General features: G+C 42.8%; 2 protein-coding genes, 1 long non-coding RNA gene, 1 other non-coding gene and 1 pseudogene across 5 annotated transcripts; 1 reads left to right on the plus strand and 4 right to left on the minus strand.

The window, feature by feature from the left end:
• Positions 1 to 2,616: 2,616 nt before the first annotated feature.
• EFCAB9 (EF-hand calcium binding domain 9) lies at positions 2,617 to 12,579 on the plus strand. Its single transcript, XM_005558528.5, is given in 5 exon segments — positions 2,617 to 2,888; positions 8,328 to 8,476; positions 9,467 to 9,643; positions 12,429 to 12,527; positions 12,529 to 12,579. Coding segments are annotated over 5 exon segments (612 nt in total). The 5' UTR covers positions 2,617 to 2,752.
• A 6,453-nt stretch (positions 12,580 to 19,032) lies between these two features.
• UBTD2 (ubiquitin domain containing 2) lies at positions 19,033 to 92,429 on the minus strand. Of its 2 annotated transcripts, none has more exons than XM_005558526.5 (3): positions 92,254 to 92,429; positions 43,746 to 43,982; positions 19,033 to 21,737 (listed from the first exon to the last, which is right to left on the minus strand). In XM_005558526.5, exons 1-3 carry the CDS (start codon positions 92,321 to 92,323, stop codon positions 21,340 to 21,342), a joined length of 705 nt encoding a protein of 234 aa, XP_005558583.1. In that variant the 5' UTR covers positions 92,324 to 92,429; the 3' UTR covers positions 19,033 to 21,339. The 2 variants fall into 2 exon arrangements, with proteins under 2 accessions (XP_005558583.1, XP_065403122.1); XM_065547050.2 differs by having other exon boundaries at positions 92,250 to 92,429.
• LOC123574269 (small nucleolar RNA SNORA57) lies at positions 63,183 to 63,327 on the minus strand. The gene has a single exon (XR_006699155.2). It is a non-coding gene; the product is annotated as a small nucleolar RNA SNORA57 (small nucleolar RNA).
• On the minus strand, positions 65,454 to 66,741 carry LOC123574080 (Krueppel-like factor 3; annotated as a pseudogene).
• On the minus strand, positions 84,224 to 87,423 carry LOC135971471 (uncharacterized). Its single transcript, XR_010587715.2, has 2 exons — positions 84,983 to 87,423; positions 84,224 to 84,668 (listed from the first exon to the last, which is right to left on the minus strand). It is a non-coding gene; the product is annotated as an uncharacterized lncRNA (long non-coding RNA).
• Positions 92,430 to 135,795: the final 43,366 nt, after the last annotated feature.

The raw sequence follows: 135,795 nt of genomic DNA on the forward strand, positions 1-135,795 counted from the left end.
CTACAGGTGCCCGCCACCACAGCAAGCTAATTTTTTTGTATTTTTAGTAGAGACGGGGTTTCACTATGTTAGCCAGGATGGTCGCGATCTCCTGACCTGGTGATCCGCCTGCCTCGGCCTCCCAAAGTGCTGGGATTACAGGCGTGAGCCACCGTGTCTGGCCTCCTATTTTATTTTTTGAGACGAGGTCTCGCTCTATCACCCAGGCTGGAGTGCAGTGGTGCAATCTCAGCTAACTGCAACCTCCACCTCCCAGGTTTAAGTGATCCTCCTGCCTAAGCCTCCTGAGTGCCTGGGATTACAGGCATGTGCCACCATGCCCAGCTAATTTTTGTATTTTTAGTAGAGATGGGATTTCACCATGTCGGCCAGGCTGGTCTGGAACTCCTGACCTCAGGTAATCCACCTGCTTCGGCTCCCAAAGTGCTGGGATTACAGGCATGACCCACTGTGCCCAGCCTCATTCTTGGTTTTTAGTTACTCTTATGGTTATTGGTTGATTAAAGTTTTAAGTTCCTTCATAAGTCAGTTTTTCTAGAAAAATATTCTCTATATCTTTTTTTTTTTTTTTTTTTTTTAGACGGAGTCTTGCTCTGTGGCCCAGGCTGGAGTGCAGTGGCAGGATCTTGGCTCACTGCAGCCTCCACCTCCCAGGCTCAAGCAATTCTCCCACCTCAACCCCCGAAGCAGCTGGAACCACAGACACGTGCCACCGTGCACGGCTAACTTTTGTCTTTTTAGTAGAGATAGGTTTTCACCATGTTGGTCAGGCAGGTCTCAAACTCCTGAGCTCATGATCCGCCCACTTCGGCCTCCCAAAGTGCTGGGATTAGAGGCGTGAGCCACCATGTCCGGCCTCTATTTTTTTTTTAGATGGAGTTTCGCTCTGTCACCCAGGCTGGAGTGTAGTGTCACAATCTCACCTCACTGCAACCTCTGCCTCCCAGGTTCAAGCAATTCTCCTGCCTCAGTCTCCCGAGTAGCTGGAATTACAGGTGCCCACCACATTTTTGTATTTTTAGTAGAGATGAGGGTTTCACCATATTGGCCAGGCTGGTCTTGAACTCCTTACCTCAAGTGATCCACCCGTGTCGGCCTCCCAAAGTGCTGAGATTACAGGTGTGAGCCACCGCACCCGGCCCTATTCTATGTATCTGTAGCTGTGCTGTCCAGTGTGATAGCCACTAACCATATGAGACTATTAACCACTTCAAATGTAACTAGTCCAAATTGCGATGTGACATATGTAAAATACACACTGGATTTTAATTTTTAAAAAAATGTTGATTACAAATTGAAATAATATTTTGGATATATTGGGTTAGATAAAATGTTATTAAAATCAATTTTACTTGATCATTTTTGCTTTTTAAAAATGTGATGACTGGGCACAGTGGCTCATGCCTGTAAATCCAGCACTCTGGGATGCCAAAGAGGGTGGATTGCTTGAGCCCAGAAGTTTGAGACCAGCCTGTGCAATATGGCAAAACCCCACATCTAAAAAGAGTGCAAAAATTAGCTGGGTGTGGTGGCATGTGTCTGTGGTTCCAGCTACTTCGGGGGCTGAGGTGGGAAGATTGCTTGAGCCTGGGCGGTGGAGGCTGCAGTGAGCAGTGATCGCCCCAATGCACTCCAGCCTGGGTGACAGGGTGAGACCCTGTCTCAAAAAGAAAAAGGCTGGGCACAGGGCTCACACCTGTAATTCCAGCACTTCAGGAGGCTGAGGCAGGCGGGTAACCTGAGGTTGGGAGCTTGAGACCAGCCTGACCAACATGGAGAAATCCCATCTCTACTAAAAACACAAATTTAGCTGGGCGTGGTGGCACATGCCTGTAATCCCAGCTACTCGGGAGGCTGAGGCAGGAGAATCGTTTGAACCTGGAAGGCAGAGGTTGCAGTGACTTGAGATTGTGCCATTGCACTCCAGCCTGGGTGATAAGAGTGAAACCCTGTCTCAAAAAAAAGAAAAAAAAAAAAAAAAAAAAGGAGGCAGGGTGCAGTGGCTCACACCTGTAATCCCAGCACTTTGGAAGGCCAAGACACGGGGATCACAAGGTCAGGAGATCGAGACCATCCTGGTCAACATGACGAAACCCTGTCTCTACTAAAAATACACAAAATTAGCCAGGCGTGTTGGCGGGCGCCTGTCACCTGTAGTCCCACATACTCGGGAGGCTGAGGCAGGAGAATGGTGTGAACCCGGGAGGCGGAGCTTGCAGCGAGCTGAGATTGGGCCACTGCACTCCAGCCTGGGTGACAGAGTGAGACTCTGTCTCAAAAACAAAAAAAAAAAAAGAAAGAAAGAAAGAAAACTTCCTCTGTTTGGCATTATTATACTGTAGTTATTCTAGGCTCTTTTAGTACTTTTCCATGTGTTTTTCAATTTTTCTTGTTTCTAATAAATGATTTAGGCTATAAATGCTCTGAAAACCACTTGGGCTGTGTAGCAGTTTTCCTGTGTAGCACATTCTCTCATTCGTTTCTCAACAGCCTGTGGATCTCTTTCAGAACTGATTGTATTTTAGTGACACAAGGATAATCACATTACCAAGAGGTTTCGGACAACAGATATCTATCTATAGCATAGCTGGAAAAATTAAGAAGCAGCAATTTTAATTTTTGACTGTTTCCTCTGACGTGTTTACCTTTACTGCTGCCAGATCTCAGACACCCTATCCAACATTCTACTTCTGAGGCAGGATTCTGTATTCTATTTCTGGTTGCCAGAGCCTTCAGTTTACAGAGTCCTAAGATGAGACTGAAGAAAGGATCGTTTCTGTGGTACCTCTATCTGGACAAAATATACTGTTTATTATCCGTGAGAAACGTGAAGGCTTTGGCGGAATATTTTCATATTCTGGATGTGCACGGCAAGAACACCTTGAATGGTCAGTACTTTCAGACATGTCTCCTCTGGGTCCTTACCTGGCTTTAGGTAATGTGCAGGAAAACTTGCAGAGCCAGAAACTATTTTGTTAGTACCTTTTTTTTTTTTTTTTTGAGATGGAGTCTTGCTCTGTTACCCAGGCTGGAGTGCAGTGGCACGATCTCGGCTCACTGCAATCTCCGATTCCAGGGTTCAAGCGATTCTCCTGCCTCAGCCTCCTGAGTAGCTGGGATTACAGGTGTCTGCCACCACGCCCGGCTAATTTTTTGTATTTTTAGTAGAGATGGAGTTTCACCATGTTGGCCAGGCTGGTCTCGAACTCCTGACATCAGGTGATCCTCCCGCCTCGGCCTCCCTAAGTGCTGGGATTACAGGTGTGAGCTACTGCACCTGGCCTGTTAGTAAATATTTTATCTTCTAGTTGAAGCACAGAGAGAAGTTGCCAACTCAGAATTGACATTGAGGACAGGTCAGCTGGGAGGAGAAAATTGCAGACTCTGGTGGAATCCTGGCTCCACACCCATTATTCCTTGGTGATGTGGATAATACAACATCACCCTCTCTAAGTCTCATTTTCCTCATCTAGAGGTGAGGCTTCTCATAATGGAGTCCATCTCATAGTTGGAAAAAAAAGAAGATAATGAGATAATGTATGGCAAATGCTTAGCACAGTGTCTGATGCATCGTAAGGACTTAATAAGTGTTTGTTATTATTCTAATTATTATTCTTGGGAGCTGAGCCCCGCTCAGGCACTAACTCTGGAGACCCCTCAGCAAGACTCTTCTTATCTGTCATAGGGGACGTTTGAATCTGATGAGCTGCAGGGTCCCTTCTACTCACTGCTACTTGTGAATGACCAAAAAAAAAAAAAAAAAAAAAAAAAAAAAAAAAAAAAAAAAAACTGCGGATCTCAGCCATGCTTGTTGAGTTCACAAAATAATAGACATCCAATTAAAACACTTTAGGTTATTTTTAGGACTGAGTAGAAATAAGGTATCCTATCCATTCACTCGTTCTGACCTCAGAGAGAGAAATGTCATTTGTGAGTAAGGGGCTCCTCAGTCATGATTTTAAGGAGCTCATTCAATTTTTAAAAACAATAAAAAGAGGACACCTTCTTTTTCTCTTTACATAGAGATTTACATACAGTGTGTTGCCAAATCTTCGCAATAACCCTGCCCTAGATAAGACAGCTGCAGGGGACCTAGCGGTAAATAAAAGGCTGAGATGGAAATGCTGGGCTCTCTGCCTGCAAAGCCCACGCTGAGTCTTGCTGGGATGCTTGAGGAGTCTAAGCTCCCTGGCAACCAGATCACTCCCTGCTGATGCAACACCCAGGAGGTAACGCCATGCTCATGTCTTCTGGTCACAGAGGGACTGGAGAGTGACCTGGAAGGGTGAAGGCACAGCCTTAATGTTTGCCTTCCTGTGGGAGAATGACTTAAGGCCTTGGAGACTTGGGTAAGCCAGAGTCCGCCAGTTTCAAAACAGTCTCTATTTATTTATTTATTTTTATTTATTTATTTACTTAATTTATTTATTTGGGACGGAGTCTCGCTCTGTCGCCCAGGCTGGAGTGCACTGGCCCAATCTTGGCTCATTGCAGCCTCCACCTCCCGGGTTCAAGCGATTCTCCTGCCTCAGCTTCCTGAGTAGCTGGGACTACAGCTGTGCAACACCACACCAGCTAATTTCTGTATTTTTAGTAAAGACGGGCGGGGTTTCACTATGTTGGCCAGCTAGTCTTGAACTCTTGCCCTCAAGTGATCCGCCCACCGCAGCCACCCAAAGTGCTGGGATTACAGGCGTGAGCCATCACACCTGGTCTCAAAACACTCTTTGTTAAGTAGCCACTAAGTTGCACCTGGAAACATTTCTCAAGGAGCAACTACACAAACATCACTGTGTATACATGTGGTGTGTTGTTTCCAGGCGCTCACATCCAGGGAGGTGTGGAGAAGGAACATCAAGAGGCGGCCAGAAGCCCCCAAATTATGACATTGTATTGTGACTACTGATTCACTGTGCCTTTAGCTGGCTGCAGTTGGGACTCCACATTACACAGATATGTTTTATGTATTCAGTGGAGACATTTTTTTTTTTTTTTTTTGAGACCCAGTCTCGCTCTGTCGCCTAGGCGTGATCTTGCCTTACTGCAAGCTCCATCCCCTGGGTTCACGCCATTCTCCTGCCTCAGCCTCTGAGTAGCTGGGACTACAGGCGACTGCCACCATGCCAGGCTAATTTTTTGCATTTTTAGTAGAGACGGGGTTTCACCATGTTAGCCAGGATGGTCTCGATCTTCTGACCTCGTGATCCACCCGCCTTGGCCTCCCAAAGTGCTGGGATTACAGGCGTGAGCCACCACGCCCGGCCTTTTTTTTTTTGAGATGGAGTTTCACTCTTGTTGCTCAGGTTGGGGTGCGATGGCGCGATCTTGGCTCACTGCAACCTCCGCCTCCTGGGTTCCAGCGATTCTCCTGCCTCAGCCTCCCGAGTAGCTGGGATTACAGGCATGTGGCACCACATCTGGCTAATTTTGTATTTTTAGTAGAGATGGGGTTTCTCCATGTTGGTCAGGCTGGTCTCAAACTGCTGACCTCAGGTGATCCTCCTACCTCGGCCTCCCAAAGTGTTGGGATTACAGGTGTGAGCCACCGCACCCGGCCAGTGGAGCCATTTCTTATGCAGGAGATAGTTTCTGTAATCAGTGAGTAAGGGGAAACACATGTAGGTAAATGTAAAAATCCCTCATTACTGTGATTTGTACATACAACTGTAGACAGCCACACACCACTGTGTAAGTGTATTGCCATGTTTGTTTTTTTCATCTTTTATTCATGATTAATGAGTAGAATGGCAGGCAAAAACTTCTATGTACTCGGTATGCAACAAGATCTTGTAAATGAAAACAACAAAAAAGAAAACAAAAAACTTTCCAGTTTTTAAAGAGTTTTTCAGTATTTTTTCTTCTGAACGTATATGATTAAATATGCATTAACTAATGCACGGAAGAGCTTCACTGTGGAAAAAACACCACGGTCAGGCAAATCCACCCTCGAATCCCAGCTCTGCCACTCACTATGTGAGGCACAACCTTTTTTTTTTTTTTGGAAACAAAGTTTCACTTTTGTCACCTAGGCTGGAGTGCAATGGCACAACCTTGGCTCACCACAACTTCTGCCTCCCGGGTTCAAACAATTCTCCTGCCTCAGCCTCCCGAGTAGCTGGGATTACAGGCATGTGCCACCATACCTGGCTAATTTTGTATTTTTAGTAGAGACGGGTTTTCTCCATGAGGTCAGGCTGATCTCCTCCCGACCTCAGGTAATCCGCCTGCCTCAGCCTTCCAAAGTGCTAGGATTGCAGGCATGAGCCACTGCGCCCAGCGTGAGGCACACCTTTGCTGTTCAATGTGTGGTCCTCAGATTAGCCGCAGCCACATCACCTAGGAGCTTGGAGAAATGGGCAGTCTCAAGTTCCATGCCAGATTTATTCAATCAGAATCTGTAGTTTTACAATATCCCCCAAGTGATTGGTATCCCCATTACAGTATGAGAAATGCTAATACACACTAATTGATATTTGAGACTTACTATAAAGGGTATTGTGTCTGGAGTTGGTTCCTTCTGGTGGGTTCAAGTGGTCTCCCTGACTTCAAGAATGAAGCTGCAGATGCTCACAGTGAGTGTTACAGCTCTTAAAGGTGGCACAGACCCAAAGAGTAAGCAGCAGCAAGATTTATTGTGAAGAGCAAAAGAACAAAGCTCCCATAGCGTGGAAGGGGACCCAAGTGGGTTGCCGCTGCTGGCTGGGGTGGCCAGTTTTTATTGTTATTTGTCCCTGCCCACATCCTGCTGATTGGTCCATTTTACAGTTCTAATTGGTCCATTTTACGGAGTGATTTGTCCATTTTACAGAGTGTTGATTGCTGCATTTACAATCCTTTAGCTAGACACAGAGTGCTAATTGGTGCATTTTTACAGAGTGCTGATTGGTGTATTTACAATCCTTTAGCTAGACATAGAGCGCTCATTGGTGTTTTTTAACACAATGTTGAGTGGTGCATTTACAATCCTTTAGCTAGACACAGAGTGCTGATTGGTGTGTTTTTACAATCCTCTTGTAAGACAGAAAAGTTCTCCAAGTCCCCCACTCGACTCAGGAAGTCCAGTTGGCTTCACCTCTCAGTATGATGCCACTTTCTCTGTAGGGTTATCAGGATTTAGTGAAATGTGGCATTTAAAGTGCCTAACATGGCTGGGTGCACTGGCTTACACACACACATACATATTATTTTATATAAATATAATCTCAGCAGTTTGGGAGGCAGCGGCAGGTGGATTGCTTGAGCCCAGGAGTTCGAGACCAGTCTGGGCAACATAAGGAGACCCCATGTCTACAAAAAATTAAAAAATTACCTGGACATGGTGGCATGCACCTGTGGTCCCAGCTACTTGGGAGGCTGGGGTGGGAGGATCATTTGAGCCTGGGAGGTTGAGGCTGCAGTGAGCTATGAATGTGCCATTGCACTCCAGCCAAAAAATAAATAAAAAATAAAGTGCCTAACACATAAGGTGGTAAATAAGTTTGTTCCCTTCCCCCTACAGCCAAATGCATTTGCTTTATACAAGCATGAGGCATATCAAGGCGTTTATAGATGGGGAATGACTTTTGTTGTTGTTTTTGAGACAGAGTCTTGCTCTGTTGCCCAGACTGGAGTGCGGTAGCACAATCTCGGCTCACTGCAACCTCTCCCTCCTGGGTTCAAGCAATTCTTCTGCCTCAGCCTTCTGAGTAGCTGGTACTACAGGTGTGTGCCACCACGCCTGGCTAATTTTTGTATTTTTAATGGAGACAGGGTTTCCCCATGTTGGCTAGGCTGGTCTCGAACTCCTGACCTTGTGATTCACCTGCCTTGGCCTCCCAAAGTGCTGGGATTACAGGCATGAGCCACCGCGGCTGGCCGAGGGGGAATGATTTTTTTATTCCTCATTTTAATTATCTCAAGGGAAAGGCTCAGGAAAAACATCAGCATCTCCAAGAAAGTGTTCTCAGTCCCCAGTGAGAATTAAGCTCTCCCTTTCATACATGAGGAGCACTTTGTGCCCGTTTTATATGTTAGCACTTTGCCTTTTATCAGTGCTGTGTGCACATCTGTCTGCTCCATGCAGTGTGTGAGCTGCGGGCAGGAGCCAAGCCCTGTCCACGATCTCATTCTCCACAACTCCAGGTCCAGTGCTTTTCCACAAGCTCAAGGGCGATGAAGGTTTGAGGAATTGTAGAAAGTACAGTGGCAAAGCCAGAAACAAAATGTTATCATCATTCTTCCTAGATCAACAAGCTTCCAACATCACTACCGTTTACGTGGCTTCTAGCTGTTTAGCATTTTGGAGCTATATTCAAATAACACATCTCCTCACCTGTCCACCTTAACAGATGTGCTGTTCTATCACTTCCTTCATCATGTGACTGACTTGAAAAAGGCACAGATCAACATTGTGTTTGACATGCTGGACTGGAACGCTGTGGGCGAGATCGGCTTTGAGCAGTTCTACATGCTGGTGTGTATGCTGCTGGCCCACGAGGCAAGTAACCGCACAGCTGCTACCATCCTCTTGCTAATGGGAGCACTGAATTAGGAATACATCAGTTTTCTTCCTTTCACTAAAAAGAGGAAGAAAAGATGGGTGGTGGGGAAAATGAGTTTTTGTTCCCGAATGATTCAGGTTTTTCAACAGCCTCTCCCTGCTGCAGCCCCAGCCTCTTGGCCGCCCTCCTACTCTGCCCTTCCTCATAGAGGACAGATGTGGCCCATCGCATCCCTTCTTGGCATTCCTTTCCTCACTCGCTCTAGCTGGTGATTTTCAGAGAATCACCAGCTAGCTCAAGCGCCTCACTCCTTCGGAGGTCTTTTCTTACCATATATACACTTCCAGTATGTACTTACCCAGTGCCTTTTTTTTTTTTTTTGAGACTGAGTCTCGATCTAGCCCAGGCTGGAGTGCAGTGGCGCGATCTCGGCTCACTGCAACCTCCACCATCTGGGTTCAATAGATCAAGTAGCTGGGACTACAGGTGCACACCCCCGGACTCCTGGCTAATTTTTTGTATTTTTAGTAGAGATGGGGTTTCACCATATTGGCCAGGCTGGTCTCAAAGTCCTGACCTCAAGTGATCTGCCCGCCTCGAGCCTCCTGAAGTGCTGGGATTATAGGTGTGAGCCACCGCACCCGGCCTCAGTTCCCGTTTTTTTGAGGGAAGGAGGTCATCATTTTATCACCCATGCCATGATGTTCCACAAGACTTTCACTGAAGGAAATGCATTATAGTAACCAGAGTTCTGTCTAGCAGAATGGATCATTACAGGTGGCAGAATTCAAGTTCCTTTTGAATGCAGACGCTGAAGTAAGACTTCCTGCATCCATGATAGAACCCTTTCAGCCCTGAGCTTCTGATTTTCTCTTTTGCTTTTAGCTCTCTAGGGAAGGGGCTGGTGAAGATACGTCTTGAGGAAACAAGTTAGAAAGCAGCGTTGACAACACTGTTGCTCATCTCACCTATTTCTCTTGCACTAGAACCATTTGGAAGGACAGTTTATGTACCGTCATTCCCGGCCTGTCTTTGACTTGCTTGACCTGAAAGGGGATCTGAGAATTGGTGCAAAAAACTTTGGAATGTACAGATTTCTCTTCAATATTCACAAACAGGAACTCAAAGATCTCTTCCATGACTTTGACGTTACAGGTGACAATGTAAGTACAGACCAAAATGTGGCATCTGTGTGGCAGTCCCTTTCCTTCCATAAGCAGAGAAAAATGTCTTACTACATATAGGAGAGATGGGAGAGGAGGAGGGCGGGAAAAACCTACTCAAATAAGCATATTGCATGGCACTAGGATCAGAAAAAAACTTAAGACTTATGGGCCCTTGAAGAGAAAGGGTGGACTAACTGCTATATCATGGCCAGGCTCAGGGGCTCATGCCTATAATCCCAGGACTTTGGGAGGCCGAAGCGGGAAGATCACCTGAGGACAGGAGTTTGAGACTATTTACTAGCCTGGCCAACATTGTGAAACCCTGTCTCTACTAAAAATACAAAAATACAAAAATTGGCTGGGTGTGGTGGCTTACGCCTATAATCCCAGAATTGGGAGGCTGAGGTGGGCGGATCACCTGAGGCCAGGAGTTTGAGACCAGCCTGACAAATACGGAGAAACCCCATCCCTACTAAAGATACAAAATTAGCTGGGCGTGGTGGCACATGCCTGTAATCCAAGATACTTAGAAGGCTGAGGCAGGAGAATCGCTTGAACCCAGGAGGCGGAGGTTGCGGTGAGCCAAGATCATGCCATTGCATTGTACTCCAGCCTGGGCAACAAGAGGGAAACTCCGACTTAAAAACAACAACAACATGGCCGGGCGCGGTGGCTCAAGCCTGTAATCTCAGCACTTTGGGAGGCCGAGGCGGGTGGATCACGAGGTCAGGAGATCGAGACCATCCTGGCTAACACGGTGAAACCCCGTCTCTACTAAAAATACAAAAAACTAGCCGGGCGTGGTGGCGGGCACCTGTGGTCCCAGCTACTGGGAGGCTGAGGCAGGAGAATGGCGTAAACCCGGGAGGCGGAGCTTGCAGTGAGCCGAGATCGCGCCACTGCACTCCAGCCTGGGCGACAGAGCGAGACTCCGTCTCAAAAAACAACAACAACAACAAAAATTAGCCGGGCGTGGTGGCAGGCGCCTGCAATCCCAGCTACTCGGGAGGCTGAGGCAGAAGAATCGCTTGAATCCAGGAGGTGGAGGTTGCAGTGAGTTGTGATCACACCGCTGCATTCTAGCCTGGGGGACACAAGGAGACTCCGTCTCAACAAACAAACAAACAAAAAATGCTACATCATATAATATGGATACAAAATTATACTTTAGAGGCAATTTAATCATATGGTAGTAGTTTGGTGTTGGGGGAAGAGTTTGTAGATTTGAATTAAACAGGAAGAGATTATATGATGAATGAGAGCATGTGAGCATAATCCTAAGGGTTGGGCACTGTGGTGCACACCTGTAGTCACAGCTCCTTGGGAGGCTGAGAAGGGAGGATCGCTTGAGCCCAGGAGTTCCAGGCCAGCCTGGGCAGCATAGTGAGATGTCTCAAAAAAAAAATTCCTAAGAGAGAGCTATGGTGAAGAGAGTTAATTCTGCCTATTTAAAGAGGAAATCCACATTGGGGAAACAAGTGGCAGCTAAGGTTGAAAACAATGATCACACTGTGAACAACCTTAGGTGCCAGCCTGAAACCTCTGGACTTGACATGGCAAAGGTCGGTGAAAAAAGTAATCGCGGTTTTTGCCATTGAAAGCTGGCAGGCTGGGGCCGGGCACGGTGGCTCACGCCTGTAATCCCAGCACTTTGGGAGGCCGAGGCCAGTGGATTATGAGGTCAGGAGATTGAGACCACCCTGGCTAACACAGTGAAACCCCGTCTCTACTAAAAATACAAAAAAATTAGCTGGGCGTGGTGGCGGGCGCCTGCAGTCCCAGCTTCTCAGGAGGCTGAGTCAGGAGAATGGTGTGAACCTGGGAGGCGGAGCTTGCGGTGAGCCGAGATGGTGCCACTGCACTCCAGCCTGGGCGTCAGAGCAAGACTCCGTGTCAAAAAAAAAAAAAAAAAAGAAAAGTAATGGCAAAAGCCACAATTACTTTTGCCTTTTGTACCAACCTAATAGAAGAAAGTGACCTTTGTGCTGGGCACCATGGCTCATGACTGTAATCCCAACACTTTGGGAGGCTGGGGTGGGCGGATCACTTGAGGCCAGGAGTTCGAGATCAGCCTGGCCAACATGGTGAAACCCTGTCTCTACTAAAAATGTAAGAATTAGCCAGGTGTGGTGGCACATGCTTGTAAGCCCAGTTACTCAGGAGGCTGAGATGGGAGAATTGCTTGAACCAGGGAGGCGGAGGTTGCAGTGACCTAAGATCACACCACTGCACTCCAGCTTGGGTGACCAAGTGAGACACCGTCTCAAAAAAAAAAAAAAGAGGCCGGGTGCAGTGGTTTACGCCTGTAATCCGAGCACTTTGGGAGGCTGAGGCGGGCGGGTCATGAGGTCAGGAGTTTGAGACCAGCCTGACCAACATGGTGAAACCCCGTCTCTACTAAAAATACAAAAATTAGCCAGGTGTGGTGGTGTGCATCTGTAATCCCAGCTACTCAGGAGGCTGAGGCAGGGGAATCACTTGAACCTGGGAGGCGGAGGTTGCAGTGAGCCGAGATAGCACCATTGCACTCCAACCTGGGTGACAGAGAGGGATTCCGTCTCAAAAAAAAAAGTGACCCTTGTTCCTTTAGCATCTACAATAGACTATTCCTGGGTACTCGACTACAATCAGACTATAATTATATCCCAATTACCAAGTGTCTTTAATTTTCCAAGTTAAAACAAAATTGAAAAACAAAAATGAATACAATCCTGCTATCATCTGAAACAAAGTATCAAGTTTTTCCTGAAATAATTTTTCTTTTTTCCCCCCCAACCCAAAGCTTCTTAATTATCAGGAATTTAAGCTGTATACAATCATCTACATTGACAAATTACAGAGGAGGCAGAAAACAGAGGAGAAAGAAAAAGAAGACAGAAAAAGTAGAGAGAACGAGAAGTCTCTACTCGAAAAGAAAATGTCACATGAAGTAGATGTAAGCCGAAAGAGTATCTTGGAAAAAAATGAGACCTGAAAGTACAGAACATGAACATTGATGAAGACTGTTAACATGTCTAAAAATAAATTCAGAGCATCAAAGTGGATATCTTTATAATTATTATTATTATATATTTTTTTGAGACACAGTCTTGCTGTATCGCCCAGGTTATAGTGCAGTGGCATGATCTGGGCTCACTGCAACCTCTGCCTCCTGGGTTCAAGTGATTCTCATGTCTCAGTCTCCCGAGTAGCTGGGATTACCACCATACCCAGCTAATTTTTTGTATTTTTAGTAGAGATGGGGTTTCACCATGTTGCCCAGGCTGGTCTCAAATTCCTGACCTCAAGTTATCCACCCACCTTAGCCTCCCAAAGTGCTGGGATTACAGGTGTGAGCACTGTGCCCAGCCAAGTTCTGAATTTTAATAACCTCGTGACCTCACACAGAACTCACAATAATGTAATGTGGAATAACCACTTTCATATTGTTGACATGTCTCAATTCTGCTGCTGCTTTTCAGATCAACCCTGATCAATAGCTTCCTCTGTATTCAACTAATTGCTAACACAACATACTGGAGCCAGGTAGGTGAAAGAAGGTGCAGCTTTCCTGATACTGGTCATTAGTGGTCCAACAGCCTCCTACTTCTTAGGCTAAGGCCACTTAGGTGCCTGAGATTTCACATTAGCCAATGGTGAAGTGCTCCAACCACACAGTAGTTGACATTTAAGGATATGGAGGCTATGTTCTTCTTAGAATCCTAATTATTCTGAGTTAAGTACTTAAACAAGTGTACCAAATTTACTAGGGTAAAATAATAATTATTATTTTTTGAGACCAAGTCTCGCTCTGTCACCCAGGCTGGAGTGCAGTAGCGCAATCTTGGCTCACTGCAACCTCTGCCTCCCGGGTTCAAGCGATTCTCCCTGCCTCAGCCTCCTGAGTAGCTGGGACTACAGGCGCACGCCACCATGCTCCGCTAATTTTCGTATTTTTAGTAGAGACGGGGTTTTACCGCATTAGCCAGGTTGGTCTCAAACTCCTGACCTCGTGACTCGCCTGCCTCGGCCTTCCAAAGTGCTGGGATTACAGGCGTGAGCCATCGTGCCTGGCCCGGTAAAATAATTATTACATGCCCTTGCATAATTTTAATTTTTTGATGCCTTGAATAATTTAAAAATATTTTTTGGGATGGGACTTATGACTCCTCTCTACCCAACTGTACTGTAATGTTATTGATGACAGCTACCATATAATCATGTGCTTGCTATGGGTTAGGTAGTTCTTTAAATGAATGATTTATTCTTATGGCCCTACGAATTAGGTATTATTATCCTCAATGTGCAGATGAGAAAATTAAGGCCTAGAAAGATTAAGGACCTTACATAGCTCGCAAGAGGGAGGACCAGGATTCAAATTCAAGGTCAATTAGATGCCTGTGCTTAGAGTCAGTATCTGAGTAGCTCATTTTAGTTTCAGCAGATTCAAGTTTTAAGCTGGGATTTCATTGGCTTGGAAATCTATTTTGCATAATGTTTAATTAATCACCACATCTCCTGCTACCATAAATTTCTCAGGAAAGAAGTTAAATACAGCTCAAAAAATAAATACAGCTCATTTACTATAAACCAAGAATTTCTTAAGGATACATTAAATAATATAACTGGCCTTAAGGAATTCCATGAGTTCCAAAGTACTTAACATCAAAAATAGAATTTAATTACGCTTTGTCAATGTGCAACAGACAAGAATACTGCTTATCTAAGATTGTCATTCATAAGTTAAACTTGTAAATAACAGCAAATAATTACTATCTCTATATTTAATAGACATGGGATTTTGATTTCATGCTTTCAAGTGTGACAAATGTACTTAGCAGCCAAAACTTCTCTTCCCCACAATGGTACCAGAAAAACAAACACAACTCAAGACACTTGACCTCTGATATAGGGATAATGGTATGTATCTCATGAAATTGTGAAACACAAAAAGATGCAAGGCATCTCACTACAGTGCTCTTCCCTTCCTTTGATTTGGTGAAGAGTTTGCAATTATTCTCCAAGGAGAAACTCTCTGGCAAGCAAGTATGGACACTACGACACCTACCCACTGTACTGAAAGATGAGCACTATCTGTTCAGAAAATGGCAGCTAGAGATTAGCCATAGTTCCAAAGTGCCCCTCTAAGCTCATCTTGGTATAAACCGTTTCTGCTTCTTGTGGCAGCCTCAATGGCTTTTGCCACCAGATAGCCTTGGGATCTAGGCATGGTTTTGGGAGAAGAAATTTCAGTGAGGTTTCAGGAAGGCTTCTCTCTCCTATCTTCCAGAGGGGTCCTGAGATATATAAAGGGTAACCATGGCCGGGTGTAGTGGCTCAAGCCTGTAACCCCACCACTTTGGGAGGCCGAGGTAGGTGGATCACTTGAGCTCAGGAGTTCGAGACTAGCCTGGGCAACATGGTGAGGCCCTGTCTCTATTAAAAACAAAACAAAAGGGTAACCATGGATATGTATTTTTTCAGATATGGTCTCTCAAGCAATGAAAATACTATACTCTTTATTGTTTCAGGATGGGGGCAGGGAGAAAAGATGGCCAAAGATAATAGGTACATACAGGTACTGATTTAGGATAATTTAAAACCACATCAAATGACTGAAGTTTCAGGAATGAGCAGTTTTATAAGTTTTCCCCTCCACTCTGGAAACCATTAGGGTGGCTATAAAAGGTATAATTAATCAACTATCATTTTTTTTTTTTTTTTTTGAGATGGAGTTTCGCTCTTGCTGGAGTGCAATGACGCAATCTCAGCTCACTGCAACCTTCACCTCCTAGTTCAAGCGATTCTCCTACTTCAGCCTCCTAAGCAGCTGGGATTACATGTGCCCGCCACCACGCCCAGCTAATGTTTGTATTTTTAGTAGAGATGGGGTTTCACCATGTTGGTCAGGCTAGTCTTGAACTCCTGACCTCAGGTGATCTGCCGGCCTCAGCCTCCCAAAGTGCTGGGATTACAGGTGAGTCACCGTGCCCAGCCCAACTATCATTTTAAAAATGTTCTTCCTTTTAAGAGCATCTTCCTAAACTGGATGCTTCTAGAATGGTATCAGTAAACTGAGCATCTCTCTGAATTGCTCACACTGAAACTTAGTGTCAAAACGAAAATTCAAATGCACAATTTCAGTGATATTCTTTTGGGACTTAGTAGTACGATTTATAAAACAATCTACTAATGTACACTTTAGGACTTTTTTTTTTTTTTTTTTTTTTTTTGAGAGAGTCTCGCTCTGTCGCCCAGGCTGGAGTGCAGTGGTGCCATCTTGGCTCACTGCAAGCTCCACCTCCCAGGTTCAGGCCATTCTCCTGACTCAGCCTCCTGAGTAGCTGGGACTACAGGCGCCTGCAACCACGCTCAGCCAATTTTTTTGTATTTTTAGTAGAGACGGGGTTTCACTGTGTTAGCCAGGATGGTCTCGATCTCCTGACCTCGTGATTCGCCTGCCTCGGCCTCCCAAAGTGCTGGAATTACAGGCATGAGCCACCGCGGCCGGCCACTTTAGGACTTTTTTTTTTTTTTTTTTTTTTGAGACGGAGTCTTGCTCTGTCACCCAGGCTGGAGTGCAGTGGCCAGATCTCAGCTCACTGCAAGCTCCGCCTCCCAGGTTCCCGCCATTCTCCTGCCTCAGCCTCCCGAGTAGCTGGGACCACAGGCGCCGCCACCTCGCCCAGCTAATTTTTTGTGTTTTTAGTAGAGACGGGGTTTCGCCGTGTTAGCCAGGATGGTCTCGATCTCCTGACCTAGTGATCCGCCTGTCTCGGCCTCCCAAAGTGCTGGGATTACAGGCTTGAGCCACCGCGCCCGGCCCTAGGACTTTTTCATAATTACATTTTATGATAAAAAATTTTAAATGTGTTTGTAGGTATGTGTTAGATGCTTCAATGTAAGTTTCACTATTTCCACAGTGAAATAGCCCATCAGATTATGCTTTTAAGGGTAGAGTTTACTAGACAATGTACATTTAGGTATGTTTTTGGATGGTACCAACACTCTGTATCATTACTATGTCACAGTTGCACTGAAATGTTTTGGTCAACCAAGTGTGTTCAGGTGGCCTCAGCCTTGGGGAGAGAGCAGCACCTGCAGAGGTAGAGGAATGCAGGCCTAATGGGAGGGAGGGCTTACCCAGCTACAGTTTCAGCCCAGGCCAACAGACTGGTTCCTCCACAATCTACGTCCACTACAAAGAGGGAAGACATTTGGAGGAAGCTAACCATAAATAAAGTGAGATCATTTATTAGGTTGGTGCAAAGGGAACTGCAGTTTTTGCCACTGGCATTAAAAGCATTAAACGCAATGGCAAAACTGCAATCCCCTTTGCATCAACACAACATCTTCCACCAGTCCTTAGAGTTCACGTCTTATCATCTTAAGCCTCATACTAAAGACAATGATTAGAAAGAGACAAATGCACTGTGCTGACATCTGCTGAGTGGGACAGTTACCCACCTTCACAGCCTACAGAACCAGGAGGATCAGAGGAGCCACAAGAGGCCCAAACAGACATCACAGAAGATTGGCTATAGCAAGGGAAGTTATCAGCTTCGTTCTTTCCTCTCCATAAGTAAAAACACTAAATTACAGTATTTGAGAGTTGGAGGTGGACATAATGTATATCTGCTAATTTGTTCAATTAATAAGACCATTAAAACACTATAGTGTCTTAAAAACTTGTCATAAAATAAGGATTTTTTTCACATTAATGGGGAAAAGATAGATAAAAGTTATTCAGTAAGTATTATCCAGAAAAGTGACATAGCTATTTGAAAAAATACACGTGGATTGCTACCCTACTTCTTTCACCAAAATAAATTTCACATAACAATGAAACCAAAAAGGAAACACACGAGAAATATTTTTTAACCTTGGATTGGGGAAACATTTTTATAACCCCAGATTGGGGAAGATCTTTTGAGGTTAAGAAAACCCAGAAGCTGTAAAATAAGAGACTGACAGATCTGACCATGAAAAACTTAAAATCTGCACACGGTAAATTCCACACAAACAAAAGACATGGCAACACATGATAGAAAAGAACTAATTTCCTGAATATAGAATGGGTACTCATAAGTCTTGAGAGTCAAGACCAAAATGCAATAGGAGTATGGGCAAACAGAACATTCACAGAAAAAAAAAAGAAAAAGAAAAAGAAAAAAAAAGTGGCCTTAAAATATAGTAAAATGTGAAACTTCACTCGTAAGGAAAATACAAAGCAAAACCACAGGACAAAGTTCTTATCCAATTGTCAAAGATCAGAAAGGTGGTCAGGGTGCAGAAAAATTAGAGCAGTCATCCTGCTGTAGTATAAGGATTAACTGGTAAAATCGCTTTGGAGGACAAGTCACATAAATCTATAGAATGCAATTCCTACACCTATGTATACAGAGACAAAGATCTTACCTATGACAAAGGAAACTCACTGCAGCACGGTTCGTAGTAGCAAAAAAATTGGAACAGCAAAGCCTACCAGAATAGACACTGATGTAACTATGGTATGCCCAGACCATGGAGTACCACTGCACCTATTCAGAGGAATTATGCAGCTCTAGATCTGTGTATGCTGAATGATCTCTGAGGTTTACCATTTTAGAAAAAAAACAGAGTGCAGAATAGTATATGTATTTATGGGAAAAAACGAGGTGGAGTGAATATACACTAGAAGAGTGGTTCTCAAGTGCGCCTCCCAGATCAGCAGCAGCAGCAGCACAACCCGGGAACTTTTAAGCATGCAAGTTATAGGACAACACCCAGATCTACTGACTCAGAACGTCTGAGGGAAGTGTCAAGCAACCTGTTTTAATAAGCTTCCATGTGATTCTGATGCATGCTCAAGTTTAAAGATACCAGAAAATGGTCAAAGTTGTTACCTCTGGGGAGGAGAAACAAGAGCGACAGGAGTGAAAGACTCTTTTCACCTTGATATATCTGGACTCTTTTTCCATGGGTGTGTATTGCCTACTTCATAAAACTATGAAGTATCACCTACTTTCCATGAAATGTACCCGGGCTGGAGTAAAATGGCATGATCATGGGTCACTGCAGCCTTGACATCCCAGCTCAAGCAATCCTCCCAACTCCATCTTCAAAATAGCTGGGACTACAGGCGTGCTCTGTCACGCCTGGCCAATTTTTTAATTTTTAGTAGAGATGGGGTCTCCTCTACGTTGCCCAGGCTGGGTCTTGAACTCCTGAGCCCAAGCAGTCCTCGTGTCTTAGCCTCCCAAAGTGCTGGGATTACAGGCATTAGCCACGGCACCCGGCCAGCATGATTCTTAAAAAACAAAAAGAAAAAGAAAAACACAACAACCTATTTTAGACCAAGATTTCAATGTAGAAGATGAAGCACATTTATAAATGACCATGTATGACTTGGCATAGCAGAGCCTAAGTTTGGTGATAATGAACCTGTTATTTATTGAGCAAAGGTTTTAAAAAGGAGGAAAACCTTCACAATTCTCACTTAGAATGAGGCAATTACCCTTATATAGAGAGTAAAAACAATTAGAAACCAATTATAAAGGCAAAGACAAAGAGAAAAATTGAACCTTTTTTTCTTTCTTTTAAAAAAAAGCACATAAACCCTACGTACTAAAATTATACACATCAAGTACTGGTCCAATCTTATAGCAATCTATTTACAATTAAACAGCACCATGGTTTTCCCATCTAGGTTAGTTAAACATGCCCAGAGAATTGTTATTCAAAGTATATGTTCCTTTAAAATAAAATAAACTCTTAAAAAAGAGAGCTCAAATCCTCAACAAAGACCTTTTACCAATCGATATCATAAATATTGATGACATCACCAAATTTGCTTAAGAAAAAATAGTTTTAAACACTTTTTCTTTTCCAGCTGACAAACTTGGAGAAGTGCTGCTATTCGATGTGGCACACAAATGAACAAAAACTTTGATGACAGGAGCAATACACTGAATTACCCTAATATCTCCACTTCTAAACACAAAAAAAATTCTCCTTTGGGATTAATGCTGTGGTCTTTGCTTGAATTTAGATTCAATCATCAGCAAATTTAAATTAGATATAGCCACAATCTTTAAAATGATTACATAAAAATAAGGAAGTAGTTAAAGCTCTCAGAAACATGATGTTACAATTACAGATTTAATCAGGCTATAGGAAATTCAATACCATTTAAACATTACATTTAAACTAATTAGCAGTTTCATTTTGTCATTAAAATTAATAATGCACTTCACATCCAAGTAGGTGTGGAGGGCTGACATTTTCCGACTGAGAACAGCGTTAAGTGCCTTCTTGCCTGTACTGTTCCATCTCATGGATTCTCAGGGGCACAGTGGTCACATGTTAGCCCCCCTTCTCACTTATGGAACCAACTTTTAAAAGGCTCCAAATTAAACCTAACTCTTGGCAGCTTTACTCCAGTCATAGTAGAGAAGATCAGGTTATCTCCCTGGATTTTTCAGTCCCCTAATCTATTGCAAAAGACTCTTAATTTGCTTCTTTGCTACAAAAGATGAGGGAGGAAAATTGTCATCTACCATGACTAGAGGTAACAGTGAACTGGAAAGCACTAAGGTATAAAGCAATGTTTCATTATTTGGTCTCACTGCTAATGTTTATGTGACACCAGTAAACTTTTCACACTTAGAAATTTTGAGTTGAAATTTCCCCTAAAAGATTGAAAATAGGCACAGTTCTCCCAGGCACAGATAGAATAGGCTTTCCTTACACCCCTCCATGCAAAGCGGAGGAGATCATTTACTTTATTGACTTGTAGTGGGAACAGCTATACTTGATTCTGGTGTTTCCTGGCCCAGGAACCATGCATTTGGGGGTTATACTTAGCTATGAAAAGTTCCAAGCAGAATAGATAGATCAATGAAGGTACTATATAGTAGTGAACTTCTAAGCCTGGATATAAAAACGGCTTCATCATATAGACCTTTCAAAATACTTATGCAGCAAGATGACAGCGACCTTTCAACTGAGTATCCGTTGAAAATCAGAGACCTGACTGTATTGACGAAATTATTGCCTAGTGTTCCAGAAAGGTACCTGCCACTAATGTGCTGAAAGGCACCAAACTTTAGTGTGAATGTAAATAAGGAGCTCAACATGTGGGATGAGGAAGCAACACTAAAGCACAATTTGCCAGTCTCTTTTCATTTATGGCTAAATATTAATTGAGCTAAGAATAAAAAACCAGAACAGAAGCAACCTCAAATACTGCTCTTTTCAGTTTCCATTAACAAAAAAAAAAAAAAAAAAAAAAAAGAAAACTTAAGTTTTATATCCATTATTTATGGTTTCTGGAAATTATATAATTTGATATATTTTTCTAAAAAAATTCTGTATTCAAAAAGGTGCTTGGTGCTGTCCTTCATGGATGCAATGTTTCATTTACAGTCCAAGTCACTGAAATACAGCCATTACATAGTTGTTGAGTGTTTTAAAATAAATGGTTATCTATTTCTTAACTGCCTTTCAAATTAGAAATTGTAATTACATGAGTCTCAAAGCCTGGCTCTTTGTGTTTTATTATTTTTGTTGGTCTCCATCACAGATGGAATTTTTCACTGGTAATTCCTCAGAACTAAATCCATTCATAGGGAATTTAGAGCAGTGAAATAAATTTCACGCCGTAGAGTAGGAAATGACAACAATAACAATAAAAAGGAGCAGACGGATGTGGGAGCCAGCCAACAGGGCTCAGTTTAGTTCTCCACTGGTGTTGGGTTCTGCACAGGTTGGCTCACTATAACCTGTACAACATAGTCCTTTGGGATCTTCAGCTCTTCAAACTTCATTTTGTCAGTGAGAGGTCTGCCAGAAAAGAACCACCGCTGACTACCTGGTTCCACTCCCTCTGCTGCATGCAACCGTCTCTTCATGTGGAATACTGTGTCTGTGCTGCGAACCACAAGCTTGAGGTCTTTGCCTGTGGAAAGGCGCAAACGAAGCTGACATTCATATCCAGAATTGGGTGGTGGCTCAGGAATATCCAGAGTCTCTATGTCGCTCTTTTCCTCTATCATGTTGATTGGTGGTGCCAAGCAATACACTGGAAGCTGATATCTGTTCCCCAGTTCATCATAGCACTCTGTAAGTGCACCTTCAGAAAGAGAAGATATGAATAAGAACTTAAAACTTAATGAATACATTTTTGTTTATACCTCACAAAATGCTTAAGCTTCTCTTGCTAGCATGGCACTGTAGAGAAAAAAACATAAAACAATGCCAATCACTGTCAGCTGATCATCAATGATGATTATCAAATCCTATGCCCAATTATTTGAGTGTTTAATTTTATATTAACCAGAATGCTGATCCTTACCCCACACTCTTCTAAGTCATTTCATATCCATTTCACAATTTCATTAAAACAGAAGTGAAAGCACATACAACTCGAACGTACTACTAATATTATTAATGCTTACACAAGACTTAGATAACATTTAAATTACATTAGGATATCTTTTACAGAAATGAATCCGCTACCTTAAACAAGCAAGCAAATAAAAAAAAAAAATGGATTTCTAAGCTTAACTCACCACAAGTGTTCTACAGCAGTTTTCTTTTATTTTTTCTTTTTATTTAGACGGAGTCTCGCTCTGTTGCCCAGACTGGAGTGCAGTGGCGCTATCTTGGCTCACTGCAACCTCTGCCTCCTGGGTTCCAGTGATTCTCCTGCCTCAGCCTTCCAAGTAGCTGGGATTACAGGTGCCCGCTACCACACCCGGCTAATTTTTTGTATTTTCAGTATAGATGGAGTTTCACCATGTTGGCCAGGCTGGTCTCGAACTCCTGACCTCAGGTGATCCACCCACCTCAGCCTCCCCAAGTGCTAGGATTATAGGAGTGAGCCACCATTCCCGGCCCTAGAGCAGTTTTCTTAGCGCCTGGACTTCTTTTTTTCTTTTTGAGACAGAGTCTCGCTCTGTTGGCCAGGCTGGTGTGTAGGGATGTGATCTCGGTTCACTGCAACCTCCATTTCCCAGGTTCAAGCAATTCTCCTGCCTTAGATTCCTGAGTAGCTGGGATTACAGGCACACACCACCACGCCTGGGTAATTTTTGTATTTTTGGGAGAGACAGGGTCTCACCATGTTGGCCAGGCAGTCTCAAAACTCCTGACCTCAAATGATCCACCTGTCTCAGCAGCCCAAAGTGTTGAGATTACAGGCGTGAGTCACCATGCCCAGCCCAGTGCCTGGACTTCCTAAATTGAAGCACTTGGCAAGAAGTCCTTAGTCCAGAGAGATCACAAATTAGAGATGATAGCTTTAGCAGCTGCCACAGATTCACTGCTTATCTATGAGTCTCATTAGTAAAATTACCACAGAAATGACTGAGGTGTTTTATTTAATCCCAATTAGTCTATCTAGTACAGAGAAGCTATGGATTAAAAAGGAAAAACAAAAGGGCTATGACATAACGAGCTAGCTCAGGGAAGGGAAAAAGCACTCATGGTTTAAAAAAAATGTATTAATGGTTAATTTCCTTACAAATCATATGTTGCCCAGGCTGGACTCAAAACTCCTGGGCTCAAGCAATCCTCCTGCCTCCACCTCCTGAGTAGCTGAGACTAGGTGTGTAAACTACATTATAGTTACCAGGACTTCCTTGGGGGAACTTGAAAGCATAACTTTTTTTTTTTTGAGATGGAGTTTCGCTCTTGTTGCCCAGGCTGGAGTGCAATGGCGCGATCTCGACTCACCACAACACCTGCCTCCCGGGTTCAAGCGATTCTCCTGCCTCAGCCTCCCGAGTGGCTGGGATTACAGGCATGCACCACCATGCCCGGCTAATTTTGTATTTTTAGTAGAGACGGGTTTTCTCCATGTTGGTAGGCTGGTCTTGAACTCCTGACCTAGGTGATCTGCTCACTTTGACCTCCCAAAGTGCCAGGATTACAGGCGTGAGCCACCGGGCCCGGCCAAAAGCATAACTTAATGAACGTTTTAAGGTTATACATAACATATCCTTTCCTCAAACTAGAATATGATATCAGCTTATTATCAATTTGGATAAAAAAACTGAAATGTCTACCAGATCCAGAACACTGAGAAATGGTTATCAATGAACAAATGAGTTAATGAACTGATATTTGTGTTTAATGTCAATAGGATGAAAATATAAAGAATGAAATGAAATATGTGAAATGAGTCTGGAATGGTCACCAACCCACCACAGTTTCAATCTGGTCTGCCTTCTAAGTGACATAAGATGTGCTGGGGTGATAGCTTAGTTGGAAAGCAGAACACACACGAATCTTCCCTCTTCTGTGTTTAGCCTCTGTGTATTCACTAATACCACTGTAGAAATGGATCTACTTCAAGCACAGTTGTGATCACTAGCAGTCCCTATACCAGTAACTTCACACTGCCCTTTTCCCTTCTGCCCTTCATCCCAGTGAGTCAGGGTTTAGTTTTCAAATCTCTAGAAGGCAAGAGACAAAAACTCCATGAAGAGTTAAAGCTGGCTAGTGTATCTTCTTAAACATGCTCTGCCAGCGCTCAATCCATAATGCTGGAAGTAAGCTATTTAGACAATTACAGAAGCTCCCATATTTCAGTATTTTTAGAAATGGTAATTTGTTTTTTATTTAATATGGAATTTTCTAGTTTATTTATTCTTTCTGGCACTTCTTTCTACAAAATTATAATCTGAGTTGTAAATATGCTCTAGTTTTACATTAAACTAAAAATCACACTTCCTGTGTCTAGTCTGGCATGCAAAAAACGTAGAAGTCACCACTCCATCCTAACAAGTAAAAGGCTGAGCAAACTGAAAAATCAACAGATATTCTTAGATCTGTGGAGAAGTAAGGTCACAGGGCAAACCACTGCCCCCAAAATAGGAGAGACAGGCAGGCTAATACAGAGAATCACCATTTCCCAGAGCAGACGCCCAGGAGCTGAAATCTCTGCGGAGCCAGTGCAGGGTAGGGAAACCTCAAATGTAACTAAGTCAATTGCTAAAGGCTCAGTGTGGGCAAGTCTTAGAGAGAAAACTCCATGGGGACTTGGTGAAGGGTGTCTGGGGAGAGTGATACCTTCCTGAGTTTTACCTTCTGGACCTCTACAACTTCCTCGTAGTGACAGTCAGAATAATTCCCTGGGTTGGAGGAGGGTGCAAAAGGAACCATTTTTAAATATGCCGGAGCATTCTGCCCTCAGAAGAAACTAACTAGAGTCTATCCTGCTGGGGTTTTATCGAGCCTAACTAATTTGGGAGAAGAGAAATACCCAGCTCTAGCCCCTTCTAACCATCTTGTCCCACCTAAGGTAGAGACTATGACTGAACAGCACTGGTCAAGTCATAGTCTTTTTGTGAGGCAGAGGCTCACAAAAAGACTAAAACCTCCACATTACTAAAGGCCCATTTCACACAGCTCCCATATATTATATCCACCTTTCCCAAAAAATTACAAGATGTACCAAAAGGCAAAAAAACAGTTTTTTAGAGCAAGCACAAAACTAGACTCAGATATGGCAGAGGTGTTAGAATGATCAGACTGGGAATTTAAAACATGATTAATATGCTAATGGCTCTAATGGATGAAGCAGACAGCATATAAGAACAAATGGGAATGTAATAAGAGATGGAAATCCTAAAAAAGAACCAAAAGAAATGCTAGAGAATAAAACCACTGTAACAGAAATAAAGAACGCCTTTGATGGGCTTACTGGTAACTGAACATGAATGAGGAAGGAATATCTGAGTTTGACGATATCTCAGTAAAAATCTCCAAAACTGAAAAGCAAAGACAAAAAAGACCAAAAAACCTTGGGAGGTCCAGGTGGGGGTATCACCTCAGGTCAGGAGTTTGAGACCAGCCTGGCCAACATAGCGAAACTACGTCTCTACTAAAAGTACAAAAATTAGCCGAGCGTGGTGGCGGGTGCCTGCTACTCGGGAGGCGGAGGCAAGAGGAACTGCTTGAACCTGGGAGGCAGAGGTTGCAGTGAGCCGAGATTGCGCCACTGCATTCCAGCAATTGGGCGACAAGAGCGAGACTATCTCAAAAACAAAAACAAAACAAAACAAAACAAAAACAAAAACAAACAACAACAAAAAACGCAAAAAACCCCACGAAACCCAAAAACAAAAAACCCCACCACAAAACAGAGTATCCAGAAACTGTGGGAGAAACCAAACTGTAACATACACATAATGGAAATAGCAGAGAAGAACAAGAGAAACAAGAAAAATATCTGAAACAATTATGACTGAGAATTTTCCAGAGTTAATATCAGAAAAACTACACACATCTAGGCATATCATTTTCAAACTTCAGGAAATCAAAGATTAAAAAAAACCAAAACCAAAACCAAAAACAAAAAAACCTCCTGGTCAAACATTGATTCATGCCTGTAACTCCAGCACTTTTGAGAGGCCAAGGCAGGAGGGTAGCCTGAGCCCAGGAGTTTGAGGCCAGCTTGGGCAACATAGGGAAACCCAATCTCTACCAAAAACAAAAAGCCAGAGGGGAAAAAAACAGTTTACCCACAGAGGAGCAAAGAAAATAATTAAATGGCTGGGCGCGGTGGCTCATGCCTGTAATCCAGCACTTTGGGAGGCTTTGATGGGCAGATAGCTTGAGATAGCCTGAGCTCAGGAGTTCAAAATCACCCTGAGCAACATAGTGAAACCCTGTCTCTACAAAAAATACAAAAATTAGTTGGGTGTGGTGGTGTGTCCCTGTAGTTCCAGCTACTCCGGATGCTGTGGTGAGGGGATCGCTTGAGCCTGGGAGGTCTAGGGTGCAGTGACCCGAGATTGTCACTGCACTCCAGCCTTGGCAACAGAAACAGACCTTGCCTTAAAACAAAAACAAAAACAAAAACAAAAACAAAACACACACACACATACACACACAACAAAAACAGAATTACATATCCAACTTCAACTTCTCAGAAACGATGCAAATATACAGTGAAGTGAAATATCTAAAGCATAGAAAAACCCACCAACCTACCATTCTGTATGCTGTGAAATTATCCTTCAAAACCGAAGGAGAGGCTGGGCCTGGTGGCTCATGCCTATAATCCCAGCACTTTGGGAGGCTGAGGCGGGTGGATCACCCAAGGTCAGGAGTTTGAGATCAGCCTGGCCAACATGGTGAAACCCTGTATCTAGTAAAAAATACAAAAAAAATTAGCCGGGCCTGGTGGTGGGTGATTATAATCCCAGCTACTCTGGAGGCTGAGGCAGGAGAATTGCTCAAAGCCGGGAGGCGCAGGTTGTAGTGAGCCGAGATTGCGCCATTGCACGCCAGCCTGGGGGACAAGCGCAAGACTCTGTTTCAAAAACAAAAAAACAAACAAAAAAACCAAAAAAAAAAAAAAAAAAAAAACACTGAAGGAGAAATAATGACTTTCTCAGATAGACAAAAATTGAGTGAATGTGTTGCTCACAGACCTGCCTTGCAAGAAATATTATCAGATCTACAGATAGAAAGGAAAAGCACTGGAGAAGAAATAAGTGAAGGTAAAATAAGAACCTTTAAAAACATTTTTTTTTCTTATTTATTTTTAGAGACAGGGTCTTGCTGTCACCTAGACTATAACACACTGGTGTGATCATAGCTTACTGCAGCCTTGAACTCCTTGGCTCAAGGCTATCCTCCTGCCTTAGTCTCATGTGTAGCTGGAACTACAGGTATACTCCACCAAGCCCAGGTAATTTTTGTATTTTTTTGCAGGGGCAGGGTTTTGCCATGTTCATGTTGTCCAGGCTGGTCTCAAACTCCTGGGTGCAAACAATCCACTTACCTCGCTTGCTGGATTTACAGGCATGAGCCACCATGCCTGGCCCAAGAAGAAATAATAATGTTTAATGTGTATGCACCTAACAGCACAGCATCAAAGTATGTGAGGCAGAAACTGACAGAACTACAAAGAGAAAGAGATGAATCCACTATTATAGTTGAAGCCTTCAACACCCCCCAATCAGAAATGAACAGATCTAACAAGCAGAAAATCAGAAATGACATACTTGAATGCAACAATACCATCAATCAATTTAATGTAATGAATATGTTTAAAGTACTTCATCCAACAACAGCAAAACACACATTTTTCTCTCAAGTTCACATGGAACATTCACCGAGACAGACCACATTCTGAAACATAAAACATACCATAACAAAATGATATCATACAATGTCTGCTTACACCATAATGGAAATAAACTAGAAATCAATACCAGAAAGGTAGTTGAAAATCCATAATACATGGATATTAAACAATACATTTCCAAATAACACATGGTGTCAAAGAAGAAATCAAGATAAATTTAAATATATTTTAATTAAAGGAAAACAACTTATAATTTCAGGATGCAGCAAAAGCAGTGATCGCTGGGAAATTTATAATGCCTGTATTAGAGAAGAAGAAATATCTAAAATCAAACAGTAAGTTTCCACCTTGGGAAACTAAGAGGATTGCCTGCCCCGGGGAGTTTGAGGCTGCAGTGAGCTGTGATCTCACTCCAGCCTGGGCAACAGAGTGAGACCTTGTCACAAAAAGAAAAAAAAAAAAAATCAACAAAACCAAAAGCTGATTAAAAGGTTTTATTGACCAAAAGGTCAATAAAATTGGTAAACCTCTTACCCAGGTTAATCAAGAAAAAAAGACACAAATTACTGAAATGAGAGAGAAGACATCACTACAGATCCCACAATGTTGAAAGGATAATAAAGGAATATTATGAACAACTCTAGGCCTACACATTTGATAACCTACATAAAATGGACCCATTCCTTGAAAGACATGATCTGCCAAAACTCATACAAAACAGACAATCTGAATAGGCCTATATCTATTAAAGAAATTGAATCAATAATTAATAACTTTCCAAAACAGAAAAGCACCAATTCCAGATGGATTCACTGGTAAATTCTATCAAACATTTAAGAAACAAATTATAACAATTCTCTACAATCTTTCTCATCAGACAGAAAAGGGAATACAGCATTCCTCCCTTTACTCACAGTTTGGCTTTCTGCAGTTTCAATTTCTCTTGGTCAACTGTAGTCCAAAAATATTAAATTGAAAAATTCAGAATCACACAATTCGCAAGTTTTAAATCGTTTAACTTTCTGAGTAGCATGATAAAATCTCTTGCCATCCTGCTCCATCTGGCCTGGGACATGAATCAACCTTTTGTCCAGAGTATCCATGCGGTATACACCACCTGCCCATTCATCACTTAGTAGCCATCTTGGTTATCAGATCAACAGTTGCATTATCGCAGTGCTTATGTTAAAATTACTCTTATTTTAGTAATGGCCCTAAAACACAAGAGTAGTGGTGCTGGCAATTTAGATATGCCAAAGAGAAGCCATAAAGTACTTCTTTTTAAATGAAAATGTGGAGGTTCTCAAATAAAGAAAAACATCTGAATGTTGATATTGCTAAGATCTAAGATAAGAACAAATTTATCTGTGAAGTTGTAAATAAAGAAAAAAAATTCATGCTAGTCTTGCTGTGGCACTTCAAACCGCAATAGTTAAAACACAGTGAATGACAAGTAATTAGTTCAGATGAAAAAGGCATTACATTTGTGGGTGGAAGACAAGAAAAGAATTATGTTCCAATTGACAGCATTTAGGTTCAGTACTATCCACAGTTTCAAGCATCCACTGGGGGTTCTTGAACATTCCAAGACCATATCCCCCCATGGATAATGGGGGACCACTGTACTTCCTAACTAATTCTATGAGGCCAACATTACCCTAATACCAAAACCAACATTACAAGCAAAGAAAACTACAGACCAATATCCTTCATGAACATAGACTGAAAAATTCTCAACAAAATATTAACGAATCAAATTCAACACTGTATAAATAATTATACACCATGACCAAGTAGGCTTTAGTCTCAAGTATTCAAGACTGGTTCAACATATGAAAATCAATTAATTAATATAATCCATGATATCAATAGGCTAAAGAAGAAAAATCACATGATCACATCAATAGATGCTGAAAAAGCATATAACAAAACCCAACACTCATTATCAGTACTAGGAATAGAAGGGAACTTCCTCAACTTGATAAAGAATATCTACAAAAACGCTATAGCTGGCCAGGCACGGTGGTTCATGCCTGTAATCCCAGCACTTTGGGTGGCTGAGGTGGGCAGATCACCTAAGGTAGGGAGTTCAAGACCAGACTGGCCAACATGGAGACACCCCATCTCTACTAAAAATACAAAATTAGCTGAGCGTGGTGGCACATGCATGTAATCCCAGCTATTCAGGAGGCCGAGGCAGGAGAATCACTTGAACCTGGGATGTGGAGGCTGTGGTGAGCCAAGATTGTACCACTGCACTCCAGCCTGGGCAAGAAGAGCAAAACTCCATTAAAAAAAAAAAAAAAAAAAAGGCTCACGCCTGTAACCCCAGCACTTTGGGAGGCCGAGGTGGGCGGATCATGAGGTCAGGAGATCGAGACCATCCTGGCTAACACGGTGAAACCCCATCTCTACTAAAAAATACAAAAAAAATTAGCCAGGCATGGTGGTAGGTGCCCGTAGTCCCAACTACTTGGGAGGCTGAGGCAGGAGAATGGCGTGAACCCAGGAGGCGGAGCTTGCAGGGAGCTGAGATAGAGCCACTGCACCTCAGCCTGGGCGACAAAGTGAGACTCCATTTAAAAAACAAAAACAAAAACAACAAAAACCTTATAGCTAAGACATACTTAATGGTGAGAAACTCAAAGCTTTCCTACTAAGACTGGGAAAAAGACAAGGATGTCCCCTCTCATCACCACTTTTTAACACTGTACTGGAAGTCCTAGCTAATGCAATAAAACAAGGCAAGACAAGAAAAGGTATAAAACTGCCTTTGTTTGCAAATGATATACTGTCTAGGTAAAAAATATGAAGAATCAACATAAAAGCTGCTGGACCTAATAAGCAATTATAGCAAGGTTGCAAGATACAAAGTTAATATACAAAAGTCAACTGCTCCCCTATACATCAGCAATGAGCAAGTAGAATCTGAAATTTAAAACACAATTTACATTAGCACCTCAAAAAGAAAATAGGTATAAGTCTAACCAAGTATGTATAAGAAATGAAACAATGACAAAAAAAAAAAACCTTGATAAAATAATTACTAAATAGAGAGAGCGTACATGTTCATAGACAGGAAGACTTAATACTGTCAAGACGTCAGTTCTTCCCAGCTTAGTCTATAGATTTGATGCAAATCCCAATCAAAATCCCAGGAGGTTGGGCACAATGGTTCATGCCTGCAATCCCAGTGCTTAGGGAGGCTATGGTGGTAGGATGGCTTGAGGCTAAGAGTTTAAAACCAGCCTGGGTAACAGAGCAAGGCGCCATCTTTACGAAAGAAATAAAAAATTAGCCAGGCATGGTGGTGTCTGCCCATAGTCCCAGCTACTTGGAAGACTGAGGAAGGATTTGCTTGAGCCCAGAAGTTTGAGGCTGCAGTGAGCTATGTCTGGGCCACCATACTCCAGCCTTGGTGACAGAGTAAGACCCTATCTATAAATAAATAATAAAATAAATAAATAAGTGAGCTAGTGAGTCATGAAAACACATGGCAAAAACTTAAATGCATATTTTAGTTAAGTGAAAGGCAAAACTACGAAGACAATAAAAAAGTTCAATGGTTGCCATGGGGTTCGGAGGGAGAGAGGGATGAATAGGTAGAACACAGAGGATTTTTCAGGACAGTGAAACAATTCTGGATGATACTATTAATGATGGATACATGTCAATATAAAGTTGTCCAAACCCACAGAATGTACAACACCAAGAGTGAACCCTACCAGCACTTTGGGAGGCCGAGACTGGCGGATCACGAGGTCAGGAGATCGACACCATCCTGGCTAACACGGTGAAACCCCATCTCTACTAAAAAAAAAACAAAAAACAAAAAAACAAAAAACTAGCCAGGCGAGGTGGCGGGCACCTGCAGTCCCAGCTACTCGGGAGGCTGAGGCAGAAGAATGGTGTAAACCCGGGAGGCGGAGCTTGCAGTGAGCTGAGATCATGCCACTGCACTCGAGCCTGGGCGACAGAGCGAGACTCCATCTCAAAAAAAAAAAAAAAAAAAAAAGTGAACCCTAAACTATGGACTTCTGAGTGATAATGACGTTTCGGTGTAGGTTCATTTATTTTAACAAATGAACTACTCTAACGGTGAATGTTGATATTGGGGGAGGCTATGCATGTGTGGGAGTAGGGGGTACATGGGAAATCTCTGTTTCTTCCACTTAATTTTAATGTGAACTTAAAACCACTCTAAAATAAATAAGGGAAAAATCCATACCATTTACTCAAATATGATTTGATTTCATTTTAAGTCTATAGGTTTATGGGTTACCCTCTTCCCGAATTAAATATCTGGGATCACAAAATATCAATAAAAGTAATATTTTACATTGTAGTCCATAACTATTACCGCAGAATTACCTATTCAAAGCAGACTGGCTCCTTTGTGGCCTAGACTCTTGAACAACATAATCCTAACCCTCCATTATTTAATGGCCCCAAATCTCTACTAAAGACAAACTGCACTGATAGTAGTGGTTTCTACCACACGACCTCTTTAGGACCTAACAAGGATCAATAGGAAACAATTCTTACATTCTAGAGTCACTGCATAGACATTTACTGATCATCTTGAAGTGTGTAGGGCATGTCACTGACACTGAGAAGGTTGTAAGAGAACCAAGGCTGTCCCTGATCTCCAGGAGCATATACTCATGAGCAGATACAGCATACCCGTCACAGATTTTAGTACAAACAGATACAATGAAAATCAAACACAGGTGCTGAAACATCGCAGAACAGAAAAGTGACTAGAGTTGGTAGAGCCAACATGGAGGAATTCTGTAGAAATGGTGTGTTCTGGGCATGATTTTAAAGACACGGAATAGCAGTGAAGGGCATCCCAAGAAATAGAAATGATATGGAAATAATAATTACAAGGTAAACAGAGAATACCATGGGACCTTTTTGAAGTAGAATACAGAATCGATGATGTAAAAGTACTAAATAGGCAGTAATAGTGAAACCTGATAGTAGGGTTCAGGAGTTTAGGCTTAATACTACAGGAAATTACCAGAGGTGGCTAAAACAGGTAAATTAGATATTCAACATTCACCACCTTTTATATGCTACCAGATATTCTAGGTGCTAAGGTTGTGTTGGTGAACAAGACAAAGCCTGCTGACTGTTTTATCATCTATGTGAAGAGAGAAAGAATGACTGGAATCATGACTGCCTGACTACAGAAATGGAAAAAAAATTAAACTGAGAGATTTGAAGGTAACTGGCAGAACCAAATGATGGGTTAGATTTGATGGAAAACCAAAAGGAAAGAATCATGTAACTGGAAACTAGAATGACATAAAAAAATCATTTAGGGTTACAAGATTCTTTGCTTAGCTTTTAATTGCTCCAGGTTCCATGAGATGCTTCAGTTGAATTAGCTACAAGTAACTAAAGCAGATTGGGAAAAGTCAGGGTAAAAGAAGTTTGGAGAGTAATAATTTCCAACATACAAGATTTAACATAAAAAAGCAAACACTTGGCTGGGCACTGTGGCTCACATGGTCAGGAGTTCGAGACCAGCCTGACTAACATGGTGAAACCCTGTCTCTACTAAAAATACAAACATTAGCCGGTTGCAGTGGTGTGCTCCTGTAATCCCAGCTACTCAGGAGGCTGAGGGAGGAGAATCGCTTGAACCTGGGAGGCAGAGGTTGCAGCGAGCTGAGATCACGCCACTGCACTCCAGCCTGGGCAATGGAGTCAAAAAAAAAAAAGCAAACACTCAGCAGTGTTTACTACTGCTAACCTTGTCTAAGCACTTTACATATATTAACATTTAATCCTCACAAAAGCACTATAAGCTAAGTCTATTCTACCCATTTTACAGATGGAAAAATTGAAGTAGAATCAAGTAACTTGTGTCCAGGGTCACAGAACCAGTAAGTAGCCAAGTGTATAATGTATAAGAGGTACAAGGATTGGTTCTCAGATTAGTTAATGAGAGGGAGAAAATGTACTTAGAACAAAAGGCAGAGGACAAATGCAAGGGATTAAAAAGTCAAGAAATGAATCACAAGGAGCAAGAAACCAACAGTGCCCAGTGGAGCCCAACAACGTATTTGCTAATGATGCCTACGACAGCTAAAAGAAAATGGAAGATGAGCCCAAGTTGGTCCAGAGGAAATGGTGGTGACTGAGAGAAGTTTCAGTGGTATGAGGCTGTCTCATCTACAGTATTTGAGAGGAGCGTGTGAAAAAAATGAGGCAGCAGAAGACAGACAGTGACATGGTTTGGCTGTTCCACCCAAATCTCATCTTGAATTGTAACCCCCATAAACCCCACGTGCTTAGGGAGAGGCCTGGTGGGAGGTGACGATCATGGGGGCGGCTTCCCCCAAGCTGTTCTCATAATAATGAGTTCTCACGAGATCTGATGTTTTTCATTTCTTTTTCTTTTTTTTTTTTTTTTTTGAGACAGAATCTCACGCTGTGGCCCAGGCTGGAGTGAGGGGGCGCAATCTAGGCTCACTGAAACCTCTGCCTCCCAGGTTCAAGCAATTCTCGTGCCTCAGCCTCAGCCTCCTGAGATTACAGGTGTGCACCACCATACCTGGCTAATTTTTGTATTTTTAGTAGAGAGGATTTCACCATGTTGGCCAGGCTAGTCTCAAACTCCTGACTTCAAGTGATCTGCCTTGTCTCTGTCTCTCAAAGGGCTGGGATTACAGATGTGAGCCACTGTGCCGGGCCAAGATCTGATGGTTTTATAAGGGACTCTTCCCCCTTTGCTCCTCACTCTTCTCTCTCCTGCTGCCATGTGAAGGCCCTGCTTCCTCTTTGCCTTCCATCGTGATTGTAAGTTTCCTAAGGCCTCCCCAGCCCTGTGGAACTGAGTCAATTAAACCTCTTTTCTCTGTGAATTGCTTAGTCTCCGGAAGTTCTTTAAAGCACTGTGAAAATGAACTAATACAGAGAGGTTTGCTTAAAGAAACCCAGTATATTTAAACACAAAAGGGAAGGAACACTCTAAAAGTTGACAACATAGGGATTTTTCTATTTTTCCAAAATCACTTTTAGCTACATTTACACGATATTTTACAAAAGGTTTTAATTACCACCCACTGGCCACCAAGGGTGCAGTTCATTTAGCAATCACTAGTTTTAACAAAGTTCTAATTAGGATTGCTCAGATGGCTCACCTAACATCCTCTGTGGAAGGACAGGTTTTTTTTGTTTGTTTTTTGTTTTCTTCTCACAAACCTATTGTAGGCTTCATGTCCTAGCAGAGACAGATGGCCACTAGGCTAAATAAGTGCCAGGGCATCATTTCCCCAGGCCAGGAAGCCCTGAAAGCTCCCCATGGTAGGAAGAAAGCTGCCAAGTCTCCACCTTCTGTTCTGATTTCATACATAATTTTCTTCTATTTGTCTTTTATCTAGATGATTGGCTCAGATGTTTCTATTTTCCTTGGTCAACTGTTTTCTTCCATGATTATTTTAAATTATGCCTCAAAATATTCCACTAGAAAATTAGAAAGATAAAACTAAATTAGATGACAAATAATACCTTTACTAAATGTCATTAGGTCTAATGCTTTATACTCTTTTTCAAGCAATCTTTCAGGTTAGAAAGAAAGATGTATTTTTCAGCATTTAAAGGCCTGTTTATCCCTCTGTGCTCTCACTCCCTTAAGACTGTAGCTCAGTGTGAAAAGTTTTTACCACGTGAGACTTGCATCACTACATGAACAGGTTTGTAAAAGTTAAAAATCAATGTTGGCAAGGGTGCGGAAATGTTTGTTATCTTGATTGTGGGGAGTTTTACAAGTATATACATGTCAAAGCTGATAAGATTGTCCACTTTAAACATGCTGTTTAGTGTACTTCAATATACCTTGATAAAGTTAACAAATTTAATATTTAGATCACATTGGCAATCTGGTATAGAAAACCATCCTCTCAAAATGAAAGAAGGGGGCAATGTTCTAGAACACCAAGGTTTTTGTAGCACTATGGGTCTCTTCCAAAGCCTGTAGGAATAACTGTCTTTGCTCCTGACTTCTCTTTTCTGACTCAGAAGGCTTATTTTTTATTTATTTATTTATTTGAGATGGAATCTTGCTCTGTCGCCCATGCTGGAGGACAGTGGCATGATCTCGTCTCACTGCAACCTCTGCCTCCTGGGCTTAAGCAATTCTCCTGCCTTAGCCTCCCCAAGTAGCTGGGACCCCAGGCACGTGCCACCAACCCTGGCTAATTTTTGTATTATAAACTCTTCTACTTCTTAGCAACCATGCCCTGCTATGGCAAAGGAAAGCCTTAACATTTGAGTTGGAAATTGCTTTAGAAAGAATGAGAACACTTAAATGATAGAATGAATGTAAAGGAATGAAAACAGTGGGGTTCAGGCAGTGCACTCAAGCCTGATAGAGGGACATAAGATTCCAAGAGAAGCACTGAGATGTGACAGGAGCAATGGCTTTGGAGTCAGTCATACAATTTGAATTTAGACCCTGATTTTGGACATGGTGGGTCTATTTCCTCAAGAATTATAGTACCTCCCTGATGAGGTTGTTGTAAAGATTAAATAACATGCACGTGAAAAATTGCCTAGTACATATAACAAATACATAGAAAACACACAATAATGTTGGCTCTCTTCTCACAAGTTTTAAATCTCAGAATCAGACTTACAGGGGAACACTCACCAACAGCAATGTCACAAAGGATCCAGGTTTCATAAAATTTGAGTCTATGGCTTCATGTTTCACGGTGATTTCCACAAACCTGAATCACGCTAATGTCCAAAGGGCCATCAAAATTATCCTCCACCCAGATATTAGGTGCAGTTTTTCAGGATTGTAGGGATGCTAACAAATTACAGGCTCTCTCATGCAAACACTTTGCTAGGAATTACATATATCAAGTTTATATTTGGCAATCAGGCTTTAGAAGCAGGAGGTCTAGCTATCTCAAACTACCAAATCAGCCATCAAGACTGTGGCATTCAGAAAACTAAGTCCATCATCTCTTAGTTGAACATAAGTGAACATAAGTGAAAAGTGGCTTAACCTGTATACGTATTGTTGATGTCATATGACAGTCAAATCATGATTAAGAGCTTGTGTAACACTTCGCCACAGTTTTAAGGGGGACACTGATCTTTAATTTTCAGCGCTCCAAAAGGGGCAATGGAGCAGACTAGAAGCACCTGAACACAGTGTTCTTGTAAAGCTGATCTGGCTTTACAGAAGTAGAAGTCAGTATAACATACTCCCTGGGACCATGTTAGAAATAGAAACCCTGTGTTCCTCTACCTCCACTACCCAGAATGGCATACAAAGGAGGTCTTTTTCATTTCTAAACCCTACAATAGTCCAGCAAAAATTCCATCTCCTGTATATCTTCATGCCTTCATTCCTAAGCTTTATGTTTATGAATTATCAATTAATTTTGTTAAATGACAAATTCCTTTTTTTTTTTTTAGTAGAGATGGGGTTTTACCCTATTAGCCAGGATGGTCTCCATCTCCTGACCTCGTGATCTGCCTGCCTCAGCCTCCCAAAGTGCTGGGATTATAGGCATGAGCGACTGTGCCTGGCCAAATGAAAAATTCTTTTTTTTTGAGACAGTCTGGCTCTTGTTGCCCAGGTTGGAGAGCAATGGCACACTCTTGAGAACCTCTGCCTCCCGGGTTCAAGCAATTCTCCTGCCTCAGCCTCCTGAGTAGCTGGGATTACAAGCATCCGCCACCACATCCAGCTAATTTTTGTATTTTTAGTAGAGACAGGGTTTCACCACGTTGGCCAGGCTGGTCTCGAACTCCTGACCCCATGATCCACCCACCTCGACCTCCCAAAGTGTTGGAATTACAGGCATGAGCCACCGCGCCAGGCCTGAAAAATTATTATATGAACCTTTAAAGTCCACACCAAAATTCATGGCCTGCTTCTTAATGGGCATCTGAAACACCTAAGGAAAATAGAAACAAGACTTACACACATGGATTTCCTGTTTATGTCTTAAGAGAATCTGCTTTTTTCCTTTTAATATTAACAGTTTACCATTTTAAAGTATTCTACATAGTGTGCAAGGGAACTAAAACATTAGACATAGACCAAATGCTGAAGATTACTTGTGCAATCACTTTACAGAACAGGGAGATGAAATGACTTGTCCGGGGCATTGAATTGCGTTAGTTACTGTTAGATCCAAAACTTGAGTTCGAATGCCAATTTCATGACTTATACTTTGGAAGAATGATGCAACCTCTCTGTGCTTCAGTTTTCTGATCTGTGCAAAATGGGGATTGTTGTAGGTGATTATTACAGGCATAAGAATTAAATGTTAATTCAAAACATGAGGCTGGGCACAGTGGCTCATGCTTGTAATCCCAGCACTTGGGGAGGCCAAGTCGGGTGGATCACTTGAGGTCTGGAGATTGAGATCATCCTGGCCAACATGGTGAAACCCGGTCTCAACTAAAAATACAAAAATCAGATGGGCGTGCTGGTGCACACCTGTAATCTCAGCTACTCGGGAGGCTGAAGCATGAGAATTGCTTGAACCCAGGAGGCAGAGGTTGCAGTGAGCTAAGATCGCCTCACTGCACTCCCGCGTGGGTGACAGAGCCAGACTCCATCTCCAAAAAAAGAAAAATAAAATAAATAAATGAATACATACATACATACAACATGAGTTTCGAGTATTTTATTACTGATTCTCAGTCCAGTGTTCTTTTCATACGTTGGTTCCTTACACATAACATGCTCTTTATACTATTTGTAAGTGCCTTTGTTGTTTAAAAAATTAAATTTTATTATACATAACGCACATTTAATATATTTTGAGATAAAGAAGAAAACATTCTGGGGAACTCCTTTCCCACCCATGTAACAAACTCTGTGAAAAGAGAAATAAAAAAAGTTAAGTCTTCTAAGAATTAAGTTTTTCTACCTCCCATACCCCTTAAGGGTTAAGGACAAAAGAAAACAGGTCCTCAAAAGCTGAACTGAAGAACTGGCGACGTTTAGCTATAAGAAGTATGAATAAAATCGGGGTTAAATTTCTGTTTCCCAGTAGAAAAGCATGTTTGAGTAATAGGGAGCAGCTAGCTACTCCATCTATACAAGGAGGGTAAGAGGACAGCTTTTACATTTGAATCGCTGGGATATGGAAAACATGTTAGAAAAAAATACTCTAAGAATTATGAGATAATTGTAGATGCTAAACAAATCAACAACTACCTTTCTAGAAAACCAGGAGGTAGAGGAAGGGAGTAGGCAATTCCTAAAATCTTTTTAAATCTTCTATATCATAATTACAAAAAGCATTAAGTGTTTATCTTTACTAGATACAGTTTCTGAATAAGCTTTCACTGAAAATTACTGAATAGTATACTATTCACTACACAGCAAATGTGTGAGAAGTGTAAACACTACTTGTTTTTTCTTACCCTGTTTATGCTAATTTGGCAAATCACTAACCTATAACCTGGTTTCACTGGTAAACTACTATATTAAGAATGTTTTTAGGATTTCTAGGTAATGGCAAAATAGCAATCAATGAGAAAAAGGAAATAAGCTCTTTAAGAAATGTAAGACAAGGAGTAACAACATGCTGTGCAAATCATGAACAATAAAGCTCATATAGGACAGGAAAACTGTGAAAGGGGTACCAGGTATCAAAATCACATGGGGAGCTTTTTCCACAATATATGTTCATACCATTCTCAATATGAGTCAATTTCCAGAATGAAAATATACCGTATGTGTAAATATAACATTAACAGGTAGTTATGACAAGTTCCCTCTTACTCTCCCCATTGCCACTTGAGAATAAACTGAAGACTTATTGTTATTAACAGAGGAAGATAATTAAAAAGCGTAATGTTATTTTGTTCTCCAGCCTGGGTGACAAAAGTGAAACTCCGTCTCAAAAAACAGATAATTTAGAAAATGATCAAAATCTATAAATTCAGAATTTTGGTGCAGGGAACTGGGAATTTACGTGTTAATTTCAGAGTTCAAGAAATAAGATCATCAGCACTACTATTTATTAAGTGCTTTTTGGATACCCAGCACTCTGATCAGCAACTTACATGTATTACTACTACATTTAATTAACATAACCATCCCAAGAGGTAGACAGTTCTTATCCATATTTTACAGATGAGGGAATTGAAGCTTACAGAAGATGTGATTTGCTCGAAGTCACACAGTTGCAAGTAATACAGTAGGGACAGAAGTAAGACGAGATCTGATATCAAAACCTGAACTAAGTAATAGTCAAGTCTGTGCAATAACTTAAACTTAAAATACAAAGTGCTTTGGGTAGCACAATGCAATGTGCCCAAAGTAAAATTTCTATTTTTTTCTTTTTTTTTGAGACAGAGTCTCGCTCTGTCGCCCAGGCTGGAGGGCAGTGACGTGATCTTGGCTCACTGTAAGCTCCGCCTCCTAGGTTCATGCCACTCTCCTGCCTCAGCCTCCCGAGTAGCTGGGACTATAGGCGCCCGCCACAACACCTGGCTAATTTTTTGTATTTTTAGTAGAGATGGGGTTTCACAGTGTTAGCCAGGATGGTCTCGATCTCCTGACCTCATGATCTGCCCGCCTCGGCCCCCCAAAGTGCTGGGATTACAGGCGTGAGCCACCGCGCCTGGCCCAAAGTAAAATTTCAAACATGTAATTACACAAAAAAGATGGAAAGAATTTCAGCAATACCACTAAGCCAGTCTAGGTAAAAGCATGGAATAGCCTAGTTATAAACTGACGGTGAGCTAGAGTGTATGACAAAACAAAATTATAAGGTCCAAGAAATATTGACAAGATTCAGATATGAACAAAAGAATTCAATCAAGGGTACCAATGACAATATTAATACCCAGAAAGTTATCACAGAGTTCTGAAAGAGAAAAACTCAGACATTGGCTTGATTATTCCACACTTAAGCAGAAAATATTCCTTAAACACAGAAGGGGAATAGAGGGGCATCTAATAATTCTCGAATTTCTGAGAGTAATTCTCCCTGATCTGTTGGTAGGTAGGGCTGCCGGGAACATTTTCTTGGCAGTTTACATGGATAAGCAGAAATGAGGGACTTCGGTCTTCCGTGATCTGAGCCCACATCCGATAGGACATGCATAAGCCCCGGCCTTATGTGCAACAGAGTTATTTTGCCTCCATGAACTTTTAAATGAGGGTACAATATACAGAATGCAACCAGGTATTCCAGCAGGTAATTATAAGTACAAAATAAGAAATTAAAAGTTCCAACATTCTGGATCTCACGCAATCACACATACATGACTCTTCTTCCACCCACGTGTAGGTCTATACAACATATATTCTCCTCAAAAAATAGAAGATATAGACATCAAAAAGAGAAGGATGATAAAACTATTTGTAAAGGAAGACCCCTTCCCTTTATATTATATAAAGGTAGTAGATGAAGACGATAATTACAAAACTGAAAAAGGTAAATGGACTAAGATGATGCCCACCACCTCCCAACTCACAATCACATAAAGGTAAAGAATTTAGAGACTACCCATGAAAACTGGGACTAAAGAGTCATACTGAGGCCAGGTGCAGTGGTTCACGCCTGTAATCCCAGCACTTTGGGAGGCCGAGGCAGGCAGATAGCTTGAGGCCAGGAGTTCGAGACCAGCTTGGCCAACATGGTGAAACCCCGTCTCTACCAAAAAAATACAAAAATTAGCTGGGCATGATGGCGAATGCCTGTAATTCCAGCTACTTGGGAGGCTGAGGCGTGAGAATTGCTTGAACCTGGGAGGTGGAGGTTATAGTGAGCCAAGACCACGCCACTGCACTCCAGCCTGGGCAACAGAGTAAGACTCTGTCTCAAAAAATTAAAATAAGTTCCAAACAAACAAACAAACAAAAAGGACTCACGGTCATAAAAAAAGTCACACTGAAAATGGCATTCTATCATAAATTCTCCAAATGTAGGAGGGATCACTTTTACACATGTATAGAAAAAGTGATCCGTGGGTGCTCAATAACAGTACCACAAGACTATGCTAATAAACTTTCATAATAAAGAACAGGCAGCCATAAAAAAAGGAATGTTTCTTGGAATCACAATTAATCAGAAAATTAATTTGGAATTAATTTTGGTGATTTGGAATCTGGCAAGGATATAGTAAGTTAAGTATCTTTTGGCCAGGCACAGCAGCTTATGCTTATAACCTCAGCACTTTGGAAGGCCAAGGGAAGAGGACTGCTTGAATCCAGGAGTTCGAGACCATCCTGGGCAACACAGTGAGACCATGCCTTTCCAAAAAACAAAACAAAACAAAACACAAAAAGCAAAACGTAGCCAGGCATGGTGATGCACGCCTGCAGTCCCAGGTACTTAGGAGGCTGAGGTGGGAGGATCTCTTGAGCCTGGGAGGTCGAGGCTGCAATGAGCCATGATCATGCCAGTGCACTCCAGCCTGGATGACAGAGTGAGACCTGTCTCTTAAAAAAAGGGACTTTGGGCCGGGCGCGGTGGCTCAAGCCTGTAATCCCAGCACTTTGGGAGGCCGAGACGGGCGGATCACGAGGTCAGGAGATCGAGACCATCCTGGCTAACACGGTGAAACCCCGTCTCTACTAAAAATACAAAAAACTAGCCGGGCGAGGTGGTGGGCGCCTGTAGTCCCAGCTACTTGGGAGGCTGAGGCAGGAGAATGGCATAAACTTGGGAGACGGAGCTTGCAGTGAGCTGAGATCGGGCCACTATACTCCAGCCTGGGTGACAGAGCAAGACTCCATCTCAAAAAAAAAAAAAAAAAAAAGGGACTTTGGGGCCGAGCGCCGTGGCTCACGCCTGTAATCCCAGCACTTTGGGATGCCGAGGCAGGTGGATCACAAGGTCAGGAGATCGAGACCATCCTGGCTAACATGGAGAAACCCCGTCTCTTCTAAAAATACAAAAATTAGCCAGGCATGGTGGGGAAGCTGAGGCATGAGAATCACTTCAACCTGGGAGGCGGAAGCTGCAGTGAGCTGAGTGCACCACTGCACTCCAGCCTGCTGGGCGACAGAGCAAGACTCTTGTCTCGAGAGAGAGAGAGAAAGAACAGAATAAAATAAAATAAAAATCTGTCATTTGACACAGAGTGAAAGGACATAAAGCAGGTGGTTAAACAATGAAAGTCACTGTTCCTCTAAGAATATAGATAAAGGGAGATACTGGGGATTAAAACAATGAAAGTATCATAATGAATAGAAATCAATGCAAGGTGGTTATTACATAGATCTGAAAAGACAACCTTGAAAATATTAACTTGAAAAACTAAAGAGAATACTAAGAATATTAATACAGAAATAAAAAAATGTAAATACAAAATTAACACCTAAATCTCAATGTAGCATGAAAAATTTTCATATGTTTCTCATCAAGGAGAACAAACAAGAGTATGTACAAGGCACCAGCATATGCACATCCCTGGAAACACTCAAAGCTTACGGTTATCCTTAAAAGAGTCACATTCCTACACCAAAGAGAGAAGTTCCGAATAATGCTCAGGGCTACAATCATGGAAAATTGTCCTTAAAAACATGTGGGACTCACTTCTAAGTTTGGGTTTGCTTATTACGCCAAAAATAGGCTTGACAAGGAAGGATAATGACTAAAAGGAGCAACCTCTGAGTCTCTACAGCTCACAAAATCTAAACTGAGACTCTATCTCTAGCGCTGCTAGGAGGAAACCAGTGAAGTGGAAGCTCCAATAGATTGGCAGGGGGATGAGGCTGGTGAGGTGGGGGTGGGAGGGTGGAGAGAAGAGGTCTTCCTCGAGAACTAGGTTACACGGAAACTTTTTAGATGATCAAGAGTTCTTTTCTGAAATTAAGACATATTAAAAAACATATATATATATATATAAACACACAAAGTAAAACCTGTCTCCACCTGAAAGATGTACAAGAAAAAAAGAGGAATGCTATTCCTTGCTACATTAAAAAAAAAGAATAATTCATAGCAAAGGAAAAAAAACTCTCCCATTTGGTTTCTTGCTATCAGAAACAAAGCTGATTATGTTCCTTCTGTCCTTGAGGAACACCAAACCTACCATGTGGTAATGTTATGTTTGCACCATCAATGATTGCTTGTGCGAGTTCATGATCATTGCTCTCAAAAGCATGTGCAGCAGCCTTCAAGGCATCCCATATCTCTTTCCGGCCTTCAAAAGCTGGTGCGGTATCCCAAAATTCATCCCTCTTGCTGCGTAGTTGTCCATCTGTCATAGGGTAATCACTTTTCCATTTTGGTTTCTCTTTTTTCAAAGGCTGGTTACGACCTAGAGCAACTGAGAAGAAAAATAAAAGACTGAGATCAAAACCAAATTTTATAAAATATGTATCAAAAGTTATCTGGTCACTCCTCTTTTGGATTATTTCATCAAAATTGCAGCCAAAAATCTGCCTGCTAATTTGTGCATTCTGAAATTCCTCTAACACATTTTGGAACTACAAAAGTGAATAGAGACATTGGATTGCTCTATGCAAAACAAATTGGTAGCTCTTTTCCACTCAGTACACCCTCTCCACAGGATCACTAAAAGAATTACAGGCTGAGTGCAGTAGATCACACCTGTAATCCCAGCACCTTGGGATGCTGAGGTGGAAGGATTGCTCGAATCCAGCAGTTCGAGACTAGCCTGGGCAACATGGTGAGACCCCATCTCTACAAAATACACAAAAATTAGTCTGGCATGTTGGCATATGCCTGTGGTCCCAGCTACTTGGGAGGCTGAGGTGGGGGGATAACGTGAGCCTGGGAGGTTGTGTTTGCAGTGAGCCATGATCACACCACTGCATTTCAGCCTGGGCGAGAGTGAGACCTCATCTCCAATAAAACAAAACAAAACAAAAAACCACCAGAGAATTATAGTTGTAACGAATGTACCACTCTGGTGGAGGATGTTGATAATCAGGGAAAGGAGGCTATGTATGTGTAGGCACTGGGGGTACATGGGAAATCTTTGTGCCTTCCTCTTAATTCTGTTATGAATCTAAAACTGCTCTAAAAATTTTTTTTTAAATACAATGAAAGTTTTGTTTTGTTCATTTTAAAAGAACTGCCTAGAAGATAAGTGTTTCATCAGACTGTAAGAGCAGGATATGAGTGTCAAGAGATACCATAAGAGAGGCAAGATACACTGGGGAAGCCAAATGACAATAGTAGCTTGGACACATGAAACCAGGAAGTAGGAACTGAGAAAATCCAAAGAAGCAAAAGACTGCTTTTCAGTTTCCAGAGAAAGAAGAGCCAAACCACCAGAATCATGAACAAACTGATTAGAGGAATGCTTCCTCTAGCATTCTACTCTCTGGACTTTAGTCAAGGAACTGTAAGTACCTTTCTCTGGAACTCAAACAGGAACTAATTTATAAAGGGTAGGATCAGTACTTTAGTTTTTTTGAGGAACTGGGAATAAAAGAGATAATCTTTGATGCTAGGCCAAGGGATTAGGTCCGAACCACAAGGAGCAGAAGAACTACAATACCGTACCGTAGTTTCAACCCAAGAGAAGAAGAAAACAGAGGGCAAGTGGCAGCATCTCCCCTTAGAGAATGTTACGTAGTAGTAGCGCTGAAACAAGTCTGACGCAGCATCCTTGCACCCAGACACCTATCTGGTGTATTATCTGTGATCTATTTCCATGGGTCATACTGACCTACAGAGCCATTCTTATTTATGGCTCTGTAAGATTATACAGTGCCATTGGTAGGAAATAGTTTGATAGATGGGATAGAATATAAAAAGAAAATTGAAGCTGGATGAAAAGATAAGAGTGTTGGAAAAGAGTGGGTGGGAAATAAATGACAGAGCGGGTGGGAAGGAGAGAGGGTGTGTGTCAAAATTCAATGTTCTATATTTAATTGCAGAAAGAATACCAATTTTAAAGAAATTACTCTCAAACTGGTTCTAAAGCATCCATGAAATTGACTACTCCCTCATTGGCCCAGGGCCAGATGAAATTTGGGCTACGCAAAACAGAAAATAAAATGACTCCAGACCCTGGGCTATCTCTACTCTCCAGGCTATACTCTCAGATGATAAGATCAATAAAGACTGCCATGTCAGGTCTCCTCTGTCCTCTCCCCTCAGGGTGGCACACCAAAGGACTAGCTGTTTTCCACTTAAAGCACTCAGCATTAACTCAAATACTTTTTGCCCTCTAACTTGTCCTAGTGAAATGCAAAACAGGTGAGTTCTGCAAAGGTGAGGAAGCAGAACAGGAAACCCATCCATTTAGTAGCAGAGCTGCAAACAGAATCCAAGTCTCTTTATTTAATCAACAAATACGTACTGAGTGTCTACTGGGAGTAACACTACAGATGCGCCTATTTAATTCAAATGTGAGAAACACAGTCTACACTAATGATTTTTCCCTACCTCTTCCAAATAATACAGATAATGCAGCTAGAGCATAGTTCTCTAGAAGATGTTCAGAATCTGGTCTGATAACAACCCACTGATTGCACCAACACGATGGAATCCAAGGTAGACTTTATTTTCTGCTACATTATCATTTAGATGAGTTAGAGACAGTTTACGGACAACACTCAGCTTACTGACCAGGAAGTGGAAGATGGCACAGTTAAGTAGGTAGACTCAGTAAGATATTTATCTGAATAAAGTTTTTGTCTTCCTGAGTATTTCTACAGAATTATCTGGCCTAATATGCATTAAATGCACGAGACATAACTCAGTATAATCTTTCCTGTCATTCTGAGAGAATTACAGAGCACGGACAAAAAACAACAAAACCTCTACAGAAGAATCTCAGGACCTAAAACTAAAGTAAATGAAAGGAAGAGGCCTTTGAAAAGAGGAAGCCAACAGAAAAACAATCATAAGGGTTCAAAGTACCTTGGAAAAATTGTAAAACACCTTCCTTACAAATGTGAGGTAGGTTCATTTCACCTCTCTCCATTTGTACTAAGCATAGAAGAACAAAGTCCCACAAAAAGAATAGATGATGCATTTATGTTGCTTAAGGAAAATCATTCCAAATGCATTTTCTTTATCTTTAATTTTAAAATTTTATTTATTTGAGACAGAGTCTTGCTCTGTCACCCAGGCTGGAGTGCACTGGTACGACCCGACTTACTGCAACCTCCGCCTCCTGGGTTCAAGTGATTCTCCTGCCTCAGCCTCCCGAGTAGCTGGGACTACAGACCTATGCCACCATGCCCAGCTAATTTTTGTATTTTTAGTAGAGACGGGGTTTCACCATATTGGCCAGGATGATTTCAATCTCTCGACTTCATGATCTGCCCACCTCAGCCTCCCAAAGTGCTGGAATTACAGGCATGAGCCACCACGACAGGCCCCAAATGCATTTTCAAATCTACATGCTGTCAAAAGTTTCATAGTAATCATCCTGCAAAAGACAAAATAAATGTTTATGACATGAAAGATTACTTTTGTTTGCCTATTTCTGCCTGTATAATAAACATAAGTAATACAGAATATCTATCTATAGACTATCCACTATTAAAATGATTAAATCTTTGTAACATAATTACTTTAGTCAAACCACAGAGCAGTGCAGAATTTTCACTACAAAATCTGAGGTTTCAAGCTTCATGTTAAACTAAATGATTAACCCTTGTTAAATAAGTAACTGGGAAAAAACTTAGCATTTGGCAAAAGCATTTGAACTATCCTCTTGTGAAAACATGAAAATATTAGAGTTGTTAAGAGGACTTAAGTTCATATTCATAAACCACTCATAAAAACTGCAAATAAATGTTTGCTAAATAAGTAAAAATGAACTTGGCGGTACTGTATGAAATAACATCTGTAAGTCCTTTGGCAAAAATATACAGGCTTTCTTTTTAGAATTTCCAAATCCCTTCCTTAAATGTTAAATAAATGTCCTATGATTGACATGCACTTCCTTGTGCCTTATCAGAGTACACTTTATAGGCATTTGTTCACCAAATCTTATCCTCTGAGTTCAGGTGGTGCCACAAACCTGTATTTCTGAAAATGCAGTACTTGGACATAGATTATCAGCCTGGCAGCTAAGTACCTCATATTTGTACCAAGCCAACATTTTTTTTTTTTTTTTTTTTTTTTTTTGAGACGGAGTCTCACTCTGTAGCCCAGGCTGGAGTGCAGTGGCCGGATCTCAGCTCACTGCAAGCTCCGCCTCCCGGGTTCACGCCATTCTCCGGCCTCAGCCTCCCAAGTAGCTGGGACTACAGGCGCCCGCCACCTCGCCCGGCTAGTTTTTTGTATTTCTTAGTAGAGACGGGGTTTCACCGTGTTAGCCAGGATGGTCTCGATCTCCTGACCTCGTGATCCACCCGTCTCGGCCTCCCAAAGTGCTGGGATTACAGGCTTGAGCCACTGTGCCCGGACCAAACCAACATTTTTGTAAGATGTGGAATATATATATACTCAACTGGATTTCATTTTATGCTCTGAAACTTTCCGTTTTATCTGCTTCACACATCTTCTGACTGCTGATACCAAAAGAGAGATGCTTGGTATCATTCATAGCATATAGGACTAGGTACCATGCTCTAACAGTGAAGAATTTAAAGACAGGAAACATCTTTTATTCCCCAAATTTCTGTTTCTCTATCCTTAAATTGCAGGTAACCACCCATCTTTAGTTCTCTATGAATTAACATGTGAGAAATAAAAAATCAATAAAGCAATCTAATGTTAAACTACACAATCTATATTAGAAAATATCCTTTCCCCTTTCAATCCACATTTACCACTTCTTTCAAAACGTGTCCAAAAGTCATCTTTTTCTCAGAAGCCTCTTAATCATATTCACCCACTCTTTATCTTTCCTTGTAATCTTTAAACACTTCTTCCCACTCTGTAACAAATACATAGATCTAACACACAGAAAACCCAAGTAAGGCTTGTTTCTCAGATCTAAATAACACATAATTTTAAATATTTTTACTACATAATTTAAAGCATTCTACCAAAAACTCATTTTAACATTGGTAAAAAACAATCAATTTTGAAGTTAAGTATGATTATAATTGTTTTCCTATTTTGGGTTCCTCTTTGAAAAACCTTGATTTAATGATGGAACTCTTCAAATGAAGAAAGAAGAGGCCATAATGCATGGATAAGGTAAAAATATCAAGATGACTCAAGCAACAGCTTTTAACAGGTTGAAAACTGGAAGCATCAGTTTCCATAAGACAATAGCATGAGGGAAGAAATGGAATATTAGAACTCTTCCGTAATAGACGGTGCTAAACTAAAAGGACACTTGCAAATATTTTCACGTAAATTTAGAATGCACTATATATATATATATACACATACATGCATAATACATATATTCCCTTTATCTAAAGCAACTAACTGCCAAAATAAAAATAGGGATATGGGAATTAAAATGCCAACATCAATATGATATCCAAATCTTCTCTACTGTTTGAGAATTTAAAGGGAGAAGAGACCTTAGATTGTACAATCCAACCTTACTGACAGATAGGAAATTAAGATGCAACAAGGATGGTTTAAAATAATGAGCCCGTACTAGAACGCACATGCCCAAATTCAAAGTCCAGATCTCACTGGGCGTGTTGGCTCACATCCCAGCACTTTGTGGGGCTGAAGCAGGAGGATCACTTGAAGCCAGGAGTTCGAGACCAGCCTGGCTAACACGGTGAAATCCCCCCGCCTTTTTTTTTTTTTTGAGATGGAGTTTCACTCTTGTCGCTGGAGTGCAACAGCATGATCTCGGTTCACTGCAACCTCTGCCTCCCAGGTTCATGTGATTCTCCTGCCTCAGCCTCCCAAGTAGCTGGGATTACAGGCACCTGCCACCACGCCTGGCTGATTTTCATATTTTTAGTAGAGACAAGGTTTCACCATGTTGGTCAGGCTGGTCTCGAACTCCTGACCTCAGGTGATCCACCAGCCTTGGCCTCCCAAAGTGCTGGGATTACAGGTATGAGCCACTGTGCCCGGCCTGGTGAAACCCCATTTCTACCAAAAATACAAAAATTAGCCGGGCGTGTGGTAGGCACCTTGAATCCCAGCTACTCGGCAGGCTGAGGCAAGAGAATCACTTGAACCTGGGAGGCAGAGGTTGCAGTGAGCTGAGATCACACCATTGTACTCCAGCCTTGGCGACAAGAGCAAGACTCCGTCTCAAAACAAAACAAAACACAGTAACAACGAAGTCCAGATCTCTCTTTCCATTACAGCACTCCATGTCTTACTGGGCTGCTTGTTTTTACACAGCAAACCAAGAACAAAGATTCACTCTAAATAAAGCATATGCTGAATTGTTTTTCTACAGAAATGATCCATCCATGGGCTTCACTATGGCCAACGGAATGGTTATCACCGGACAAAGGTACTTAGCATCTATAACAAATTAGAGACTAAGGATCACATGTAGGAATATCTGCCTAGACATGTTAGATACACCATCTTCAGTGCTATAATTGTATTAAAAATGAAATAAAAATGAACTTCTGCCATGCTTATATCCTAAAGCTTACCAATTGAAGCATAATAATTTTAAAGGCATTTATATAATTTCAATGTTTTTGAGGTAGCTTTATTGGGGGGAAAAAAATCAACATAACTTCATAATGACTTCCTGGCCCTGATCCTCAAGAGTGTAAGTCCCCTTACCAATGATCTGAGCATACAAACAGGCAACATTTTGTAAAGCCTACTGCAACATTGTATGTTCTGAGACTTTCCCCCCCAACTTTTTAACTACAGTTCTCAGATTTTACAAGACTTTTTTTTTTTTCTTTTTTCTTTTTTTTGAGACAGAGTCTTGCTCTGTCCCCTAGGCTGGAGTGCAGTGGCGCTATCTCAGCTCACTGCAAGCTCCGCCTCCCAGGTTCACGACATTCTCCTGCTTCAGCCTCCCGAGTAGCTGGGACTACAGGCGCCCGCCACCTCACATGGCTAGTTTTTTGTATTTTTTAGTAGATACAGGGTTTCACGGTGTTAGCCAGGATGGTCTCGATCTCCTGACCTCGTGATCCGCCCATCTCGGCCTCCCAAAGTGCTGGGATTACAGGCGTGAGCCACCGCACCAGGCCAAGACTTTTCTTAATGGGTGAGTCTTACTAAAAGTATTATGAAAGCATACAATTAAGTCTTCCCCACCCCACAAAACAACTTTATTGAGAAAGATAGTATATAAAATTGGGACTAAGAATATGGTCGCCTAGGCAGTTGGGTGTGGTAGCTCACGCTTGTAATCCCAGCACTTTAGAAGGCCAAGGTAGACAGATCACTGGAGACAAGGAGTTCAAGATCAGCCTGGGGAGCATACTGAGACCCTCGCTCTATCATAAATATATATATATATATTTATATATTTAGATTTATATGTATAAATCTATATATCTATAAATATATGTAACTATATAAAAATCTAAATCTTATTTAGATTTATATATATATAAAAGAAAATGATCACCTAACATGAGACCACTGCAACTTTTAAGTAGTATATAAACTCTAAGATGGTTTACTTTACTGGTTGGGGGCAATGGCTTTATCATGAGTTACATTTTTTTTTGGATTGTAGAGAACTTTTTTTTCTTTCAATTCAAGAGAAAGAAGGAACACACATAAATCAAAGATGTTGGCTGGGCACGGTGGCTCACACCTGTAATCTCAGCACTTTGGGAGGCCGAAGTGGGTGGATCACCTGAGGTCAGGAGTTCGAGACAAGCCTGGCCAACATGGCAAAACCCTGTCTCTACTAAAAATACAAAATTAGCCAGGCGTGGTGGTGCGCGTCTGTAATCCCAGCTACTCAGGAGGCTGAGGTAGGAGAATCGCTTGAACCCCAGAGATGGAGGTTGCAGTGAGCTGAGATCACGCCATTGCACTCCAGCTTGGGTGACAAGAACGAAATTCTGCTCAAAAAAAAAAAAAAAAAAAGCCCACTATCTCCACTTTTAACACTATTTGGAAACAGTGTTAGATGCAAAATGAGACAGAATAAAACAACTAGAAGTTTAAGGACCAGAAATAAATAAAACTAGTTCTAGTTGCAGATAATATATTAGTTGCAGATAACACATCACATCTGCAATTAGATATAATTAGATTATATATATAATTGCAGATGGTATAATATAGTTTGATATCTGGTAGGGCCAGGTATTATAAAACCTCTATAATTGAAAGTATAAGGCTTTTCTGACACTTGTTCTCACTATGGTAAATAAAAAAGTCTTTTTGAAAAGAAGTATAAGGCTGGCTGGGTGTGCTGGCTCATACCTCTAATCCCAGCATTTTGGGAGGCCAAGATGCAAAGATCACCTGAGCCCAGGAGTTTGAAACCAGCCAACCTGGCCACCATGGCAAAACCTCGTCTCTACAAAAAATACAAAAATTAGCCAGGTGTAGTTGTGTATACCTGTAGTCCCAGCTACCTGGAGACTGAGGTAGGAGGATCACTTGAGCCTGGGAGGTCAAGGCTGCAGTGAGCTGTGATAGTGCTACTGCACTTTAGCCTGGGCAACAGAGGAAGACCCTCATGAATGGCTTGGTGCCCTTCCCATGAGATCTGGTTGTTTAAAAGAATACAGCACTTCCTCCCCTTTTTTTCTCTTGCTATGTGATACAATGGTTCCCCCTTTGCCTTCCGCCATGATTGTAAGCTCCCTGAGGCCCTCAACAGGAACAGAGGCCAGTGCCATGCTTCCTGTATAGCCTGTAGAACCATGAGCCAAGTAAAACTCTTTTCTTTATAAACTACCCAGTCTCAGGTATTCCTTTATGGCAAGGCAAACAGTCAGATTAATACACTATAATATTGTTGTCATACCTAAGAAAAATTAAAAAAAATTATATCATCTATCACAAAGTCTTATTTAGATTTATCCACTGTCCCAAAATGGTTTTCACACCAAGTTCCAATCAAGGCTTATGTGTCGTCATTTGATGTAGGCCAGTGTTTCTCAGCTGGGGATGGTTTTGCCCTCCAGGGGATATGGCAATGTGTGAAGACATTTTAACTTGTTCCTTTACCCTTTGTATTAATCTACAAATAGAAAGTTAGGTTTAGAAGCTTTATTAGAGTCAAGTAAAACATTTTGAGTAAGAATTCCTCAAATATGTCTCATACTCTTTATGTTGCCACACATGAGAAGGCGAAGTTTGGCTACTTGGTTAAGGCAACTGAATGTCAAGCCTATGGTATAATTTGTCCTTGGCAATTACCAGTACATGAGGTGATCTCTGACATCTTGAATATTCTGTTACCCATGATGCTTTAGTGTATCTACTGATGATCCTTACCTGAAACAGCTATAGGGTTGTAAAAGGGTGATTCTTCTAAGTAGTTTATATAATTGAAGTTCCACAACACGGCTACAGACTGCATGTGTGTCCTCACAAAACTTGTGTGGTAAAGATCTAACACCCAATGTGATAGTATTTGGAGGTGGGGCACTGAATGGGACTAGTGACCTTTTAAGACTAGAGAGGAGACATGGTTTTATCTTGCCACGTGAGGACACAGTAAGAAGATAATTGTATGTAAACCAGGAAGATGGAGGCCCCCACCAGATACCAAATCAGCTGGCACCTTGACTCAAACTTTCCAGCCTCCAGAATTGTTAGAAACAATTTTTTAATTTTTATTTATTTATTTATTTGAGAGGGAGTTTTGCTCTTGTCGCCAAGGCTGGAGTACAATGGTGTGATCTCAGCTCACTGCAACCTCTGCCTCCAGCGTTCAAGTGATCCTCCTGCCTCAGCCTCCTGAGTAGCTGGGATTACAGACGCCCACCAACATGCCTGGCTAATTTTCGTATTTTTAGTAGAGACAGGGTTTCACCATGTTGGCCAGGCTGGTCTGGAACTCCAGACCTCAGGTGATCCACCCACCTTGGCCTCCCAAAGAATTTGCATTGTTTAAGCCACCCAGATAATGGAATTCTGTTAGGCAGCCTAAGCTACAGCAGATATTGGTACCAATAAGTAGGGTGCTGATGTAACAAATACCTAAGAATGTGGAAGTGTCTGCTTAACGGATGGAGACTGGAAGAGTTTTAAGGTACAGGTTAGAAAAAGCCAATAACACCATAAAGGGACTTCTTAAAGGCAATTCTGGTGAGGGCGCTGAAGGCAAGCGTAAGAGCTGGAGAGAAAGCCTCAATCTTCTTAGAGAATATGTGCATAATCATGTGTGTATTCCCTATGAAGAATACACACACAGAATACTGATAAAAATAGGAACGGTAAAGGCCATTCTGATGAGGTCTCAGATGGAAATAAGGAACATGTTATTGGAAACTGGAGGAAAGGTCATCTTTGTTATAAAGTGGCAAAGAACTTGGCTGAACAATTCAGCCAAGTTGTTCATGTTTGTGTCTTTCAATTGTTCATGGCTTAGTGTTTTGTGGAGGGTAAAACAAAACTATTCAGCTGAGTTCATTTCTATGCCAAGTGTTGAAGGAGCAGCTTGGCTCCTCCTGATTGCATATAGTAAAACGCAATAAGAAATAAAGGCAGAAATGTTAAGGAAAAAGGAACCAGAACATAGATTTGGGAAATTCTCAGCCTGTCCATATTATAAAAAAAAAAAAAAAAAAAGAAAGAAAGAAAAGAAAAGAAAAGAGAAAGCATTTGGAAGAGTACACCTAGGGTGTGGCAGACCAACCGTTTGATAAGGTGATTAGTGTGGGTGTGAATCATGGATTTAATGAGCCACCCCAGACGGAACATTGGGAATGTGACGTGAAGCGGATGCAGATGGGTCAAAAAGAAGACAGGTTGACAAACTTCTCTTTTTATAGGATAGGACCACAGAGTTATACAGCTGAAAATGTGCACTATTTTTCAAAACATGGGAAAAATGACTCTGAAGGCAAATCAGAGATCAACAGTGCTGTCTCCTTGGTTTCAAAAAGGGAGACCATCATCTTGGGTTTCAGCATGAAGGAAACATTCATCTAGTTGCAACGTTCTACTTAGGCCCATGCCTAATCTTCCTACATATTCTTGGGCTCCTTGAACATGCATTCTACAGTCAGACTTCAACGACTGAATGGATATATGGAAAAAATATCCTTATCTATGGGGTAGTGCTTATTTGGAACAAAAACCTGTTAAGTCAGCAACAGTTACTTTAAAAGAAAGCTAAATTTTATTTGATAAATCAATTTATAGCAAGACTGTTTCCCCTTTCCTCCCCCCCCCTTTTTTTTTTGAGACAGAGTTTCACTCTTGTTGCCCAGGCTGGAGTGCAGTGGCGTAATCTCTTGTAATCTCGTCTCACTGCAACCTTTGCCTCCCAGGTTCAAGCAATTCTCCTGCCTCAGCCTCTTGAGCAGCTGGGATTACAGGCATGCGCCACCACACCCAGCTAATTTTTTGTATTTTTAGTAGAGACGGGGTTTCTGCATGTTGGTCAGGCTGGTCCTGAACTCCCAACCTCAGGTGATCTGCCCACCTTAGCCTCCCAAAGTACAGGGATTACAGGTGTGAGCCACCGTGCCCGGCCCCTCCCAGTTTTTGGTGTTAAAATGTCCTGGACACTTGGTGCAGGTCAAGATGTTATAAGCCCACTAGAGCCTATCTCCCTCACTGATTAAGCCCAAAAACTTGGGAAGTGAGGGAAGAAAATATTTTTTTTTTTTTTTTGAGACAAAGTCTTGCTCCATTGCCCCAGGATGGAGTGTAATGGCGCAATCTTGGCTCACTGCAACCTCCACCTCCCAGGTTCAAACAATTCTCCTGCCTCAGCCTCCCGAGTAGCTGGGATTACAGGCACCTGCCACCACGCCCAGCTAATTTTTGTATTTTTAGTAGAGATGGGGTTTCACCATGTTGGCCAGGCTGGTCTACGAACTCCTGACCTCCTGATCCGCCTGCCTTGGCCTCCCAAAGTGCTGGGATTACAGGCATGAGCCACCAGGCCCAGCCTGTTTTGTAGTCTTTTAAAAGTTCCTAGCAATACTGGTGGTAGGGTGGACACATAAAACTCAATAAGAAAATCTATTCTAGACAAACCAAGAGAAAGGGTACTGTGGAATATGAGGGAAGAATGTTTTTCTCCCTTTGCATTTTACCACTTTATTACTGACACTTTACCCCAAAGGCAGTTCCGGTTACATGGAACTAACTGGCAGTGCTGGCAGTAACAACTCTTGAGAGAAGCTTGTCTTTCTAGCCATAAGGCAGATAAAAGATCTCCTTGGTAATGGAGATCATGGGGGAAATTGCAGAGCAGACAGCTAAAGAAGAGAATACCCTAAAATTCTGTGTTTGAACTGACCCAAGTTCCACGTTCACCTCTAACCTGTGCATGCATGCAACAGTACCAAAACAATACAGCCATGGCTCTCTGAGAAATAAATTCTGTTTGGGAGGCCAAGATGGGTGGACTGCTTGAGCTCAGGAGTTCGAGACCAGCCTGGGCAACATGGTGAAACCTCGTCTCTACTAAAAATACAAAAATTAGCTGGGCGTGGTGGCGCATGCCTGTAATCCCAGCTACTTGGGTAGCTGAGGCAGGAGAATCGTTTGAACCCTGGAGGCGGAGGCTGCAGTGAGCAGAGATCACACCACTGCACTCTAGCCTGGGTGACACAGTAAGACACTGACTCAAAAAAAAAAAAAAAAAAAAAGAAAAAGAAAAAGAAATGAATCTGATATAAACCACCACTCTAGCCCCACAGTAACCTAAATGGTGCGTGTGCTGTGCACAAAGCAAAGTCTTTGAAAAGTGAACTGACATCAGAACCACTAGCAACAAAAGCAGGGGTAGAACATGCCGGCTGAACCTAGCAGGGCTGATTGCCTGCTAAAACAAAACAAAATCAAAGTTCTCCAGATTTTTATAAGGAAACAGATTCTCACATAATATTCAAAATGTCCAGGATGTAATCCAAAATTACTCAACACACAAAGAGCCAGAAATATGTGACCAATTTTCAAAGGAAAAGACAATCAGCAAATGGAAAATCTGAGATGATCCAGATGTTGAAATTATCAGACAAAGACTTCAAAGCAGTTATTATAACCATGTTCCATGGTGGGGTGGGAGAGGAAAGGGAACTCTCTTGAAACAAATGAACGTTTTTAGCAGAGAAACTGAAACGCTAATCAAGAGCTAAACATAAATTTTATAAATGAAAAATAGAAAATCTATTTTCCATTTCTCAATAAATAAAATAAAAAATAGAAACATTTAAACAATCCAAAATGAAGGCAGAAAACAGAAAGCAAAGGAACAAAAACTGGAGGGAACAAACAGAAAACACATAATACAATGTCAGACCTAAATCCAATCATATCAGTCACTATATGGTCTAAACAAACCAATTTTAAAAAGAAACATATTGTGAGATTCCCTTTTTTTTTTTTTTTTTTGAGATGGAGTTCACTCCGTTGCCCAGGCTGCAATGCAGTGGTGTGATCTTGGCTCACTGCAGCCTCCGCCTCCCAGGTTCAAGCAGTTCTCCTGCCTCAGCCTCCCAAAAGCTGGGACTACAGGCGCACGCTACCATGCCTGGTTAATTTTTGTATTTTTAGTAGAGACAGGATTTCCCCATGTTGGCCAAGCCGGTCTCGAACTCCTGTCCTTAAGTGATCCGCCCTCCTGGGCCTCCTAAAGTGCTGGGATTACAGGTGTGAGCCACCACACCCAGCCGAGATTGCTTTTTTTTTTTTTTTTTTTTTGGAGATAGTCTTGCTCTGTTGCCCAGGCTGGAGTGCAATGGCTCGATCTTGGCTCACTGCAACGTCTGCCTTCCAGGTTCAAGCCATTCTCCTGTCTCAGCCTTCCGAGTAGCTGGGATTGTGCCACCATACCCTACTAATTTTTGTATTTTTAGTAGAGACGGGATTTTACCATGTTGGTCAGGCTGGTCTCAAACTCCTGACCCCATGATCCACTTGCCTTAGCCTCCCAAAGTGCTGGGATTACAGGCATGAGCCACCGCATCTGGCCCGAGATTGTATTTTTAAAGATTCGACTACATGCTATCTACAAGAAATCCCTGTAAGTATATTAACATAGAGAAGGTAGAAGTAAAAGGATGATAACTAGCATTACAGGATGATAAATAGCATCATGCAAATACTAATCAAAAGAAAGTTGAAGTGGCTCTACTAGTACCAGACAAAGTAATCTTCAGAACCTAGGAACAGCTCCAGAAATAAATGATAACAGTAAAAGAAAATTCACTAAGAAGACATGGCAATATTAAGTATGTACCTAATAACAGACATCAAGCAAAAACTGAGAGAATTACAGAAGAAATAGGATGGGTGCACTGGCTCACACCTGTAATCCCAGCACTCTAGGAGGCCGAGGTGGGAGCTCGGGAGGTCAAAGTAAAACTATGATCACACCACTGCACTCCAACCTGAGCAACACTTTCTCAAATAAAAAACAACCACCACCACCAAAAACAAGAGGACTACAGTGGCTATATCTGTAAACAATAAAATAGACTTTAAGACAAACATTTTTACTAAAGATAAAAAGAGATGTTTTATAATTAAAGAGTCAATTCATCAGAAAGACATAACAATTACACACAACAAAACCCCAGAATATTTGAAGCAAGCACAGAATTGAAGGGAGATACAGTTCTACAAACAATACTTGGAAACCTCAATATCCTACTTTCAATAATGTATGAAACATCTAGACAGAATAGCGATAAGGAAACAGGAGATCTGAACACTATAAACCAACTAGACTTAACTGACATAAAGAACATTCTACCCGAAAGGAGCAGAATACACATTCTTCTTTAAAAACACATAGAAATTCTCTAGGATAGACTATATGTTAGACCACAAAACAAGTCTCAATAAACTTTAAAAGACTGAAATCATACAAAGTTATCTTCTATGATTACATGGAATAAAGGTAGAAATCCATAACAGAAGTGCCTGGCCTATAAGCAGTAATTTCATAATTAAAATGTATATTCTTTAGCTGGGATTACAGGCATGTACCACCAAGCCCAGCTAGTTTTTCTGCTTTTTGGAGAGATGGGGTTTTGCCATGTTGCCCAGGCTGGTTTTGACCGCAAGCGATCAGCCCATCTTGGCCTCCCAAAGTGCTGAGATTACAGGTGTTGAGCCACCAACCCGGGCCAAAATGTATGCTTCATTGCACAATCAAGCAAAGAAAAAAAAAAAATGTTGGCTGGGCGCAGTGGCTCATGCCGTAATCCCAGCACTTTGGGAGGCCAAGGTGGGTGGATCACCTGAAGTCAGGAGTTCAAAACCAGCCTGGCCAACATGGTGAAACCCCCGTCTCTACTAAAATATAAAAATTAGCTAGGCGTGGGGGCATGTGCCTGTAATCCCAACTACTCATGAGGCTGAGGCAGGAGAATCACTTGAACCTGGGAGGCAGCCGTTGCAGTGAGCTGAGATCAGGCCACTGCACTCCAGCCTGGGCAACAATAGTGAAACTCCGTCTTAAAAAAGAAACAAAGAAAGAAAGAAAAAGTTACTATTCTTTGAGAACTCAAAACATTTTAGACATGTTAGAACTACATAATATACAAAAACATCAATATATAAAAATATATATATATCAATATAGAAACACACTACCAAGTAACTAGCCTCACCTCAAAGCAGGAGTTCTGAGACATTCAAAATCTTAGAGCATAGTTTGTCATTGTGTATGATAGTATAACTATAAAGTAATGAGATTGTATAACAAATGCTACATCTATAACTAATTATGTATAATCACTATATATTTATACAGATACATCCTGAGTAGGTAAAGGTTGATGAGGCATCCTAAGTCCCAGGAATAAACAGAAGTATATTAACATTTCACACAAATAAAAAACAAATTTACCAAGAGGGAGAAACTAAAATGGAATACAAATAGAAATAAATGAACCTAACTGTATTTCAAGTGAATACTGTAACTACACTGAAAGGGTGTGGACCTAACTCAAATTTTCAAGTTATTTTACTCCCAGTCCAAGGAAAAAAAGAATTATAAACAAGGATTGAACTTTATACAGTTTTGTTTTTCACAATGATACGAATTAGCAGTTCCAAAACTGTGTGTATTCTTGGGTTGAACATCTAAGTAAATACGCTGTGGAAATCAGAAGCCAGGGTTTTACTAGGGAAGAGAGTTATAAAAACGACAAAAGAATATTAGAAAGAAGCGTGTAGTGTTAAGCTGTAATTAGATATATTAGCATGAAATCCACTGTGTTTTCTCTTTTTTTTTTTTTTGAGACAGAGTCTTGCTCTGTTGTCCAAGCTGGAGTACAGTGGCACCATCTTGGCTCACTACAACCTCTACCTCCTGGGTTCAAGTGATTCTCCTGCCTCAGCCTCCCAAGTAGCTGGGATTACAGACATGCACCACCACACCCAGCTAATTTTAATATTTTTAGTAGAGACGGGGTTTCACCATGTTGGCCAGGCTGGTCTTGCACTCTCACCTCAGGTGATCTGCCCACCTCGGCCTCCCAAAGTGCTGGGATTACAGGCGTGAGGCACCATGCCTGGCCATAATTTTTGTATTTTTAGTAGAGACAGGGTTTCACCATGTTGGCCAGGCTGGTCTCAAACTCCAAGAGATTCAACCCCAAGTGATCTCGGCTTCCCAAAGTGCTGGGATTAAAGGCATAAGCCACCACGCCGAAATCCAGTTTTTAATATATAAACACATGTAGATATGTGTTATATATGTGTGTGTGTGCGCATGTCCTAGCTCTTACAACTGAGAGAACCTAGAGGCAATGACACTTCAGTAGTACCGAGCACATCACTTAGAGTCTAGATCATGGATTTAAAATATTGTTCTCCATTAAAAGAAACCAAAGATCCCTGGCTGAGTTCAGGTCATGGACAAGTAAAGTATTAGATGAGTTTGGGACATTTGTTATGGCAAAAAGCAAGTAAGTGCTCAAATAATGAAGGCATGTCAAAATATTACAGGGGTCAGCTTGGAGGGGCTCCCTCTAACTAACACAGCACAATTTGAGCCTCAAAATACATAACAAGGCCAGGCACAGTTGCTCTCACCTGTAGTCCCAGCACTTTAGGAGGCCAAGGTTGGTGGATCTCCTCAGGAGTTCGAGACCAGCCTGGCCAATGTGGTGAAACCTCGTCTCTACCAAAAATACAAACATTAGCTGGGCGTGGTGGTGGGCACCTGTAATGCCAGCTACTTGGGAGGTTGAGGCAGAAGAATCGCTTGAACCTGGTAGGGGGAGGTTGCAGTGAGCTGAGATCGTGCCACTGCACTCCAGCCTGGGCAATAAGAGTGAAACTCTGTCTCAAAAAAAAAAAAAAAAAAAAATTACATAAACTCAAATTTTCCCATAAAATGCTTATCATTTGCATTAGGAAAAACAGTTAACTTTACAGTGAAGAAACTTGGCAGTCACCCTATGTGATTAAAGTTAACATCCCCAACAATGGGAAAACAGACATTTTGTGACTCCTGATATGCTGCACTAAGGACACAATTTACTTCTGTAATATTCCTGTGTAATAATGAGGAATCTAAACATTCAAATTTATAGACGTGTATAAAATAACTGGCCTGTCCTCAAAATGCCAACATCATGAGAAGACAAAAAAGTCTCAGGAACTGTTCCCGAGCAAAGCAAACTAAGGGGACATAAATAAACAATGCATGATCCTGGATAACTCTGACTATTAATGGAGATAACAGTGAATTGTGAATAAGGCCTATACAGTAGATATTAGCATTATGTCAATACCCACCTTCCTGATTTTGATAATTATATTGTGCTTATCAAAGATAACGTCCTTCCAGCCTGGGCAACATGGTAAAACCCTGTCTCTACAAAAAATAAAAAATTAGCCAGGCACGGTGGCATGCACCTGTAGTACCAGCTACTCAGGAGGCTGAGGTGGGAGGATTACCTGAGCTCAGGGAGGTCGAGGCTGCAGTGAGTTGTGATCGTACCACTGCATTCCAGCCTGGACGACAGAGCAAGACTCTGTCTCAAAAAAAAAAAAAAAGAAAGAAAAGAAAGAAAGAAAGAAAGAGAGAGAGAGAAAAGGAAGGAAGGGAGGGAGGGAGGGAGGAAGGAAAGAAGGAAGGAAGGAAGGAAGGAAGGAAGGAAGGAAGGAACGAAGGAAGGAAGGAAAGAAGGAAGGAAGGAAGGAAGGAAGGAAGGAAGGAAGGAAGGGATAAAGTCTTTATTCTTAGAAAATAGCCACTAAAGTATTTAGAGGTAAGAAGGGTTCCTGCCAGAAATATGATCAAACAGTTCCACAGAGAAAAATCTACAGTGTCCAATCATATTCAATCCAAACACTGCCCCAAGACATTATAATAAAACTGTCAAAAAAAAAAAAAAAATCAGAGACAAAGAGAAGATCCTGAAAGCAGCAAAAGAAGCAAACAACATATAAGGGACTTCTAATATGGCTAGCAGCAGATATCTCAGCAGAAACCTTCACGCCCAGAGACAGTGGGATGATATGTTGAAAGTGCCAGATGAAAAAAAAAAATGGCAACCAAGAATACCATATCAAGCAAAGCCGTTCTTCAGAATGAAAGAAAGATAAAAGGGTTTCCCATACAAAAGCTGAGTGAGTTCTTCATTACCAGACCTGTCTTACAAGAAATGCTAAAGGTAATTCTTTAAGCTGAAAGAAAGGATGTTAATGAGAAACACAAAACATCTCAAAGTATAAAACTGACTAGTGAAAGTAAATACAGTAAAATTCAGAATACAGATGGTCCCTAAAGTATAGGGTATATTTGACTTTGGAAATAAAGAGGTCAATTACCTGGGGTAAAGGTGGGATGGAGAGGAAGATGAGGGAGATGACAATAATATGTTTCATAGGACTGTTACAAAGACTTAATGAGGTAATATTTCTCAAACAATTAGAACGGTGCCTGTCACAAAGAAAACAACATACAAATTTACACTGAATTAGAAGAAGTAACTATTTCTCAAAGATCATAGAACTAAATAGTGTAACAGGGATTCAAACCAACACTGACTCCAAAGTTCACGTTCTTAACCAGTAGGACTATTCTGCCTCCTGGCTTTAGGAGTTACTTGAAAAAATGTTTAACATGGATCTGGATTTTCACCTACCCTCCCAGAGTGAAACTGCATTATCAACCCATCTGAGAGGTCTTAAGACTCCATAAGATTTCAAAGATGTGGCCGGGCGCGGTGGCTCAAGCCTGTAATCCCAGCACTTTGGGAGGCCGAGACGGGTGGATCACGAGGTCAGGAGATCGAGACCATCCTGGCTAACACGGTGAAACCCCGTCTCTACTAAGAAATACAAAAAACTAGCCGGGCGAGGTGGCGGGCGCCTGTAGTCCCAGCTACTCGGGAGGCTGAGGCTGGAGAATGGCGTGAACCTGGGAGGCGGAGCTTGCAGTGAGCTGAGATCCGGCCACCGCACTCCAGCCTGGGCGACAGAGCGAGACTCTGTCTCAAAAAAAAAAAAAAAAGATTTCAAAGATGTGAACCCATGCTTAGGATGGCACAGCAAGTTGGTCCTTTTTTTCCCCCCTCTGCGTCCTGGTGCCTGAGGTTAGAAATGGCAGACAGGAAGCCACCAGCACCAAAGACATGATGCCCAGGGCACTGGAGCGCTTTCCCTCTGCCTTCAGACATGATAGAGAACATACATACCTGGTCCCTGCCAAGAAAGGGAGGGTGGCATTGACCTTTAGTTGTTTGTTGACCAAACAACAAAATAATTCCTAGGCAGCATACATCAATTATCAGAAGCATATTGCTGCCCATCCTGAGACCACAGCCAAGGGAAGGGCTAATTGTTTCCTAAGAAATACACTAGGAGTACAAAGGACTCTTTCTTCAAGGTGGTCTCCCTCTTCAACCTGAAGTTTCCTCTGCTTGAAAAATTCTAATGTTAAAAGCCTGGCAAAAATGTGTATAAACATACTTTACTTGAAGTTGCACTCATTTGTCAAGTCCTTCTCCTTCAATGGGTTTTTGCAGTCAAAGCCCTCTTGCTTTAAAGAATGGACAAGAATCAAAAAGTAGGTTCAACAGGACCATAAAACATATTGGTATGTTAGCTTGTGCAAGATTTTGCTATGAAATCAATAAAGCAGAACTGAGACTAAAATGTTAAATTCTATCCAGTTATAAAGAAAAATATTTTGACGTAAACAGAGAAAAACTACTAGAAACTATTCTCTTGGGGTTAGATTCATGGGTAAAGACAGAAATATCTTAGATGTCACTTAATCCTTTTCTGTTGTTTTTCGAGATAAGGTCTCATTCTATCACCCAGGCTGGAGTGCAGTGGCACCACCAGAGCTCAGTGCAGCCTCAAACTCCTGGGCTCCGGTGACCCTCCTACCTCAGGATCCCAAAGTGCTAGGATTACAGGTGTGAGCCACTGTGCCTGGCCATTTACTATTTTTAAATTTTATCTATGACTACCATCACTACAAAATTCTAAGCTTTATTTTTAGCTTACTTAAGTGCAATGTTCAGAAAGAGTAAGAAAGAAATACTATATTCTTGCAAACTATGCTCATAAAAGCTTTGAGAAACTTGCCCATTACTAGCTGGGTATTCCTTTTGCTCTAATACTGTATTTCCTCAAATTAAGTCCTGAGATATAAATCTCTCAAATCAATTGACAAAACTGATATTGTCAATATCAACCCTATGAATTCCTTTTCTTTTTTTTTTTTTTTTTTTGAGACTAGAGTCTCGCTCTGTCACCCAGGCTGGAGTGCAGTGGCGCAATCTCAGCTCACTGGAAGCTCTGCCTCCTGGGTTCACATCATTCTCCTGCCTCAGCCTCCCGAGTAGCTGGGACTACAGATGCCTGCCACCACGCCCAGCTAATTTTTTGTATTTTTAGTAGAGACGGGGTTTCACTGTGTTAGCCAGGATCCTGGTCTCGATCTCCTGACCTCATGATCCGCCCGCCTTGGCCTCCCAGTGTTGGGCTTACAAGCGTGAGTCACCGTGCCCAGCCTTTTTCTTTTTTTTTTTTTTTTTTTGAGATGGAGTCTCATTCTGTTGCCAGGCTAGAGTGCGGTGGTGCTATCTCCGCTCACTGCAACCTCCACCTCCCGAGTTCAAGCAATTATCCTGCCTCAGCCTCCCAAGTAGCTGGGACTACAGGCACGCACCACCACGCCCAGCTCATTTTTGTATTTTTAGTAGAGATGAGGTTTCACCTTTTTGGCCACGATCTCTTGACCTCATGATCCGCCTGTCTCAGCCTCCCAAAGTGCTGGGATTACAGGCATGAGACACTGCACATAGCCCTAACCCTATGAATTCTTAACTTTTTTTATTATTATTTCTAATAAATTTACCCTGACATTCTTTTGAGGAATACATGGAGAACTGACAATTGGTTATGTTAGTTTACATGTTCCCTTGTTCTTATTACATCAGATGTATCTATAAGAAGGGTTTGCTCAGCAGCCCCGCGGGGGGAAAAAGCGTTCACATTCTTTAGGTCTGACCCATGGTAAGGAGAGGGAGGATTAGAGAACATTTACTGACCATATGGAAATTTTGGATGTTATAAATTCAGAGATTCAGACCGACTGAATCAAATTAAAATGTTTTAGATAATGGGAGGCAGGACACAGAGGCATTCAAACTAGCATGTGGCGTTTCCTTTTTTCTTTTACTTTTGAGACGGAGTCTTGCTCTGTCGCCCAGGCTGGAGTGCAGTGGCGCAATCTTGGCTCACTGAAACCTCCGCCTCCCGGGTTCAAGAGATTCTCCTGCCTCAGCCTCCCAAGTAGCTGGGATTACAGGCGAGCACCACCACACCCAGTTAATTTTTGTATTTTTAGTAGAGACAGGGTTTCACCATGTTGGTCAGGCTGGTGTCGAACTCCTGACCTCTGATCTGCCAGCCTCGGCCTCCCAAAGTGTTGGGATTACAGGCGTGAGCCACTGCCTCCAGGTGGCATTTCCTATGGAAGGCAAGATGGTCAGATCAGGAAAAGCTGCGGTTACAGTCTGGACACTGTAAAGGTTTTATTCCAATATGTTTTCCTAAATGTCTTTTTAGTTCATCAGACGGAGCAAATGTCCATGTGCATCCTTCCCATGTACATTTGTAGGGTTTTTCTGTGTGTGGTCTTCTGTGTGCTTTCAAGTGGGAGCTTTCAGTGTACATTTTATTGCATCCACTGTAATCACATCTGCGTATCCTCCACTTCCTTTGCGTATTCGGGAATTCCACAGGTACAGGTCTCTTCCCAGGTTGCACGACGACCAAACGGTGATTTTCTTGCAACAATGCTTGCAGGGGGACACTGAGTTCATTAAGGGGGGGTGACATTTCTTCAGGATAATCTGTTCTCTGTGGTTCGATCCCAGGTTCTATTTTAATTTTTTTCTGTGATACAGGATTTTCTTATGATTCAATTACAGGTAGGCTACCACTAGAATTTTCCGTCTCCTCCATAGAAGACCTCTTCCTACTCCTCCTCAAGGAGACCATGAGGCCACGAAAGGCTGCTGGAGGTGACTCGTGTACATAAAGGGGATGGGCTGCACCACCACGGGCTGGATGACCAGCAGGATCCCGGGCTCCATATTCTGTGCCACGAGAGGGCAGCTGCCATCACCCGCAGCACGGACAGTGGCATGTCGAAGGACTGCCAGTCTGGAGAAGGGGGTGAGTATTTTTTCATCGGTGGGCTGGAAGAAGGCATGCTCAACCTAGGCGATGCTCCCTGGTGTGAGGATGGGAACTTCAGAGAGGAGTGCAAATTCCCAGCCAAAAGAAGTGAACTCCACTTGCTCACAGTGAGGTCCACTGGCTCCATCTGTATTCCGTGCGACAGGCCTTCAAGGGTCTGAAAGAACTTATCAGGCAATTGTGTGGAGTAGATGACCCCATACTTGTTGGGCTTTATGGATTCCATGTAATTAGATGAGTAAGACACTGGACAGGGTCCATGGGCCTCTTAACAGGAACTGGGTCAAACATGAGCATTCTTTTAAACCTTCTAGGGTGCTCTGGTGTTTGGCTTTGAGAGGTGCGGTCAGGGACGCCGCTGATGAGAAATAAAGGCCCAGATCCAGGCTGCCTGGAGCCTCCCAAGCGCAGTAATGTCACGGTTCCAGTCTGGGCGGCTTTGGCGGCAGCGGTAGGGGACAAGGACGGGCAGGTGTGCAGCGGGCGCTCTCCCTGGGCTCCGGCTTGGGCCCGGCTACTCGCGGCTCCCCTCTGGCTCCTGTCCCCAACTCCAGGCAGTCACGTGATGCCAGTGCTGCTCACTCTGCAAGCCTCCCGGGGATGGAGGGGTAAGTAGAGGCTGGGATCCAGGGTGGGAGAGTCAGGGTTGAATTCTTTAGATAGATAGCAAGGAGCTGGGTGCAGTGGTTCATGCCTGCAATCACACCACTTTGGGAGGCCGAGGCGGATGATTACCTGAGGTCAGGAGTTTGAGACCAGCCTGGCCAACATGGTGAACTCCATCTCTACCGAAAATACAAAAATTAGCCAGGCTGGTGGCGGGTGCCTGTAATCCCAGCTACTTGGGAGGCCAAGGCAGGAGAATCGCTTGAACACAGGAGGCGAAGGTTGCAGTGAGCCAAGATCGTACCACTGCACTCCAGCCTGGGCAATAAAAGCGAAACTCTGTCTCAAAAGAGGAAAAAAAAGAAAAGGATAGCAAGGTCAAAAAAATACTGAGAATCCATCCTATAATGAAAAGCTAACAATGACATTCCTGTTACATTCCCAAACCAGAACACTGGTAAAAGCCACTCTAGTCATAGCTGTGATAACCTCAATAAGCACTTTACATTTCTCTGAACATGTACTCCCAACACCCACCCCCAACACACACACACCTTGAGTCTGAAAGGGAATACACAAAAATGTTTACGTTAAGAGGAAGGATAAATGTGGTTTATTTTTTCTTACACTTTTTTTTTTTTTTTTTTTTTTGGAGACAGGGTCTTACTCTGTTGCCTAGGCTGGAATTCAATGGCATCATCAGGGCTCACTGCAGTCTCAAGTGATAGTCCTATCCAAGTAGCTGGGACTACAGGTGCATGCCACCATGCCCAGCAATTTTTTTTTTTTTTTTTTTTTTTTTTTTTTTTTTTTTTAGTAGAGATGTGGTTTTGCTACGTTGTCCAGGCTGGTAAATATACTTTTTGGTATTTTTCTGATTTTTTTCACAAAAAGTTTCTAAAAGTGGCCGTTATGTCACCCAGGCTGAAGTGCAGTGGTGCCATCTCAGCTCACTGCAACCTCCGCCTCCTGGGTTCAAGTGATTCTCCTGCCTCAGCCTCCCCAGTAGCTGGGACTACAGGTGCCCACCACCACGCCTGGTGAATTTTTGTATTTTCAGTAGAGACGGGGTTTCACTATTTTGGCCAGGCTGGTCTTGAACTCCTGATCTCGTGATCTGCCCACCTCAGCCTCCCAAAGTGCTGGGATTACAGGAGTGAGCCATCACGCCCGGCCCTGTTGAGAGCTTTAAAAATGACTATAAGACTCTGTCTGTCCCGCCTCCCGCCCCCATCCCCTCACAAAAAAAAAAAAAAAAAGAGTAAATGCAAAGACAAATAATGATCATTAATCATCATTATTCGTTAAAATTTTATATTTCCCTGAGATTCTGCTGCAACAATAACCTGCCAATGTATTTTATACTTCCTACTTTTTATTAAATCAGAACTATTTCTTGGTGGAAACTGAATTTTATTCTATTAATACATCTTAATTTTCTTTATTCTCTCTTAATGTTTTATCTGAAAACTTCTTTCCTCCCTCTTCGAGCAATTGTGAAACTTCCTACAGATAAGACTTTTAGTATTCATCCTTGTCCCCGCTGAAAAACCTGTCTTTACCACTGAAGCATAAGTTCTGTTCCTACTCATTATTCCCTTCTTAAAATGTTTAAGGATTGCTTGTTACAGAAAAAAGGTTATTTTTTTCACTTACGTGCTTGTCTTATGCAGGGTATATCATAAGTTCTAGTCAGCAAATGTAATATTAAAATACAAAAACACCCACAATAACCTATTCCTACCCTACAACTGATACAAAGCAGAAAGATGGTCTCCTTGCTTCCAAGACTATTACATGTCATTTCATTCAATAACAGATAAGCAATTCTTCCCATTCTCAGAGCTCTTGTTACAGATTAAGTGTCTCACTCGATGTTCGTTCCAGAAGTACTGGGTATCATTTCATTGTTTCCAAAGTTCCTTTTCACTGTGTCCTACTTGTTATATGTTGTGGCACATCTCAACTTTCAACTTCAAAATTACGAGAATTTAAAGAGAATATGAACTAGTCTGATTCATTTAGGAAGATCATCTCTGTGACATGATGCAGCCATCACAAACCCAGAGCAGTGAAAGCCAGGGTCTGTTCAACAGGCCCTATGTGTTAATGTTTAGCAATACAACAATGATCAAAGCCTTAAAAGCTCTTGAATCACCATCAAGTTTAAACGATTATCCAGGTAACTGCCCAATACAAAAATGGGTGACTATCAGAAAAAGCACAAGCTATGATAACGAAACTCTGTATTACAGGACCACTGTAGGTTCCCCCCGCCATCCACTTCTAAGTAAGATACTTTAGGAAGCAAGAATGTCTCTGCTGCCTTTATCAACTATAAAACCAGAAGGTGACCCCAAATGACCATATGCTGATACTCTAAGTGCAGGAGAACACTTTCATGTAATCTCCTTCAACTTACCCCTTGGAACAAGCACCACTTTATAACAGATAGATTTTCCAATACTCCACTAAGTGATTGAAGAGCACAGGCCTAGAAAAATTTTATTAATCTTTCTACAGATTAAACAATGCCTTCCTTGGCCGGGCACGGTGGCTCAAGCCTGTAATCCCAGCACTTTGGGAGGCCGAGACGGGCGGATCACGAGGTCAGGAGATCGAGACCAGCCTGGCTAACACGGTGAAACCCCGTCTCTACTAAAAATACAAAAAACTAGCCGGGCGAGGTGGCGGGCGCCTGTAGTCCCAGCTACTCGGGAGGCTGAGACAGGAGAATGGCGGGAACCCGGGAGGCGGAGCTTGCAGTGAGCTGAGATCCGGCCACTGCACTCCAGCCTGGGTGACAGAGCGAGACTCTGTCTCAAAAAAAAAAAAAAAAACAAAAAAACAAAAAACAATGCCTTCCTTTCTTGTACCTCAAGGAGCTCAAGGAAACTTCTTTCCCCACACAGTTCAACTGCTAAATTCAAGTCAAGTTTGAATGGAGTGTTAAGCTGAAAACATTCAGCCTGGGATAAAAGGCAAAGATAATGAGAAAGAATACAACCAACTAAAGGGGCACAAGGATTATGCCTTTTTCTACTTGATCCAGTTAGATAATAACTGTGTTTACTGTCATGAAGGAAAACAATTACACACACTTTTTTTTTTTTTTTTTTTGAGACAGAGTCTCACTCTGTTGCCCAGGCTGGAGTGCAGTGGCACAATCTCAGCTCACTGCAAGCTCCGCTTTCCAGATTCAAGTGATTCTCATGCCTTAGCCTCCTTAGTAGCTGGGATTACAGGCATGCGCCTCCACATCCAGCTAATTTTTGTATTTTTAACAGAGATGGGTTTCGCCATATTGGCCAGGCTGGTCTCAAACTCCTGGCCTCCAGTGATCCGCCTGCTTCTGCCTCCCAGAGTGCTGGAATTACAAGCATGAACCACCACACCCGGCCTCACTCACATACACTTCTACTGCAAGGAAAGAAAAGCCAACCAAAAACCCCCACCATCTGTAGAGAGAATACTAAACCAGACAACAGAAGACAAAGCTTACAGTTTTGGCTACTCTTTTTCTCTTTCAGATCAAAATCAGAACTGAGGCCCTGTGCCTCAGTTTCCTCCACTATAAGATGTCAATATTAATATCAGTCTTCATCAAAGTCAGTGGATCTTTTTAAGAATCAAGAAAATGTGGCCGGGAGCAGTAGCTCACACCTGTAATCCCAGCACTTTGGGAGGCTGAGGCAGGTGGATCACGTGAGGTGAGGAGTTCGAAACCAGCCTGGCCAACATGGTGAAACCCCATCTCTACTAAAAAGGCAAAAAATTAGCTGGTCATGGTGGCACACGCCTATCCCACCTACTTGGGCAGCTGAGAGAGAAGAATCACTTAAACCCAGGAGGCAGAGGTTGCAGCAAGCCAAGATCGTGCCACTGCATTCCAGCCTGGGTGACAGAGAGAGATCCATCTCAAAAAAGAAAAGAAAAATCAAGAAAATGTATATGAAGATTCTTCAAAAATAAAAATGTACAATAAAATCTATCATTAACAGCCAGGCATGGTGGCTCATGTCTATAATCCCGGCATTTTGGGAGGTTGAGGTGGACGGATCACTTGAGGTCAGGCGTTCTAGACCAACAAGGTGAAACCCCATCTCTACTAAAAATACAAAAAAAATTAGCCGGGCATGGTGGCATGTGCCTGTACTCCCAGCTACTTGGGAAGCTGAGGTAGGAGAATCGCTTGAACCTAGGAGGCGGAGGTTGCAGTAGGCCAAGATCACGCCACTGCACTCCAGCCCACAAGACAGGGCGAGACTCCTCAAAAAAGAGTGTCATTAACAATCACAGTTCCGGCCGGGCGCGGTGGCTCAAGCCTGTAATCCCAGCACTTTGGGAGGCCGAGACGGGCGGATCACGAAGTCAGGAGATCGAGACCATCCTGGCTAACACAGTGAAACCCCGCCTCTACTAAAAAATACAAAAAACTAGCCGGGCGAGGTGACGGGCGCCTGTAGTCCCAGCTACTCGGGAGGCTGAGAAAGGAGAATGGCGTAAACCTGGGAGGCGGAGCTTGCAGTGAGCTGAGATCCGGCCACTGCACTCCAGCCTGGGCGACAGAGCGAGACTCCGTCTCAAAAAAAAACAAAAACAAAAAACAAAAAACAATCACAGTTTTCATGTCTGTTAATTGTACTTGTGAAACTTAAACAACTGAAAAGCTATTAATAACTTCAATAAGATACACTCATATGCATTCAACTAGTTTTTTTTGTTTGTTTTGTTTTTTTTTGAGACAGGGTCTCTGTTGCCTAGGGTGGAGTGCAGTAGTACGATCTTGGTGGCTCACTGCAGCCACCACCTCCAGACTCGAGCGATCCTCCCACCTCAGCCCCCCAAGCAGCTGAGACTACAGGTGCACACCACCACACCCAGTTAATTTTTTTCTACAGGCAGGGTTTTGCCATCTTGCCCAGGCTGGTCTTGAACTCCTGAGCTCAAGCAATCTGCTTACCTTGGCCTCCCAAAGTGCTAAGATTACAGGTGTGAGCCACAGTACCCGGCCTCAACTGGTATTTTATTATGTACCCATTGTTTATTAAATCACTGTTGAGATACTTACATACAAGTTCAAGTATGTCTCTAGGTGTATTCAGGGTACATTTGTTGTGAAAATAACAAGAGTTGGGAAGGGAGACTTTTGTAAGTAAAAATAAGGACGGAAGTTGTGAAATATATCTGTATTACTAAACATCTCATAATACAAGGCATGTATTATAAAGGCATAAACATGTTATAAAGTTTAAATTGTATGTTATATAAAGTTATAAAAACTTGAGTAATAAATTCTCCCCAAGATACAATGCACACACGTGTGTAATTTTTTTGAGATGGAACCTTGCCAGATTGGGCTCAAGCACTCCTCCCGCCTCAGCCTCCAGAGTAGCTGAGACTACAGGTGCGCAACAACACACCTGGGCTCTAATTTTTATATGGTGAAATGTGGTTTCAAATAAAAAGATAAAGGATGAATAATTCTTTTTTTTTTTTGAGACGGAGTCTCACTCTGTCGCCCAGGCTGGAGTGCAGTGGCCGGATCTCAGCTCACTGCAAGCTCCGCCTCCTGGGTTTATCCCATTCTCCTGCCTCAGCCTCCCAGGTAGCTGGGACTACAGGCGCCCGCCACCTCGCCCGGCTAGTTTTTTTGTATTTTTAAGTAGAGACGGGGTTTCACCGTGTTAGCCAGGATGGTCTCAGCCTCCCAAAGTGCTGGGATTACAGGCTTGAGCCACTGCACCCGGCCAAGGATGAATAAGCCTGACCCCTGAAATAAAATTAGTCTTTAGTATTTTATTTACTTTTATTTTTTTTGAAACAGGGTCTTACCATCACCCAGGCTGAAATGCAGTGGCTCAATTACGGCTCACTGCAGCCTCGACAAGTATTCTAAAAATCAGTACCAGCAATAACTTGTCCTCAGATTCTTCTCCTCCTCCTCCTCCAACATCCTCTAAAATGTCTGCTTAAAATAAAGCAACCTGGCCAGGCGCGGTGGCTCACACCTGTAATCCCAGCACTTTGGGAGGCTGAGGCAAGTGGATCACTTGAGGTCAGGAGTTCAAGACCAGCCTGGCTAATGGTGAAACCCCGTCTCTACTAAAAATACAAAAAAATAGCCCGGTGTGGTGGCACACGCCTGTAATCCCAGCTACTTGGGAGGCCGAGGCAGGAGAATCACTTGAACCCAGGAAGCAGAGGTTGCAGTGAGCCAAGATAGCGCCACAGAACTCTAGCCTGGGAGACAGAGCAAGACTGTCTCAAAAAAGAAAAAAATTTAAAAATTAAAAAAAATAACCCAAGGGGCTGGGCACACATGGTGGCTCATGCCTGTAATCCCAGCACTCTGGGAGGCTAAGACAAGAGGATCACCTGAGCCCAGGAGTTTGAAACCAACCTGGGCATGGTGAGACCCCCATTTCTACAAAAAATAAAAAAATTAACCAGGCATAGTGACATGCGCCTATAGTCCCAGCCACTCAGAAAGCTAAGGTGAGAAGATGACTTGAGCCCAGGAGGTCAAGGTTGCAGTCAGTTGTGGTTGCGCCACTGCACTCCAGCCTAGAAGATAGAGGGGGACCCCATCTCAAAAAAAAAAACCAAAAAAAAACAAATAAAAAAAATTCAGAGAATTCTTAAAAGTTGTTGTCATTACTTCCTATTTATACAGTACTCAGTATAGGCTGCACATGAAGCCTGAATTTCTGCTTCATTCAACATAAGTACAGATCAGCCCAAGGGCAACCTAATTCCACTGGGCTGAATAGGCTATACATGCAATTAACCCTCTGTTCACCTCCAAAGCAAGTCAGGTCACCACTAGGTTTGCTAAGGATGACAGAATAAAATACACAAACACAAAATAAGTAGGAAACTCTTAACAAGCAAATTAGATCACTGCCTCCTTTCACCAGGCAAATAAGAATCTATCTGAGTTAATTACTGTAAAGAGTCTCTCTAAAGATAATAGGCTTCTGTACAACTAAGGAACCAGTCAGTAATAAAATAATTTCACCCAAAACCCAAATGAAATAATTAAAGCCAAGTAGCAAACTTTTCATTCTCCAAATGATAAAAGAGCCACAACTGTCTATTCATTATTTCACTTATTTACTCAAGCAACAACTATTTATTGCAGATGTACTAGGCACTATACCAGATACCATGGGTATATTAAAGAACAAATCAGACAAAATCCTTGCCCTCACAGTGCTTACAATATTCTGGGGGAAGACGGGAAGCATATAAGTAAAGAAATAATTTCTAAAAGCAATTTTTTAAAGCAAATGGGAGGGACATGCTAGTTTTAAGAACTATAATAAAAAACACCACTTTTTTTTTTTTTTTTTTTTTTTGAGAGAGTCTTGCTCTGTCACCCAGGCTGGAGTGCAGTGGCAAGATCTCGGCTCCGCAACCTCTGTCTCCCAGGTTCAAGTGATTCTCCTGCCTCAGCCTTCTGAGTAGCTGGGATCACAGGCATGCACCACCATGCCCGGCTAATTTTTCTATTTTTAGTAGAGATGGGGTTTCACCGTGTTAGCCAGGCTGGTCTTGAACTCCTGACCTCAGGTGATCCACCCGCCTCAGCCTCCCAAAGTGCTGGGATTACAGGTGTGAGCTACCGTGCCCAGCACCACACATTGTTTAGATTCCAAGTAAAGGGAACAGCATGAAAGCCCTAAAATGGGAAGAAGCTGTGCGTGAGTCACTAGATGTAAAGACTGTATCAGCATCCCACTTGTTTCATCTGAATCTAATCCATTCTTTATAAGCAACAGTCAGATTTTTAAAACAACAGCAGAGCAGACACCAGACTTTACCTACCAGGTCCTTCTTAGCATGCCATCTATTCTGGTTCCTACTTCACAAGCCACAGCCAAACTGTCAAACACATCTCATCCACTGGCCCCTTTTCCATGCAGTACTTCCCGTCTGAATTTCCTATGGCTAAACATAATATAAGTCTGCTCCAACTGGAGGCAAAGAGATGCAATATTTTATGCCCAAGAGAGAAAGGAGAAAAGTAATGTCAGGTGAGAGATAGGGAGAGTAGGCCTAATACTGCTAAGTCGCATTTCTAGCTTCAAATGGGCTAAGAGGTAAGGTTCACATCATAAACAAACAACTTCACTTACAGTACATCAAGTAGCCAAAAGCTGGTCGGCTGCAGTAGCTCATGCCTGTGATCCTAACACTTTGGGAGGCCCAGGCAGGGCAGATCACTTGAAGTCAGGACCTCAAGATCAGCCTGGGCAACAAAGCAAGACACCATCTATACAAAAAAACTTAGAAATTTTAGAAAAAAGCCAGGTGCAGTGGTGTGCACCTATAATCCTAGCTATCCTAGAAGCTGACTGAGGCAGGAGGATTGCTTGACCGCCCAGGAGTTTGAGACTGCAGTGAACTTTGATCACATCACTGCACTCCACTAGGTAACAGAGTGAGAGCCTCTCTTTAAAAAAAAGATTTTCCCTAGGATCTTACCATATGACTTTAAAAACTGATTCCAAAGAACCCAAGAGAACAAAAGAAACACTTGCTTCAGAGATCCATAAACATCACTGAGATTACTCTGTAAAACACATTTTTGCTATTTTTAAGAACTACAATAAAAAGTTCCACAAATGTTAAGTTTCTAATATGAAGACCATCATGAGACACGTTAGCTTATGCCACCAGGTCAAAATGATTGTAAAGGCACTGGAATGAAGTTTCTCTTGTCATCTTTACGCATATATGAAATTTGGGAAACTTCCTGCAAATGTGTTACTGACTGGGAAAACCACAGGTCTGCATGGTGTATACATCCAGTCCTGTAAAACTGTACAAGTGAGCACATTAACACAGTACATGGATGTCTAGGTTCCACTAAATGTCACAGCAAGCTCAGATGCATCTGCTAAGTATATGCTCTCGTCAACATAAACAAAAATACTCAGAGAAAATATAACTTAAATCATCACACTGCTTGACACGATGTGTTTAACTTCTGAGTACAGCTGATGATGTTGGTGATTCAAACTTAAAATCTCCTACAGAACTTTATGAGACTCTAAATCAGGTTTAAAAATGTTTTTGTGTACCAGGACTTTACTGATTCCATACCATCAAAATAAAATATAAAGAAATCAAATAGTGAGGCTGATATGTTAGTGTTCAATGTCAGATTTTAAAAAAAGAAGATTCCATGTTAACGTCTGAATCTACTGATTTCATCTACCATACTTAAAAACGAAAGCTGGGAAGTCAATTGACTTGTTTAAGGTCATAAAGAAATGGAAGATGAGAGGAACTAGCACTCAAGGGTTCTTCTGACTCCCAGATCTTTTCATTACACTATATGGTCCGATTTAACAAAGCTCCTGTTCTAGAACTAAGAAAGCCTTCTATTAAGGGCATATTATTTTCTTTCCAATGCCATTAAAAAGTCAAAGATGTGTTCCACACAAATGATAATTGAGCCTAAAGCATTATGAGAGAACCAGTACTCTGCCCCAGGTCCAATGCAGCTTACATTGTGTGAAGATAAGTAATGTATAAAAACAGCCATGATAGAAATTTTTTTTTTTTTTTTAAATAGAGTGGGGAGGATAAGTACTATAAGAATAGTATTAAGGAAGTTCAGAAAATGGCAAGATTATTTATGGGTAGAAAAATGAGAAAAAGGCTCAGAGTTGGTCAATAATGAAAGATTATCCTAGTTGGAACACAGAAAAAGAGAAGTGGGAAGAGTGTGGATCTACTGTAGCCTGGAAAAGAGTTAAACCATCCTCTGTAGAATTAAATCTACCTAATTTCCAGGGAAAACAGAGGCTAGAGCACACATCAAATGATACAAGGCCACATTCAGACAAATCCAGATTGTGGTACATTCTACAAGACTCTTCAAAAAATCAATGTCGGTCGGGCACGGCAGACCACTTGAGGTCAGGAGTTCAAGACTAGCCTGACCAACATGGTAAAACCTTGTCTCCACCAAAAAATACAAAAATTAGCTGGGCGTGGTGGTACGCCTGTATTCCCCAGCTACTTGGGAGGCTGAGGCAGAAGAATTGCTTGAACCCAGGAGGCAGAGGTTGCAGTGAACCGAGATTATGCCACTACACTCCAGCCTGGGCAACAGAGTGAGATCCCATCTTAAAAAAAGAAAATGTCATAGGGACAAAGAGGAGGAGTAGTTCTGGATTTTAAAAGACTGAAGTGACAAATGCATGTCTAAATGCTGATAATATCTGATTGGGGGGGAAAATCCCAGTTATAAAATTTTTTTTTTTTTTTTTTTTTTTTGAGAGTCTCGCTCTGTCGCCCAGGCTGGAATGCAGTGGCGCGATCTCGGCTCACTGCAAGCTCCGCCTCCCGGGTTCCCGCCATTCTCCTGTCTCAGCCTCCCGAGTAGCTGGGACTACAGGCGTCCACCAACACGCCCGGCTAATTTTTTGTATTTTTAGTAGAGACGGGGTTTCACCGTGTTAGCCAGGATGGTCTCGATCTCCTGACCTCGTGATCCGCCCGTCTCGGCCTCCCAAAGTGCTGGGATTACAGGCGTGAGCCACTGCGCCCGGCCCAATGTAGTCCCAGCTACTTGGGAGGCTGAGGCAGGAGAATGGCGTGAACCCGGGAGGCGGAGCTTGCAGTGAGCTGAGATCCGGCCACTGCACTCCAGCCTGGGTGACAGAGCGAGACTCCGTCTCAAAAAAAAAAAAAGACATTTTGAGGACAATTAAGGGATCTGGACTATGGACCCGATCTCAGAGGTCATGAAGATATAATAGTTAATCCTTCTTAGTAGTGATAATGGTACTGTGGTTACATAGGAGAACAGCTTTATTTTTAAGAGATTCATGTTGAAGTGTCATGATGTCTATATTTACTTTCAAACAGTTAAGTGCAAAAAAAAAAGAGATATACAAAGGAATATATATCAAAAAAGATATATAAATATGACAAAATATCATTTGTTTAATATAGGTGATAGGCGTTCAAGTGTTTCTGTACTAGAGTCTTCCAACTTTTCAGTATGTTTGAAAATTGTCATTTAAAAAGTTTGGGCAGGGTGGGGTGGCTCATGCCTGTAATCCCAGCACTTTGGGAGGCCAAGGCGGGTGGATCATTTGAGGTTAGGAGTTGGAGACCAGCCTGGCTGACATGGTGAAACCCCATTTCTACGAAAAATACAAAAATTAGCCGGGTGGTAGTGGGCGTGCGCCTGTAATCCTAGCTCCTCGGGTGGCTAAGGTTGCAGTGAGCCGAGATCGCACCACTGCGCTCCAGTCTGGGCAACAGAATGAGGCCCTGTCTCAAAAAAGTGGAAAAAAAAAAAAAAGTTTGTAAAAAAGAATTGGATGTAACCTTGGTAAAGATGGTCTAATCCATCCACTCCTTTCAACAATGAAAGAAATTGAGTCGAACACAGCTAATGGAGGCCTCTTTCCATAACAAGATTAAAACCCAAGTGCTTTGAAGAATCTTAGACCAAATTCTTTCCATATGCCAGAAAATTGGGATTTAAGAGACACAGACTGATTCTGTAACAAACATACAAGTGCATGTAAAAAAAAAAAGTTAAACACATTTTTTTTAAGAGTCAGGGTAGGCCAGGCACGGTGGCTCACGCCTGTAATCCCAGCACTTTGGGAGGCTGAGGCAGGCAGATCACAAGGTCAGGAGTTCCAGACCAGCTCGGCCAACGTGGTGAAACCCCGTCTCTACTAAAAATACAAAAAATTAGCTGGGCGTGGTGGTGCACACCTGTAATCCCAGCTACTCAGGAGGCTGAGGCAGGAGAATCGTTTGAACCAGGAGGCAAAAGTTGCAGTGAGCCAAGATTGCATCATTGCACTCCAGCCTGGGCGACAGAGCAAGACTGTCTCAATTAAAAAAAAAAAAAAAGAGAGACAGTCTTGCTCTGTCACCCAGGCTGGAGTGCAATGGCACAATCACAGCTCATTGCAGCCTTGAACTCATGGGCTCAAACAGATCCTCCCACCTCAGCCTCACAAGTAGCTGGGACTACAGGCACAGCCACCACTTGCCCTAATTTTTAATTTAAATACATTTCTTATGCTTAATCTGTGACAACACAGATTGAATAGCTCTTATTCAAAAGTTCTGAAACTAGAAGTATTTAGAATTTTAGATTTTTTTTTTTTTTTTTTTTTTTGAGATGGAGTTTTGCTCTTGTTGCCCAGGCTGGAGTGCGATGGCGTGACCTCGGCTCTTCAACCTCTGCCACCCGGGTTCAAGAGATTCCCTTGCCTCAGCCTCCCGAGTAGCTGGGACTACAGGCGCCCACCACCATGCCAATGTAATTTTTTTGTATTTTAGTAAAAGACGGGGTTTCACCATGTTCACCAGGATGGTCTCGATCTCCTGACCTCGTGATCCGCCCACCTTGGCCTCCCAAAGTGCTGGGATTACAGGCGTGAGCCACCGCACCCAGCCTAGAATTTTAGAGTTTTTCAGATTTGAATACTTGCAGCACACATAGTAAGTGAGTATCCCTAATCTGAAAACCTGAAGTCCTCTAATTTTGGATTAGGGGTGTCCAACCTGTAGCATTAAAATTATAACAGAATAAAAATCTGTTAGACTATAATAACCTAGTACATTATAATTTTATATAAAATAACCTTGCAAAATGCAGCATTACATGGGAATTGCCTGTTAGAAGCATAAAAAACAAAAATTTTAAACCACTTAATTAATATCACCTATAATATAGTCTCACAACTTGGTCTGATTATGGCAATCCTGCCTTCCCAAATCTAATAACATACCTTAATAACTTCACATTTCACCTATCTCCTCTACAAGCTTCTTAGCAATCCGCCTAAACGCTACGTTTCTTTTTTATGCTCTCTCTGTACAAGTAATTTCCTCTACATACAGAATGATGCCCTTCTCTGCCTTTTCTTCATCTAATCCTCTTTTAACACCAACTTCTTGGGCTGGGCGAGGTAGCTCACACCTGTAATCCCAGCACTTTGGGAGGCCAAGGCAGGTGGATTACAAGGTCAGAAGATCAAGACCATCCTGGCTAACACAGTGAAACCCCGTCTCTACTAAAAATATAAAAAATTAGCCGGGCGTGGTGGTGGGCACCTGTAGTCCCAGCTACTCAGGAGGCTGAGGCAGGAGACTGGCGTGACCCCGGGAGGCAGAGCTTGCAGTGAGCCGAGGTCGCGTCACTGCACTCCAGCCTGGGCGACAGAGCTAAGACTCCATCTCAAAAAACAAAAACAAGACCAAGTTCTTGTATTACTGTTTCAGTGACGCTTTCTGACCCTGCTCCCCACTCCTCCTTGAACTTATATAATATATTGATTGCTGTAGAGACTTTTTAAACTTTACTAAGTTCTACCTAAATGTATGATTCCGCAAGTAGGCCATAAGGTACTTAATATCACACAGCAGGCCTTATTTGTATCTCTAATTACAGCTAGGGTCAAGTGCTGGGAGTTGGAATAATGGAGACTATTTTTTAAAGTTTCAGGAAGAAGCATCTTAACTCACTTAAGAAATAAAGGGCCTGCCCTAAGTTGAAGGCAGATTCATAACTAAATGAACTGAACTATTTGTTACTCCACTCCCTTGATATTGTCACATAGCCCACAAGAATGGAAACTACGAACCAATGCAAAGAAATAGTTTGACCTTGCTTATACCTAAAAGCCCACTACAATAAATGCAAAAAAAAAATTAAAGGTTTTACTGTGAGGGTAAGAACTCAATCAGAAAAGCCCAATAGTCACTAATTAATTACTTAGTCAAGTTTTGAGCAAATGTAAATATAATTATGACCTCACACTCAAATAAAATTCATTTAGAATGATTTTCACATGTAAATATTTCATTTTTCTTAGATGTCTAACTTCAACAGAAATTCCACTTCAGAAAACAGCAATAATGGAAACTTCTAAGTTTCACTGCAAACATGCAAAAATATGGCATTACAACACCCAATGTACACTCAGCAGTATTTAACTGCTCAGCTCAATATACGGTTATATTAAAAACCAAACTCGATTCTTGCTGATGGCATGTCAAAGTAGCTGATGCAAGACAAATACACGCTGATTGTTCCTGGCCAACACACATGCATCTTTAAGTACATATGCATTAGTAAAGTCTCAGCCTATGGTCCTTGAATTACCAGTGACTCAAGAAAAAGCTTGCTGACAGCCTAGTTCTGCCAGATAAGCAGAAGCGGAAAGATGCGAAGGATGAGGAGGTGCATGAGGAGAATCAGGTGCAGTGGCCCCCCAAATGAAGATAACCACTCAGGTGGTCTGCAGTAAGGAAAAAATGAGAATCATTAAATCAGCAAATTGATCATGTCCAGTTAATTTGATCATGTTGCTTAAACTAAATAAACCTAATGTTTTCCTGCAACAAGGTAAGAATGTGTTTTGGTCAAAAGCTACAAGAGATAAATGCATCAATGTAAAGGCAAAATTTTGTTACCAGTGATTTAATACTCATAATCATTCTCATTAGAGGACTCACCTGGGTAAAGTAGTACTAACAAGGTACTTTGTTATATACACAGCTTTGCATATAGAGTAAGAAAATCAGGCAGATTTAAAAATAAAACCCATCTATTAAAATCTGTCCAAAGAAGAGGCATTATAGACTAGGGCTATCAAAAGTCAGAAGAATAAAAATTGCTATCATGTCTAATGGATTAAAGTTTCTGTCCATAAAATGCAGCACTAATAACTGATTCCTAAATAAATTTAAATTAGAGATGAAAAAAATCCTCACATAATGTCCACTGCAAGATTCTTCTTTTAAAATGCCTTCTGGCTGGGCATGGCGGCTCACACCTGTAATCCCAGCACTTTGGGAGGCCGAGGCGGGCGGATCACCTGAGGTTAGGAGTTCGAGACCAGCCTGGCCAACGTGGTAAAACCCCGTCTCTACTAAAAATACAAAAATTAGCCAGGCATGGTGGCGGGCGCCTGTAATCCCAGCTATTTCAGAGGCTGAGGCAGGAGAATTGCTTGAACCTGGGAGGCAGAGGTTGCAGTGAGCCAAGATCCTACCACTGCACTCCAGCCTGGGCAACAGACTCCCTCTCAAAAACAAAACAAAACAAAACAAAAAAAACTTCCAACATAAATTCCAATCCTTTATTGATAGAAAATTGAAAATGGAGTGGGACTAGCCCAATGGAAGGTAGATGATCAGGGAGCAGCTACAATGGCCCATGTCAGTTTTTAACGTAAACACTAGTGCTAAAACTTTTCGCAAAGAGGATTCAGCTCTCCCCATGTCCAATATTTTCCAACTGTAGCTTCCTTGACCTATATATTAAGTTCCCATACCTGACAGACCTGCCTACCCAGAATACCACTGTATTTTCAACCTGTGTCTTCTTGCTGCCCATTTTCCTTTTGGTCCCCTCCCCACAACTCCACTTATCCTAGTAAAATTTGCTGCCTTCTGCTTTCTATCAAGTAAATATCCTACAAGTCTCTTGCCAAAGTGGTATGAAATTTTAGGCACCTCTCTCATAACGCCCCGGAGTTCACCGACCCAGAAAATACGAAGGATTTTTACTTCCACTATCACACTAGGGGTAAAAGGAGACTAAATCTTTAGTCCTCCTCATGCTCAATTTTGCTTTACCTTTTTTTTTTTTTTTTTTTTGAGATGGAGTCTCACTGTGTCGCCAGGCTTGGAATACAGTGGCGCAATCTCAGCTAACTGCAACCTCCACCTCCCAGGTTCAAGCGATTATCCTGCCTCAGCCTCCTGAGTAGCTAGGACTATAGGCACATGCAACCACGCCTAGCTAATTTTTGTATTTTTAGTAGAGACAAGGTTTCACCATGTTGGCCAGGATGGTCTTGATCTCCTGACCTCATGATCTGCCAACCTCAGCCTCCCAAAGTGCTGGGATTACAGGTGTCACCCACTGCACCCGGCTGTTTTACTCTTTACTATTGGCACAACCCAAAGAACAGAAGCATAAGAAAATTCAATAAACCAGTTAGATGATGTGTAGAATACAATGGACACTGAAAATACATAAGAAAGAAGTACACACGACATTCTTGGTGAAGAAAGTCTTATAGAGAATGTGTTTGTCCTGAACCACACCAACCTCAAAAGGGCTACTGGTATATTCTGGAATTGCATACCCAAGAAATCTACCTTGTTTTAGGATATGAGTAACAAACTACAGCTAGAATTTTTGCAAACATCATGTATTAGTCCGTTCTCATGCTACTATAAAGAACTGCCTGAGACTGGGTAATTTATAAAGGAAAGAGGTTTAATTGACTCACAGTTCCGTAGGGCTGGGGAGGCCTCAGGAAACTTACAATCACGGTAGAAGGGGCAGCAAACACGTCCTTGTTCACATGGCAGGAGGAAGAAGTGCCAAGCGAAATGGGGAAAAGTCCCTTATAAAACCAGATCTTGTGAGAACTCACTCACTATCACAAGAACAGCATGGAGGTAACCACCCCCATGATTCAATTACCTCCCACCGGGTCTCTCCTATGACACGTGGAGATTATGAAAACTACAATTCAGGATGAGTTTTGGGTGGGAACACAGTCAAACTATATCACACCATAGCTAGAACCAAGTTACTGAACCAAATTATTTTCTGAAATTTCAAGAATGATCTGTTCTAAATGCAACCAGATTAGTTTTACAAGCAGAAACCTGCTTCCCTATTTCCCAATTCAACAAAATTCAGTATACTAAGTACCTACTTACTATGTGTCAGGCCTGATTAGAGGTGATTTTCTTATTGCTTCACCCTTTATGAAACTCTCATGACTCAATTCTTAGTATTCGTCTCCTCTTTCACTTACTTATTGGCAGTCATTCACTTTTACACCTTCAGTCAACTCACCCCAGCTGATCCCAAAATCCACAATCATAGCCCTAAGCATCTAGGAGTTCCCTATCTAAATTTCCGTGCCACACTAAATGGTGACTCCACTTAAACATTCTTCTGTCACCTATACCTTAACATATACTGAATGCTAAACCAGGGCTTCTCCCAGATATCTTTCTTTTTTTTTTTTTTTTGTCTTTTTTTTTTTTTTTTTTTCTTTTTGTGGAGAACGGGGTCTCGCTATATTACCCAGGCAGGTCTCGAACTCCTGGGCTCAAGCTATCCTCCCGCCTCTGCCTCCCTGAGAGCTGGGATTACAGGCGTGAGCCACCGTGCCCGGCCAGATATCTTTCTTATTCCCCAAAACCTGCCAAGCTACCTCAATATTCCTGGTCACTCAGGTTCATAAACATCGTATTATTTTACTTCTCTTTTTCTCTTCTGTATCCCTACATCCAATAAATCACCAACTCATGCTGTTTTTTTCCCTGATGGGTTCCTCGCCCTAGTCTCTTCCCACTTTAGGCAATCCTATACCAGTGCTTCTCAAACATTAATGTACATAGGAAATCACTTGAGAATCTTGTGAAAATGCAGATTCTGTAGGTCTAAGGTGGGGTTTGAGGCTCTGAACTTCTAACATGCTGCCAAGGTGATACCAATATTGCTGATCCAGAGACAAAACTTTTTGAGCAGCAAAGTACTAGACTGTAAATTCCTTTGAGGGCAGAGATTTTTTCCCTCTGTTGTAATCCCAGTAACTAGTACATAACAGTGGTTCAACTAATATTTAGTGAATGATATTTAGCAGTCAGTACACTCTTTTCATCAGATGATAAGCTCTTCAAGAGTCCACAGTAACATCCTACTCAATACCTGTCGTTTCTTTTTTTTTTTTTTTTTTTTTTGAGACAGTCTCGCTCTGTCGCCCGGGCTGGAGTGCAGTGGCCGGATCTCAGCTCACTGCAAGCTCCGCCTCCCGGGTTTACGCCATTCTCCTGCCTCAGCCTCCCAAGTAACTGGGACTACAGGCGCCCGCCATCTCGCCCGGCTAGTTTTTGTATTTTTTAGTAGAGACGGGGTTTCACCGTGTTAGCCAGGATGGTCTCGATCTTCTGACCTCGTGATCCACCCGTCTCGGCCTCCCAGAGTGCTGGGATTACAGGCTTGAGCCACCGCGCCCGGCCTACCTGTCGTTTCTCTATCATTTTCTCTCACACGCACTGCTCAAGCCAAAGCAGCCACTTTATCAACCATTACCCCATGCATGTATTATTTACAACCACTTCCAAGCTTTACTTCATAATCATTCTTCTATCTGGTATGATTTTAAAAACATACAGGTCAAATAAAGCATGTTTGTTGACTGGATGTGACTCATGTACTATCAGTTTACAAACTGAGCTAGATAATCAACTGGGGCGAAGACCAGTCCCCCAAGCCTTCTGACCCCGTACACGTGGGCCAGTTGCATTATGTTCTCTTAGGACAGATGCTTTCATTTTTAAGGTTCATTATTGGGGTGCAGAGACAAAGAAAGAGAGGGAGGGAAAGAGGGAAGAGAAAGGGGGAGAGAAGGGAGGGAAGGGAGAAGACAAAAAAAGGAAACAAATGGCCGGACACAGTGGCTCACACCTGTAATTCCAGCACTTTCAGAGGCTGAGGTGGGGGATCACTTGAGGTCAGGAGTTCGAGATCAGTCTAGCCAACATAGTGAAACCCTGTCTCTACTAAACATACAAAAATTAGCCAGGCGTGGTGGTGCGCACTTGTAATCCCAGCTACTTGGGAGGCTGAGGCAGGAGAATCGCTTCAACCTGGGAGGCGGAGACTGCAGTGAGCCAAGATCATGCCACTGTACTCCAGCCTGGGTGACAGAGCAGATTCTGTCTCAAAAAAAAAAACAAAAAACAAAAAATGGGAACAAAAAGACGAAGTACATTCATGAATTACTTTTGTCAACTTTTTTTCTTTTTTAGCTACCCTGTTAACTGAATTGTCGACTTTTATGAACCATTTCACTGCTAATAACCTTTCATCAGATCCATCAGATCAGACAGAGGAAATAAAAGTTTTCTACTTCTTGTTGAGAAAGCAAATGTTAGCTGTGAGATTTGCAAATTAATTGGCTATAGCTCTATTCTATATACATCAGTGAAAGGTTACTTTATATTTAAAACTGAAACTAAAAGCACAAGCAACAGAAGAAAAAATAGATAAATCGGACATCATTAAAATTACAAACTTCAGGTGATGCACAGTGGCTCATGCCTGTAATCCCAGCATTTTGGGAGGTCAAGGAAGGAGGATCACTTAAGCCCGGGAGTTTGAGACCAGCCTCAACAACACAGGAAGACCCTGTCTATACAAAAAATTTAAAAATTAGCTGGCTGTGGTAGTGCACACCTGTGGTCCCAGTTACTCAGGAGGCTGAACCAGGAAGATTGGCTAAGCCCAGGAGGTTGAGGCTGCAGTAGGCCATGATTACACCACTGCACTCCACCATGGGTAATAAAGCAAGAGTCTATTAAAAAACAACAACAACAAACCTTTGTACATGAAAAGACACCATCAAGAGAATGAAAAGACAACTCACAGAATGGGGGAAAATATCTGCAAATCATATATTTGATAAGGGTTCAATATCCAAGATACATAAAACTCTTACAACTCAAAAAAAAAAAAAAAAAAAAGCGAAACAACTCAAAAAATGAGCAAAGAGCATAAATAAATATTTTTCCAGGGAAGATGTATAAATGGACATGAAAAGAGGTGCTCAACACCACTACTCATCAGGAAAATGCAAATCAAACTACAAGATACTACTTCAGAATTGCTGTAATTTAAAAAATGGAATATAAGAAGTGATGGTGAAAATACAGAGAAACTGGAACCATCATACATTGCTGGTAAGAATAAGTGGTAGAAAATAATCTGGTAATTTTTCCAAAAGGTAAACACAGAATTACTATATGATCCATCAATTCCACTCCTATACAGCTGAAAGAACTGAAAACAGATACTTGTACACCAAAGTTCAGAGCGGCATCATTCACACCAAAATGTGGAAGCAGCCCAAATGTCCATCAACAGACGAATGGATAAAAAAAAAAAAGTGGTATATACATGGGCAGGAGTTCGAGACCAGCCTGGCCAACATGGTGAAACCCCATCTCTACTAAAAACACAAAAAAACAATTAGCCAGGTGTGGTGGTGCGTGCCTATAATCCCAGCTACTCGGAAGGCTGAGACAGGAGAATCGCTTGAACCTGGGAGGTGGAGGTTGCAGTGAGCTGCAATGGAATGGCACCATTGCATTCCAGCCTGGGCGATAGAGCAGGCCTCTGCCTTATGGAGGGGGAAAAAAAAAAAAAAAAAAAGCGGTATATATACATACAATGGAATATTATTTAGCCATAAAAAGGACAGATGCTACCACAGGATGAACGCGGGAGACATTATGGTAATTAAACCACAAACAAAAGCAAATATTACATGATTCTACACCATATAACTTTGTGAATATAATCAATATCACTGAATTATACATTTAAAAATGGTTGAGATGGTAATTCTGTTATACGTTTTGCCACAATTTTATTTTTATTTATTTTGAGATGGAGTCTCGCTCTGTCACCCAGGCTGGAGTGCAATGGCGTGATCCTGGCTCACTGCAACCTCTGCCTCCCATGTTCAAGCAATTCTCCTGCCTTAGCCTCCTGAGTAGCTGGGATTACAGGCACTTGCCACCATTTCCAGCTAATTTTTGTATTTTCAGTAGAGATGGGGTTTCTCCATGTTGGCCAGGCTGGTCTTGAACTCCCGACCTCAAGTGATCTGCCTGCATTGGCTTCCCAATGTGGTGGGATTACAGGCGTGAGCTACTGGGCCTGGCCAATTTTGCCACAATTTTAAAAAAGTAAACTAGGGAAAAACAGAAAACTAGCATTCTTTATAGCAGCTCTGGGTTTAAGCTCTGACTGCCAGTTATAAGCTATGTGATGATGAGCAAGTTATTAAAGGTTGGCGCAAAAGTAATTGCGGTTTTTGCCATTAAAAGTAATGGCAAGGAACAAAATTATTTTTGCTCTAACGGAATAATAGCTCTAGGCTTCAATCTTTATCTGTGAGACAGAGATACTATTCACCTCATAGGGTTGTTAGGACCTGTTATATAATAAATACTGGATAAATGGTAGATGCTATTCAAAAACCATTGTTACTCATTGAGTAGGTGTCTGTAAGGTTGCTATAAGGTATCTGAAAGAACTCCGTGATGTTCTCGAGACATTCTGGAATAGAGACTACTAAAGGAATGAATGTCCAGCATTCAGTTGTTCTCCGTAAACCTGAAAACTTGTGACCACCACGGTCAATTCTCTTAGGACAGCACTGAATGTACAAAATAAATGACACACTCAGAAGGTGAGAAGTTACTTTGTACATCACTATACTTTCATTTAAGAGGTGAAAAAAAGAAAAGCTTGTTGGCTGTCTTCAATTAATACAATTTTATTGGATTTTCTGCCCACATATTTATTTTTAAAAATCATAAAGGATTTAATTCCTTAGCAAATGCCAGACAAGCTAAAGGCTTGTCTAGAGGTCCTAAGTGCCGACTCCAGCATCACAATGTCATTATAATAAGATGGAGAACCAAACAGAATGTCTAAAAATGTCAAAACAGGCTGGGCAAGGTGGCTCACGCCTGTGGTCCCAGCACTTTGGGAGGCCGAGGAGGATGGATCACTTGAGGTCAGGAGTTCAAGACCAGCCTGACCAACAAGGTGAAATCCCGTCTCCACTAAAAATATGAAACTAGCCAGGCATGGTGGTGCACGCCTGTAATGCCAGCTACTTGGGAGGCTGAGGCAGAACTGCTTGAAGCAGGGAGGTGGAGGTTGCAGTGAGCCGAGATCACGCCACTGCACTCCGGCCTCGGCAACAAGAGCGAAACTACGTCTCAAAAAAAAAAAAGTCAAACCAATGGGAAATTCTAGGAGCATGGAAGCTTAGAACTGTTAAATAATCTTACATAACTTCTATGACATACCTGCCTTGATTAAAAGTAGGCATTTAAAAAAAAAAAAAAAAGCAGGCTGGGCACAGGGGCTCACACCTGTAATCCCAACACTTTGGAAAGCATAGGCAGGCAGATTACTTAAAGGTCAGGAGTTCAAGACCAGCCAGGCCAACATGGTAAAACCCCGTCTCTACTAAAAATACAAAAAAAGTAGCTGGACATGGTGGTGGGCACCTGTAATCTCAGCTACTCCTGAGGCTGAGGTAGGAGAATCTCTTGAACCTGGGAGGCAGAGGCTGCAGTGAGCGGAGACCGTGCCACTGCACTCCAGCCTGGGCAACACAGCAAGAGTGCATCTCAAAAAAAAAAAAAAAGCAGCCTAACTACTCAAGTGGCTGAGACCAGAGGACTGCCTGTGCCCAAGAGTTCAAGGCTGCAGTAAACTATAATCATGCCACAGTACTTCAACCTGGGTGACAGAGCAAGACCCTATCTCAGTAACAAAATATAAAAATAAAAGTTTTTTTTTTATTTAAAAAAAGCCTAAGTAGCTGGAGCTCAAAAACTAAATTTTAGGCAAGGTATACGCCAGAGGAAAATACAACAATTAATTCCAAAACAGCAGATAATGCAAAGCCTAGAATGTGAATTAAGCCACTTCCACATTCTACAGTCTCTTATAAAAATCTCCCAAACTCCTTCAAAGAAGTAATACACCTAGTGAGGAAGCTTTTATTGATATATACATAATTACTTGCATACATAAGAGATGGATTCAGAGGGAAAAAGGAAAGTATAGTATTTCAAATGGTCAAAAGACTTTTAAAAATCTTTTTCTTACTAAGGCTGGCTGATATTTAGAAAGGGTCAAGCTATTCCAAAATGGTGATGTTTGCAAAACCCTGTGAATGTAATTATTTTGTTTATTTTTTTAAAGACAGAGTCTCACTATGTTGCCTGGGCTGGTCTCCAACTCCTGGGCTCAAGCAATCCTCCCGCCTCAGCATCCCAAAGTGCTGGGATTACAGGCCTGAGCCACCCCGCCTGGTTGGTGAATGTAATTAAACCTGTCATGAAAAGTTTAAACCCATTATAAGAAGCATGTGAAGACTCCATGTTGATACAACAATTTTCATAACCAAATACATTCAGATTAAAAACACGGCAAAACCCGCCTCTACTAAAAATTTTAAGAAAATAAGCCGGGTGTGGTGGAATGCACCTCATGGTCCTAGTTACTCGGGGGGCTGAGGTACAAGGATCACTTGTACCAGGGAGGTCAAGGCTGCAGTGAGCTGTGATTGTGCCACTGCACTCCAGCTTGGGCGACAAAGCAAGAACCTGTCTGGAGAAACCAAACCAAGCTCCCCACAACCCCCCCAAACCTCACTCACTACCACAGTATGTTTGAAAAGCTAGGGATCTGTGCCAACACCCTCAGGAAAAAGTCTTTCCCTTCCCAACAATCTACTTAATAAGCAATAATTTTTTTTATACGTTAACCTGCAACACACCTGAGTTAATTTCACTAAACCACAATTAACTCTTAATTATCACGACAATAATGGAGAATAAAAGTGTCCATAATCAAATTCCAGAAATAATCCTTTAGCCCAAGAGCCTCTTCCCCAACCCCAGTTACATCAGGGCCCATGCACTCTCTCCAAAAGAATACAAAGACGTTTGGTGGCTGATGTTCCTTTTTCTAAACTTTATGTATAGCACAGCTTATGGTCCAGAGAACTCAGTCCTCAAAGAAACTGATACTATAGCTATCTAACTGGATACCACTGGTAATAAATTACCCAAAGCTAAGATTTCACGCTTTTTAAAGCCCATATTAATAATGCCTGTCTGGTCATAAGTCACACTACCAAAAGGCTTAAATAAATTAATCCACATGCATTACCGAGAAGAACAAAATGCTTACGACAATATTAAAATGAGTGTGAAAAAAATTTAATTAAAACCAAACACTAGCTATAACAAATACTAATATATTTCAGAACCATTAATGACCACCACAACTAGAGGAAGATTCATTTTGACCCCCAATTTGACCTTAACCCAAGGCTGTTTTAAATCATGCCCTTTTTATCTTCCTGCTTTGTTGTCACTGAGGGTCTCAATGTGCCAGTAATAATGCTACGACATAAAATACACTATAAAGTAGCATTTTCATGGACTTTTTCAAGACAACTTTCACTGAGTTCTCAAGTTATTTACCCAGGATTTAGCCATACAGGATACCCATAGATTTTAATAAAGTGGCATGGCTAACCATCATGGAAGCCAGGAAATCCATCAGTCAAAAAACTTAGGTGTACATGGTTTGTGAAGAGAGCTTAAGTGACATGGCAAGCAACTGGTCTAAATGTCAGTATGCTAAGAAACAGTTGTAAACCCTCCCATACCCAAACAATTTAAAAATTTACAAACATGCACATTTTAAGGCGGCTAACATTAGGTCAAAAATCAAACCAACGCTATCATCTTTGCCTAAAGGCTGTTTATAACTAAAATATTTTACAGAATGGACGTAACCAAAGGTCAAATAAAGGTAGAACTAATTTTATTATTATACTGCCATACTACAACTACTACTGATTGAATTAAAATACCTATCCTCAGCACGCCTTTACTATAAAGTAGATGTGCGTTCCCGTGTTAGAAAACTTTTAAAGTACTAATCTTACTGGGGTAAGTCAGAGTCCAACTGCATTTGTACTTTTATCCTGCATAATTTTCCTTCTACGTAAGCCAGATGGGAATTTGATTAGCCCACCCCGACAGCACACCGGCCTAACACCCCCAAGCTCTAGCAAGAAGCCACGTTTTAGCCGGGAAGACCGTTTCCCCTCCCCTCCTTAATACAATGCCTGCGGCCACTGGAGTCTCCCCCAGCCGAGCTCCAGAAACTCGCGGGTTTAAATGGCCAATTTGGAACCAACCGGGGCAGCTGTCATCTGAAACTCAGGAAAGCTGAGACCAGCCAACTCCACTGAACAAGGAAGGGTGCGGAAAGATGTGGCGGGGCCCGTTGGAGGGAACGCATCAAGCTCCCTCCCCCCGCCATCAATTTGCTTTTCCGCAACCCCGGCGCCGCCATCCTGTTTCTCAATAATTAAACGGGCTGGAGAGGGAGTGAGGTGGCCAGAAGGGCAGCTTCGGGTCCGACTTCCCCGAGCCGAGCGGAGCGATCGGCGAGGCCGAGGGCTACGTCCCCGGCGCTCAGAGGACTTTTCTTCGCAGCTGGGGCGGGAAGGGGCGATCCCCGCGGCCGGCAGGGCAGCCGGAAGCGGAGCGCGGGGAATGACGTGGAAGAGGGGATGACAAAGGGGCACGGGGGCCCGGCGGGGCCCGCGGGGGTCGGGACAGGTGGCCGGGCCTGGCCGGGAACAATGGGGGGCCGAGGCTGCCCCCTGGCGCTCACCTACCTCCGGTGCCCTCCGAGTTCTCGTTGAGGCTGCCCGAGGAGTCGTGCTGGGCGCCCACACACCCGCCCATGGGGGCCCCCGGCGCCTCGTCCGCCACCTCCGGACGCTCGTCCGGGCCGCCGCCGCCGCAGCCTCCTCCGGCGCCACCGCCGAGCTCCGGACAGGCGCGCCGCTCCGCTCGCCCGCCGCGGCCCAGCCTCCGCCCCCCTCGCCGCTCCACCCACCGCCTTGGCTCGGCCCCTTCCTCCGCGCCCACTTCTACCTCAGCCCCCGGGCCGCCCGCTCGGCAGGCCTGGCCCGCGCGCCGCCCTCGCCTTCGGCTCAGCCCCGCCAGGCCAGGGCTGGCCCATCCCGGGCGGGCCGCAGCGCCCGCCTCGCCCCCTCACAGCCCCGCACACCCGCGTCCAGGCGAGCCCCGCGCCGGCGCCTCCCGTCCGCCAGGACCCATCGGCCCCCGCCCCGCGGCGCCGCCCTCCGCACCCACGGCCTGGGCTCGGCCCGGCCCGCCCGGAATCGCCGGGGAAGGGCGGGGCCACTGGAGGCCGCGCTCTGATTGGCTGAGGGCGGGGCTGCGGGTGGAGCGGGGCGAGGGTGAGGCGGGGGAGGGGACGCAGGGGGCTCAGTAGGGGGAGGACTGGAGGCGAGGGGAGGAGGAGAGAGGGAGGACGCGAAGAAGAAAGGAGAGAAGGGAGGGAAAGCAGGAAAAGCCGAACAAAAGTGAGAAAAGAGGAGTGGGAAGGGGCGAAATCGAGTTCCTGGCTCCTCGGCCGTCGGTTTCTTCTTGCCGGTGGAAGCGGGTAGCACGGGGGAACCGAGAAGTAGTCGTGGAAGACTCGCAGGCGGGGACGGGGCGGTTTCCCAAATAACAGGGGCTCGGGGGGCCGAACGTTGAGGTCCCAGCACCTTTTGAATTTATATGGCGCTCTGTGGGTTGGTACCCCGAATCTGGGCTTCCTCTTGCCTGCCCACCCGTGTCTTCCCTAAAATCATGGGACCCCATTATTAGGGGTGGAGGCGGTAGTTGTGGCAAACCGAACTGAGATTAGAGGCGAGGCGTCCTGATGGAACGCCTGGAAAGAAGAGATAAACGCTGACCTTAGTTCAGGGGGCGTGGATTTCTTTCATTTTCACGGGATTACTGATTCAAACAATACTACTTATCAAGATCCTGCCTTTGGGTATCTTAAATCGTCCTTAGGCGAAAGTGAAGTGTAAATGAGTGAAACACCCTGCTTTTTCTAATCTAGAATTTGGGACATTGACCACGCCCAGCATTCTTGGCGGTTACTTTTCCAATCTCAGCCAAACTGTTAATGGTCCCTTTAGAATTGTGCTTCGTGCTATGATGCCTTAAAATTTTTATCATCCTGCTTGGGCCTTTCGAAAGCTTATTTCTGCCTAAGAAGCTGTTTTAACTATCTGCTCCATTTTTATGTCAGACTTTCTTTTTTTAACATCCTGGGTCAGCTTTTGCTTAGCACGAAAAAAAAAATTTTAAGTTGAAATACCTAAGAAAGAGATGTTCTGCAGCTTGGGATTTGCATTTAAATATATTCTCATACACTGCTGGTGGGAGTGTAAATTGGTTCAATCTTTTTTGCAAAGCAATTTGGCAATGCAGATCAAGAGCCTTAAAAATGTTCATATCCTTTGACTCGGGATTATTCCACATCTGGGAATCTAGCTCACAGAAATAGACCAAGATATTATACAAAGATTTAGATCTCCGTATTCATTTGATAATCAGACATTAGACAAACAAAACCTACACTTAGGTTAAAACACAGAAATGTCGTGAGATGTAGAAATCTGCTACATTAAACTCATCCTGAAGAATTAGTATTGTCCTCAGTTGTGGTCCTGAACATTCCAAAAAGAGCTTATGCAACCGATGTTTTTATGAGTTTTCAGAGGTTGCTCTGACATCAGGGGCTGTGTCACAAAGCCTTCTATCTGATCATTTTCAACTGAGTATACACGTTGGCAGACGCATCACTCCATCACTTCCCTGAAGAGAAGCTGCATGCTGAATATTTGCAAGGAGATTGCTTTGTCCTGAATTTCACTCTAGAAATTGCAGAAACCAAGACTTCCACGATGTCTATTAAACAGATGGTAGGCACCCAAATGATGAGGACTCTCCGATGAGCACTGAGGAATTGGCACTAGGAAGAGAGCAATCTCGGGGAGAGATTCTCAGCAATAGATGTTCTCCACCCTGCCTTTATCTTAGAGACGCATGTTCCCAGGAGGCAGTGTAGTGTAGCAGTCAGGACCCCAGCTTGGCTATTAACTTCCTGGATTGGAATCTGGCTTCCATCGTGTGCTAGCTATATGGTCTGAAGTTTCTGGCAGGCATGGTGGCTCACGCCTGTGATCCCAGCATCTTGGGAGGCTGAGGTGGGAAGCTCACCTGAGCTCAGCAGTTTCAGACCAGCCTGAGCAACACAGGGAGACCCTGTCTCTACAAAAAATTTAACACAGGGAGACCCTGTCTCTACAAAAAAATTAGCGGGGCGTGGTGGTGAGCGCCTGTAGTCCCAGCTACTCAGGGGGCTGAGGTGGGAAGATCGCCTGAACCGAGAGAGGTAGAGGCTGCAGTGAGCTATGATCGCGCCACTGCACTCCAGTGTGGGCAACAGAGCAAGACCCTGTCTCAAAAAAAGAAAAAAGAAAGTTTGGCCAGGCATAGTGGCTCACGCCTGTAATCCCAGCACTTTGGGAGGCTGAGGTGGGTGGATCAAGAGGTCAGGAGTTGGAGACCAGCCTGGCCAATATGGTGAAATCCCGTCTATATTAAAAATACAAAAATTAGCCAGGTGTGGTGGCTCACACATGTAGTCCCAGCTACTCAGGAGTTTGAGGCAGAAGAATCACTTGAACCCGGAGGGGGAAGTTGCAGTGAGCCAAGATCTTGCCACTGCACTCCAGCCTGGGCGATAGAGACTCCATCTCAAAAAAAAAAAAAAAAGTTAATGTGGAGTTCAGTTTCCTCACCTGTAAAATTGGGCCAAAAATAATGCTCCAAACTCTGTGGGGCTCTTCATCAACTCTTTTATTTCATGTCTAGCATCATCTGTCTAAACTTACTGCAGGCCGGCATGGTGGCTTAGGCCTGTAATCCCAACACTTTGGGAGGCTGAGGCGGGCAGACCACTTGTGGTCAGGAGTTCGAGACCAGGTTGACCAATATGGTGAAACCCTGTCTCTACTAAAAATTCAAAAATTAGCTGGGCGTGGTGGCAGGTGCCTGTAGTCCCAGCTAATCAGGAGGCCGAGGTAGGAGAATCACTTGAACCTGGGAGGCAGAGGTTGCAGTGAGCCGAGATAGCACCACTGCACTCTAGCCTGGGCCATAAAGCGAGACTGTCTCAAAACAAAACAAAACAAAACAAACAAAAAGAAAAATTTACTGCATAGCACCTTCTATCAAAACAATTCCTTCTTTGTGTGTGTGTGCGCATGTGCTTTTCTACTGTTTTATAATACCTTTATTAAGATATTCCTATGCCATGTAGTTCACCAATTTATTTTTAATTGACAAATAACTGTATTATGAGGTACAGTATGATGTTTAGATACATGTTTACAATGTGGAATGACTAAATTAGGCTAATTAACAAATCCATCACCTCACGTATTTGTCTTTTTTTTTTATTTTTGAGACATAGTCTTGTTCTTGTCGCCCAGGCTGGAGTGCAGTGGCACGATCTCAGCTCACTGCAACCTCCACCTCCCAGGTTCAAGCAATTCTCCTGCCTCAGCCTCCCAAGTAACTGTGATTACAGGCGCTTGCCACCACGCCCAGCTAATTTTTGTATTTTTAGTAGAGATGGGGCTTCGCCATGTTGGCCAGGTTAGTCTCAAATTCCTGACCTCATGATCCACCCGCCTTGGCCTCCCAAAGTGCTGGGATTACAGGTGTGAGCCACCATGCCTGGCCCACATGCTTATCTTTTTGTGGTGAAAACATTTAAGATCTACTCTGTTAACAATTCGGAAGTACAGTGCATTATTACAGTCACCATTCTGTGCAGTAGGTCACTAATGCCTATTCCACCTAACTGAAACTTTGTACTCTGGAATCAACATCTCCCTTTTCCCCATCCACCCCCACCCCTTCACCAGTTTACATTGTACAAGTCAATGGTTTTTAGTATATTTACTAAATATCAATAGTCAATGAATTTTAAAACATTTTTGTCACCCTAAAAAGAAACTCTGTATCTATTAGCAGTCACTCCCCATTTCATTCCATCCCCTGTCTCACCCCAGCCCTAGGCGACCACAAACCTTTCTCTCTTTTTTCTTTTTTTCTTGTTTTTTGAGACAGAGTCTCCCTCTGTCACCCAGGCTAGAGTGCAGTGGCGCAATCTCAGTTCACTGCAACCTCGAGGTTCAAGTGATTCTCCTACCTCAGCGTCCCGAGTAGCTGGGACTACAGGTGTGCGCCACCATGCCCAGCTAATTTTTTGTATTTTTGGTAGAGACGGGGTTTCCCATGTTACTCAACCTTCCAGGCTCAAGCAATCCTCCCACCTCAACCCCCTCCCTCCCCGCCACATACACACAACACCCAGTAGCTGAGACTAACTTCATTCCTCGCCATGGACAATGTTCCGTTGTGTGGATATACCACATTTTGTTTATCCTTTCAGCAGCTGGTGGTTGTTTGGGTTGCTTCCACTTTTTGGGTATTGGAATAAAGCTGCTATGAATGTTCCTGTACAAGCTTTTGTGTAGCCATATGTTTTTAATTGTCTTGGATTTATACCTAGGAATGGAATTGCTTGGTCATATGGTAACCTTGTTTAATTTTCTGAAGAGTTGGCAAATTATTTCCAAAGTGGTTTTGACTTGATTTTCCTAATGGCTAATAATGTTGAGCATCTTTTTATGTACTTATAGGCCACTTGTATATCTATTTTGGAAAAATGTCTACTCAAGATACTTGCTTTTTTTTTTTTTTTGAGATGAAGTCTCGCTCTGTAGGCTGGGCTGGAGTATAGTGGCGTGATCTTGGCTCACTGCAACCTCTGCCTCCCAGGTTCAAGTGATCCTCCCGCCTCAGCCTCCTGAGTAGTTGGGATTGCAGATGCCCACCACCACGACTGGCTAATTTTTGTATTTTTAGTAGACATGGGGTTTTGCCATGTTGGCCAGGCTGGTCTCGAACTCCTGACCTCAAGTGATCTGGCCGCCTCAGCCTCCCAAAGTGCTGGGATTACAGGTGTGAACCACCATGCCCAGCCTATTGTAGGTTTTTTACTTTGTGTGTGTGTGTGTGTGTGTGTCTGTGTGTGTGATGGAGTCTTGCTCTGTCACCCAGGGTGGAGTGCAGTGACGTGATTTTGGCTGACTGCAACCTCTGTCTCCTGAGTTCAAGTGATTCTCCTACCTCAGCCTCCCGAGTAGCTGGGACTCCAGGCACTCGCCACCACGCCCTGCTAATTTTTTTTTTTTTTTTTTTTGAGACAAAGTCTCACTCTGTTGCCCAAGCTAGAGTGCAGTCATGCAATCATAGCTCACTGCAGCCTTGAAGTCCTGGCTCAAGCAATCCTCCCACTTCAGCCTGCTGAGTACCTGGGTCTACAGGTACACACCACCATGCCCAGCTAACTTAAAAAATTTCTTTTTGGGCCAGGCGTGGTGGCTCACACCTGTAATCCCAGCACTTTGGGAGGCCGACGTGGGCAGATTGTCTGAGGTCAGGAGTTTGAGACCAGCCTGACCAACATGAAGAAACCCCATCTCTACTAAAAATCCAAAATTAGCTGGGCGTGGTAGCGCATGCCTATAATCCCAGCTACTTGGGAGACTGAGGCAGGAGAATTGCTTGAACTTGGAAGACAGAGGTTGCAGTGAGCCAAGATCTCGCCATTGCACTCTAGCCTGGGCAACAAGAGCGAAACTCCATTTCAAAAAACAAAAAAAATTTTTGTAGAGATAGGGTGTTGTTATGTTGCCCATCTTGAACTCCTGAGATCAAGTGATCCTCCTGCCTCAGCCTCCCAAAATGCTGGGGTTACAGGTGTGAGCCACCACACCCGGCTTAACTTTTTCTTTCTTTTTTTTTTTTTTTTTAATTTTGGAGACAGGATCTTGCTCTGTTGCCCAGGCTGGAGTGCAGTGTCACAATGTCAGCTCACTGCAGCCTTGACTTTCCAGGCTCAAGTGATCTTCTCACCTCAGCCTTTCTAGTAGCTGAGACTACAGCTGCATGCCACCATGCCTGGCTAATTTTGTTTATTTTTTGAGAGATAAGGTCTCACTATGTTACCCAGGCTGGTCTTAAACTCTGGCCTCAAGTGATCCTCCTGCCTCAGCCTCCCAAAATGTTGGGATTACAAGCATGAACCAATGCTCCTTGCTTAACCCTCTTGATAGTGTCTTTTGAAGCACAAAAGGTAGTTTCCTTTTTTTTTTTTTCTTTTGGAGATGGAGGTCTCACTATGTTACCCAGACTAGACTCTGACTCCTGGACCCAAGCCATACTTCCACCTCAGCCTCCTGAGGAATTGGGACCATAGGCATGCAGCACTGCACCAGCTGATTTTAATGAAGTCCCCATTTAACCTATTTTTTTCTTTGGTTGCTTGTGCTTTGGGGCTCATATCGAAGAAACCATTGTTGGCTGGGTGCAGTGGCCCGTGCCTGCAATCCCAGCAGTTTGGGAGGCAAAACGACTTGACTCCCAGAGTTCAAGACCAGCCTGGACAACATAATGAGATCCCGTCTCTACAAAAAATTTAAAGAATTAGCTAGGCATGGTGCTGTGTGCCTGTTGTCCCAGCTACTTGGGAGTCTGAGATGGGAGGATCACTTGAGAATGGAAGGTCGAAGCTTCAGTGAGCCATGATCATGCCATTGCACTCCAACCTGGGTGACAAAGCAATATACCATGTCCAAAACAGAAAAAGAAAAAACAAACAAACAAAAAGAAACCATTGTCTAAGGCCATGGAGATTTACACTCTAAGAGTTTTATACTTTTAGCACTTACATTTAGGTCTTTGATTCATTTTGAATTAATATTTTTATTGTGGTAAAATACATATAACATGAAATAACTTATTTATTTTTATTTTTTATAAATTTATTTGAAACAAAGATGGGGTTTTGCTATGTTGCTTAAGCTGGTCTTCTGGCCTCATGCAGTCCTCCCACCTTGGCCTCCCAAAGTTCTGGGATTACAGGTGTGAGCTACTGCACCTAGCCTGACTTAATAGTTATAAATGGTGTAAAGTAGGGATCCAATGTCATTCTTTTTTTTTTTTTTTTTTTTTTTTTTTTTTGACACGGAGTCTTGCTCTGTGCCCCAGGCTGGAGTGCAGTGGCGCGATCTCGGCTCACTGCAAGCTCCGCTCCCCCGGGTTCACGCCATTCTCCTGCCTCAGCCTCCCGAGTAGCTGGGACTACAGGCGCCCGCCACCTCGCCCGGCTAATTTTTTTTTCTTGTATTTTTAGTAGAGATGGGGTTTCACCGTGTTAGCCAGGATGGTCTCGATCTCCTGACCTCATGATCCGCCCGTCTCGGCCTCCCAAAGTGCTGGGATTACAGGCTTGAGCCACCACGCCCGGCCTAATGTCATTCTTTTGCATGTGGATTTCCAGTGTCCCAGCATCATTTGTTGAAAAGATTATTCTATCCGCCCCCACCCACCACCTTTTTTTTTTTTTTTTGAGACGGAGTTTCACTCTTGTTGCCCAGGCTGGAGTGCAATGGCACGATCTTGGCTCACTGCAACCTCCGCATCCCAGGTTGGAGTGATTCTCCTGCCTCAGCCTCCCAAGTAGCTCGGATTACAGGCATGCGCCACCATGCCCGGCTAATTTTGTATTTTTAGTAGAGAAACCCAACAGGGTTTCACCATGTTGGCCAGGCTGGTCTCGAACTCCTGATCTCAGGTCATCCGCCTGCCTTGGCCTCCCAAAGTGCTGGGATTACAGGCGTGAGCCACCGCCTCTGGCCATTCTTTCCCCATTGAATTGTCTTGATGCCCTTGTCAAAAATCAATTGACCATAAATATTAGTGTTTATTTCTGTCAGTTTTATCTCACTGATCTTTTATGTCATGATTATGTGAGTACTACACTGTCTTAATTACTGTAGTTTTACAGTAAGTTTTGAAGTTGGAAATTCAAGGTTGTATTGTGCTCTTTATGTACTGTTGGATTCCATTTGCTAACTTTTTTTCCCAGAGTCATTAACAGCTCTTTTATTTCTATATTAAAACGATTTTTGTAGCATGTTTAGCAATTTTCAAAAATTGTTATTTTAGGTTTGAGGGTACATGTGAAGGTTTGTTACATAGGTAAACATGTGTCATAGGGGTTTGTTGTACATATTATTACATCACCCAAGTATTAAGCCTAGGACTCACTAGTTATCTTTTCTGCTCCTCTCCCTTCTCCAGTAGACCCATGTCTGTTGTTTCCTTCTTTTGTTTCCTTCCTTTTTTTGATACAGCGTCTCGCTCTGTCACCCCTGGAGTGCAGTGGCATGGTCTCAGTTCACTGCAACCTCCGCCTTCCAAGTGCAAGTGATTCTCCTGCCTCAACCTCCTGAGTAGTTGGGATTACAGGTGCCCACTATCATGCCCCGCTAATTTTTGTATTTTTAGTAGAGATGGAGTTTCTACATGTTGGCCAGGCTGGTCTCAAACTCCTGACCTCAGGTGATCCGCCCGCCTCGGCCCCCCAAAGTGTTGGGATTACAGGCTGAGCCACCGCGCCTGGCCTGTTTCCTTCTTTATGTTCATAAGTTCTTATCATTTAGCCCTTATAACATTTTGTTCTAAATTATTGCATCTCTGTTTATGAATATTTGTCTATAGTTCTTTTTTTTTTTCTTTTAGACGTAGTTTCGCTCTTGTTGCTTGAACCACCTCCCAGATTCTCCTGTCTCAGCCTCCCAAGTAGCTGGGATTACAGGCATGTGCCACCACGCCTGGCTAATTTTTTTTTTTTTTTTTTTGTAAGACAGAGTCTCGCTGTGTCACCCAGGCTGGAATGCAGTGGCACGATCTCAGCTCACTGCAACCTCCGCCTCCCGGTTTCAGGCAATTCTCCTGCCTCAGTTCTTTTTTTCTTTAAAGATCTTTGTCCACTTTTCGTATCAGGTATTATTTTGATTTTATGGAAGAGTAAAAGGAATTCTAAAGAACGGAGGAATGCAGATAAGAAGCAGCAGCAAACCTAGGGCTGAGACAGTGCACTTAAGGAAGAGGCCCCTCTAGGGCTGAGAGCCAGTGCCCCGTTGCTGGAGGGGTTATGGCCTTGGTTTGGTGAATGGCAGAGAAGTTCCTCTTGTACCACACCAGTGGAAGTTGCTGGAAATCCCCTCTCTAGGACCTGCTGGCGATATGCCCTGTAATGCTGAAAGACTGTTTTAAGGAGGTACCCCACTTAGAGCCATTCTGCTGTGAAACTACCAGGTACTATGAAGTACCTGGAGGAACTGCCGGTTGCTAGGTGGTGTAGACTTCTGCATATTGCAGGATCTGGGCCTTGAAGAAGCTGCCCACCGCCACAGGAGCCTGGTGCTGGAGCAACATGGTGAAGGAGCTACGCTAGAGAAGCTTGTTTGTGCCGCAAAAGCTAGCCACTTAGAAAGGCTGCACACAGCGCAGGAACCTGGCACTGGAGAAGCCACCCAGGCCGTGGAAACCTACTGAGTGAGTGAGCCTCCTGCAGTGTCTCTCCAGTGCCCTCTACTGTCAAAGCTAAATATTGTGCCAGCTGGCAAAGAAACAATGTTTAAAGGGCCCATATTCATTTTCACAGAGCAGGCAATGAAGATTGAGTTTGCATCTGAAATGCAACAGTTTGATAACTGGCATAATGTTCTACCTGAAAACTTTAAAACCTATGCTTCACAACTCTTGGATATAGGGAATTACAGAAATTAAAGAATTGTTACAAATCCAAATCTATGGGATATATGTAAAGCACATATGCCAAGAAAAACTCATATATCGAAAGAAAATTCATAGCCCTGTTAAAATTTTTAGACAAATTATATTAAAGCAGAATTTATTTAAGCAAAGAATGATTCATGAATCAGGCAACCCTCAAAACCAGAACAGGTTGAAAGATTTGTAGCCTGCAACGTGGGCGGGCAGCATTTATGAACACCTCAGGTGATTACAGCTCAGCATTTGCTTTTTTTGAATATGGTCTGATCAGTTGCCCAACTGTGATTGACTGACACTTGGCTGGTGTGACCGGCTGAGACTTACTACTGTTACAAAACTATACTCCTAAGTTAGGCTTGTAGTTAGTTTATGTACTGAGGTTACAATTTGTTCCACAAGGACTCAAGTACAGAGGCATTCTCAAGCCAAATTTAGTTTAACAATTCCTCCATTTTGGTCAGCCTCTCAATTTTTGAGAGATTGACACTCAATGGATGGCTTCATACAGACATTTAAGATGACATTTAAGATGGGCATGGTGGCTCACGCCTGTAATTCCAGCACTTTGGGAGGCTGACGTGGGTGGATCACCTGAGGTCAGGAGTTTGACACCAGCCTGACCAACATGGTGAAACCCTGTCTCTACTAAAAATACAAAAATTAGCCAGGTGTGGTGGTGCATGCCTGTAGTCCCAGCTACTCGGGAGGCTGAGGCAGGAGAATCGCTTGAACTCAGGAGGCGGTGGTTGCAGTGAGCTGAGATCGCGCCATTGCACTCCAGCCTGGGTAACAAGAGCAAAACTGTCTGAAAAACAAACAAACAAAAACCCAAAAAACCAAGAGGATATAGTGTACTAGGGGGATTATTATGATGACTGTCAGGAGGATAATCCCAAAAGACTGAAGAGTACTCTTCAATAGGAGCCCCTATGAACCAAACATCCAAATCAAACAAGTCAAAGTTCACACAATATAGGCATCTGAGCTCATTTGGTCATAGTCCTTATTGGGGCACAATGGCAACTGAAGACCATAGTTCACTGTAGAATGGTCTGATTTAAAGAGGTATCCAGTTTTGTTGTTAGCCTATTAACACAAGTCATAGTAACCTGAAGACCCACTAGAAGAACATAAAGATTGGAAAACCTTGGAAAAGTCAAGCTTGCCATCCACCATTTAGGATGTCTGCAAGCCAACTGTTATTTGCTCCTATAAATACATCATGTTTCCTTTTTCTTGAGACATTTCCTTAATGTATTTGGTGGCAATATCAGCTGGGCAAGGTGGCTCAAACCTATAATCCCAGCACTTTGGAAGGCCGAGGCAGGCAGATCACCTGAGGTCGGGAGTTCGAGACCAGCCTGGCCAACCTGGTGAACCCCATCTCTACTAAAAATACGAAAATTAGCTGGGCGTGGTGGCACTTGCCTGTAATCCCCGGGAGGCTGAGGCAGGAGAATCGCTTGAACCTGGGAGGCAGAGGTCGCAGTGAGTTGAGATAGAGCCACTGCACTCTAGCCTGGGCGACAGAGCAAGACTCTGTCTCAAAAAACAAAACAAAAAACCCAGCAAATTTATTTTTAGAGATGGGGTCCTGCTATGTTGCCTATGCTAGGCTTGAACTCCTGGGCTCAAAGCTATCCTTCTGCCTCAGCCTACTGAATAGTTGAGACTACAGGTGTGTGCCATCATGCCTAGCTACCATCAAACACCTTTTAAATTAAGCTTTCTGTAGCAGCAAAATCAGGAGAAAGATAGGTACAAGATTCAGTTTTGTTTAGTAACATGCAGAAGCCCTGAGCAAAAAGAAGAGGTAAAGCTGTTGATGTTCCATTAAGGGCTTTTTTTTTTTTTTTTTGAGACAGAATCTCACTCTGTCACCCAGGCTAGAGTACAGCGACGTGATCTTGGCTCACTGTAACCTCAGACTCCTGGGTTCAAGAAATTCTTCTGCCTCAGCCTCCCGAGCAGCTGGGATTACAGACACGTGCCACCACGCTTGGCTAATTTTTGTATTTTTAGTAGAGATGGAGTTTCACCATATTGTCCAGGTTAGCCTTGAACTCCTGACCTCAAGTGATTCACCCACCTCGGCTTCCCAAAGTGCTAGAATTACAGGCGTGAGCCACCGCACCTGGCCCCATTAAGCGCTTCTGTTGAACATGTATGTTGTCATCTACATTTCAGAGGGCGACTTCTACCCATCTGAACCCCTGGGAGGTCTGATTGGCCAAAAAGTCCAAGATTTTTCCCCAAGTTATGAATTAGTTTCAAATTCCATACTAACAATACTCCACTATTATCAAGAGTGAGCCCCCAAGAACCGCATTGGAACTGTTCCTTAATGGAAACTAGCTTGTCTTCATATACCCAACAATTGCTCTGTTTTTTTGCTGGAGCATAAAACCTTAGCTAAAGCCATCCACAAATTATGGTCCCATGGATTTTCCTAGAGAGAAAAGGAAAGGATTAGGGCAGCAGGAAAGAGGGGGTCAGGGGAGGATAAGGCTTGCATGATGCAAAGAAGTCTTGACCAATGATCTTGGGAAAGAGTCCACATCTAGAATCCTTCTGCTTCTGGAGGGCAGAGTTCCCTCATCAGCTTTACCTTAAAGTCTCCCACAGGTATACAGCTCCAGCAGCCTTGAGGGGCTCCTTTGAGCTGAGAGATGTGGATCCAAGTCTCAGAGCACTGAAGTTTTGCAGCAGAGAAGAACTTGTTATGGTCCCTTCCAATAGAGTTCAAGGACAGTCTTTCTCTGGTGTCATTTCCAGAAGACTCAGTGGCTGAGTTTTGGACTCTGAGAGGTCTAGTTGTCATCTGCTGGTGGTTCATGAAGGTCTTTTTTTTTTTTTTTTTTTTTTTTGAGACGGAGTCTCACTTGATTGCCCAGGCAGGAGTGCAGTGGCGTGATCTTGACTCACTGCAACTTCTGCCACCCAGGTTCAAGTGATTCTCCTGCCTCAGCCTCCTGAGTAGCTGGGATTATAGGCGCCTGCCACCACACCTGGCTAATTTTTGTATTTTTAGTAGAGATGGGGTTTCGTCATCTTGGCCAGGCTAGTCTTGAACTCCTGACCTCGTAGTCCACCTGCCTCAGCCTCCCAAAGTGCTGAGATTACAGGCGTGTGCCAGTGCGCCCGGCCTGCCTTTTTTTTTTTTTTTTTGCCTAGTGAAAGTATGCTTTGGCATAATGCATTAAAGCCTTGCACTATGGAGTCATAGCAGAGTTTATAAGACTAGAAGATACATGAGGTTCTGTTCTTAGGGGCATAGGCCTTTCAGTGACTGTTTCTTTTCTTTTCTCTTTTTTCTTTTCTTTTCTTTCTTTCTTTTTTTTTGAGATGGAGTCTCGCTCTGTCGCCAGGACTGGAGTGCAGTGATACAATCCCGGTTCACTGCAACCTCCTCCTCCCGGGTTCAAGCAGTTCTCCTCCCTCAGCCTCCTGAGTAGCTGGGACTACAGGTGTGTGCCCCAACACCCAGCTAATTTTTTATTTTTAATAGAGATTGGGTTGAAACCCCCATGCTGACCAGGCTGGTCTCAAACTCCTGACCTCAGGTGATCTGCCCTCCTCGGCCTCCCAAAGTGCTGGGATTGCAGGCATGAGCCACCATGCCTGGCTCAGTGACTGTTTCATAAGAGGTCAAGTTAGATTTTCCACTGAGAGGGGAATCTGATTGCCGTCAAGGCCAATGGTAATACTGTTAGCCGAGGCAATCCAGTCAATTCACTTAACTTTGCCAGTTTCAGTTTCAAGATGCCATTTGTCCTTTCAGCCTTTCCAGAAGACTAAAGGTGATAGCAACAATGGTAATGCCATTGTGTTTGTAACACCTTATTTTATTGCTTTATAACTTTCCCAGTAAAATTGGTATCTCTGTCAGTGGAGCTTTCTTTTCTCCAAGAATGACCCAAAAAGGAAACACATTTTTGAATAAACTTTAGCTACTGTTATAGTATTGGCCTTCCTCCATGGAAAGCTTCTATTCAGCCAAAGAACATAGACTATTACAAGAACATACTTATATCCCATCGAAGGTGGCAACTGAATAAAATCCCTCTGAAAATGTTCAAATGGCCCATCAAGTAGCAGAAACGAAGCAAAACCTGAAGTTTTGTCTTTACAGAATTGTGGGTTTGACAAAACAAACATTGGTTACCACATCAATATTTTTTCTGTAATTTATATCAATTTTTTCTACTCCACGGTGAGCTATGGCATGCATAACTTTTAATAATGGAAACTTTTGACTGGGTGCAGTGGCTCATGCCTGTAATCCCTCCTTTGGGAGGCTGAGGCAGGCGGATCACCTGAGGTCAGGAGTTCGAGACTAGCCTGACGGACGTGGTGAAACCCTGTTTCTACTAAAAATACAAAAATTAGCTGGGCCTGGTGGCAGGCACCTGTAATCCCAGCTACTCAGGAAGCTGAGGCAGGAGAATCTCTTGAACCTAGGATGCAGAGGTTGCAGTGAGCCGAGATTGCACCATTGCACTCCAGCCTGGGCAACAAGAGTGAAACGCTGTCTTAAAAAACAACAAAAAAAGAGGACACGCTTTTTGAGATAGAGTCTCACTCTGTCACTCAGGCTGGAGTACAGTGACATGATCTCAGTTCACTGCAGCTTCAACCTCCTGGGTTCAAGTGATCCTTCCACTTCAGCCCCAAGTAGCTGGGACTACAGGCATGCACCACCAGATCCAAATAATTTTTTTTTTTTTTGTATTTTTTGTGGAGATGGGGTTTTGCCATGTTGTCCAGGCTGATCTTGAGCTCCTGGACTCCAGCAATCTGCCTGCCTCAGCCTCCCAAAGTGCAGGGATTACAGGCGTGAGCCACCATTCCTGGCCTAACGATGGAAGCTTTAAGGACTCAGGAAGTACCAGGCAGCCATCCAGCCTTTTCATGGATCCACGCTTCCCACTGGATTTACATCCTCTTAAACACCAATCTTATTTCTTTAATTCAAGTGCATAGCACTGTCTATTAAATAGGTTATAGGTAATTTGACTTGGATCAATCTTACGGAGTTCCTTCAAATTGCTTATCTTAACCATTTCAGTACTGACTGACATGGCATGAAAATCTGCCACAGCATTTCTTTGGTATTTAATTCTTCTTCTACTTGATGTTGGCTTAGCAGTTTTATGAACCAGTCAGTTTCTTCATTAGAGTTCTGGGAACTCTTACCCAATCCAATGGTATGATCTTGAAGTTATCAGAAACCTGTGATTGTCAGAGTCCTTTCCATGAATCTCCTTAAAGATAAAACAGTTTAGGCTTATAATTGCTCAGGAAAGTACCAGAGTAAACAACCAATCTTTGTGAGTTACAAAGATTAACCATTTGTGAATGGTTAAAGATCTGATTAAAGTTAATTACAATGTTAATACAATTGACAACGAAATTTGATTATTTCTCTTGCATACAACATTTTAAAATAGTAACTAAAATTATGAATAACATTCTACCAGGATTATTAGATTTCTATAAATTTCATACAATTTCTAAAACACACATTAATAACACATCCATACAAATATAATTCAAAGACGGTTTAGCATTACTTATCATTTGGCAATGCTTCCCATATAATTTAATATATTTAATAGGCTCAATTCATGTGATAGCTCACTTTTTATAAGGAAAGGTATCATTCTGAGATATTCCAAAGGCCCATCTGGAAAATTTCAAAGTTAATTCAAGGTCAAGAAAAAGACTTCATTTAGATTTTGATTTTGGGGAGTTTGTAAAAAATATAAGAGATTTAAAACATTTGATCAAAATAGGATCACAGGTCACTGTCAACAATAGTCATTCATTTAACCAAAGTGGCAATTAAAAGCCTTCAAAGGCAAATACAGAGAGTTACATAGCTGTAAAAAAAACAAAAACAAAAACAAAAAATCCTTAGCTCAAGTGTATAAAACATTTATACACTTAGCTTGGAGCTAAGGTTTTTGTTTTACAACCATGTAACTTTCTGTATTTAGTCAACTTTCTGATCACTCAGTTTTCTTAAGTGACCAAAAAGCTAATAAAGACAACAGGAGGCTGGTTGCAGTGACTTATGCCTGTAATCCCAATAGCTTGGGAAGCTGATGTGGGAGGATCAGTTGAGGCCAGGAGTTCAAGACCAGCCTGGTGAATATAGTGAGACCAATCTTTACAAAATAAAAAAGTAGCCAGGTATGGCAGTTACCACCTGTAGTTCTAGCTACTTGGGAAGCTGAGGTATGGGGATTGCTTGATCCCAGGAGTTCAAGCTGCAATGAGCTATGATTATGCCACTGTACTCCACCCTGGGCAACAGAGTGAGACCCTGTCTCTTAAAAAAAAAAATTGAAGCACAGGAAAATTTCTTGGTAAAACACAGAATCTTTTTTTCCCTAGGCCAATTACCTAAAAGGTAAAGAAAAATTTTTCACAATTTTCTATTAAGAGCAGAGGCCAATACTCTAAGAAAACCTTGTTGTTTTAATAGAGAGGACCAAATTCTAGTTTTGCATCAGTGTACTTTTGCTATTAATGCTCAATTTTTTAGGAAAAACATTCTAAATAATTCCCTTTTAATCTTAGCCAGCTACATCACACATGAAATTTATATCACAAGATTCATCTTCCATACACCCACAACCTTCTTATTCATTCAGGTTTTTCTCCTATACTTTTTCTCTTCTCATTTGGAACAACTAACCATTCTACTTTAGGAAAACATTACTCTCTTTTTCCCTTAACAAAAACACATTTTTCATACGTCATAGCTTCACTTACCAAAAATGTGTCTTAGTTTCCTTGCCTGCAGAGTTGTTTTCCTTATTATTTCTAGGTGTTTTTTGTTTGTTTGTTTGTTTGTTTGTTTGTTTGTCTGAGACAGGGTCTTGCTCTATCACTCAGGCTGAAGTACAGTAGCATGATCATGGTTCACTGCAGCTTTGATATCCCAGGCTCAGAAGATTCTCCCACCTCAGCCTCCCAAGTAGCTGGGACTACAGGCACATGCCACCACGCCCAGCTAACTTTTTCTTTTCTTTTCTTTTTGAGATGGAGTCTCACTCTGTCACCCAGGCTGGAGTGCAGTGGCACTATCTCGGTTCACTGCAAGCTCCGCCTCCCAGGTTCAAGCAATTCTTCTGCCACAACCTCAGGAGTAGCTGGGATTACTGGCATCCACCACCAGGCCCAACTATTTTTTTTTTTTTTTTTTTTTTGTATTTTTACTAGAGATGGGGTTTCACCATGTTGGCCAGGCTGGTTTCGAACTCGTGACCTCAAATGATCCTCCCGCCTTCGCCTCCCAGAGTGCTAGGATTACAGGCATAAGCCACTGCACCCGGCAGCTGGCTGTTTATGATAAAGGCAGACACTTCAGAGTACAGGGTTCTTTAGCCTGGCACCCCTCAATTTTGGTTTAAAATATGCATGAGGAGGTCCTCTTGGTCCCTGTAGTTGTTGTGGCTATGAAGACACATGTCTGTTTGCCTTTTGTGAGGAGTTTCCCCACTCTGGCCACTGTAACCCTAAGTTACCTTTGCTAAAGTTTACCCATTTCGCTAGAAAAGCACAGGTTCTGGGCCTATTTCTCTTACACATGAAATTGGCTTGAGTTCCAGACAGAGTAGTTCTAGACTCCTTGGATCCAGAGGAACCCAATATTTCCTGTCTTCTAGTAACCTCCCCTACTGAACCCAGTCCGATTTCTGTCTAACTTAGCCAACACTGAAGGCCTCTCTCTACAAGCCCCAGTCCTGTTTGCATCAAGACTTCCAAACCCTGACCAGATCAAACATGCTCAAATAAACTTGAAGAGCTCAAAATATAACTTTATGAAGCTCAGATTCTCAGAGAGAACTCACTTATTTTTTTTCCTTTTTGAGACGGAGTCTCGCTCTGTTGTCCAGGCTGGAGTGCAGTGGCCGGATCTCAGCTCACTGCAAACTCCGCCTCCCGGGTTCACGCCATTCTCCTGCCTCAGCCTCCAGAGTAGCTGGGACTACAGGCGCCCGCCACCTCGCCTGGCTAGTTTTTTTGTATTTTTTAGTAGATACGGGGTTTCACCGTGTTAGCCAGCATGGTCTCCATCTCCTGACCTCGTGATCCACCTGTCTCGGCCTCCCAAAGTGCTGGGATTATGGGCTTGAGCCACCGCACCCAGCCAATATCTTTTATAATAAACTGGTATATGTAAATAAAGTGTATCCCTGAGTTCTGTGAGCTGTTCCAGCAAATTATCAGACCTGAGGAGAGGGGTTGTGGGAACTCCAATTTTTTTTTTTTTTTTTTGAGACAGAGTCTTGCTCTATGGCCCAGGCTGGAGTACAGTGGCACTAGCTCAGCTCACTGCAAACTCCACCTCCTGGGTTCAAGTGATTCCCGTACCACAGCCTCCCACATAGCTGGGATTACAAGCGTGCACCACTACACCCACTAATTTTTGCATTTTTAGTAGAGCTGGGCTTTCGCCATGTTTGCCAGGCTGGTCTCAAACTCCTGCCCTCGAGAGATCAGCCTGCCTCAGCCTCCCAAAGAGCTGGGATCACAGATGTGAGCCACCACACCCTGCCAATGGAGGTTTACTTTGGATCCCACTTCTGATGCCAATCTGTTAAAAGTAAATTTAGCAGAGTTTATTTGAGCAAAAAACAATTCACAAATGAGGCAATCCTCAAAACCAAAAGAGATTCAGAGAGCTCTAGCCTAGAATATGGTCAGGCAGCATTTATGGACAGAAAATGGAGGTACAGAGACAGCTCGATTGATTACAGCTGGGCATTTGCCTTATTTGAACATGGTCTCATCAGCTGGGGGCTGCCATTGACTGAAGCTGGGCTGCTATGATTGGCTGAGACTCAGATATTAGCTCCAAAAATATACTCCTAAGTTAGGCTTTTAGTTAATTTATGTACTAAGTTAGGTTGCAATTTGTTCCATAAGGACTCAAGTATGGAGGCACCCTTAGGCCAAATTTAGTTTAATAGATGTATAAAACACCTATATCAATAAAAATTAAACAATGAGTTTAATTATATTTCCAATTCAAGTTATAAAAAACAAAAGAAAACACAAGGAAAAAAAGAATAAAGACAAAACAAAAAACCAATAAAGCCAAGAACTGAAAAACAGCAGATAAAAATAAAATACTGATTCTTTGAATAAAGTCAGAAAATAGTCAAGTCATGATCTAGTTTAATTTAAAAAAAACGGGGGAAGGAGAAAGCACAAATATGCAGAATAAGAAATGGCAAGGGAAAGAGACTATTACTACAGAGGAAGCCAGTCATACAAGACTCCTTTGCACACATACCTATATGGGCTGCTATAACAAAGTACCATAAAGTGGGTAGCTTACAAACAACAGAAATTTATGTCACACAGTTCTGAAGGCTGGGAGCCTAAGATCAAACCAAGCAGATTTGGTATCTGGTGAAGATCTGTTTTCTGATTTACAGATGGTGGCTTCTAGCTGTGCCCTCAAATGGTAGAGGAGGTGACAGAGCTCCTTTGACCTGACTTTATAAGGGCACTCATCCCTGTGAATATTGTCAGAATCAAAATGGAGTCACTTGTGTTAAAAAAGAAAATCCTGAAATGCAGAGCTGGGAAGGCCAAGAAGGCCTGGTAAGAAAAGCTATCACAAAAGACTGCAAAACCCATGACCGTGCACAAAGGCACAACCTTACACAAAATAATTCTTCTGCGAGGACATCTGCCCAGCAACTGCCTGTCCAGACTTGGACTGATGCCACCCTTGTTATTGATCCTTTTAGCCAAAGATAATTATCTCAAAAGAATTCTGTAATCCCTCTCATTTTTTCTTTGAAAACCTTTGTCTTCCTTTACCTCCCTCAATATGCATGTAGTTTACTATTGTGGGTGTATTCCCATTGCAACACCCATTTCCAAACGTGATTTAGAGAGTCTCCCTCTGTTTGTTATTTAGGATGACATAACATTCATGGGGCTCCACCCCGCTGAATTAATCATTTCCCAAGCTCCACTTCTTAATACTATCACCTTAGGGGTTAGAATTTCAACATAGGAATTTGGGGAGGGACACAAACATTCAGACCATACCACACCTCTATGCAAAGAAATTTGGAAATCTAATGAAATGGATATCTTAGTAAAATATAGTTGAACAAAATCAACCTCATTGAAAAGTTAAATGAATTTCAAGGAAGAAATATAGCATGCTACCAAGGAACTAACATCAAGCTCAGATGGTTTCACGAGGGGATTCTGTAAAAATGGTTAATAAATAAATAGGGCTATTACTACATAAATTGTTCCAGAGAAGAGAAAATGAAGGTAATTTTTTTTCTTTTTTCTTTTCTTTTTTGTATCCTTGACCAAATGAAGGGAAATTTCTAAATTCTATGAAGCAGGTTGACGTTGATGTCCTAAGCTGATAAAGAGCGCAGACACAATATCATTTAAAAAAATGCTAAATATTGGCTGGGTGCAGTGACTCACACCTGTAATCCCAGCACTTTGGGAGGCCGAGGTGGGTGGATCATCTGAGGTCAGGAGTTTGAGACCAGCCTGACCAACATGGTGAAACTCCACCTCTACTAAAAATACAAAATTAGCCGGACATGGCAGGGCATGCCTGTAATCCCAGCTACTTGGGAGGCTGAGGGAGGAGAATCCCTTGAACCCGGAAGGTGGAGTTTGCAGTGAGCTGAGATTGTGCCATTGCATTCCAACCTGGGCAACAAGAGAGAAACTCTGTCTCAAAAAAAAAAAAAAAAAAAAAGCTAAACATCACCTCCTTTGAGAATAAATAATGTTAAATAAAATGTTAGCAAACAGATTCAGACACCACATTAAGAAAATAATAAACCATGACCAAGTGGAGTTAATAATGAAAATGTGAGAAAAGACCAATATTGCAAAATCCTTTTTTTTTTTTTTTTTTGAGACAGAGTTTTGCTGTTGTTGGCCAGGCTGGAGTGCAATGGCACAATCTTGGTTCACCACAACCTCCACCTCCTGGGTTGAAGCGATTCTCCTTCCTCAGCCTTCCGAGTAGCTGGGATTACAGGTGCCTGCCACCATGCCAGGCTAATTTTGTATTTTTAGTAGAGACGGGGTTTCTCCATGTTGGTCAGGCTGGTCTTGAACTCCCAACCTCAGGTGATCCACCCGCCTCAGCCTCTCAAAGTGCTGGGATTACAGGCGTGAACCACCGGTCCCAGCAGCAAAATCTTTTAATATAATTAAACATATTTATAGATCTAAGAAGAAAAATCATATGTGCTTAAAAAGCTTTGACAAAACTGGCCAGGTGCAGTGGCTCACACCTGTAATCCTAGCACTTTTGGGGGCTGAGGCTAGCGGATCACTTGAGGCCAGGAGTTCAAGACCAGCCTGGCCAACATGGTGAAATCCCATCTATACTAAAATTACAAAAATTAGCCAGGCGTGGTGGCATGTGCCTGTAATCCCAGCTACTCAGGAGGCTAAGGCAGGAGAATTGCTTGAGCCTAAGAGGCAGAGGTTGCAGTGAGCCAAGATCGAGTCACTGCACTACAGCCTGGGTGACAAGATCAAAACTCCTTCTCAAAAAAAGAAGAAAAGAAAATGTTTTGAGACTCCATCTCAAAAAACCCCACAAAAAACAAACAAACAAAAAAGCTTTGGCAAAACCCACCATCCATTGTGAAAAAGTAACAAACAAAAATCAAATAACAAAAAAACTCTTGAGGAAATAGGAATGGATTCCTATTTCCATAACACAATAAAAACATATACACCTTAGTCCTAAAGCCAGTATCTTACTTAAGGGAAAATACTAAAGATCAGGAATAAGGCAAGGAAACTCACTAATTTCACTACTATTTAACATTGTCCTGGAGGATAGTATAAGCCAATGCAATTAGACAAGAAAAGTCAAATTAGGCATAAGAATTGGAAAAAATATATAAGTATTTCTGTTTGTCAAAGGTATAGCATACCTGGTAAATCCCAGAGATTCATTGATAATGCTCAGTGATAGCATTCTGCAGGTTCGGTTTATAAAATTAATATATAAAAATTAATAGCTTTCATACAAACAATAATTAGAGCATAATCTTGCAGGAAAAATCATTTACAGTGATGACACGGAAGATAAAACATTTAGGAATAATGTTAACAAGAAACGCACAACATGTGTATGGGAAAACTTTGACACATAAGAAGTAGACTTGAAGCTGGTGCATGCCTCTAGTCCCAGCTACTTGGGAGGCCGAGGTGGGAGGATTGCTTGAGCCCAGGGTTTTGAGTCTAGCCTCTTAGAAAAAAAAAAAAGCAGACTAGAATGAATGGTAAAACATTCCTTGTTCTTTGATAGAGTGAGTCAACTTACTCTCCAAATTCATTTATGATGTTAAACTGGGACCCATAAAAATACCAAAAAATTTTGTTTTAATGATATGAACAAGTTGATATTAACTTCAGGTGGAAAATACGGATTTTTTTTTTTGAGACAGAGTTTCACTCTTGTTGCCCAGGCTGGAGTGCAATGGCACCATCTTGGCTCACTGCAACCTCTGCCTCCCATGTAAGTGATTCTCCTGTCTCAGCCTCCCAAGTAGCTGGAATTACAGGCGCATGCCACCATATCTGGCTAATTTTTGTATTTTTGGTAGAGACAGGGTTTCATCATATTGGTTAGGCTGTTGTCGAACTCCTGACCTCAGGTGATCCACCCGCTTTGGCTTCCCAAAGTGCTGGGATTATAGGCGTGAGCCACCACTCCAGGCCTGGAATTTTTGATAAGTAGTATTAGGGCAACTAAAAAACCATTTGGAAAAAATAATAAAATTAGATTCATTCCTAATCCCAAAACACAAGAATAAACTCAAAATAGATCAGAGTTTTAAACATAAAATATGAAACTGTATGTATAGATAAGAACTAGATGAAAATATGGGTAAATTCTATAAACTAGATGTAGGGAAAGGCTTTTAAATTACATCTCAAAATCCAGATACAATGCAAGAAAAATAGATTCATTTAACTGTATAAAAATAAAACGTTTTGCCTGACCAAAAACACCCAAGCAAAGTCAAAAGACGAATAACCAACAAGGAGAAAATATTTGCAGTTTGCCTCAGTTAAAAAAAGTCAAAATATAGGAAGAAAAAAAGATCAAAATCATCCTATGGAAAATTTGAGAAAAGGCATGACTCACACACACAAAAGTTATCCAATGGCCCTTAAACATATATAAATATGTTCAACAACTCATAATAAAAGAAAAATTAAAACTACACTGAGTATTGAATGTCGTAAATAAATGCTTTTATTTATCAATTGATTTCCCACAAAAGTGCCAAGGCAATTCAATGGGAAAAAAATAGTCTTTTCAACAGATAGTACCAGGACAACTGGATATCCACATGAAAAAGAATGAAATTGGACTCTTACTTCACATCCTGTAACAAAATTAACTCAAAATGACTCAAAGACCTAAATGTAAGAGTTACAACTATAAAATTTTTAGAAGGAAACATTGAAAACATTATGCTAAGTGATAGAAGTCTGTTGAAAAAGGTCACTTAGTGTCTGATTGCATTTATATGAAGTGTCCATAACTGACAAACCTATGCAGACAGAAAGTAGGGCTGGGTGTGGTGGCTAACACCTGTAATCCCAGCATTTCGGTAGGTTGAGGCAGGTGGATCCCTTGAGGTCAGGAGTTTCAGATCATCCTGACCAACATGGTGAAACCCTGTGTCTACTCAAAGTTCAAAAATTAGCCAGGTATGGTGGCATATGCCTGTAATCCCAGCTACTCGAGTGTCTGAGTCAGGGGAATCCTTGAGCCTTGGGGGAGGCGGGGGTTGCAGTGAGCTGAAATGGTGCCATTGCACTCCAGCCTGGGCAACAAAGCGAAACTCCATCTCAAAAAAACAAACAAACAAACAAAAAAACAAGAAAAAAGGAAGTAGATTAGTGCTGTCGGGGGGAGAGGAAAAGTGACTTTAGTGTGTTTAGTGTGTATGAGGTTTCTTTTTGGGGTGATGAAAATATTCTAAAATTAGATTACAGGGATGGAAAACATAACTCTGTGAAGATACTGAAAAACATGGCCAGGTGTGGTGGTGCACGCCTGTAATCCCAGCACTTTGGGAGGCTGAGGCAGGTGGATCACCTGAGGTTAGGTGATCTTATGCTAAATGATAGAAGTCAGTTGAAAAAGGTCACTTAGTGTCTGATTGCATTTATATGAAATGTCCATAACTGACAGGCCTGGCCAGCATGGAGAAACCCCGTGTCTACCAAAATACAAAAATTAGCTGGGCGTGGTGGCAGGTGCCTGTAATCACAGCCACTTGGGAGGCTGAGGCAGGAGAATTGCTTGAACCCGGGAGGTGGAGGTTGCAGTGAGCCAAGATCATGCCACTGCACCCCCAGCCTAGGTGACAGAGCGAGACTCTGTCTCAAAATAAACAACAACAACAATAAAACAAACAAAAAAATTACATTGTACACTTTAAATTGGTGGATTTTATGGCATGTAAATTATATATCAAAAAATTGTTCTTAAAAAACTACACTGAGATATCATTTCTCACCTGCCAGCTTGGCAAAAATTCAGAATCTTGGCAGTTCACTCTATTGGTGAGTCCACGGGGAAACCAGCACTCACCTATGGTACAACCACTAGAGAAGGGAATTTGGCAATACCGAACAAAACCACATATGCACTTACCCTTTAACCCAACATTCCTACTAACATTCCCATTTACGGTGATTTACCTGGAAGATAATGCTTCCTACAATAGAAAAATACATATGCAGAAGTGGGGCCAGGTGCGCTCATGTCTATGATCCCAGCACTCTGGGAGGCTGATGCAGGAGGATTGCTTGAGTCCAGGAGTTCAAGACCAGACTGAGCAACATAGTGAGACCCCCATCTCTACAAATAATCAAAAATTAGCCAGGCATGGTGGTGCATGCCTGTAGTCCCAGCTACTTGGGAGGTTGAGGCAAGAGAATTGCTTGAACCCAGGAAGTCGAAGCTGCAGTTAGCTGAGATAGTGCCACAGCTCTCAGCTTGAGCAACAGAGTGAGACCTTGTCTCAAAAAAAAAGAATACATATGCAGAAAAGTTTTCATTGCTGCATTGTTTATAATTGCAAAATACTGAAAATGACCTAAATATCTAAATATAGGAAATAGGTTGAATAAACTATGATACCTACAAGGGATACTCTGCAGCTGCACAAAGAAAGAGGACATGTCTCATGTCACATGGAGTGCTTCCCAAGATATTTTGTTCAGTGAAACAAGCAAAATGTATATTTAGAAAGAGAGAAAATACGAAAACAGACATATATCTGTTTATCGTTACTGAAACACGGAAAGTATATAACTGAAAAGAATGAAGTTGGTTATCTACAATCTACCGGGCATTGGGAGTAGAGAATGAGCAGAAGGAATATGGAAAGGAGTGCCTTTCTCTCTTCCTTCCTTCCTTCCTTCCTTCCTTCCTTCCTTCCTTCCTTCCTTCCTTCCTTCCTTTCTCTCTCTCTCTCTCTCTCTCTCTTTCGAGACAGAGTCTTGCTGTGTCACCCAGGCTGGAGTGCAGTGGTACAATCTTGGCTCACTGCAACCTTCACCTCCTGAGTTCAAGTGATTCTCCTGCCTCAGCCTCCCGGGTAGCTGGGATTACAGGCATGTGCCACTATGCCTGGCTATTTTTTGTATTTTTAGTAGAGATGAGATTTCAACATGTTGGCCAGGCTGGTCTTGATCTCATGACCTCAAGGGATCCAACCACCTCGGCCTCCCAAAGTGCTGCAATTACAGGCGTGAGCTGCTGCACCTGGTCCCTTTATCTGATTATGCTTTTTTTGTATGGTTTTTCTTTTAGAAGCATTCTAATATTCTATACATTCAAAAATAAAATGAAGGCTGGGGTCAGTGGCTTATGCCTGTAATCCCAGCACTTTGGGAAGCCAAGGCAGGCAGATCATCTGAGGTCAGGAGTTTAAGACCAGCCTGGCCAACATGATGAAACCCCATCTCTACTAAAAAGACAAAAAAAATTAGCTGGGCATGGTGGCGGGTGCTTGTAATCTTGGCTATTCAGGAGGCTGAGGCAAGAGAATCGCTTGAACCTGGGAGGTGGAGGTTTGTAGTGAGCTGAGATTGCACCTTGCACTCCAGCCTGGGGGACAACAGCGAAACTCCTTCTCAAAAAGAAAATAATAAATAAATAAATAAAATTAAATCAAGAAGAGTGCGGAGACCCAAAACACCTAAAACTAAAAGCAAACTAAAACAAATTGATTTAACAACATTTCTGATGAATAATATAACCACATTGAAGGAAAGAGAAGAACTAATTCCAAGTAACTTATGAGCACACTATTTGTATATATGTCCTTGGTTTTTGTCAGGGTTGGGGTTAGGGGGGCAAATTGCAAACAAACCCCAAATTCCTTTTTATTAGATTTGATTGTTTTTACTGAAATGGGCAAAACAACACAAAAACTGCCTTAGGTATATTACAAGATTGAGCAAATGAGTGGATACATTTATATTATCGGGAGCCAGGGTTCTCATTGTGGAGGAAGGGAGATCTAAGGATGGGGGAAGGTCAAGAAATCAGTGGTGGGCCGGGCGCGGTGGCTCAAGCCTGTAATCCCAGCACTTTGGGAGGCCGAGACGGGCGGATCACGAGGTCAGGAGATCGAGACCATCCTGGCTAACACGATGAAACCCCGTCTCTACTAAAAAATACAAAAAACTAACCGGGCGCGGTGGCGGGTGCCTGTAGTCCCAGCTACTCGGGAGGCTGAGGCAGGAGAATGGCGTAAACCCGGGAAGGCGGAGCTTGCAGTGAGCTGAGATCCGGCCACTGCACTCCAGCCTGGGCGACAGAGCGAGACTCCGTCTCAAAAAAAAAAAAAAAAAAAAAAGAAATCAGTGGTGATGGGCTAAAATTGAATGTTTTAGTGTGAGCTCACACTTTCTAAAATATATATAAAAATGTTTTAGCCAAGTGTCATGTTGCATGCCTGTAGTCCTAGCTACTCAGGCTGAGGCAGGAGGATCACTTGAGCCCAGGAGGTTGAGGCTGCAGTGAGTTATAATAGCGCCACTGTATTCCAGCCTGGGTGACAAAGTGAGACCCTGTTTCAAAAAGAAAATAAAAGAAAAAAAAAAAGACTGGTTCAGGGAAGATCATCAATGGATGCTAAATATATGAAGGAAATTTTAATGTAGTGCTTAATATTTATTTGACTATCTTAAAATATCTTCCAGTAATTGCTTATTTGTTGCAAGAGAAAAAAATAGTAACTGCAGAGAAGAAAAAAATTGACAACGCCTTGACCAAATGAACAAAATTAATATCACCAAAGTGGGACAGATGGACACCTTGTGCCTTTGAATGGGATATCCTGAGAGTGATGGAGCACCACATGCATGATGTTCTGACTGGGGATGCATAGCCTGAATGGAATCATGAGGAAGTAACAGTCAAATCCAAGTGGAGGGACATTCTATAATAAAAATGAGGGCTCTATTTTTTAAAATGTCAATGTCATTAAAGTTAAAGAACAGCTGGGAAACTGTTTCAGATTACAGGAAAATAAAGAGACACAATTCAATAAAGGACATTATTGGGTCAATTGATAAAATTGGAATATAAATGGTAGATTAGATACATGTATTGTATCGGTATGAAATTTCCTGAAGTTAACAACTGCTCTGTGTTTATATAATAAAAGAGAATGTTCTTATTCTTAGGCAAAACATGCTGATGTATTTAGGGGGGAAAAGGCATGATATAGGCAACTTATTCTCAAATGTTTCCTCTCCAAAATTTACATACAAGAGAATCAGTGGAGCTGGGCTCGGTGGCTCACACCTGTAATCCCAGCACTTTGGGAGGCCAAGGGCGCAGGGTTGGGGGGATCACTTGAGGCCAGGAGTTTTAGACGAGCCTGATTAACATGGCGAAACCTCGTCTCTACTAAAAATACACACACACAAAATAGCTGGGTGTGGTGGCACGCACCTGTAGTCTTAACTACTCGGGAGGATGAGGCAGGAGAATTGCTTGAACCTGGGAGGCAGAGGTTGCAGTAAGCCAAGATCTCGCCACTGCACTCCAGCCTGGGTGACAGAGTGAGACTCTGTCTCAAAAAAAAAAAAAAAAAAAAAGAGAGAGAGGGAACCAATGGGACAAAATATTAACAATAGTTGCAAACAATATATTGAAATTCAAACAGATTGTTTGAAATTATTTCCAAATAATTTATGCTACCGCATGTGTCTTCAGGTCAGCTGAGGCTGACTAGTATCAGTTGGATTTCACTCCAGCAGAGGGTTGCGTCCAGGCCCACCTCGGGTGTCTCTCATCTTCCTTGGACCACTGGGCTAGGCGGGATATAGTCCTCTCGTGATTAAGGCACTAGTACAAGAAAGGAGGCACAGCCTACTGCAGAAACACAGGTGGGGCCCACGGCTGTGTCACATCTGGCAACATCCCACTGACCAAAGCAAGTCACATGGCCAAGCCCAAAGTCAGAGTGGGGAAGTACATTCTGTCTTTAAAAGCAAACTAAAATTGATTTAACAGCATTTCCGATGAATAATATAACCACACTGAAGGAAAGAAAAGAACGAATCCGTATGAGGACACTATTTATATATATGTCCTTGGTTTTGGTCAGGGTTGGGGTTGGGGGGCAAATTGCAAACAAACCCTGAATTCTGTTTTATTAGATTTGATTTTTGTACTGAAATGGGCAAAACAACACAGAAATTATCTTTGGTATATTATAGGATTGAGCAAATGAGCAGATACATTGATATTATTGGAGGCCAGGGTTCTCACTGTGGAGGAAGGGAGATGTAAGGATAGGGGAAGGCCAGGAAGTACTTGCTGGGAGAGAGCACAAAGTCCCAGGCAAGAGGTGTGGACACATGGTGGGGGGGTGAAAAACTAAGACCAATAATAAATAGTTCAACCTACCATAGGTAGCCAATGGGAATACATGGTAGCTGTTTAGAAAAATATTTGTTAAATTACAGCAAGCCAGGAATCTAAGTTAGTAGGGATGAAAATATTGCTTTTGGCTCTGAAAGGGCAATGTCTCAGCTAACAAGTAGCAAAGAGAGAGGCTGATTCCCCCAGCCTGCCTTATTGAGGCATCATCTCTACTTACTGAAAAACCACGGCAAGGAGGCTGTCCAAATTCAAGTTCCTGATTTGATCTTTCCTTGGGAGGAGCAAGTTCAGGGAAATGACAAAGAACAGATAGATGCATGCGATGGAATTCCACATCGTTCATTTATGCTGGTGAAATTAACCACCCACCCAGCCCTGGTCATTTGTGCCAGGGTCTCCCTTCTGATGTGGCAGGTAGGACCTTTCAAGACACCCAACTATTTTTTTTTTTTTTTTTGAGACAGAGTCTTGCTCTGTCGCCCAGGCTGGGGTGCAGTGGCCGGATCTCAGCTCACTGCAAGCTCCGCCTCCCGGGTTTAGACCATTCTCCTGCCTCAGCCTCCCGAGTAGCTGGGACTACAGGCGCCCGCCACCTCGCCCGGCTAGTTTTTTGTATTTTTTAGTAGAGACGGGGCTTCACCGTGTTAGCCAGGATGGTCTCGATCTCCTGACCTCGTGATCCGCCCGTCTCGGCCTCCCAAAGTGCTGGGATTACAGGCTTGAGCCACCGCGCCCGGCCTTTTTTTTTTTTTTTTTGAGGTGGTGTCTCACTCTGCCACCCAGGCTGGAATGTAATGGTGTGATCTCGACTCACTGCAACCTCGACCTCCCGGGTTCAAGCGATTCTCCTGCCTCAGCCTCCTGAGTACCTGGGATTACAGGCGCCCACCACCACGCCTGGCTAATATTTGTTTTTTTAGTAGAGATGGGGTTTCGCCCTGTTGGCCAGGCTGGTCTTGAACTCCTGACCTCAAGTGATCAGCCAGCCTTGGCCTCTCAAAGTGCTGGGATTATAGGCGTGAGCCACCATGCCCAACCCAAACTATAGTTTAGACAGTTGCTGGTTAAGCAAATAATTCAAGCAGATGGAATTGGATCTTCCTAAGGAATGTTCCTGTTACCTTGTGACTTTTCTTTCTCTGGTCTACAAATAAGAAGATAAACTTTTTTTTGGATAAATGGAAGGAATCCTAGAAATCAGAGTACTGTGCCCTTTGAAATTTTTTTTTTTTTTTTTGAGACGGAGTCTTGCTCTGTCGCCCAGGCTGGAGTGCAGTGGCCGGATCTCAGCTCACTGCAAGCTCCGCCTCCCGGGTTCACGCCATTCTCCTGCCTCAGCCTCCCGAGCAGCTGGGACTACAGGCGCTGCCACCTCGCCCGGCTAGTTTTTTTGTATGTTTTAGTAGAGACGGGGTTTCACCGTGTTAGCCAGAATGGTCTCCATCTCCTGACCTCATGATCCACCCGTCTCGGCCTCCCAAAGTGCTGGGATTACAGGCTTGAGCCACTGCGCTCGGCCCTTTGAAAAATATTGAAGAGACAACAAAGTTTTGCTCTTCAACACAGTTTTTTGGACTGCATACAGAACACTCTGTATTATGACCAGACAATGGACTTATTGCCACAGCGGAATAAAGGTTAGATTTTAATCTATGTAGTTTGTGTCTGCCCAGTATTCATTCATTCTGCCTCCAGTAGTGGTGCCCAGAATTCCCTTTGAAGAGCCAGTTCCTCCCATCTATGACTCTTAGTCCATCTGATTCTGGTGGAGCCCACTTCATCCCCACTCCAGTGTGGTCCCAAGTCTCAGACTCAAGCCAATCAGTGCATTTCAAACACAGGATTGCTCTAGGATGGTCATGTGATTCAATTCGGCTAAGAATAGGCAGATTCAGGACTTTAAAAAACAAACAATAAAGATCCAAAAGAACTCCCCAAATAACCAATAAATTGTTAATTTTTTTTTTTTTTGAGACGGAGTCTCACTCTGTTGCCTAGACTGGTGTGCAGTGGCGCGATCTTGGCTCACTGCAACCTCTGTTTCTCCGGTCCAAGCAATTCTCCTGCCTCAGCCTCCTGAGTAGCTGGGATTACAGGCACCTGCTACCACATCCAGCCAATTTTTGTATTTTTAGTAGAGACAGGGTTTTGCCATGTTGACCAGGCTGGCTTTAAACTCCTGACCTTAAGTGATCCACCCGCCTCGGCCTCCAAAGTGTTGGGATTACAGGCGTGAGCCACCATGCCCAGCCAACCAATTGTTTAGAAGAATCTTTTCTTCTGCCGATGCATTTTGGAGGAAGTAAATTTGCAGCTGCTTGGAGTCAATGGGGCTTCTCTCCAATTGGCGAGAGCCTACCCAAGCGGGAAGCTAACATAGAGGAAAATTCAGCTGAGAAAGAGGAAGAATCCAAGCCCTGAGAAATAATCTGAGCCAAATCCAGCAATGCTTGAATCTACCCTCTGGAATTTTCAGTTTCGTAAGTCAGTATTTTCTAATTTTATTTCCTGTAAGTCTCAGTTGAGCTTCTCTCACTTGAGGGTAGGAAAGGTTTTATTTATCTTTGTCTCCCAAGTACCCAGTGTTAACTCATAAGGAAGCATCCTTGTGTGCTATATTAAAAGACTTAGGGCTGGGCGAGGTGGCTCACTCCTGTAATCCCAGCACTGGAGGCCGAAGAGGGCGGATCACTTGAGGTCAGCAGTTTGAGACCAGCCTGTCCAACGTGGTGAAACGTCGTCTCTACTAAAAATACAAAAATTAGTTGGGCGTGGTAGCAGGTGTCTATAATCCCCTTTACTTGGAAGGCTTAGACAGGAGAATCGCTTGAACCTGGGAGGCAGAGGTTGCGGTGAACCAAGATCACACTTGTCTGTACTCCAGCCTGGGGGGCAGAGTGAGACGCCATCTCAAAAAAAAAACAAAAAAAAAACAAGGCTTAGGCTTGATTCCCGCCAAGTGAGGAGTAACTCAGGGGCTGTAAGCTGCAAAGTGATATGAAGCATTTCATGCATCAGAGCTATAGGTGGGTAGACCTTTCAAAAGCAAGCAGTGGCAGACATGGAACCTTTACCTCATAGCCCCACCCAGCTGAAATTACACACCCTCTGACAACAGGAGGCCAGGGCCCAAACTGCGTTGCACAGGTATGTAAGGGATAGGGCTTCTGTTCCCCCCATTCCTCCCTCTCACCATACCTGGACTGCTTTTGGAAGGAAACTTCTAGGGGTCCACGAGGCAGGCCTGCACACATTCCAAGCAGGCAGTAAAGCACATTTCATTCTGCTTGGTGACATCAGGCATTCATTAAAGGAATACGCGACCTGTGGGTGATTAAAATCTACTGAAAACAGGTATTGTTGGAATGACTTTCAGAATCCAGGCGAGAGAGCACTGTTAAATGTCTGCAAATTATTGTACAGTTAAAGCATCCACACTCCCTTCTCTCCCAGACAATCCTGCATCAGAACCGATCTTCCCTGTCTTTGTTCTTCTACTGTGCTCATAATCTCTCAAGTGCAACATGGATTGTGATCTTGTCAGAGGTGTGTGAACCAGAAAAATTCCATCTTGAATAGGGGCTGAGTAAAGTGAGGCTGAGACCTGCTGGGCTGCATTCCCAGACTGTTAAGGCATCCTAATCACAGGATGAGATAGGAGATCAGCACAAGATACAGGTCATAAAGTCCTTGCTGATAAAACAGGTTGCAGTGAAGAAGCCAGCCAAAAGCCACCAAAACCAAGATGGCCACAAGAGTGACCTCTGGTCATCCTCACTGCTACACTCCCATCAGCCTCATGACAGTTTACAAATGCCATGGCAATGTTAGGGAGTTACCCTATATGGTCTAAAAAGGGGAGGCATGAATAATCCACCCCTTGTTTAGCATATCATCAAGGAATAGCCATAAAAATGGGCAAACAGCAGCCGTTGGGCCTGCTCTGTCTGTAGAGTAGTCATTCTTTTACTCCTTTACTTTCCTAAGAAACTTGCTTTCACTCTATTCTGTGGACTTGCCCTGAATTCTTTCTTGCGTGAGATCCAGGAACCCTCTCTTGGGGATCGAGACCCCTTTCCAGTAACAGCATGACTGTAAAGTGGAGTTGCTTTGTCTATATTCCCTTCTAGAGGTGAACCTTGAGGGCAGGGACAGTCTTACTCATCTTTATGGTCCCATGCACACCCCCGCAGTGCCCTTAATACCCAGTTGTTCAATGGACTTGGTGAAATTTGTAATCTCTAAACAGGCCTTGTTAAAACAAACTAAATATGGCCTGAGAAGGATTCTGTACGTCTGTATCTGAGTCCTTGTGGACAAACTGCAACCTAACTTAGTAGAGACAAGATTGAAAACCTAACTTAGAAGTATGCGCCTGTAACAATAGTTGAGTCCTGGCCAATCCCAGTGGCCATCCTTCAACCACTCATACACTGCTGAGTGTTCAAACTGGGTTCAAATAAAGCAAACGCCAACCTGTAACCAATCTGGCTGTTTCTGTACCTCACTTCTGATTTCTGTATGTTGCTTCCTTTGTTTTGTCTATAAATTTGTTCTGACCATGAGGCATCCCTGGAGTCTCTCTGAATCTACTGTGATTCTGGGGCTGCCCGATTGGTGAATTGTTTTTTGCTCAATTAAACTCCCTTAAATTTAATTCTGCTCCAGTTTTTCCTTTAACAGCCTGATTTTCTTTTCTTTTTTCTTTTTCTTTTTTTTTTTTTGAGATGGAGTTTTGCTCTTGTTGCCCAGGCTGGAGTGCAATGGCATCATCTCGGCTCACTGCAACCTCCGCCTCCCGGGTTCATGCGATTCTCCAGCCTCAGCTTCCTGAGCAGCTGAGATTACAGGCATGCGCCACCACGCCCGGCTAATTTAGTCTTTTTAGTAGAGACAGGGTTTCTCCATGTTGGTCAGGCTGGTCTCAAACTCCCAACCTCAGGTGATCTGCCCGCCTCAGCCTCTCAAGGAATTGGGATTATAGGCACGAGCCACTGTGCCTGGCAACAGCCTGGTTAAAAAAAAAAAAAAAAAAAAAAAGATTGAAAATAAACATGCTCCCTGAATCCATATGTTTATTAAGACTCTTTTGTGGCCAGTGACAGAAAATTAACCCAGTCACTTAAGAGAAGAAAATCGCTGGTTCATTGATTCACCTTCAGGCACAGCTGGATGCAGAGTTTCAAACAGTGTCACCTACACTCTATTTTTGTTCTGCTTTCCTTTGTATTAGGCTTTGTTCTCCTGCAAGCTCTGTGCTTGAGATGACCAATATGGTTACTAGCATCTGTAAGCTAAATTCAGCCAGCTTGGCAGGTGCAGTAGAAAAGAGCTGCCCAAGGTTGGGCGCGGTGGCTCACAGCTGTAACCCCAGCACTTTGGGAGGTGGAGGGGGGTGGATCACCTGAGGTCAGGAGTTCAAGACCAGCCTGGCCAACATGGTGAAACCCTGTCTCTACCAAAAATACAAAAAATTAACCAGGCATGATGTCTCGCGCCTATAATCCCAGATACTTGGGAGGCTGAGGCAGGAGAATCATGTGAACCCAGGAGGCAGAGGTTGCAGCGAGCCAAGATTGCGCATTGTACGCCAGCCTGGGCAACAAGGGTGAAACTCTATCTCAAAAAAAAAAAAAAAAAAAAAAAAAAGCTCCTTTTCCTCAGAATCTCCATCAAAGGTCCAAGGACCAATTCTCATTGACTTGGCTTGGGTTGTCTGTCCCTGACTGAGCCACTTGTTGTAGCCAGGAGACTGGGCTGTACTGGTTGGCTTGGTCTGGTTCACATGCCCATTCTTGGACCAAGAAGTGAGGCTAGCCCCATCTAAATCACATGGATTGAGAGTAGAGGGAAAAGGGGTTCCTCAAAGGAAAATGAGGGCAATACTACCTGAAGAAGGGAAAATAGATTATGGGTGGCTAAAATCACAAATGTCCACCATGTATAAGCATTTGATAAGTCATGTGTGTGTGTCTGTGTATATGTATGCAGACATATGTAATTAATATATGTAAGCAAAAGCTAATTATATACAAACCAATTTTATTAAAATTATATCAATAACAGTAATAATGATAGGCTACTATCAACCGAAGTTTACTATGTGCTAGCACTTTCTAGCTGCTTTACATCCATTAACTCATGTAATCCTTATACTACCCCATGAGGCGGGTGCTATGATGTCTTCATGTTAAGGGCAAAAATTCAGGTCTGCCTAGACTCAAATTAGTTACCATATTACATTGTCTTACATTTAGAAAACATAAATCAGGAATGTACTAGGGACTGGGCGTGGTGGCTCACACCTGTAATCCCAGCAATTTGTGAGGCCGAGGCGGGCAGATCACCTAAGGTCAGGAGTTTGAGACCAGCCTGGCCAATGTGGTGAAACCCTGTCTCTACCAAAAAGACAAAAATCAGCTGGGCGTGGTGGTGGGTGCCTGTATTCCCAGCTGTTAGAGAGGCTGAGGCAGGAGAATTGCTTGAATCCAGGAGGCAGAGGTCGCAGTAAGTGGAGATCATGCCACTGCACTCCAGCCTGGAAGATAAGAGCAAAACTCCAGCTAAAAAAAAAAAAAAAAAAAAAAAAAAAAGAAAGAAAGAAAGAAAGAAATGTGCTAGGGTATTTGATATTTTTTTCTTCCCCTCCTACTACCCTGCTGGGAGGACCCATTCATGCAGCAAACACCGAGTACCATAATGTGTTAAGTCTTCTACCAGGTGCTCCGGAGACAGCAAAGTAACATGAGATCCCTGCCTGGAGGGTTCCGGTCTGGTGGGGTAGACAGACACATAAACACAAGATTACAGGGCAGTGTGGTAAGTTTTACAGCAACAGTCTCTCTCTCTCTCTCTCTCTTTTTTTTTTTTTTGAGACAGAGTCTCGCTCTGTCGCCCAGACTGGAGTGCAGTGGCGTGACCTCGGCTCACTGCAAGCTCCACCTCCCGGGTTAACGCCATTCTCCTGCCTCAGCCTCCTGAGTAGCTGGGACTACAGGCGCCTGCCACCACGCCTGGCTAATTTTTTTGTATTTTTAGTAGAGATGGGTTTTCACCATGTTAGCCAGGATGGTCTCCATCTCCTGATCTCGTGATCCACCGGCCTTGGCCTCCCAAAGTGCTGGGATTACAGGCGTGAGCCACTGTGCCAGGCCCAGTCTCTTTTTAAAAAAATTTTAAATTAAACCAAAAATTTTTTTGAGACAGAGTCTCGCTCTGTTGCCTAGGCTAGAGTGCAGTGGCACAATCTCAGCTCACTGCAACCTCAGCCTCCGGGGTTCAAGTGATTCTCCTGCCTCAGCCTCTCGAGTAGCTGGGGTTACAGGCGTCCACCATCATGCCTGGCTAATTTTTGTATTTTCTAAGTAGAGACAGGGTTTTGCCATGTTGGCCAGGCTGGTCTTGAACTCCTGACCTCGTGATCAGCCCACGTTGGCCTCCCGAAGTGCTGGGATTACAGGTAGGAGCCACCGCGCCTGGCCTATAGCAACAGTCTGTATGTGGAATTCTCCCTTTTGTTTCCTTCCACGCAAAAGGTTCAAAAACATCTTACTATAATTCAGTAGTGTTATGAAAAGAAGATAAAAGAATTTCAGTTGAAATGAAAAATTTTCTGCCACAGACTTCATTGAGCATTATTACATCCATAAAACGGTGATCAAATGGGGTGGTTCTGTTGAGATTTCACTTCATAATTATGAAAATGTACTTCATTCTCCCCGGCTGCCAGCTTCCAAGTGCCATGTCCACCTATTCACATTTCCCGTCATAGCTGTGTTCTGGTTAGATTGTCCTGGGTCCTCTAGACCTAACAAAAGTATTAAAATTAATCCAGTGATTTCAAAGTGTGGGAAAGGTGATTTGGGTGATTTTAAAGTGTGGGAAAGGTGAAATGACTGGGATACAGTGTGCAAGTTATTACCATTTACAGTAGTCTTGCCATTATTTTGTTTTATTAAAACAAAAAAGTATAAAGTCTTAGTCTAGTGTTAGCTTGTCTTTAACATCTCCTTAAAACATGCTAATCTCTAGAGAGAACAGGCCTCAGAGTCAGAGCTGTTTAAATAGGCAGCTATACTTAGCAGGAACTCAATGATACCATTTCACTTTCATTTTACTTACTTTTACAGTTACCTTCTAATTATGGAACACTATACAAGTTTTCCAATTATTTTCCCAGATATAAAGCTTGCTTTTAAAGAAACATATTTACCTTTTGAGTTAATATATTTAACAGGAACTATTAAGTAAATCCTGGTAAACGTGAGCTGTGGATATAGCAATATTTGCGATGGTGCTGCTCAAACAGCTCAAGTTTGGGAGACAGTGTCCTCATCTATTGGGCCCCATAGTTTTGGCCTTTCAGGCAGCTTTTCACAACCTTCACACCCAGCCAGATTTTCCTGTTTGCTCTGTACCCCTTGGACATTTCATGCCGATGTTCTCATAACTCTCCCCAGAGTCCCCCGTGGCTATTAGTAGGCGTCCTCCTGGCTAGACTGTGAACTTCCCTTATTCATTTCTTCATCTTTCCAGAAACAAGCCTGGTCCAGAATGGGTTCCAGAAATCGGTTAGTTTTTCTTGTGCTCTTGTTCATGAAGATGGAGGTTTCAAGGTTGTCCAAACAGGCTCTAGACTCAGTTTCCTCATTCTGTTTGTTTGTTTGTCTGTTTCTTTGAGATAGAGTTTCACTCTTTTTGCCCAGGCTGGAGTGCAATGGTGTGATCTCAGTTCACTGCAACCTCTGTCCCCCAGGTTCAAGTGATTCTCCTGCCTCAGCCTCCCGAGTAGCTGGGATTACAGGTGCATGCCACCACACCTGGCTAATTTTGTAGTTTTAGTAGTGATGGGGTTTCACCATGTTGGCCATGCTGGTCTCGAACTCCATAGCTGTTTGCAGCGTGGAACTCCTGGCCTCAGCTGATCCGCCCACCTAACCCTCCCTAAATGCTGGGATTACAGGTGTGAGCCACTGTGCCTGGCCTATTTATTCTGTTGCCCACACTGGAGTGCAGTGGCACAATCTCAGCTCACTCCAACTTCTGCCTCCTGGCTCAAGTGATCCTCCTGCCTGAGCTTCCCAAGAAGCTGAGACTACAAGTGTGCACCACCATGCCCAGTTGTATCTTTTGTAGAGATGAGGTTCCACCATGTTGCATAGTCTCAAACTCTTGGGCTCAAGCCAGTATTTGCTTTTACAAACAAACCCTTTTATTATTTTATTTTATTTATTTTTGAGATGGAGTCTTGCTCTGTCGCCCAGCCTGGAGTGCAGTGGTGCGATCTCAGCTCACTGCAAGCTCCACCTTGGGTTTACACCATTCTCCCAGCCTCCCAAGTAGCTGGGACTACAGGTGCCTGCCACCACGCCTGGCTAATTTTGTTTCTGTATTTTTAGTAGAGACGGGGTTTCACTATGTTAGCCAGGATGGTCTCGATCCCTTAGCCTCGTGATCCACCCGCCTTGGCCTCCCAAAGTGCTGGGATTATAGACGTGAGTCACCGTGCCCAGCCCAAACCCTTTTATTTTGTTTTAAGTTCCAGAATACCTGTGCAGGACGTGCAGGTTTGTTACATAGGTTAACGTGTGTCATGGTGGTTTGCTGCACCTGTCAACCCATCACCTACGTATGGGTTGCATGCGTTAGCTATTTATCCTGATGCTCTCCCTCCCCTTGTCCCACTACAGGCCCCACGGTGTGTTGTTCCCTCCCCTGTGTCCATCCATGTGTTCTCACTGTTCAGTTCCCACTCATAAGTAACATGTGGTGACAAACAGACCCTTTCTTTCTTTACTTATAGCACTAGCAAAGAGTGTATTTGAGAGTTTCTCTCTTCCTGAGACTCTCTACAGCTCATTCCCCATGGGGCATCTGGTTTAGACTGATAATAGGCCCACATAGTAGAGTACACCTGGAAAGAGAAAGTCTCCTAATTGTGTTTGCCCTACTTGCCAGTGGCAGGACTTAATCACTTAGTTTCTCAAACTTGACTTACTCAAGTTCCCTCAGGGGCCTGGGGCCTGGGGCCTGGTCCGATGCAGCCCGCTGCAGCCAACATTTCTTTCAAGTCTGCAGTTTTATCTTAAAACTTCAGGTGAGGTTTGAGTTCTACTGCACAATATACTCTTGTTTGTTTTAATATGAAAATATCGAAAATAACTTACTGGTTAAATTGCTTAAATCTCTATTCCCATTTTTTTTTTTCCTATTTCCAATTTTTGGGTAAAAATGAAGTTTTCCATGAGCAGCTTTAGGGATCTCTTAACACACTGCTGCTGTGTGCTCCTGGGAGCCAGCCCCGGTGTGAAAGTGAGTCCCTGGGTGATCCCAGCAGTTTCTGAATGACTTCCAGAATACACACAGGGCTCTGCACACACTCCATGTACGGACAGGCTCCTACAGGAAGAGGGGAGGCTGGTGGCAAAGAGATTTTTCAGCCAGAGAGCACCTGCCTGTTCATCCCAGAGTCTGGCACAGTTAAAGGAAAGTTTAGGATTAACTAGGACGACAGAGTTTCTCTCTTTTATTTCCCTGCCTCCCTCCCTATCCCCCTTCTTTCTTTCCTTCCTTCCTTCCTTCCTTCCTTCCTTCCTTCCTTCCTTCCTTCCTTCCTTCCTTCCTTCCTTCCTTCCTTCCTTCCTCCCTCCCTCCCTCCCTCCCTCCCTCCCTTCTCCTCCTCCTCCTTTTTTTCTTTTCTTTTCTTTTCTTTCTCTCTTTCTATTTTTGTGACAGGGTCTTGCTCTGTTGCTCAGGCTGGAGTGCAGTGGCACGATCTTGGCTCACTGCAAGCTCTGCCTCCCAGGTTCACACCACTCTCCCGCCTCAGCCTCCTGAGTAGCTGGGACTACAGGCGCCCACCACCACGCCTGGCTAATTTTTTTTTTTTTTTTGTATTTTTAGTAGAGACGGGGTTTCACTTTGTTAGCCAGGATGGTCTCGATCTCCTGACCTCATGATCTGCCTGACTCAGCCTCCCAAAGTGCTGGGATTACAGGAGTGAGCCACCGCACCCGGCCATTTCTTTCTTTCCTTCCCTCCCTCCCTGCCTCCCTCCCTCCCTCTCTTCCTTCCTTCCTTCCTTCCTTCCTTCCTTCCTTCCTTCCTTCCTTCCTTCCTTCCTTCCCTCTCTCTCTCTTTTTCTCTTTCTTCTTTCTCTCTTTCCCTCCCTCCCTCCCTTCCTTTCTTCCTCTCTCCCTCTCTCTTTCTCTCTGTTTTTTAGAGATGGAACTTTGCTCTGTCACCCAGGCCGAAGTACAGTGACATGATCATGGCTCACTGCAGCCTGGAACTCCCGGGCCCAAGCGATCCTCCCGCCTCAGTGCCCATTGATTACAGGCATGCACCATCACGCCTGGCCCCACAGTGTTTCTTAAGTTGGATATAAAACCTGCTTATGAGAATACATTTTTTTAAAAATGGAAAAAACCCTTCTCTATGAGAATGTTTAAATTCTGAGTTTCCATTTCAATGACATTTTAAAAAAGATAAATTAGTAAAAGCCCAGAATTCAACACTATGCAATGTATCCATGTAATAAAATTACACTTGTACCTCATACATTTATAAAAACAAAATAAGTACAAGATGGATAGGTATATTCTGGAGAATCTGAACGTTGGCCCCAACAACTGAGTTCTGCTGGCAAGTGAATTAGGGTCTCAGGTTAGGACTTCAAATTTCATGAGCTAAGGAGAAAAGAATCAAGTCCGACTTCATACGTTAGTGATATATTTGTGCCTAATGAGTGTTAAATGCACCACGATGTGCTGCTTTAACAAAGGTTTTCCCAGTATTTCCATTACAGAAAAATGAGTCATCACAATACTGAGAATATATACGCAGATTGATTCCAAAAAAACTACTCCAATGCGATTGCCTCCATCCTGTCAGTGTGAGTGGAGATACAATTTCAGCAAAGCTGAAAAAAGTCAGTATATGTATGTATGTGTATATGTGTGTCTGTGTGTGTGTATATATATATACACATATATATGTATGTATGAATTAAAAATAAAAAGTGCCATCAGGTCTCCCATTAATGTTGTTAACGTAAACTCTGTTGGTTTTGTGTTTAACCTGTAAAAGTATTCTTTTTTTTTTTTGAGACAGAGTCTTGCTCTGTCTCCCAGGCTGGCGTGCGTGCAGTGGTGCCATCTCGGCTCACTGCAACCTCCGCCTTCCAGGTTTAAGGGATTCTCTTGCCTCAGCTTCCCAAGTAGCTAGGGATACAGGCATGTGCCACCACACCTGGCTAATTGTTGTAGTTTTAGTAGAGAAGGGGTTTCACCATTTTGGCCAGGCTGGTTTTGAACGCCTGACCTCAGGCGATCCGCCCACCTCGGCCTCCCAAAGTGCTGAGACTATAGGTGTGAGCCACTGCGCCTGGCCCAGTATTCATTTTTTATTTGCATAGTAGCTACAAGGCAACATGTTTATATCTGGCTTATGTATATAATATACATTAATGTTAAAATCATTTAAGTCTAAACACTGGGAGTCTATAAGAATTTTGTTATCTTTAAGATGGGTGGGTACAAACTCAAATTTGAAAAACTGTTGTCTGAGTCCATTCTGTGTTGCTATAACAGAATACCACAGGCTGGGTAATTTATAAAGAATAGGGATTTAATTCTCACAGTTGTGGAGGCTGGGAAGTCCAAGGTCAAGGGGCTCGAATCTGGCGAGGGCCTTCTTGCTGTGTCATCCTGTGGCAGAGGCAGAAGGGCAAGAGAGACACGTGCAAAGAAGGGAAGGATCCCTCATGTCTTGGTGCTGTCCTTGAGTGAATGAGTTCTCATGAGATGTAGTTGCTTAATACTGTGTGGCACCTCCCACCCACTCTCTCTCTTGCTCCTGCTTTTGCTATGTGAGACACCTGCTTCCCCTTTGCCTTTCACCATGATTGCAAGCTTCATTAGGCCTCCCCAGAAGCTGAGTAGATACCTGGCATCATGTTTCCTGTACAGCCTGCAGAACTGTGAGCCAATTAAACCTCTTTTCTTTGTAAATTACCTAGTTTCACATATTCCTTTATAGCAATGCAAGAATGGCTTAACACAATGGTCTAAAAAGACAATGGAATATTACTCAGCCTTAAAAAGGAAGGAAATTCTGACTCATGCTACAAAATGGATGGACCTTGAGGATATGCTAGGGGAAATAAGCCATCACAAAAGGACAGACACTTATATGAGGTACCTAGAACAGTCAAACTTATAGAACCAGAAAGTAAAATGGGCTGGGCGTGGTGGCTTACGCCTGTAATCCCAGCATTTTGGGAAGCCGAGGCAGGTGGATCATCTGAGGTCAGGAGTTTGAGACCAGCCTGGCCAATATGGTGAAACCTCATCTCTACTAAAAATACAAAATTACTTGGGTGTGGGGGCACATGCCTGTAATCCCAGCTACTTGGGAGGCTGAGGCAGGAGAATTGCTTGAACATGGGAGGTGGAGGTTGCAGTGAGTCAAGATGGTACCACTGCACTCCAGCCTGAGCAACAAGAGCGAAACTCCATTTCAAAAAAAAAAAGAGTAAAAAAGAAAGTAAAATGACGGTTGCCAGGGAGTTGGGGGGAGAGGAGAATTGTGAGGTTAGTGTTTAATGGGCACAGAGTTTCAGTTTGGGAAGATGAAGAAATTCTGAAGATGGATGGTGGTGGTGGTTGCCCAACAATGTGTACGTAACACTACTGAAGTGTGTACTTCTAAATGATTGAAATGGTAAGTTTTATATTACATATATTTTGCCACAATAAAAAAATACAGTAAAAGTAGTTTAGCAAATTCATGTTCACAGCAGCATGGACATGAGGTGTTCTCAGATCTCCATGGAAGTCCCCACGTGCTTCCCAAGTGCTGTCCGCATCTTGATTCTTCTAAGAGCGACTTCCACAGGCTCTCCAAGTGAACATTCTTATGATCCTAGATAAATGCAGGGAGAAAACTCAGCAAATCTTCAGTTCTTTCCAAACGAAAGACTAACGTGGCCTGGGACTTCATCTGTTTGTCTATAACAGAATACCGTAGACTGAGTAATTTATAAAGAACAGGGATTTATTTCTCATAGTTCTAGGGTCTAGGAAGACCACGATCAAGGCCCTGGCATGTGGGGACGGCCTTCTTGCTGGGTCCTCACGTGGTGAAAGGCGGAAGGGCAAGTGGGGGATGATCGCTGTGTCCTGGCAGGGCAGAAGAGCAGCTGGAACACACTTCCTGTCAAGCCCCTTTATGAGGGCAACTAATTCCATTCACGAGGGAGGGGCCTTCCTGGCCTGATCACCGCTTAAAGGCCCTGCCTCTTTTTTTTTTTTTGAGACGGCGTTTCGCTCTTGTTGCCCAGGCTGGAGTGCAATGGCACGATCTTGGCTCACCGCAACCTCTGCCTCCCGGGTTCAAGTGATTCTCCTGCCTCAGCCTCCCGAGTAGCTGGGATTATAGGCATGTGCCACCACGCCTGGCTAATTTTGTATTTTTAGTAGAGACAGGGTTTCTCCATGTTGGTCAGGCTGGTCTTGAACTCCTGACCTCAGGTGATCTGCCTGCCTTGGCCTCCCGAAGTGTTGGGATTACAGGCATGAGCCACCGTGCCTGGCCGGCGGCCCTGCCTCTTAATACTTAAAGGTCAATGTCACATTGGCAATATCTGAATTTAGGAGGGGACACA

The sequence above is a fragment of the Macaca fascicularis genome, chromosome 6 (genome assembly GCF_037993035.2).
Source record: "Macaca fascicularis isolate 582-1 chromosome 6, T2T-MFA8v1.1".
Classification (NCBI taxonomy): Eukaryota; Metazoa; Chordata; class Mammalia; order Primates; family Cercopithecidae; genus Macaca; species Macaca fascicularis.

Coding starts and splice junctions, on each gene's coding strand:
- UBTD2 (XM_005558526.5), bottom strand. CDS start 92,323: ATGGGCGGGTGTGTGGGCGCCCAGCACGACTCCTCGGGCAGCCTCAAC. Junction 43,983..92,253: donor GAACTCGGAGGGCACCGGAG/GTAGGTGAGCGC, acceptor TTTTCTTCTCAG/TTGCTCTAGGTCGTAACCAG. Junction 21,738..43,745: donor AAACATAACATTACCACATG/GTAGGTTTGGTG, acceptor CTCTTTCTGAAG/GTGCACTTACAGAGTGCTAT.